The sequence below is a fragment of the Schistocerca gregaria genome, chromosome 5 (genome assembly GCF_023897955.1).
Source record: "Schistocerca gregaria isolate iqSchGreg1 chromosome 5, iqSchGreg1.2, whole genome shotgun sequence".
In the NCBI taxonomy this organism is placed as follows: Eukaryota; Metazoa; Arthropoda; class Insecta; order Orthoptera; family Acrididae; genus Schistocerca; species Schistocerca gregaria.
This window is the reverse complement of record NC_064924.1, coordinates 96,554,786-96,698,964: the sequence shown is the minus strand read 5'-3', so window position 1 is coordinate 96,698,964 and position 144,179 is coordinate 96,554,786. Positions and strand designations below refer to the sequence as shown.

Sequence of the window (144,179 nt, the reverse complement as noted above, 5' to 3'; positions counted from 1 at the left end):
ACTTGGATGGGTCACCATCTGGTCTGCCGACTGCTGTTGGCAAGCGGGGTGCACTCAACCCTTGTGAGGCAAACTGAGGAGCTACTTGATTGAGAAGTAGCGGCTCCAGTCTCGGAAGCTGACATACGGCCGGGAGAGCGGTGTGCTGACCACATGGACCTCCATATCTGCATCCAGTGACGCCTATGGTCTGAGGATGCCATGGCGGCCGGTCGATCTCTTGGGCCTTCATGGCCTGTTCGGCAGGAGTTTAATTTAGTTTACTTTTAGTAATATTTATAAAAGGCCACACTGTTTTGTGCAGATTTAGGTGAATTTTCTTTGTGCATGGTTGTTGGATGTTTCTTTGTAGTGGGTACTAGTAGGGGGACAAGGGGGGCGTCAGCTCACGCTGCATTGTTGCCAAATTTATTCAAGATGGTGATGATGACGTCATCCAAGATGGCGGCATGTAGACTTGGCAACAGTGCATTACGTCATCCAATATGGGGGATTTTGGCGGGAAAATAGGCCAATTGTGCTACGTCCACTAACCTAACCTCAAGAAAAAATGGCTGGAAGTTTGAATTTTGGAGGGAAAATAGGCCAATTGTGCTACATCCACTAACCAAAGACTCCAGAAGAGAAAATGGCGTGAAGTTTGAATTCCAACAGGATAATGCATGCAAAACCATACTCGTCTTTTATTATTATTTATCATTTTTTGCTATTATTATTATTATTCGCCTGCCTCCTCTAACACAGGATCAAGAAGTCCGATTTCCGCAGTCAGAAAACCATTTCCTTTATACCAACAACAAAAATCTGTCCCAACTTCAAATTCCAACATCATAATCTATCACACATACGAAATAGCCTACATTCCCACTCCCTTTTTTTTCACTGCTAACCTATCAAAATCGCGTCAAATAATAATAAATTGTACTTCTACCAACATAAGTCACCTCCTGTGGATTGGCAGGATAAGAGAATGGAAGTCTTTATTTCAGTAAGTACGGTCATCACTTGTTCTCCATCTCACTTAGTACACACATGTTGGAGATGGCAGCTGCACCCAGTGGTGTCACCACGATGTTCACACACGAACTGGTTTAGTTGAAATCGTCGCCAGCAGATGGATCTACTCCTACCCACCACGGTCGCCGCAGGTGAGGGAGCGACCGCATACCCCCATGTCATGGTGGGTCCAGCGTTCTCGTTAACAACAACAACATATTTTCCCGGACAGGGCAGTCTACCCCCTCCCCAAAGCTGCACGTTGAAACCTGCACATCTCTACGAAAGAAAGAAAGCCATCCCACGCATTTCCCACCAATTTTCTTCCTGCACGACACATTCCCCCGTCCATAGCTGCCTCACGACCGCCCTTGTAAAAACTTGTTTTGCTCACAGATGGTGTCTACACATTTCCCGCCAAAATTCCTTTTCCCTAACAAGTTAGTACCTGCCAAGACCAACCATTCACCATCTACCACGTGTGTTTCTCGGACAAAGAACACACTGCCACGCTTTTCGCGCCAAAAGCTTGAAACTTCCACAACAGCACGTGTGAACGGACCCAACTTAACTGATCACCCTGTTCTCAATATCCAAACAATATCCTTCCATTACCAACACACACCTGTACATATGAGTGATCGCACGTCCCTCATCAATTGCGCAATCAATTTAATTTAGCACTAATTGCCCATCACTACATAATTAAATCGACCAATTAATTAACCTCTACCGTCCCAAAATGCAAAGTCCACATCGACCTCAATCAATTTTCGTCAACGTGGACTTCGAATGAAATAGTTAAACTCTCTACCGACCACTACATCCCCTTACCGATTCATGTTTATTCGCTAACATGTACTAATGTGCACTCCACTTCTAGCAAACAAAGATGCTAACCTAAGTCACTTTTGCCTCTCTCCTCATGCCAAGAGCTCGAGGCATCCCATGTCACAGTCTCCACTTTTATACTCTCATTCCACACACTCCTCTGTAAATATTGTAACTATGAACTGAATACGGTTGTTCAATCCACGCCATCTAGGATATGGCCAGAGCACGCCTTCCACTACCTACGCCGACAATATCGCACGCTCCTAGCTCCTTCCCTCGGCAAATCAATGTAATGCGAAGTTCGCAACTCAAATCCAAATCTGCACAAAACAAGAACTCAACCAAATTCTATATATCTGCTCACAAATACTTAACCTCCTCTTTACCAAGGAAAAAAAAGCTAACAATATTCATCTCCAAAACATTTCCATCAGCGCCATTATTAATACAATCAACATCCAATTACACCTATATAACATACTTTTAATAATAAATCACCCATTGTAACACAATTTATTATCTCATATCCTCAATTAACTCTCCATTCTAAATACGATCAATTAGTTTTCGATAATTTTATAAAATGCTCAGCCCCTGGAGACATGCATCGACGCTCAAAGCGCCCCTTGTCGTCTCACGTGAAACTGCCGCCTCTGTCAAGGTCGTCGTGCCCGAACGCTCTCCCGCTGAAACTTCCCCCAGGCCACTACATGTGTCAGCCGCCGTCACGGACCCCGCCACCGGCTGCTCACACTGGGGCACGCCTGCTGGTCCCTCGCAGTCGCCAGCACGTTCATCACCTCCATTGTGTGAGGTACAGCATGCCTCACCTACTTATAGCTCTAGTATTAGTGATCCTATGGCTAGTGGTACAGAAGAATACTGAAGATAAGGTGGATAGATCACGTAACTAATGAGGAGGTATTGAATAGGATTGGGGAGAAGAGAAGTTTGTGGCACAACTTGACTAGAAGAAGGGATCGGTTGGTAGGACATGTTTTGAGGCATCAAGGGATCACAAATTTAGTGTTGGAGGGCAGCGTGGAGGGTAAAAATCGTAGAGGGAGACCGAGAGATGAGTACACTAAGCAGATTCAGAAGGATGTAGGTTACAGTAGGTACTGGGAGATGAAGCAGCTTGCACAGGATAGAGTAGCATGGAGAGCTGCATCAAACCAGTCTCAGGACTGAAGACAACAACAACAACAACATGGCTAGTGGCAGTTCTCTCACCCACCCTATTAGTGAAGTAGATCAGGTCGGTACACCATACCGCAGTTACAGTACTCGGCGATTGCCGACGCCTTCGAGGAGTGTATCTCGGTCACTAGGATCAAAAACCCGGCAGGGGGGTACCACGATCCTGTTGGATTTTTAAACGTGTGCCTCCCTGCCCTAGAAACCGAGCTGCTCATGGCAGTCGATAATCTGCGTTATCTCGCCGTTAAGTGCAGCGCAGTTCTCTGCATTGAGTTATCGCATCCCCCCCCCCCCCAAAGATCATTCTGGTGATGGAGAAACCAGCATTCATTATCTTTGGGGGGATAATGGCGTGATAACGTGGAACACATTGATCACCGAGTGGTTTCATAAATCCACCTTGAGAGTCATATTGGGCCGGTTTTCCAAGATGGAAGTCAATGGCTCAGTCAAGGCACTCAGCATAATTCTACACCTGGACATCCATATACATGTCCACGATCCGTTAAATGAAGGGCCTAGCTATATCAACCTCCCTCAAGATATAGCTAACAAGAGGCCGTGCATTAATGTCCAAAATAGAAAAGATCACACTTGTTTTGCATGGTCAATCCTCGCTTGTGAAAGAAACTATAATTATACAGATAACCCTTGTCGTCCAGGTACATACACAGTCAGTGACATTAACACGTATTATAACTTTGATGCTATTGAGTTCCCCATCAAGATCCAGGACATACATAAATTCGAATCACAAAATACTGGAATATCGGTACACTTTTATGGCTGGAGAAGAAGAAAAGCAAGTCAGACGAGCAAGACAATCAAGTTGTTATAGGACCTCCCCATTTCTCAAAATTTACCGGTGAGCATGAGCTGCATGTAAATATGCTGCTCTTCTCTGAAGACAGGACCTCCCCATTTCTCAAAATTTGCCGGTGAGCGTGAGCTGCATGTAAATATGCTGCTCTTCTCTGAAGGTGATAATTATCACTACGTCTGGATCAAGGACATGTCCCGCCTCCTTAATTCCCAGATAAGTGACAAACGGTGTAAAAAGCATTTTTGTTTAAGATGTCTCAATTATTTCTCCTCTGAACAATTATTAGCTACACATCTAGTAGACTGTACTTCCATGGATGCGGTACGTGTTATTATGCCTACCCAGGACAACAAATTCATAATGTTTAGGAATGTTCACCACCAGGAGCGGTGTCCATTTGTTGTGTACACCGACTTTGAGTGCCTCCTCGCTCCTGTGATCCGCTGTGAAGGCGATCCTACGACCTCCCACACCACCTTTACAGAATAACATGTACCTTATGTGGCAGCGTACCAAATTGCATCGTCTTATGACACCAACCTTTACTGATACAAATCTTACATCGGCGATAATCCATCGATTTGGTTGTTCTCTGAGCTTGAAAAATGTTCACTGGAAGTTGATAAGTTGTACAGCAGCAACGTTCCAATGACCAAATTGAAAGAGAATGAAGATTTGTATAATAAAGCCACCGAGTGTCATATTTGTGGGCTGCCGGTGGACAGAAAAGTGGAAACTCCTCATAGGTACCACTGTCATCTTACAGGGAAATTCCGTGGCGCTGCTCACAATGTATGCAATGTAAAGTACCAATTACCTAGGCACATACCAGTTTTCTTTCACAGTTTAAGTGGGTATGGCGCTCATTTTCTAGTTGAGCACTTGGCAGATTTCGGTTTGGAGAAAGATCAGGTGAGAGCTTTGAGAAGTATATATCATTCTCCAAACGCATGACGCCAAGAATTACGCTGCGCTTACTCGATACACTATGTTTTATGCAGGCACACTACAGAAACTTGTTGAATCTACTCTGGTGGTTATGCATATCACTTGAGCAGCATTTCCCAACGAGGAAAAGTTACAACTTGTGAATAGGAAAGAGGGTTTTCCATACGAGTATGTGAATAGTATGGCCAAACTCGACGAAACCAGGCTACCCGATATAACTGCATTCTCCAGCAACCTCACAGGCGACACGATAACGAATGCAGAGTATGAGCATGCCGTGAATGTCAAGCGGGAAATTTTTATTAGAACGCAATGGGATGGGCGTTATGGCGTACGAAAATGCATTTCCAGACCAAATTTTAAACTATTTTCAATAAGAATTTTGTTGCTGTGCAGATGGCTAAAACTGCAGTAGAGTTTACTAAAACTATCTATCTGGGGATGTGCATACTAGCCCTATCCAATGTCCACATGTACTGCTTTCACTATGAGTTTGCGCAAAACTCATTTCACTGATCCTAAATTACTTTATATGGATATAATAAAATAAGTCGGAAATCATTTAATAACTAAGATGCTAAAATTTTCAGTTTTTATTTTTTCTATCTTTCTTAAAATGTTTCAGAAATGTATATAAGCAAGAATTTAACACTTTTATAAATTTGTTAAGATTCTCATTCATTTATATAGAAGAAAATGTTAATAATTAAAAACTTTCAGTAAGGAATCTATGTTGTACATCATATGTAAGATTCTTTTTCGAACACATAGTTACATAAGCAAGTATATGATTTGGAATTTTATCATTAAAAGTTGCATAAAGTTTCATAACAGTTTTCTGTGTAGCTACAACATTCTTTCTGCATGTCATATTGATTACATAAATTGGATAATTATTTATAAAACTCAATGGACTAATATCAATATCTGATTGTAGTAAAGTAATTCTTTTAAGATCAAGAAATGCATCATATGCTTTCAGAAAATTGTTTGGCGGATTAATAATCCACATTTCTTGAGGAAAAACTTCATTTCTACCATTTTTAAATAAATATTCTGTAGTTTGACATGATCAAATAATGACGAATCAACTAATTGATTATTTTTACGATTTGTTTGAAGTGTAACAAATACAAAGTATGGCATATCAAATTCTGTAGAGTTATAGTAATTTGTAATATCTAGTTCAAAACTGTTTTTACCAGATAAACCAGCAACTTCTTGCGTTTCAAGTTTATAAAAAGCAATAGGAATTTTCTAATTTTTAAGAATAATTTCACATTGTTAAGGTTCATAATTTGGTTCATAATTAACAACTGAAACACAAATTTCCATAGATTCAATAATAATTTTACATTCTTTAGGAAGAGTATCTTTTATTTCAATTCCATCATCATTTTTATCAGATCAACGAAGAATAATGTCTCCAGAAGATGAGCTATGTGTCAAAATTACAGTTAAATCTCCTTCCCACACAATTTCTTTATAATCTTTAAAAAATACACCAGGTAATGATAATTGATTATGTACTTCATTTCTTTTACTATTTATTTTTCCTGTATTAATTATATGTCCTTCTATACTTATTTTGTCAGTAACAGATGAAGTAAAACAGATGAAGAAATAAAAGAATGTTCAATTCTAGATAAACTATTATTTCGTTTCTTTATTGGTATAACATCAAACTGTTTTGCTACATAATTATCAATTAATTTTTTGTTTGATTTTCCATCATAAGTGGGATAACCTGTTCCATCATTTCCAATAATACTAAAATTCATATACAATTGTGCATGATTTGGATGAAGCCAACCATCGCCAATATTTATTTCAAGTTCTGTATCTTTGTTAGGAACATTTAAATTATTTTTAGTTTTCTCATTCACAGGGAATGAACAGAATTGATAACTTTCAATTTTATTCATGACGCAGTGTAAGACTGCAGTTACTTCTTCATTAAGAAAAAAATTAATTAAGATATTTCTAAAACAACTGTTACAATAGCACCATTAAAGTCAATTAAATTATCATTTTCATCAGTTATAGTAACTTATAAATCTTGAATTGTATCAAAAATAGGAACATTTACAGGATATTTTGGTTCATAAATTATTGCTCTACCAAATTCTGCATTATGTTTAAACGAAGCAATAAAATTAGTTTCTTTATGGAAATGATCATTATGTTTACATACATTCCATCAGCAAGATTAAAATTAATATTTATTAATTCAGAAACAATTATTTTAGGAACATCTTTCCCTACAAATTTTTCATTAGGTAAAACAACTCGATAATTAAAACCAAGGAGACTTACATTACTATCTTCTATATCCACATACAATTTTAACATCACTTTCAATAACAATTCTGTTTAAAATTTTATCTGCTTTAATATGTATATTAGGTTTTTTCAAATGAATAAATTTGTCTAAATTCTTCAGACTATATTGACCTTCAGGAATTTCTATTGTTTCGCCATCACAATAAAGTTTACTATTTTTTTAGTAATATTTGGTGTTAAAAAGTTGAATAAAAACCAACTAGTGAAACATTAGTATAACTATATCACGTTATGGAACAGTTAATCTTTTTCTAAGTGTACTAGATTTATAACTAAGTTGAAATATGGCTCTTTTAGCACTGAAAAATATTATGAAATAAATAAATAATACAAATTGGGAACCAACAGAAAGAATTCCAGAAAAGACGTCGAAAAACAGACATGGTAAACTGTACCAAATTAATTAAGATGTGCAATAATTGGACCAAGTGGTTATGGAAAACAACATTAATGATTGATAATTATGTTTTATCTCAAGAATGGTTAAATTGCAATAAAATTAATCGTTTATGTGTTTATTCAAAAACCTTAGATCAGCCAAAGTATCAAGAATTTATAACACAATGTAAAAAAATTAAGACAAAATTGATGAAAATATTGTTAGTTTTATTGAAAATAACGAAGAAATTATTCCTTTGGATGAATGTGAAGATAATTCAGTTGTGGTATTCTAAGATTTCTTTTAGAAAATCAAGATTTGTAAGAGAATATTTTACTAGAGTCAGACACAAAGGTATAGGTTACTTTTATTTAGCTCAAACTTATTCCAAAATGCCTAAAGAGTTAGGTATAGGCAATCAAATATTTTTAAATAACCTTAGACAAGATGATACAAATTTAACTCATATTTATCATAAATTTGTTGCAGGAGATTTAAAGTCTGATCATTTTAAAGGAATGTGTAGTAAATGATGAAATTATGAGTTTGGATTTTTCACAATAGATATGTCTACAAAACCAAATGAAGGTAAGTTTTGAAATAAAATACAACATTTTTAAATCTTTAATTATTTTTATCTATAATAAATGGATACTTTAAAAAACGATATTACGTATCTATTACACCATGATGATGGAGTTTTACCTGAACACATAAATGAATTTAAATAAGCTCTTGATTACTTAAAATATATGAAAAATCACAAAAAGTAGAATCAGTTTATCGTCAACATTATTCAAATTGTTCATGGTCTAACGATAATAGTACATGTGGACCAGACACTTGTGGTTGTTATTACTATGATCAGTGTATAAGTGAAATGCATAACCTTATTAATTTTTATAAACATAGACATTAAACATAAATCTAAACGTAAACATAAATGTTAAACATTTAACCTAAATATAAAACATAAACATAAACATTATTAATGTTTTTTAAATAAATGTTTGCAAAGTACGATGTAGAAGTTGTTAAACGATCTTAACAAAATAAAAAAAGCTGAAGAATTAAAATAACAATTTAAGCTTTTGAAAAAAAAGAATAGAGTATGAAAAATATAAAAAGGAAGATCAACCTGTTATTGATTCTATTGAGAAAGTAAAACAAGGTATTGAAGGATTAGGAGATAATGTTCTGAAAGGAATTGAAGGAAATAGAGAAGTTGAAAAACAAATGATTCCAAATAGTCATCATATAGAAGATTTTGGAGCTTTATCTCCAATTAAACCATAAAAGATAGGTGTGATGATATTCCTGGAAAATATGAGTATACATTAAGTGAATTAGATATTCAAAATGTATTTAAAAAATACCAAGAAGTAAAAGAATCAAGTAGACATCAAAATGAAAATAAAAAGATAAGTGAAACTAATAATATAAATGTTAGTGAAAGAATGCTAAAGTATATTAATCATAGTGAAGATAAAGTTATTGGTTTAAAGCCTGTTGGCATGTGTAAATATGTTTTTACCTATTGAATTCAATGGTGATAAATTAATAATTGATGAAAAAACATATGGAGGTACAGATGGATTAAGGCACATCAAACTGAAAAAACAAATTACAAATTCAACTACAGATTCTTCAGATTTTAGTTGTCCAGAACGAAAAGGTAAAGGTTTAATTAAAAATATGTACATAAATAATTTGAATATGTTTGGATGAATGATGTTAGACAATAAACTGATAGATTAGAAGTTATTCATGGTGAAGATATAGCTGGAAATATGAATTATCATAATGAAAAAGAATAAGAAATATTAGCAAATAAATTTAGTGATTTTATTATTGATAATCCAAAATGAATTCCATATTTAATTTGATTTTTTAATAATCTTCCACATATATTTTGGAAAAAAGTTAAATATGGAAAAGGATTAGTAAATAATTTAATTAACAAACAGCTGAAGGTGATAAGGGTATAAATCCATTAGATGAAGCTTGTAAAGAACATTATATTGCTTATTGAGATAATAAAGATTTAGAAAAAAGTCATATAGCAGATAAAGAACGTCAATTAGCTCCAAAAGAAAGAATGTATGCAAATGATGCTTCATTTCGAGAAAAAGTTGCACCAACAACAGTTAGTGGAATAATGTATGAAAAACGAAAATTAGGTATGGGAATTAATGTTCATGAAAAAGTTGGGGATTATAAATTTAAAAAGTCTTTATTAAATTTTTAATTATATAATTAAATTAAAGTTAAATAATGAACAATGAAATGCAATTGAACAATTTTTAACAGATGTTCAAACAAGAAAGAAACGATAGAAAGTTGGTGGAAATTTATTTATTACATTATGTATTCCTCTTGTTAAAAAAAATTATTGAATTTTAACTAAAAAGGAAGATGGTATAGGACTAACACAACATGAAGGCGGATTTTTACCTTTATTAATAGCTGCATTACCATATTTAGCAACAATTGGTTCTTTATCTGGTGGATCTGCAGCAATTGCTAATGCAGTTATAAACAAAAATAAAATTAAAAAGAATTAGAACAACAAAAAAGACATAACTTAAAAATGGGAAAGAAAGCTATAAATAGGATAAGGATAACAAAAAATTTGAAAAAGTAATTAATAAATATCCTGGGGAAATAAGTAATTTTGATAGAGAAACACTTACTGAACAATTAAAAACTAAACACTTTCATGGTGTATGCATATGATTAATGAATTAACAAATAACCCACTTAATCCAGATAATATTGGTACACTTTGGATTTGTTATTATAAAAAAGAAGATATAAAATTTGCTTTTGATTCATTTGGAGGTAATATACCAAAACAATTAGTTAACCATTTTCGAACAAAAAATATTAAAGTACAGAAAGAATACGAAATTATGATGAAGTAATACGTTGTCATTTTTGTTTATTCGTTTTAAAATTGTTGTTTGAAAGTTATAATTTTAATTAAATTTTAAATTAGGAAATGGATATTTTTCGAAATAAGATCAAAACTGATCAGGAATCATCAGATTATATAAGCGCATTTGAATCAAAAATTAAACAAGATTTAATCAAACAATCACAGAAAAAATTGCGTGTCGTTATTAACATCAGTAAAACTCTTATTTTTTTAAGGCAGAAGAATTGTAGACATAAAAGATCCAGAAAATGGCTATGATGCTGTTACTAAACAATACTTAGAAAATGAAATAGCTAATATTGTTACAAAACCTGAATACACAAACATTCTCACCCAATTCAGTAACTATGTCAATAAAACTGATCTATCAAATTATTTTACAAAGAAGGAGATTGAAAAAGGATATTCAGATTACTTTTCAAAAGTCAAACAAGTGATTATCAAAAAAGAATGTGTGATAAACAATTAATTGAATTTATTTTTCCAACAGCATTGTACAAAAAAAATCAATTTGAATATATTTTCATACTTAAAAGAATTATTGTTCTTGGTAAACATACAAATGGATATTTAGACTTTGATGATTTTGATGTAGCAGTAAATGTAGCTCATAAGTATTATCGAATAAATAATAATAATAATCAATCAATAAAGGTAGATAAATCAAGCTTTCTATTTGTAGAATTAAAAGATTCTGTGTTAAAGCTTCTCTTAAAACTTTTCAGTTGATGTACAGATAATTGCATACATTTTTTATCTACATAAATGGAAATTTATACTTCACATGATTAGCATATTTCTTGTTTAAAGTGTAAAAAGTTTACTGGTACACATAATCCGCATAGAGTAACAACTAAAATGGAAGACAAGGAATTGAAGGTGTTTGTACAATATGTAAATGTAAAAAGAGTAAATTTATTTTAAAAAAATTGTAGATCAACAAATTTCTAAGACTGCTGAAGATGTAGATGGTAAAGATTTAAGTAATAACAATGTTTGTGAAAATATAATTAATAAATTACACAAACCAATGAGAAAGAATTTTAAAAGAACAAATGGTGTTTCTTTTAGTATAAATGATTTATAAAAAGCTGATTTATTTGAAATGGATTCAGCTAATTTAAAAGGTATTTCTAAACTAAATAAAGGATATAATCATTTATTGACTGTTATAGATGTCTTTTCGAAATTTGCTCAGGCTGTCCATATTAAAGATGAAACAGCAATATATATAGTTGATGCTTTTCAAAAAAAAAAATTCTAGATAGGAAGCCGAATAATTTACAAACATATAATGCTAAAGAAATCTATAACAAAGAATTTCAAGAACTAATGGAGAAATATAACATTAATAATTATTCTACTTTTTCAGAATTAAAAGCATCTGTTGTTGAACGATTTAACAGAACACTTAAGGAAAAGATGTGGAAGAATTTTGCTTTACAAGGATATTATAAATGGATCAATCAGCTTAATGATACAATTGATGAATATAATAATACAAAACATTCTACAATAAAAATGAAATCAATAGAGGTAATGAGAAAATTTAAAAATAACTAATATTGTCTCTAATGAAGCTGACACTAAATTTAAAAAAGGTGATAAAATGAGGTTTAGTAAACTTAACGGTCTTTTTGAAAAAGGATATACAGGTAATTGGTCAACACAAGTATTTGAACTTGAAGATGTTATTCATTCAAACCTAATTACATATAAATTAAAAGATATAAAAGGAAATTATTATGGACAAAAACTACAGAAAACGAAATATCCAGATATACACATAGCTGAAAAAGTTATAAAAAATAAAGATGATAAAGTTTATTTTAAATGGTTAGATTGTGATAGTTCACACAATATACAGATAAAGTTATCTTTTAGTAGTTGTCTTTGATTAACACTAATTGTATCATGAATCAATTGTTCTTGTGTATAGTTATTCAAAATTGCCTTTCTTTCTTTGATACAGATTTATTGAATTATAATTCAATCTTAAGATTTCTTCAGAATTTGGATGTCTATCTTCGCTTTTATATAGTTGTTTCTATAAATGTTTTCGTTGTGTTCTAATGACATAATAATCATATTCACATTCATCATCAAATAATTTTAAAAGATTGAATGTTGGTCTTAAGTCTTCCTTAACTGTTTGCCAAGCCATATTAACTGTTTCTCTTAACTTTTCGATTTGTTTTTTTTTAATTTATGTTTTTCATGTAAAGATTCTATTTGACATTTATAAGCATCAATCATCTCTTTTCTAATCTTATATTAACCATGTTTTTTTATTTGGTACAAATTCATGTGTAATACACTTTTTAAAGAGTTTAGTTTCTTCTTTTTTTGATGAAGGAATAAAAGAGTATAATCCAGACCCATTAATAAATATTGAAGATTTTTCATTACTTTTTACCCCAGTAATTTACCAGGTTTAGGTAAATGTTTATATTTTACTTTATCATCAATATCCACATGTTTTCTAACTGCATCTTTATACTCTAATATCTGTGCAACATCTTTTACTTTGAACCATGAATTATTTTCTTCATCAATAATCATAAAAACATGTTTATAGTTGTATGTAAGATTATTGTTGAACATACCATCAATCGATTCCATTTAAGAAATATTTTTTATTACTTTTGCAGAAAAAACAATATGTGAAATTTGTAATTTGTATTCATGATTAAATTAAAGTAGAGAATTTAACTTCTTTATAAATCTAATGAACATCATTTCATATAAATAGACAATAAAAACGGAAATCACACTAATCTAAAAGAAACTTATGTACTAATTGTGGTATGTGATAAAGATATTGATTGTCCTATTTGTTTATGTGATGATAATAATAATCAATTTGTTAAAACAAGCTGCAAGCATATTTTCATAAAGAATGTATTGATGAATGGTTAAAGGAAAAAATAAATGGTCCTCTGTTTAGAAGTATTATTAAAAATAAAGAACGAACATTGAAATATATATTAGGTTCACTGGATTCTTTACAATTAAATACAAGCTCTTTTGATCCTTTATTTAATAGAAATCGTCAATTTAGATATCAGGCCTATGAATCTGATGATTATTATGATGATGATTACTGTAAACAATTGTTGTTAAAATAATTTATATGAATAATTGAAAATTCTAAGAATTTACTTTTTTAAAATTCTAATTTTTTTTCTATATAAATGGGCCATATTCAAGTTTTACAAAATTCTTCCCCACAAACTAAATTTTATAATTATTGTAAGACAGAGAAATCAACCGATAATTTTACTTTACACAAAAGATGGTTGTAGAACGATTATGTAGACCATGTTGAAATACATATCATGGAGAAAATTACAATAAAAATCGAATTCATGGCTTATGTGGAAAACGTGTTGCTAAATATTATTTTAAAGAACATTTAAGCCGAATTCCTAGTAAACACCATGCAAAAATGGAAAATGAAAAAAATCTAAATCTGCGATGCATAATAAAAAGTTATAAGTGAAGAAAAAAAGAAATGTAAAATTTGTTGAGAAATTAAAGATTAAATTGTTTTTATATAAATCTGTCACATAAAGATAAACATAATAATAAATGTTAGAAATGTATCTTATAATATATTAAGAATAAGAAAGCTTTAACTGTATATAATAATCCTTTATGGTTAATGATCTATCCATCTATTAAATAATTATCATCTTATTTAATAAAAATAATTATTACAAACCCAATGAATTTTTTTGGATTAAACAGAAAAGCAAACTACTGGATTCTTAAACTAAATAATAAACTACTTGTTCAAAACTAATTGTTTGGTAAAAGATACAGTAAACCAATTATTTAAAAACTAATTAATTGTTAAACTTATCCATCTATTAAATAGTTATCATTGTATCAAAAAAAACTTTTTTCAATACTAATAAATTTTATTTGTATAAAATAAAAGCAAAATGGAAAGTAACAAATTGATTATAATGTATAACAATTTCCTGTTGAAAGACTGTGATTTTTTCATAATAAATAATTTACACGGGTATTCAAGCTTACATAAAGTTAATTAGGTTTACTATTAGTACTCATTCAATATTTATTAGTAATAATCTTAATATTGTTAGAATTAATATACCATAGTAAGTGAAAATAATACATACATTGTTAAAAATAGTGCGTCTAAAACAAGTGAAAATAATAAAAATTATTAGCTGAAGTAATTAAAAATATAAAAATATCGTTAATATTTATGTACCTGAATACAGTTCTAAGACTGTGACAGCTGACACTAAAGATGTAAGTGATAATCAAACAATTATTTTTTAAATAATAAAGCTGAACCTAGTGAGAAGCTTTGGAAAAGTTACCATTTTATGATATTTATGATGTTTTTCTCACAAAAGAAGATAAATCATTAAAAGGAATATTCCCATTTTCTTCAAATATAATTGTAAAATGAAAAGATAGAAAAACATTTAAAGATTACTTAGTTAAAAAGGCATTTGGAAAAAATTACAAACTATAAATTTAAAAAATAATTTATATGTGCTTGATCCTAATCATTTCTTAAATGCTAATAGAACAAAAAATTTTAATATTGTTAAAGACTGTTTGAAAGTACATCATGGTGTAAAGATAAATTTAAATTTGTATTGTGAATATAAACTACAAACAGATGAAACAAATGAAAAAATTCAATAATTTGGGCAACAAACACCAAACTATACTATTTTAACAGAAAAAGATTTTATTAAATGTTCAAATGCGATAAAAGACATATTTTAGATAAAAAATCTAATATTGAAGCACAAGGATCTGCATGGTCATTAAATAGAATTATTGGTTTACAGCTATCAGTTAACAAATATGTTCCACTTAGAGGATCATCTTATATTGAGTTAACAGATAAAATTATAAATCAGTAAGCATGTGTTAATGTAAAAAAATGATCAATAATGTTATCTGTGGGCTATAAAATCAACTTTGTTACCTAAAGATGATCATTCTGTTCGAATAACAAAATATAAAAAGCTTGGACTTGATCTTCATAAAAAACTTGAAAATATTGAATTACCTGTACTGGCTGATCATATTGCAAATATAGAAAATATAGTTCATGTATCTATTAATTTATATTCATTTGATGATGAAGATGAAAATTAACAAGTGTATCCATTAAAAAAACATAGTAACGAAATGAAAATCTAATTTACTTTAGGAAAGATAATAATTAACTTTATTGTTTTAAAAAGTTTATTAAGACTTGTATCAAATCAAATTACTAAATATGAAACGGTAAAATTTATTTGTGATTTATGTTTATTACATTTAATGGTAAAGAAAAATTAGATGAACACACAAAAACTAGTTTAACTGATAAACCATTAAAAGTTGAAATGCCAGGTGAAGGAGAATATGTATATTTTAAAATTTATGAGTTTACACAAAAGGTTCCATTTGATATTTATGCTGATTTTGAAAGTTTACTTTTAAAAATGGACTATTGTGCACCAAATCCAGAAACATCATATACAATGAAGTATCAAAAATATGAACCCAGCGGATTTTGTTATTATATTAAATATGTATGAAGAAATTATAAAGATCCTACTGTTGATAGAGGACCAAATTGTCATAAAAAATTTATAGAATGTATAAACAAGAAGTTGATGAAATTGAAACAATTTATTCGGAAATTGAAGAATTGAAACCACTTACACTTCATGAATGTAAAACGTTTCATAAATCTACAATTTTTACACTATGTAAATGTCCTTATATAAAAAAGAATAAATAGTACGTCATCATGATCATTTAACGAAAATATATTGCTTCACTATGTAATACGTGTAACTTCAAACGGCGACATCCTGGTTTGTACCTATTTATTTACATAATTTATCTGGTTATAATTCACTTCTTTTTGTAAAGGAACTAGGTTATAATAATAAAGAAATAGAATTATTACCGAATAATGATAATAAATATGGTACTTTTAGTAAAAATATAAAAACATTAAAAATGAGATTCCTTGATAACATTTAGATTTGTGGCTTCTTCATTTGATAAACATTCATAAAATTTTTAAAAAAATTAGTTAAAAATATTATTTAACTTAGTATTTAGAAAAGGTTTTTAGCCATGTGAATACATGGATTCTTGGAAATATTTGAAGAAACGTAATTACCAACAAAAGATAAATTTTATAGTGAATTAAATGATTGTGACATAAGTGATGAACATTATGAACGTGCAAAATTAGTTTGGGAAAAATTCAATATGAAAATTTGGTGAATATCATGATTTATGCATTAAAACTCATGTTTTATTGCTAAGTGACATTTTAGAAAGAAATGTGTAAATACATATAATTTAGATCCTTATTGATATTTTACTGTACCAAATGTATCCTGGGATACAATATTACAAATTACGGATCTAAAACTTGAATTATAACATGTTTATGATAAGACTTCAATGGTTGAAAAAGGAATAAGAAGTGGAATTTCATAATGTGGTAAAAGATATTAAAAGCAAATAATAAATATCATATTATATAATGTATCTAGATGCAAGTAATACAAATGGTTATGCTAAGAACCATTATTTACCATATGGTAGATTTAAATGCGATTAACCAAATAATTTTAATTCTGCAAAAACAAGTGAAATATCAAACATTAGTCAAGATGGACATATATTTGAAGTAGATCTATAATATCGAAAAGAATTACATGATTTACATAAAGCTTTACCACTAGCTCCTGAATCAACACTTGTTGCAGGTTCAAATCAAAATAAATTGATAACTACTTTAGATAAAAAACATAACTATGTAGTACATTATGGAAATCTTAGACAATATTTATCTTTAGGAATGAAACTAAAAAATACATAAAGTATTAAAATTTAAACAATCTGATTGGTTAAAGAAATATATAATCAAAGCACACAGTTAAGAACAAAAGCCACTAATGATTTTGAAAAAGATTTCTACAAAATAATGAATAATTTCGTATTTGGTAAAACAATGGAAAATATAAGAGATATACAAGTTATTAAATTAGTTTCAGATAGTTTAGTATGTGATAAACGTGTAGCTAAGCCAAACTTTAAACACAGAACTATATTTAGTGAAAATCTTGCTGATATTCATGTGAATAAAACTCAAATAATACTTAATAAACCTATTTATGTTGGATTAAGTATACTTGATTTATCTATAGAATTGATGTATGATTTTCACTATAGAGTTATGAAACCTAAATATGGAGAAAGTATTGAATTACGCTATCAAGAAACAGATAATTATATTTATAACATTTAAATAGAAGACTTCTATGAAGATGTGAAATCAATGATTGATTATTTTGATACAAGTGAGTATCCACCAGTTAATATAAATATTTCACAAGTAAACAAGAGAGTTGTTGATAAAGTGGAAGATAATGTAACAGAAAAAAAAGGAAGAATTTTGTGTTTTAAAAGCAAAGATGTGTGCCAATACAGTTGGTGACAAAATAAAAAGAAATCTAAAGGAATTAAAAAATGTGTTGTTAAAAACAAAATAAGTTTAGAAGATTATAAAGATTGCTTGTTTAACAATATAGAACAATATAGAAAGCTTAAATTAATTAAAAGTGAAAAACATGAAATATATACAATATAAGTACACAAAAAAGCAGCAGTTCCTAATGTTAATATAAGATATGTTTTAGAAAATAGAATAGATACATTATCATATGGTCATTACTCCTTATTGGAAATCTTATAAATATTTATTATATATAAATCTAATAAAAGAATTCTCTATAGTTGGAGACTACTTTAATCAGGAAGCTAATTAATTTAAGTATTTCTAAAGAAATTAGAAAAGGAAATGAGCTAGAGATAAATATATTGTATAATATTATGGACTGTGAATATTTAAATACCAGATACGAATAACAACTTTGTCTATAACTTAATAATGATATTAAAGTTATTTTACCAAATAGATTTTCTAAGTTAATTGACGATTTTGATTTTGATATAATTAAAAGATGACAAATGAAACTGAAATATAAAGGATTGAAGAAACTTAAAAATAGAAATAATGAATTACATGATATAAAGTTCACAATGTAAAAAATTTACTTCTGTTAACTAAAACATTTACTTGTGTTCACAATGTGTAATTATTTTTTCTCTAAAGCAGTCTTTAGGCTGTGCCAAGGCACAATTACGACAGTGTAGTGAATGTATGATTTAAAAAAGTATTGACAAATTTTATAAAGATAAATATCGAACAGGTGGATATAAATATGTGTGTAAAGAATGCTGTAAGGAACGTAATAAAATTCAAGTTACTTGTAAATGTAGTATAACTTTAAATAAGTCTTCATTCAAAAAACATTTTCAAACAACAGCTCATTATAATCTTATAGCTGATAACACGGAAAGTAAATAATTATGTATACTTATTCTTTAATACAATTTTTAAAAAACATGTTTTTCACAAAAGTAAAAAATAGGACATTTTTGGGGCTAAGAAAATGATCTAAGAAATGCTTTTTTAAAATTTATTTATAAATAATTAAAAAAACACTTTTTTCACAATAGTCGAAAATATGAAATTTTTTGGGGCTAAGAAAATGTTGTAAAAATGTTTTTATAAAAAAATAGTTAATTACCTAATTTATTTACTTACATTACATTCATCTGAGGGAAAGGTATGCAAGATACATGATTTTTTATTATAGTTATTGTTATATCATTATTAGGTAAAGGGATAGTAGTTACATTTTGTAGGTTCTGGATCATTAGATCAATTTTTCATTTTTCATAAGATTGGTCTAGTGGTCCAGAACCAACATAATCTAACGACTCAAACGCATGAAATGGCTTCTAAGATGGACCTGTGCTGGCGTTTATGACAGATGAGATCAACGTACAGTAGTGTTTTTCTACGATCATTTTATAGCGATTAACAATGCTCATTGCCGACATACTGAATACTTGATATGACAGCCGTGATAATAAACTTACGAACCGCATCTTACATCTTTGCTTACATTTGGTATAATGGAACAGTCGTTTGTGGATTCTTTTCTCTTGACGGCAGCACTGTTATCTCGACACTATGATCAAGTTTCGTACAGTTATGTCGTTGAAGTTCTCCTAGAAGCTCATTGCAAATGCCACAGAATAGTGTCATTAGTAAAATACAAAGTTGGTGTCGTAATTCAGCTGCTATAAACGATGAAAAATGACTTGTGAACGTCAGGGAATCCGCCATATGGTCCACTATGATTTGGTGAAAACTACAGCACGATACGAAAGTCGCCCAAAATGTAATGCAGCACATTCTTTTTCTTCAGTAATTCTTTATTGAACGCTATGAAACGTACACACAAGAAAGATTGATATATCTTCTACACTCCCTATTTTTCCATGTTAATCTCCTTCCTCTTCTATGGTCTTCCTCCACCAGGACACAAGGGCGTGTAAGCATTGTCGGTACCACTGCTTGTTCTGGTTACGAAGCCACTTCTTCACTGTGGGAATCACCTTTGTCATCCTCAAAATGCCTCCCGCGAATGGCATCCTTCAATGATCCAAAGTCAAGGCTGTAGAACAGATGGAGTAAAACTGTCCAACCATGTTTAGTGATGTGTTCCGTATTCCTCAAACTGTGTTTGTCCAAGCATTATCATGTTGGATGAACAAATCACCTGGTGTCTTTATTGCATCCATACTTCCTTTGCTGATTGATAGCATCAGCCCCAACTGCCGAGCTATGCGTCGGTCTTCGTCAATGAGCACATCGGCAAGACTCATTTTGTCAGATGTGATAGCCATGGCCTCCCCAAATGCTGCAGATCCTTGAGCTCTGCTGAACCACCATCTCGTAATGGCCTCACGCTCTTTGTCCAGCTACCAACGGTACTTCTGTCGATTGCAGATGCTCAGTAAACAGCACACAAACGTTTGTGAATGCTCCTAACAGTTTGTTACTTTGCACTAATAAATTCAATGACGACAAGCTGATCTAACATACATCGCTTACAAACGTCATTTTGAACCATTGTTGCAGCTACGTTATCTGTTGGAGAAAACGAAAAATTTGCACGGGCATTCCAGAAACTACAAATACTGCATACCTACAGTTTCACATTCGCACCGTTTTTATTGGCTGAGGAAAAAAATGTGGTGCATTATTTTCTGGGCGGTCCTCATATATTTATGCATTCTGTATATATTTGGGGTGGCCTGTCTTACCTGCCTCGCACTATATATTTTTTCTATATCTGAGAAAAGTCGGTTGGTATTTGTAATGTATTTCAGGGGAGCCAGTCTAGCCTTCACTTGTGGCAAAAGATAGGTAATGAATGTTAAATAAGATAGGCATAATTTCTCAGTGTGTTGATACATAATACTAAATGGAGAACTAGAGCTCTGGATGCATATTTGAAATGTATAATGAAAAAATAATGTAATGAAAGAGCAAAATATATTACCTAAGCCATTTATGAGTCATTAGTTCGTATGTCAGTAACACCAACTGTCATTCAATATCACACCTGAACTTCCACAACTTCCTCTCTCTCTGTCTCTAGTGTAGGAAAAAAGAAAGACTTCCTGTACAGAAATGAATCATGATTAATATTGAACATTAAATTTTTGATGTTTGTGCGAATGTCATAAAACATGAAGGTAGATTGTAAAATGTTCAAAAACAGTAAAAAGTTTTAAATAACCAAGTGATGTTGTATATGTACTGTATTTGCATCAAAAGGGAACACACACAGCTTTTTCACTGGGGAGAAGAACGTGAGGGACAAATATTGTCTGTACACAGTTACTTTTCTTCCATAATAACAAGCTGTGAAATAAGTGATGTTGTATATGTACTGTATTTGCATCAAAAGGGAACACACATAGCTGTTTCACTGGGGAGAAGAATGTGAGGGACAAATATTATCTGTTCACAGTTACTTTTCTTCCATAATAATAAGCTATGAAATAAGTGATGTTGTATATGTACTGTATTTGCATCAAAAGGGAACACACATAGCTGTTTCACTGGGGAGAAGAATGTGAGGGACAAATATTATCTGTTCACAGTTACTTTTCTTCCATAATAATAAGCTATGAAATAAGTGATGTTGTATATGTACTGTATTTGCATCAAAAGGGAACACACATAGCTTTTTCACTGGGGAGAACAACGTGAGGGACAAATATTGTCTGTTCACAGTTACTTTTCTTCCATAATAACAAGGTATGATTTTACTTCCCATCAACAAGACCAGCTTTTGATATTTGGATATTCTCTATTTCCATTCATGAACTGCATGACTTGCACCAGATGAACTATGAGACTCGTTCTGGTGGTACCTTGTGTTGGGAAACATTACGACTGCTACAGAAAGCTTGGAGAAATGAGTGTAGTTGTTGAATGAGAGATGGCCATATGTGAGTTGGAATTTAAATCAGAGGAGACGTTAACAAGAATATATTGTTATACAAAAAGTGATATTTTGGTGGACATCAATCTGTGATGAGAAAAAATGGCATTCTGCAAGGTGATTCTTAATAAAACCGACAAACTGCAGTGTCTGGAAATGGAATAAAACAGGTTCAATGAACATGTATCCAGAAATGCATTGTTGCCACAGTAGATGGCGCTGACGAATGAAAGTTCTCTGATTGCATGCTGCGTGTTTCATGTGTGTTGCACTCTGCGACACTGATGCAGCTTACTGTAAGCAGCAGAATGTTCTGGTATTCACGTAGAAAAAAGCCGAGACAGTGTTTGTGTATGGCCAAGCAGATAGAAATGGTCGAGAGGCAACACAGCTCTAACAAAACAAACAACCTAACAGACATCAACCACATCACACAACGTTCCAAGCCATTTTTGGGTGTTTATGTGATCACGAGCCCTTTCAGACAGATGAACGTGCAGGGAGGCGGCGGACTGAGCATACACTAGATTTGGAGGACCGTGTTCTAAAGGATATTGAGACGAACCCTTGTACACAGAAGGAAATAACAGTAAAAACTGATGTCACAGATAATTTAATTTAGATATTACCAAGGATTTACATAAAATCGAAGCCTTATAAAAAAGGATAAATTAAGATTCATAGATCTAGTAAACGCGACTTCAAAAATGCAGGAACAACATTTTTCTACCCTTCAATTAATTGGTAATACCACCTTTGGGTACTTCAGATGTGTCTCGTCTTCCTAACTTGTATAGTGGTTTAATGGAAGAATTATATCGACCTGAAGGTATTTAACTTCATCTGATTTGTTGCTTAACTTCCAGCACTTTCTTCTTTTTGTATGAAGAGAGCATTAATTTTTTGTAATGCCTACGATCAAGCTGAAACAAAGTTCTTCATCATGATGAACTACAGGATACATCCCTAGACCAGAATCATTTATGATAATGTAATTTAATTGGCCTTCATTGGCGGAACTATTACGATTTTCAACAAAACTCAATTTTCCATCAAATTGTTTCCTACAGAGGAAACAGAAACTATTCACCAGAGTGTCCTTCGTTTCTTTGCTTACAACTACTGCTACCTTTAATAAATGGTTCAAATGGCTCTGAGCACTATGGGACTTAACATCTATGGTCATTAGTCCCCTAGAACTTAGAACTACTTAAACCTAATGAACCTAAGGACACCACGCAACACCCAGTCATCATGAGGCATAGAAATTCCCTGACCCTGCCGAGAATCGAACCCGGGAACCCGGTCGTGGGAAGCGACAACGCTACCAAACGACCACGATATGCGGACACTACCTTTAATAACTTGTGGCATTTCCAAAAATCATAATAGATACAGAATCTTGCTTAGCTTTACATATTTGTTTCTTAAATTTTGTACCCCACTGTTTGATTATCTTCTTGATACTGGGTCATCCACAAGCTTTGTATCATTGTAATTCTATGGGTGGTACTGCATAGAGGTTGACAAGAAATCACATATCTATTACAAATCACAAGAGATTAAAGAGTTTCAGTGTTCACAGTAACAACTTTTCATTATCTCTCGTGAGTTCAGCTATGACTAGAAATCACGAGTAACAATTAAAAGTAGTATTTAACACCATGTGCTATCTGTTAGCAGAAGTCTGTTCCCATTTTTAAGATTCTTGTATAACAGTATCGACTATTATAATGTTACTTCGACTGTTCTCAAGAACTGTACAAGTCACAGGTAACAACTAAAATCAGATTTGCATATGCAACTTCAGTGACGCCATTCAAGTGGCATTGTCAATATTGCAGTTGGAAACATCCATATTCCTGTGGCGCTACTCAGCTGACTACACTTTTAGCCTTGTTTAAAAGTTAAAGTCGCTTTAACTTTTTGAAAACCTGTTCCTCACCCCACCATCAATTAGTTCCATTAGACTGGCATCTCATGGCTTAATTTCAGAGCATCATCGCATTATTTTGCTTTCTGAGTTAGTAATTTGGCATGTATCGTCTCACTACACCTAAAAATGTCCAGAAAGTGGCTCTTAGCAACAATTGTACAGTTTATAGACCAAATTATCGTTGTGCAATGTTTATAGTGAACAGTTTTACTCACAATAGCTTGGTCAGACTTTAAAACTTTAGCTTCAAGGTCATTTCAGTTGTAATCAAATATTTTACATTCAAAACAATGATTTGACAATGGGATCCAGCATTTCAGGGACTATGGCTGACATGTTTATCAGTGACCTAGAAGATAAATTTTTGAAGTCTGTCTAAGTGATTGTGGGTAAAACCGTTTACTATAAACGTTATGTAGACAATACTTTGTTGCTTATTGAGGGTTATGCTGAAGGTATAGAGTCAGAGACGTTCAAGGTACCGCTCTATGGAGCAACACGTTTCTGCTCTTTGTTCCGGCTCTGTCAGAGGTCTGCGAGCAGAAGCACAGAGCTCTTGACTGTTTAGGTGACAGTGACAGCTGAGTGACACTGCATAAAGCCAGTTTATTCTCCTCCTGTAGAGCACAGTGGTGTCGTAAATAGAAGACAGCATCTGAAATTGTTTAGTTACAAGTGAATCAATACGCTGGTGAGCAATTGGCGATGTGTGTACCACAATCCCAACTGAAAATGTTGAAGTTTTAATGAAGAACCTTATTCCATTACTCTTAACGCCAAACAGATTTTCGAATTCGAGAAAATATTGCCAGTAACTAAAGAAGGACAAAATAAATGTAAATACATACTAAATACAAAAATTAATGGATGATGGCAAACTGGAAGGCACAGCAAGGAAACTGAAGAACAACGAAAATGTACGAGATTAATCTCTCTCAATTTTCTGTTGCTGATCTTCTACAATTATTTACTTTCCTTTTTATAAGAGCTTAAATACTGGGAATGATTGATTCAGCACTGCTCAGTCTCAAAACACATTTTGAATGATAACCTGATATGGAGCATCTCAGTCATTTCTTACAGTTTCATGAAGGAAAAGAACTGCTCACAATTGTATGATGATCTGAATACACTAAGCACCCATGCTGCAATGTCTGTAAAATCTCAGGTAACACTTCTGTGACAAATGTTTGTAAGAGTCACTTAAAGTCTTTGTGCTCTGATATATATCTTTCAATTCTGAATTAGACTGAAAACCTATGATTTATATTTGGAGAGGACGGGTTACTGAATCGATGTCCACAGAGTACAGAGTAGCGAAAATTCCTAAATCTGTTTCCAGTAACCTTGTTTCAAATTCAGTGCGCAGTTTTCTTAAAATATGTGTATATCCACAAAAATCTGCAGTAATGGCAATGTGTAGTGTCTAGGAAGCCTGAATAGTCAGTCCAGTCGTATTAATGAGTTTTATTACGAAAAGAAAACTACAATACTTAACTTTGACAATTACCGAGATGTGTCGCAAACAAAGGGCGACATACGAAATACTAAGTCTTCTTCAGTATAGACAAACCCAAGTCTGTGCTACTTATACAGTACAAGCAAAGTGATCAGCGTTGACGCTACTCTCGAATCGCTAATCTAGAAGCTGTTATTGAACTGGGCCCTCACCAGTCGGTCGAGGCGCTTATGTCCTCTTCACATAGGGAACGCTGCTTTCACATTGTCGTCCTGGAGAGAGGTCCGGTCAGTGTGCGATTGGCTGACTTCTTCTCAGTCTTCTCTTCCCTGTCATTCCCGACTGTCTTGCTGGCACTGTAACACAACGTTTGTTAATGCTGACAGCTCCAGAAAGTAAGACACTTTTCTAGCGTCCAACTGTCTTTCCCAGAGCGACAGTTTCATCTTTAATGCCTCTATTTTGTCGCAGGAATGGAAGATGACAATATCCTTCCCTTGGAGTGACACACAAACGTTGTGAAAATGCCCTCTCACTTCAGTTAAAAAGGTTAAATCACAAATCCATTTATCATCTGACAGTTCAGGGACACTTTCTCCCTTCATTTCTATGCATAACGATATTTCTTGGCCTAGTTTCATGAAGTGCTCCAGAACTTAAGCACTGCTGAGCCAGTGAACCTCACAGTGATAAGGTAGATCTCCATATTCACGACCGGCATTGTCCACAAACACTGCAAGCGATGATTTCATCCTTTTACTTGAATATAATTTATGATTTTCACAACCAAACTCATTAGACTATTTAATTTTATGTTTTTGGAACACAAAGGTGTTGATGAATCAGGCAATGTATAAAGATAACCAGGAGATCATGATTCTTCATTTTTCTCTGGGCATTCCCTACTGATTTCGCCAGTCATAGCTGGAGCATGGTCTGTTGCTACTGAACTTAGTAATTCACATGGTAGGCCAAACTTCTCCATAACCGCTTCAAGTGAATCGAGTGTGTCTTGACCTGTTGTTGTGTTCTTCAGTGGGGTTAGATATAACATCTCCTCATGAACTACCTGCATTTTGTTATCTGTCCTAATGAAGAATACCAGCTATGCTGTGTCTGATAAAGCAAGAGAGTCATCCAAAGACAAGGACAATGTAACACTGTATTTAACATTCATTGTCAGCTGACACTCCAAAGCTTTTGCTAACACTTCTATTCGGCGCATTACAGTGGCTAGAGGAAGTGACACAAACTGTAGCTGCAGTTGTGGGCACAGCTCTTCCATCGAAATTACAAGGTGTTCTTTAGTTAATTCATCTCCAGCAAATAGCTTCGTGCACAGTTATCTCATCAGAAATTCTATAGCTAATTCTCACAGAAGAGTCCCTTCCTGGATGATGAACGTCCTGCAAGCAATATGAAATATTTTTATCACATAATATCAGTAGCACGAGGTTTCAAAACTGACATGGTAATTGTTGAAACGAAGAACTTTTGTCTTTTTCCTTTCATTGCCATCATATTACAAAGAAAGTTTATTACTAACTGACTTCGTTTGAAAAGCTGTCTTTCAGTTCAAGCCTTACTGCCTTTCGTGCATCGTCGACATATTTGTCATAGTCTGCCACGTGATTTACTACATAATGGAGTCTTAAATTGAATTTCTTTACAAGGGTTAATACTTTTTGTGACACAGAATTTTACAGGACCGTAGTGTTCAGTAATGTGATATAGATCCTCCCAGGCTGCATTAAAGCAAGGCGGTTCTGAGGGCCTGCTGTTAGAGCTGCTTGCCATGTCTAAATGCGCTGACGACTGCGACAGGCTCCTGGCCCCGTCCACGCTCTTCCTCTTGCTGTCTCCTGTCGCTCTGTTTACTTCTCACGGCTCCGTGTTCCCAACAGACTTTGCTGGTTGGCCACGAATAGAAGAAATAGTAAAACAAGTTCAGCAGTACCCACAGGAAAATTGAGTTTACCGTGGAGTGGAAACTGGAAGTAATTTGCAATTCCTCAATTAGAACATTACAAGGAAGGGCAAGAAACATGTACTTACCATTTACAGGAAGCTAAAAGCTACTGATGCTGTAATCCCCAATGACTCTTGTCATCCACAGGCACATAAAAAAGCTATGTTCCATAGTTTAGAGCACAGAGTAGTCGCTGAACAAGTGAGAAGGAAGGATAAAGAGACAGAAGTAAATGACATTAAGAAGATAGAGATCAAGAACGTTTGCAAAGTAGATATTGTATATAAATTACTGTGCAAAATTAATAAAAATAGAAAGAATAAATGAAGAAAAAATATAAGTGGTCACTCTTCTGAACTACACTCCTGGAAATGGAAAAAAGAACACATTGACACCGGTGTGTCAGGCCCACCATACTTGCTCCGGACACTGCGAGAGGGCTGTACAAGCAATGATCACACGCACGGCACAGCGGACACTCCAGGAACTGCGGTGTTGGCCGTCGAATGGCGCTAGCTGCGCAGCATTTGTGCACCGCCGCCGTCAGTGTCAGCCAGTTTGCCGTGGCATACGGAGCTTCATCGCAGTCTTTAACACTGGTAGCATGCCGCGACAGCGTGGACGTGAACCGTTTGTGCAGTTGACGGACTTTGAGCGAGGGCATATAGTGGCCATGCGGGAGGCCGGGTGGACGTACCGCCGAATTGCTCAACACGTGGGGCGTGAGGTCTCCACAGTACATCGATGTTGTCGCCAGTGGTCGGCGGAAGGTGCACGTGCCCGTCGACCTGGGACCAGACCGCAGCGACGCACGGATGCACGCCAAGACCGTAGGATCCTACGCAGTGCCGTAGGGGACCGAACCGCCACTTCCCAGCAAATTAGGGACACTGTTGCTCCTGTGGTATCGGCGAGGACCATTCGCAACCGTCTCCATGAAGCTGGGCTACGGTCTCGCACACCGTTAGACCGTCTTCCGCTCACGCCCCAACATCGTGCAGCCCGCATCCAGTGGTGTCGCGACAGGCGTGAATGGAGGGACGAATGGAGACGTGTCGTCTTCAGCGATGAGAGTCGCTTCTGCCTTGGTGCCAATGATGGTCGTATGCGTGTTTGGCGCCGTGCAGGTGAGTGCCACAATCAGGACTGCATACGACCGAGGCACACAGGGCCAACACCCGTCATCATGGTGTGGGGAGCGATCTCCTACACTGGCCGTACACCTCTGGTGATCGTCGAGGGAACACTGAATAGTGCACGGTACATCCAAACCGTCATCGAACCCATCGTTCTACCATTCCTAGACCGGCAAGGGAACTTGCTGTTCCAACAGGACAATGCACGTCCGCATGTATCCCGTGCCACCCAACGTGCTCTAGAAGGTGTAAGTCAACTACCCTGGCCAGCAAGATCTCCGGATCTGTCCCCCATTGAGCATGTTTGGGACTGGATGAAGCGTCGTCTCACGCGGTCTGCACGTCCAGCACGAACGCTGGTCCAACTGAGGCGCCAGGTGGAAATGGCATGGCAAGCCGTTCCACATGACTACATCCAGCATCTCGACGATCGTCTCCATGGGAGAATAGCAGTCTGCATTGCTGCGAAAGGTGGATATACACTGTACTAGTGCCGACATTGTGCATGCTCTGTTGCCTGTGTCTATGTGCCTGTGGTTCTGTCAGTGTGATCATGTGATGTATCTGACCCGAGGAATGTGTCAATAAAGTTTCCCCTTCCTGGGACAATGAATTCACGGTGTTCTTATTTCAATTTCCAGGAGTGTATAAAAGAGCCTTGCAAAAGATCAGAAACATTTTTAAACTACACAGTGGGAACATAGCTTCTAGACAAATAATCTAGTGGTGTATAACCTGGAGCATGATTTTAATAAAAAGATAAACAAGTTATAACAATCAGAAGCTTATAAAATCCAATGTGTGTCTTGTGAAGCAAAGTAAAGGCAGGAAGAACATTTTCGTTCAAATACAAGGAACAGATAGAGGCACTGGAATTAAGTAGGAGCCAGTTGTACAATCTCAGGATAAATACATGGATAAATCGAGGAATAGGCTAACCACTGGTTCACTTGGAGGTCACGTTGTATGACGCCATTTGATTCTCTGTTTTGTTGTTCCACGAACAGTGTCACCAACCAGTTAAGTTGGCAACAGTTAAAGAGCATGCTGGGTATTTCCGTGAACGTCATTTCATCATATTTATTTAATCGTCATCTGTAGAAACAGTGTGTTTAACAAGAATAGTAAGCGTTTCAGATCTCAAAATTATTCGCTTGAGAATACATTGAGACTGTTCGATGCACTGAATGGACACAAGATTGTAGTAGACAACATGAAAACTGATGCTGTCTCATGCAATTAAAACATTACTGCAAAACATTTAACTACGCTTGTAACATACTTGGATGTATAACATAACAATCTATCCTGAATTTAGTTAAAAGGTCAGGTATCTGTTGTTTGACCAGTAACAGATCTTCCTAAATTTCTGAATAAAGCAACCTCAATACCTAGAATTATAATATCATTGTAGGTGAACCAATAATTGCAGATAACAGCACACTAGTAATGGAACTCAGTATGGAAAGCAAAGAATAAATTGCATCGAAGCATCTGATATTTAAGTTAAACATTCAGTAGAAGCATAAAAGATAGTAAATGGCCTGAAAGCATCACAGTCTGCTGTAAGCTGGCAGCAGAAAATTGCAGAAATGGGGACCAGTGACTCATCTGAACGATTGTTCCAAACCTTAACAATGGAATTTTATGACATGCTCCCAATAATCTCCAAGAAGGAATCTGTAGGCAAATCACAAGAAATGGAAAAACTTATTAAAGAGAAGATGTGGTACACACCAGAGTTAGATTAATTAAAATGCATTGTCATAATTGTTGCGTAAGTAGGTGTGTACCCACGCAAACAAAGTTAAAAATCGGAAACTAACGGAGTCTGAACTCAAGTTTCTTTTTTATTTCTTTCACATATATCAGTTTGTCAAGTAAGAGAAGACATAAAAGAGAATCAACAACAAAGAGTAAAAAGATAAGTACAGGGTGTCCAGAAAACGGCTCCCTGATTTCAAAATTGAATATCTCGAAAACAAAGATCGATAGAGGAATGCAGTAAACGGTATGTTTATTGTGAAAGCTGTAAGAAGTTTATACAGCAGCTTGAAATAATAGTTACAAAATCTGCGAACAGATGGCGCTGTACGCTGTACAGCTCATATCAGCATACATAAGTGAAATAATCGTATGAAAACAATCTTTGCAAACAATCACATCACAATGTTTTCAAAATGTTCACCATTGGCACTACAGAGGTGGCGCAAACGAAGAATGAAATTCGCCATCACATTTCGTAGTGTCTCAACCGAAATGGATTCACATGCCACAGAGATCGCCGATTCAAGCTCGTCCAGCGTGGCGGGATGCTTCAGATAGACCATGTCTTTCACTGTGCCCCACAAAAAAAAGTCACAGGGAGTCAAATCCGGCGAATATGGAGGCCAATCCATGCCTGCACCAGTAACTTTGGGATATTCCAAAGCAATGACTCGATTCCCGAAGTATTCCTCAACAAAGCGAAACACTTATTTGGTCCGACGTGGTCGGGCTTCATCTTGCGTAAACCATTCAGTACCTGGTCGATCCTCTAACACTTGCTGTGTGGCTACAAATTGTTCCAAAATTGCTACGTAACGTGCACCAGTGATCGTTTCTCGAATGAAGAAAGGGCCAATAATGCCTCTGCTGCGTACTGCAGCCCACACAGTAACTTTAGGAGAATACAGGGGTTTCGCTTCACACCAATATGGCTTTTTGGAACCTCAAAATCGCCAGTTCTGCTTATTCTCGTATCCATTCAGGTGGAAGTGTGCTTCATCTGTAAACCAGATGCAGCCAACATCAAATCCTTCACTATCAATCATTGTGAGCATCTGATTAGCAAAGGCAACATTTTGTTGCACAGCTCGTACAGGTATGGCCTGGTGCATTTGAATTTTGAATGGAAACATGTGAAGATTCTTTCTCAGAATTTTCTGCGTGCTGGAATGCTTCAAACCAGTCTCAGATGCTATTCTACAGACGGATGACATTGGATTTCGCTGAATAATTCCAGAAACTGTGGCGATATTTTCAGGCGTAACTGCGGTTTCCTTTCGGCCAACATGCCCCACTAGATCATCAGTTACGCTGCCTGTTCGTTGAAATTTTGCGAAGAGCGTATGAATGGGGTCCTTTTGGAACATTAAATCATGCTTGAAAACTTCGCCTTGTTGCCATAGGACTCTCTTCTAACCTGTGGTACTCTAGCACCAGAAAAACGTGTTGTTCAATGGAGTACATGGTTTTAATCTATTCCTTTCACATTTTAATAGTGGAACTGGTCGCTCTGGGCTTCGGATCACTATTTATACTAGGCATTACGTGTGGCGATTACAGCGCCATCTGTTAGCAGGTTTTGTAACTATTATTTCAAACTGCTGTATAAACTTCTTACAGCTTTCACAATAAACATACCATTTACTGCATTCCTCTATCGATCTTTGCTTTCGAGATATTTAACTTTGAAATCAGGGAGCCCTTTTCTGGACACCCTGTATGAGAATCACAGTCGACAACTCTCTTCTCTGTGACTCCTGTGCGATCTGTGGAGAATAATCCCTGTGGTTGGCGCGAATTTTACGCGCCGGCTGCGATCGACGTGTGCGGTAGTCGCCACATGAGCCCCTTTGGTGAGAGCGGAGCTCGGATGTTCCTCTCTGTATCGGGCAGGGAAGTGCACTTGTCTGCCAGAACGCGTGGTGCATCGAGGCTGCTGCTTTATTGACTGCGGAGGTAGCGGAGTGGGATTCTGCATCGTTGTCTTGTGCTGATCGCTGCACGACGGTGACATCTCCGGAGTGTCTTGAAGTACATAAGCAGGTTTCACTCTACTTAGCGATATGATGGCTTGTTTCCCATTCAGTACTATGTCTAGGGTGTGTGCATCTCTGCGTATCACGCGATGAGGTCCCGTATATGGCGGTTGTAGTGGTGGTTTCACGTCATCTGTGAGTAACAATACATGCGAGCAAGTTTTTAAATCGTTGTGCATGAATGTTACCGGGGCTCCATGTCTGGACGCTTTCGCGGATTTGATTTTCTTGATCGTTTCTCGCAATCCTTGTAAATATTCTGACTGGTTATCTGCATTCAGTATCCCCGAGGCGTCAGCGAACTCTACGGGCAGACGTATTGTTTCTCCGTAGACCAAGTCTGCCGGGGAGGCGTCCATATCAGGTTTAAAGGTCATCCTAAGACCTAACAGTACAATGGGTAATTCTTCCGTCCATTTAGTACCGTGGCACATGAGGGCTGCTTTTAAGGTACGGCGCCATCTTTCTACCATCCCGTTGCTTGCCGGATGGTTGGCGGTGGTGCGGTGATGGCAGTATCCGCAGAATCTTGCTAACTGAGCGAACAGTTCTGATTCGAACAGTCGTCATCTATCAGTTGTTATATGGAGCGGGCAGCGGAACCTCGATATCCAAGTTGACATGAATGCCGTTGCCAGAGTTTCCGCCGAAATGTTATCGGTAGGTATTGCTTCCGGCCAGCGTGTATACCAGTCAATGATTGTTAGCAGGTAGCGATTAGCATCTGATGGTGGAAGAGGTCCTACAACGTCCAAATGAATGTGCGATAAGCATGCCTTGACATCCGGGAATTGTCCGATTAGAGGGCGCACGTGTCTGCTCACTTTCCATAGCTGACAGCGTGGATAAGATCTAGTCCAGTTACGGCAATCGCGGTCTATTCCTGGCCATACAAATCTTTTGGACACCAGTCTGGTAGTTGCTCGAACACCGGGGTGACACATGCCGTGGAGACAATCAAACGTAAGGGCGTGATCGACCATGTTGTACGTCACAATGTAGTCGTCCGTCTTCCCTGGACACGTCAACTAACTGTAACTTCAACGCTGTGTTGTCGTCACGCAACACGGTATTTAGCTCATCACCTTCCTGCTGGGCTTGCGCTAGTTCTGCCTTAGTTACAGGCTGTGTTATACTGGATACTCATGACAAACAATCAGCTACCACGTTAGTTAAACCTGAGATGTGGCGTAAGTCTGTGGTGAATTGGCTTATGAACTCCAACTGAGAAAACTGCCTTGGAGAGCATTTGTCACTGTTCTTGTTGAATGCGTAAGTCGAGGGCCTATGACCGGTAAAAACTGCGAAATAACGAGCTTCGACTTGTGGTCTGAAGTGTTTGATCGCTAAATATATAGCCAAAAGTTCTCTATCGTAAGCACTCCAGCGTTGTTGCGCTGATGACTACTTGTGCGAATAGTATGCGAGAGATTGCCATGCGCCATCCACTAATTGTTGCAGGGCTGCACCAACACCAAACTGGCTAGCGTCCACCAAGAGCGCCAAAGGTGCTTTTAGTTTAGGGTGTGCCAGCAGTGCGGTCTGAGCCATGCTCTGACGTGTCACTTCGAATGCTGCATCAGATTCCTCATTCCACTGTATGGTTGCATTGCTGCGAACCTTTGGGCGGCTAATAACGCGTTTAACAATGCCTGCTGTTTAGCTGTCCGTGGTAGATGCCTTCCGTAAAAATTTAACAGGCTTCGGTATCTTCTTAATTCTTTGCCCGTAGTAGGCTTGGGCAAGTGGAGAATAGCCTCAACGTTTCCGGGTAAGGGTGCTGAACCTGTGGCGGATATGCGATGACCTCGAAATTCCACTTCAGGTTGTCCAAACAGGCATTTCGCTGTATTTAATACTATTCCAAACTTCTCTAAGCGTTGGAATACTTCTTTTAAATGCTGCTTGTGCTGTTCATTCTTTGCGGAATATATGAGAACGTCATCCAGTTACGCAAAACAGAAGGGCAGTCCTCGTAATACAGAAACCAGAAAACGTTGCCATGTTTGTGCGGCATTTCGCAGACCAAACGTCATGAAATTACTTTCAAACAATCCGAAGGGTGTTATAATGGAGGTCTTTGGTACGTCTTCTGGCGCTACAGGAATTTGTGTATAGGCCTTTGCGCAATCTAGCACACTAAAGACTGTGGCGCCGTACAGCGCGTAATTGTAGTCCCTTAACGATCCGGAATAGTTCTGGCGTTCAGTGCTCTGTAGTCGCCAAATGGACGCCAGGCTCCATCTTTTTTTGGTACGAGGTGTAGGGCCGTCGCCCATGGACTGAGGGACAGGCGTATAATTCCTTCTTTAAGCATTAGCTCGGATTCCGCTTTAGCTATAGCGAGGCGATCCGGTGCTAGTCTCCTAGGTCGACATGACGTAGGCGGGCCATTCGTGGTTTTTATGTAGTGTACTGTATCATGCGACACTTTCTGCGGTGCTCCTGGCGCTTTCGTTAATTCAGGAAAATCCGCTAGGATTGCATGGTACTCTGCGTCTGCCATTTGAATTAACTTAATTCTGGTACAATCTGTCTCACGATAATATTAAGCCGTTGATAGGTTGGTGAGACTGTCTACCAGGCGAGGATTGGCCAAGTCTGTCAAAAGTCTGAAGTGTGATAAGAAATCAGCTCCTTGTATTGCTTCTGTGACGTCTTCTACCGTGAAATTCCATTTAAAATCTCTACGGAGACCCAAGTTCGGATTCTCTTGTTGTAATCCGTAAGTTGAAATCTGCGAATTGTTGGCGGCGGATAAGTTAATTGCAGTGCGCGGCCGGCAACAATGCAAGGCCTGTCTTGGTAGAAGAGTTGGGCAACGCGATTCTTTTTCCCGATTCGATTCCTACGATTCAATTTCACATTGCGAATCGATTCCTGCGATTCGTTCACGATTCTTTCACGATTCATTCTAGTCTGCGATGGCACGATTCTTACGGAATGCAAAAAGTGTAACATTTTACTCACAGATGGCAGGGCATGGCTGAAATCGTCAATGGCGTTAGAATCGAACTGTGTCAGAAATAGTTTATTTATGAGTAAACATACATATGACGTTACAAGTGTGATTCTCGATTTATACGTGTAATGCCTTAATTGACGAATGGTCACATTTGATTTGATTGCATCTATTGTTTTATTTCAGTATGCCAGGAAAGAGGAGTCGATTTGTGCGAAAGGTGGTGCAAAATTGCTTCCTTTGTTCACACGCACCCTCCACTTGACTGCCATCTGGGCTCTGGCGATCGTAATCATTCGGCACGACTCGGCATGATTCGGAAGTTGCCTTCGAAGCATAGCGTACTAAGAATCGATGAACCGTTGGAACTTGGAATCGTCACGACTCGGAAACACACAATCGTTCTTACGATTCTTTTGAACGACGATTCGTCCGTATCACGATTCGATTCTTACGATTCTTTATTTAGAGTCGTTCAAATGAACGACTCATTCGCGAATCGCCACAACTCTACTTGGTAGTATACTGAGGTTTGAACCAGGATCACCAATGTTGCGTACGTAGGTGTGTACCCACGTAAGCACAGTTAGAAATCGGAAACTAACGTAGTCTGAACTCAAGTTTCTTTTTATTTTTCTTTCACATATATCAGGTTGTCAACTAAGTGAATACATAAAAGAGAATCAACAACAAAGAGTAAAAAGGTAGGTGTGAGAATCACAGTCGATGGCTCTCTTCTCTGTGACTCCTGTGCTAACTGTGGAGAATAATCTCTGTGGTTGGCGCGAGTTTTACGCGCCGGCTGCGATCGACGTGTGCGGTAGTCGCCACATAATTTTCTGGGACCAGATGAAGACACTTTTAGATCTTGCAGCCGACGAGCTGCTTCATTGCGACTGAATAATAGGTAAGAGAATTTATAGAAATGGAGTGGAGGATGCAAAAAAGAAATACACCGACAGTTTCGTTAAAGAGGCTGATGATCCATGTAAGGCATGGAATCTGATAATGAGCGCAGGAGGAAGCCTTTCTTTACCTTAAGTTCCAGTAAACCCGATGTCTTCAATCAGTACTTTGTTAGATAATGAAAAATTCGGTAAGTGAAATACCAGACTTTGGCTTAGAATCTATAGCTCATATAAAAAATGTAAGTCGTTTCGGTATTAAAAACTGGAATGAAATGCATCCTAAGGATATTGTAAAAGTAATGAATTCGTATTTAGCCACAGTGTAAATGAATTAGGTCCTGCGACTTTGCCATGCCTGCTACAGAAATGATACATACGCCGAAATACGTTAAAATAAATGATGCTACTTTATTTTTGTGAGAGGCTCTGAAATATGGAGCTCACGATTCTAGTGATGTGAGTAGTTTAGTCGATGTCAGTGAGCTTCCCGATGCTAGCATTACTAAACACATATGAAAGAAACACACACTAGAGAAAGAGAGATAAAACATAGAGTAGTTAACATACAAAAGGTAACAAAAACAAAGAGTAAATTATCCGCGCTTCTCGCGAATAAACCCAGCGCCTCTGGCGGCGCACACGGAACTACTGACACACGCACGAAAATTTGACACGTGCACACTAACACACACACACTCATGGTAGGCGGCTGCAGGTCGCTACACATATAAACATTCAGAGAGATCAGATATCAATGACATGTCCAGCAGTCCTGAAGAAAATTATTCTGTAGTTCGCTCAACCAATAGACATGGTAATCAGCAAATATTTCGCCTACATTATCTGTCCAAGGGCTTCAAGATGAGCAATAAATACATAATCATGACACCTGCAACAAGAGGAACATTGAAATACCAATCTGTCGACTATCTGGAACACAAGACAGTTTTCCAATGGTTGCTCTAAAGTTGTTCAACACACTGACACAGTGCCACAAGAAGTGCATTGTCTTCCGTCAGAACCATTCAAAAGGAAAATTGCACAGAACTTCAATCAGCACCCTTAAATCTATATAGAAGAATTTTTCAGCAACCACTAAAGTTATTGCAGCAAATATTTTTTTATCTGTTATAGAAGTCTTTATTGTGACCAATTTTCTTCATACGTTGCGTGAAAAATTGTAACACCTCACATTTTTTTTGTTTAAGAAATAAGCATGTAAATATTATGCTCAGAAAAGGTAGCAGAGGCTACAGACTGGTAATGACCTGTACATGGAATGTAAGTTCCAAGTTCTATTCAATAAAATACACACGTTGATAAAGTCACCATCAGAAGGAAACCACACTCAATCGATTCAGAAGCAACATCTTCAAGCAAGATAATATTCTATCAAATGTTGCTGTATAGTAGATGAGGAATTGAAAAAAAGCACATAATATATGAAAAACTGTGAAATGCAGTCCACTTTTTGAAATATTTGAAATAGTTAGTCTCTTCAGACTCTCTAACAAACTATGAAAACACAGGCATCGTGGAGATTGATTTGACTGTTCTGTTTAGTGTTTACTGGCTAGCTTGTTGCTGTATTTATGTTTTGGAGTGATTCATTCATTACAGCAGCAGTGGGAATTCTATAGGAAGTGTCTTAGCCCAATCAGTGAACTCTATTTGTGCATCCACTTTTGCAGTTCTTGGGCACATACAAATCCTTTTTCTGTGATGTTATGATTATTACTAATTGCATTGAGGGGGATATATGAAGAATAAGACGCCAACATTTACAATAAACCCCATAATATATTTGATATTACTGAAGTAGAAATGTACCTAAGACACATATCCAAACTGAAAGCTATTGGTATAGTATCTCATCCAAAATGTTTGAGGAACAGTAACTATTTCATACACAATTTGGACTTGTGCAATCAGCTCTAGCAATTATATGTAACCTGGGAGTGAAGGAGAAGTAACTGTAGATGTGACACCTTCACTGCATTCTTGTTTCTGTTCTACAATCACCTCAACCTAAAATTGTCGATTTTGTTTTGAGAATAAAAATACCTATTCTCAAATGTGAAAGAATTAGCAGAGTTACAGAGGTCCTGCTTCAAAAGTAGTATGACAAGAATCAGAGAAGGAAGGGAGAATTGTATCAGTGGAAGAAGGAGCATAAAGCTCGAAATTGACTTTAGAAAAGAAAATTTCAAATAAATAATTTCAAAATAAAAATATAATAATCTATGTACATTTCTTCATTTTATTTTCATTTGATTACAAAAAGGAACTGCATTATTTATCAAAACTGTCTCTTGTACATTTTGACTATTGTTATACACATCTTTTTGATAATTCTGTTGACTCTCCTATTGCCAGTATCAATTAAATCTTCAAGAGATAGAAGGAAATCACTAGAGGCAATGTATCTGAGTATCAGCAGAGCTGGCTCACTGGAGGAGCAGAATGTTTCTGAAAGGAAAAAATAATTGCATGGAAACTTTGTCTGACAATTCAAGGGAATCTTAAAAACATAGCTTTCCACCACTCCTTCCACTGTTAGGATTATGTAGGTTCAATAACTAAGGATTCATGTTTGCTTAATGACACGTAGCAATGCTCTTATGCTCACATAAAACAATTATGCTATGATAAATATCAGTGAGCTTATGTGGATAATACTGATAACTGAGAAACACAACAGCTATATTTATAGTCTTTTTCTTTAAAAAAAAAAGAAAAAGTATTGACTTTATTGTTAATGTTACTACGTTACACTTAGCTTGAGTTAGTACAAATAGTTTACATGTTTATGGGAGTAATGCTAAGTGGTAGACAATTTTGGTGCTCTGAAACATGAACAGTGTTTTCTGTTATAGACACAGTGTATCTGAGTCAATTCTGGACATAAGTGTGATAGTACACTTATAATGTTGCTAGCTAATGCTGGAAAAGGTGTCAATAGAAATAGCGCCCAAGACTAGTGTATGTTTTCGATTTACTTAGGTTTATTTGGGCACTGTATGCTAAAGGAAATGGAGCTGTTCTTTCTAATGCTGCAGCAACTGGAACATATGCCAGGTAAACGACACTATTTTGGCATGAATTATCGTCTTTATAAACCAAGTTTATATAATAGAACACAAAAGTAAGACATTACAAAACATGAATATCAAAATATATTACTACAAATTCTAGAAAACACGGAAATATTCTCACCTGTCAGTTACAAGCCCCAGTTTTTCACTTACAAGATTCAAAGGATTAATTACACCTTCTTTCAGTGGATGAAATCTACTAAATATAAAAATGGATTTATTATGTTTTTCGAAGTAATTGGGATGACATATGGGTTTCTTCTCCTCCCTTGTTCTGACAAATAACTCTGCCAAAATCTCATCATCACTGTCTAATTTTATCAGTGCTACTGCCATCAACAAAATTTATTTTCCAGGTAAACTCGCTAACTCAGTCTGAAATCGGTAGTTAAGTTACCCAAGATTTAAACTCTAGTTAGACATTGTTTTGTGTTGGTGCAATGTGGTTCATGCGCTATTTTAAAAATAGAGCTTCACCAGCTGCTAACTGGTGCTTGTACAATCAGCCCTAACTATGACAAATCAGGTGCTCTGAACCATGAGCGTGAAACACACCATACAATTAAAGGAATAGAAGAAAATTTAGAAATCTTGCACATAAAAAAGGGAGAAAACTCGACTTGCTAGAAGAACTGCAGATCGCCATTCATGAAAAGAAACATGACAATATTCTAAATACAGAAATGAAAGACGATGGAACAAGATTTCTTAATGGCATTTTAAGTTCTCAGTACATCTTTGATGAAATAGCTACAGGCTCACGATCATAGACTTTGGAACATAGGCAACAAGTAGAATAATATTATAGTAATTGAGCTACTAACTGTGCTAACACAATGATACCACAGACATGTCAGGTCACAGCAACACACAGACCTGTGCAGACGTTTCAACTTTATGCTCCTGGAGATCATAGCAGATTGGTAGGGCATTGACTGATGTGTTAGGTGCTGTCAGGGTGAATGACTACTGACAGAAACTGAGGATTATAATGTAAGAATAACAAGACCCACATTCCAATGTGGTTTTGCTCTGTTTCATTTTATGAATGCTGCAAATAAGTTCATAGAATTTTCAGTGTTTTAACGTAATGAGTTAAGTTTTACAACCTGATGAGAGCACTGCAACACATTGTTAAGCTGTGTGTAGGGTTCAGTGCTACCAATTCTTACGGTTTAATCATAACAAATGCTGCACCACAACCTTAAAGTGGATGACATTAAACTACTCAAAAACTTATTTTCCCTTAGTCTATTTAGAAGAAAACCTTGCTTTTTTATAAAAAATAAGTGTGCAATAGTTGTGAAAGATTAGAAAAATAACATTATTACTACATTGAAGCCTAACAATAAACTGATCACTTTATGCTTGATGGTAAATGCAGAGCTATTGTGACAACAAAATGATGTAGAATATGTCTTCTCTTGGTGAGTACCATGTAAATCTGACAACAAGATGCATATATTTTTATTGTAAAATTATGACAACATAATGTATATTTTAAAGGGAACATAATATTACCTTTCTTTATCCAAGACTGATAGTTAAAGGTTTTGATACTGTAGTTCTGAGAATCTAATGATTAATTTATGTGGCAAAAGTGTATGATGTTTCCATTAGATAATGCATGGATAAGTTCTGTGTATAAGTAAACAAATATTAATGAATCATTAATGAATATGATTTGTAATTCCATAGCAGCTTACTTAATTCTACAAATGGTGAGAATTAATAAAATACTGGTAGTATATTCAGATTCTAGTATTGGCAACTTCACTGCCTTTAAAAACTTGCCCAATGGATTTGAGACCAGAAGTAACAAGTTTTCTACTGGCAGTATAATATCAGATCGAGTGCAGCTTTTAATGAATGAAATCAGATATATTACAATGTCTTTTAGTACACATACACGAAGTATAGCTACAAAATTCGGTAATAACTGTAACATGTCATCTTACTAACTGTTGCAAGAAAGAAAATATTAGCTTTTAAATGAGTCTATAGAGTATCATAACAAAAGAACTGTGAAAGTATGCTTTTGAAAACATGGATTAAAAATTGGAAAGATGGCAGGTGTTGAGATTCCTCATTGACTGCTGCAACATCTCAGCTGGGTACTGTGAATTGCATCCCGAATTCTATGTTTTAACTCATCCAGGCCTCTTAGTCGAGTCGTGTAACTTTGCTCTTGAGGCAGCCCCACAAGAAAAAAATTACATAAACGATATAGGGGGCCTGGGAATGTTACTGAATCGTGAAATCACATGGTTGCCAAACAATTCTCCCACATAGGCCATTGATTGCCGTGCAGTGTGTGATGTCACTCTGCCTGTTGAAACCTAGGTTCTTGAACGTTTGGGAAGTTGTTCAACGTAGGTGTAACGAAAGTTCATGACATCTCCATGTAACGATCGGCATTGACAGTTATTGGGTTTACCAGCTTATTTGCGAATAAATATGGTCCTATAATCCCATATGCTGAAACACCATACCATACTGTCACTTTACTAGTGTGTAACGGGCGCTTGTGAAAGTCATTAGGATTTGTGTTTGCCCTATAACGGTAATTCTGTTTATCCACATAACTTGTGACATGAAAATGTGCCTCATCTGACATCCACGACTTGTGAGAGATTCAACGTCATTGTTTATTTTTGTTATCATTTGTTGACTAATCCTAATCGTAACCGATAATCATTATCCTTCAATTGTTGCACCATCTGTAGTTTGTACACATGAAATTTTAAATCAAGACGAAGAATTCTGCAAACACTCTCGTGGGACATTCCAAACACTGCTGCTTGCTTATGAATTGAATGCCTTGGGCTCTGTAAGCCAGACTCACATGCAATATCAGTCTTCGCTGTGGAGTGTACTCTTCTTCGTTCTTCTCGAGGGCAGATCCGGTCTCATCAAAGTTATTAATTCAACACTTTATAGCGCGTTTCGACTGATAGGCATCATGACGTCCAAAATTATAAAAATGTCGAAACTCCGTCTGTGCTGCTACCAAACCATCACTGTTTTTATAAAACATTTTTATGACTAACACAAGCTGTTGTCCATTCTGCTGATCCATGGTTACTGAAATGGTGGACTGTTTACTCGCTAGCTGCCACAAACCAGCAGAGCTGCCACCTGCTTATGGCTGCTCCTACTCATATCAATCATTCCTGTTATTCTGTGTCACCCTGTTGTGTTCAGTACTGTGTGCCATCTGTTGTACACTCCTGGAAATGGAAAAAAGAACACATTGACACCGGTGTGTCAGACCCACCATACTTGCTCCGGACACTGCGAGAGGGCTGTACAAGCAATGATCACACGCACGGAACAGTGGACACATCAGGAACCGCGTTGTTGGCCATCGAATGGCGCTAGCTGCGCAGCATTTGTGCACCGCCGCCGTCAGTGTCAGCCAGTTTGCCGTGGCATACGGAGCTCCGTCGCAGTCTTTAACACTGGTAGCATGCCGCGACAGCGTGGACGTGAACTGTATGTGCAGTTGACAGACTTTGAGCGAGGGCGTATAGTGGGCATGCGGGAGGCCACGTGGACGTACCGCCGAATTGCTCAACACGTGGGGCGTGAGGTCTCCACAGTACATCGATGTTGTCGCCAGTGGTCGGCGGAAGGTGCACGTGCCCGTCGACCTGGGACCGGACCGACGCACGGATGCACGCCAAGCCCGTAGGATCCTACGCAGTGTCGTAGGGGACCGCACCGCCACTTCCCAGCAAATTAGGGACACTGTTGCTCCTGGGGTATCGGCGAGGACCATTCGCAACCGTCTCCATGAAGCTGGGCTACGGTCTCGCACACCGTTAGGCCGTCTTCCGCTCACGCCCCAACATCGTGCAGCCCACCTCCAGTGGTGTCGCGACAGGCGTGAATGGAGGGACGAATGGAGACGTGTCGTCTTCAGCGATGAGAGTCGCTTCTGCCTTGGTGCCAATGATGGTCGTATGCGTGTTTGGCGCCGTGCAGGTGAGCGCCACAATCAGGACTGCATACGACCTAGGCACACAGGGCCAACACCCGTCATCATGGTGTGGGGAGCGATCTCCTACACTGGCCGTACACCTCTGGTGATCGTCGAGGGGACACTGAATAGTGCACGGTACATCCAAACCGTCATTGAACCCATCGTTCTACCATTCCTAGACCGGCAAGGGAACTTGCTGTTCCAACAGGACAATGCACGTCCGCATGTATCCCGTGCCACCCAACGTGCTCTAGAAGGTGTAAGTCAACTACCCTGGCCAGCAAGATCTCCGATTCTGTCCCCCATTGAGCATGTTTGGGACTGGATGAAGCGTCGTCCAGCACAAACGCTGGTCCAACTGAGGCGCCAGGTGGAAATGGCATGGCAAGCCGTTCCACAGGACTACATCCAGCATCTCGACGATCGTCTCCATGGGAGAATAGCAGCCTGCATTGCTGCGAAAGGTTGATATTCACTGTACTAGTGCCGACATTGTGCATGCTCTGTTGCCTGTGTCTATGTGTCTGTGGTTCTGTCAGTGTGACCATGTGATGTATCTGACCCCAGGAATGTGTCAATAAAGTTTCCCCTTCCTGGGACAATGAATTCACGGTGTTCTTATTTCAATTTCCAGGAGTGTATTTTGATCTAACAACCTTGTCTCTCACACTCTCGATGTGTAACCTATCTGTGGCCGAATAAATTAACCAAGAAGCTAATTTTCTCTGAGAAAGATTTCATACTCTGTGTTTTATCTGGCAGCAGCACTGAAAGGTAAAGTTATGCTGTGAGCTTAAATTGAAAGATGTCGATTTGGTTGTGAGTTGGTGAAGCCAACTGATGTGAATGCCAAGGAGAGTTTAAGGTAACAGACTGACCTATAGCATGGCCTAATGATTATGTTAATATTTACACACATTACACACACTTTTCAACACAAAAACTACAACTCCAAAGTAAATACAGAAAACATATATCACATAATGCACAACACTTCAATGCTTATTTTAATGCATGTTATGCATACATCTGTGTATTGCACATAAACTACAGAAGAAAAACAATGGAAGCTGCGCTATGCAACTTTTATTAATTGTTTAAGAATAGTATCTTCACGAGACAGATTTTTTTCAACACTGTGGTACACAAGTAAACTTTCATATGTATCTTCAAGTACTGCTCCTTAACAATTCCCAATGTTAACATTTAACTGGTAGATCAATATTTCCTACTCTTTCCAAATGCATAACATCAATTTTAAAACTCTTAACAAAGTCTTTAGGCAACAGCCTTGCCACAGTGGTAACACTGGTTTCCCATCAGATCACTGAAGTTAAGTGCTGCTGGCCTTGGTTAGCACCTGGATGGGTGGCCATCTGGTCTGCAGAAGTGTCTTCGATCACGAAAACTTACAATGGTCAGGAGAGCGGTGTTCTGACGACATGCCCCTCCATCTCCTCATCTCGTGATGCCTAAATGCTGAGAATGACACAGTGGTTGGTCAATACAGTTAGGGCCTTCCAAGACATATTCAGATGAAGTTTAGTAGTTTTTTAGTTTTGAGTAAAGGCTTCATCAGTAGCTGCATAGCAGGAAGTTTTGGGCATGGGATGGCTGTAACAATGGGAGAAATGAATTTTCATTATTCACTCACAATGAAATTCCCATTTTTTATCACCCCTTTCGAATTTCATTATGACTTGAATGACAAACTGTTAAAATACTTAGTTTGCACACTTTATAGACCAGAGCCTGTCACTACCATTTCACTGTCACAATTCACCTGACGAGATTGTCAGTGCCTGTTAGTTGTTGCTTGTGATTAATCACATTGTAATGGCTACAGTGATAAGTAACAGAAGGAACATTTTGACATTGGTGGAGTGCTGTTTTAAACTGTGACAAAACACAACTAAAAATGTTAGATACTGAAATCACTGATATTGGAAAGTTATAATTTAGTCTGTCTCTAGTACCGAGCGAGGTGGCGCAGTGGTTAGACACTGGACTCGCTTTCAGGAGGACGACGGTTCAATCCCACGTCTGGCCATCCTGATTTAGGTTTTCCATGATTTCCCTAAATCACTCCAGGCAAATGCTAGGATGGTTCCTCTGAAAGGGCGCAGCTGACTTTCTTCCTCATCATTCCCTAATCCGATGAGACCGATGACCTCGTTCTCTGGTCTCCTTCTCCAAAGAACCTCAACCCTGTCTCTAGTGCTACATGCAGGAAATATGTATGTTGACACAGGAAATTTTGTAGGCCACAAACTGCTCCTCTTCTCATCACTGAAGTCTTTTTGCTGTTTTTGACACTTATCTTTTGAGTTTAAACCATACTATAGTCTTATGGATGCCATTCTAGTACCTGTCAAATAAACACAAAAACAACAATTGTACTAAAGAAAAAACATAACTGTATATGTTATCTACATGGGCTACGATAGGCATATAGTCGCGTGATTGAATGAACTCAACAAGCTTTCCAGTGTTTCTTGAAGAGTCATTTGTTTGGAGTTTATGCCATTCACGGCATTATAAAGGTGTTGCATTTAATTTCTCCATGGGCAACTAAAAAGCTATTCTTGTAAATTCTTGGTGTAGTTCAGTAACTACAATAGCTAAAATTTCCAAAAAGAATTATATTTGCCATTTTAATGATTCCATTGTATCATGTAAAAATTCCACAGAGTATCAGGTTTTTGAAGACAGTTCTGAAAATTCGATAAATATAAGCAAAATTTGATACAAAATTGTTCATAATAAATTACAGTCTGTAAAAACTTGCACTGCTCCTTTTCAAAAAGAAGGAAGGAAGATAGTATAGTGGTTGCTGGGTATAATGTCCCAATGACAACTGTCTCAGTGAAATCCATACGTTCGCCAAACAGTGTAGATTTATGAGAAAATAGTACAGTATTTTGTGTTAAATGAATATAAGCACTGCCATGAAACTTGAAACACAGCAGCAATGTGAGGACTGTTGTCACAACAATGAAAAATTCTGATAGAAAAGTAATTTATGGGTAAAAGTATGTGGACAAAACAAATTTTCTGAACTTACTTATCAGTCATGTGACTTATGAATTTTATGTATCATATTAAGAAAGAGTGAACAAATATTTTACATTATCTTACTCTTAAAATTAAGAATAATAACATATGTCACAACTCTGTATTTTTAAATCCAGTGGTTGCTTTGTTCGAAGATTACACTATCAGCATTAATTATGGTCTGTAAATCATTGTGTATTATTCATAATTACATGTCATAAAGCCTTGACTGTTCTATAATTACACGTGTACCATGTAAACTATTATAATTACGTCTATGTTCTCTAGTTCGTAAGCATGATTACTTATCCTCTATTACAAGTATATATATGTATGAACTGTAATTTACAAACCTAATAAAAATTATGACCCCAAATGTAAAACTTTATTGTGGCATTAGTTATAGCTGGTTTGGAGTGCTTGTGATTTAATGTCAAATGAACTCTGTTCAGCTTTCTGTGTTAGTGTGACCTATCCATGAACTGAAACTTGAGAAGTTCTTGGTTGCAATGTGTTCTTGAGAGCTGACAACGATAATTTGAATGTCATATACTACAATAATATCTCTTATTTCACATTGTAAATCAGCATTCAAGGCCAAAACGAGAACGTTTGTTGGTTATTCTCATAAAGGTTCTTGTTTGTTGGATACATATTCGTTTCCATTGTTTCATATTAGTCTTACTACTGGAATTCTGGCAACTACTTTGAAATGTTCTCCTGTCACACAAAAGCGAATGTTAAATTAAAAGAAGTATTTAAAAAGCATCTTCAGAAACAGATATAGTTTTGCTTCATTTCCAGAAAACTATTTTCTTTAAAGGCCGGCAGATAACATACAAAACCACATTATGGGTGCAGGCACATTATAATAGATATTCTTCCGACAAAAGGGAATTATATCAGTTGCCTACAAGCAGATGGGTGGTTGAAGCAAACTGTGCTGTACTTGTAAAAGTACTTGGATGCTAATTTGATTCCTTTACCTCTCTTGAAAACAAAGTTCTCGATTTCATGTTTAAGTTATCGATTTTGGGCATCACCACTATGTGTCTAATTCCAAAAAATCTGTTCCTCCTACAGAAACAAAAATTGCAGTTTGGAAAATTGCCTTTTGCTAGTCGTTTTCTTGTTATTTATCCTGCCTTAATTTTAAAAAGACGTTAGTTCCTGCAGACTTAAGTAATGCTTCTGTGATTGTTATTATTTCGAATTGCACCGATGGATGAATAAAAATTAATTATAAATAATAGATGAATGAGTGCTTAGCATGTCGACTTCTTGAAGGAGGAGGAGTTTACAGATGCTCAACGGCGAGGTTCTCAGTGCACGACTTATTGAGTCCTTGTCCATGATTTCAAAGGTAGCACAAGTAAGATCTCTTTTATCAGGCTCTCTAAGAGACCACTCACTATGTTCATATTCGGCAGACAAGTTATTATCAACTAATGGAGTAAATCCATAAATATATCTGATAGCTATGCGAGCGCTGTACTTTGATACAGTAGTCAAAATTTAGTACATGCAATCATTGTTTCTTGATGTCCCATTATTGCGCTATATTCTAATTATTTATTTTTTTATGGGTTGGAGATTGCCAAATAAATTACTATGTTACCATAGTACTTAGAGTGTGCATGTTTCTTATAGTATCATAATTTGAAAATGGGCATACCGTTTGAGAACTGTTTCGCTGAAACATTCGGGAAGCACTTTTACCTGTGTACACGTGGATGGGTGATTAGAGCATCTGAATTGTAACTCAACAGTTGCCTGATGAGCTTAAATGTGTGTTAACTTAGACAGTTGCGATTTGCAGCATTTTAAATGTGCATGAGGCAGGCGCACTTTACAAACAAATACATTTTTGCTCACTCTCTGTTAGTCGATTTTAGGCATTAGTATGGAAAGAACGTATCGCTGAGTTTATAAACAGCGGATGACGCCACTGGTCATAATGGCGATAAGCTGGCGCAGGTAGTAAACGGCAACAGATACTCAGACCTTGTTACCAGTTATCTTTGGTACGTTGACATTTGTGTGCAGCCTTGGGATTTGTTGCTTGTCGCTGTGTTTACAGCGGGAGAGAAATGGGTATAGACAACATGAGAGGTGGATATGGAAGATGTCCACCCTTATTAGCGGGTGGTTTGTTTGTTATGTGTGTTATACTTGTTTTCAATTGGTGGTCGTTATCTTCTCAAAATTATGAGCTTTTGAAACAATTACAAGATCTAAGCGAGCAACTCAAAATCAGGTGAGTTGTCATAGTGCTGTACTGATAGTTTGCTGCTTTATTCCGACTCTTTCTTTTCCATGTATTATTTTAATTCTGCGAACTGTTTGTAGCGTAGATGGTTTGTGATTAGAAACCACCCGCAAAAAGAGATTTTGTTGTTTTGTAATGTAGGTGTAGTTTTTTAAATCCCCTCGCTAATGTTCCGTCACCGATAGGTACATGAAGTGATAGCACAACAACGAAAAACTATTGCTGCATCATGTTTTCTGATTCTCTTCCAGTTCAGACGAACAGGATTTGTGCATTCGACAAAAACAAGGTCTAGAAACTAGAAATAAACTTACTGAAGATGACTTGGCAAAATCGAGAGTACGAATTGAGCTGATTGAAAAGGAAAACGACGAACTGAAAAAGACTGTTGAGACTAAGGAAGAAGAACTAAGAACGTCACAGAAGGTCAAAGAAGAAGCTCAAGGGAATGCTGACCGTTGCAACACAGAGTTGGTATGTATTAAAAACCAACATAAAACCCATGGGTACCTGATTTATTGTTGTGAATTTTAACTCTGTTAATTGTCTCAGGATTAGACATGTAAATGTTTCTGTAGTGTGTGGAAAGTGGAAGGGTGTTGTTTAATATTTATGGAGATTGGAATAGTGCTATTTGATATTTATTTACTCAGTTTTTTAGGGTTAACACTATCTCTCAAAAGAATAACGCTCAGGTTGCCCTGCAGTACAGTGAACCAAAGAAATCATACGCATATATGAAAAATAATTTCAGGACACTAGCACATAACATCTGAAACTAATAATAAAAACAGTTTCTATTTAAGTTGTGCGAAAAGGATAAGAATTATTTTGTGTGGCCTTAGTATCCTTATCAAGTGTCCAGACATAGGCGTTTGTATTCTGGTATGAAGACCCCCCTCTGACAAAATGAGATATACAGATGATCCATAAATAAAGGAAATGTACTTGTTAGTTACTCCATCAATAATAATTATAATGAGCCACTCCATGAGTTTTTTAATGCCACTACAGCGACTTGCGAGTGAATGAGGATGAAATGATGATGAAAGACACATATCACCCAATCATCTCGAGGCAGAGATGTAGTAAAGTGCTGCAACACTAATTCAGATTTGCAAAATATGGATATTTTAATATGAAATAACTAGTTTATGTGATCATATGTTTAGATACTTACATATATTTAACCAAAGATATCAATACCCTCGGGTATCATAGGATTCTCATTCTGTCATTAGCTTGATTGGTTTACACTCTTAACACTAATCAGCTGTTATTTGTATCTACTGCATAAACAAATTATGTACTTAACTTTGCACAAAACCTTAGTAAAGCTAAAACCTGTTTAATTTAAACATTGTTACGAGGAGAAAGAAAACTGGTGTTCTACGGATTGGAGTGTGGAATGTCAGTTCCCTTAATCGGGCAGGTAGGTTAGAAAATTTAAAAAGGGAAATGGATAGGCTAAAGTTAGATATAATGGGAATTAGTGAAGTTCGGTGACAGGAGGAACAAGGCTTTTGGTCAGGTGAAAACATAGTTATAACGCAAAATCAAATAATGGTAATGCAGGAGTAGGTTTAATAATGAATTTAAAAAAATAGGAGTACGGGTAAGCTACTACAAACAGCATAGTGAACACATTATTGTGGCCAAGATAGACAGGAAGCCCACGCCTACCACAGTAGTACAAGTTTATATGCCAACTAGCTCTGCCGATGATGAAGAAATTGATGAAATGTATGATGAGATAAAAGAAATTATTTAGATAGTGAAAGGGAGATGAAAATTTAACCCTCATGGGGGACTGGAATTCGACAGTAGGAAAAGGCAGAGAAGGAAACATAGTGGTGAATATGGATTGGGGCTAAGAAATGAAAGAGGAAGCCGTCTGGTAGAATTTTGCACAGAGCATAACTTAATCGTAGCTAACATGTGGTTCCAGAACCATAAAAGAATGTTGTATACATGGAAGAACCCTGGAGATACTAAAAGGTTTCAGATGGATTATATAACGGTAAGACAGAGATTTAGGAACCAGGTATTTAATTGTAACTCTTCAGGCTTTCCCGGCGATCTAATGACATCTTGGGTTGTTGGGTATTCTGCCGGATATCAGCGTATGAGGATACCAAGATTGTAGCAAAATCACCCAGATTTTGGGACAGTGTTATAAGAGAATCGATAGAAATAAAAATGGCTGACGATCTTGTGAACCATGACACAGGGTACCAGCTAAGCAGAGCCTGGGATCCGGCTCTGGAATTGTTAAAGGAGCAACGGGGCCAGCTGCAACACTACACAAACAGAAGAACCAGAGACTTGGAGATGGAAAACGAGACCCTATCGGACTCCCAGGTGCGCCAGACCGAAGGTGGAACACCCAGAAGTGGGACTGGTGGGCGCGGAGCACAGAGGGAACATCCAGAGCCGCAGCGGACAAATAACGGAGCGGCAACGCTCCAACAGGTCGTGGTGAGCGGGCGCGGAACACTTGGTACCCCAGACCGTAGATGAAACCCTCAGGAGCACGTTTGGAGGGTGCGGACCGCAGAGGGAACACCTAGAACCACAGCGGACGGAAAACGGAGCAGCAACGCTCCAGCAGGTCGCAGGTAATGGGCGCGGACCACAGAGGAAGCGCCTGCAGCCGTTGGTGGAGGGGGAAGGCCATAGGCATAAATACTGGAGCAGGTCCACTCGAGGAGCAGTCTCAGATCGCACCTGATGAAGGTTACAAGCTACGTGACCGAAATATCGTCCAAGTACGACGCTGATATCTGGCAGAACACCCGACAACCCAAGATGTCAGGTATTAAATTGTAAGACATTTCCAGGGGCAGGTGTGGACTCTGACCACAATCTGTTGGTTATGAACTGTAGATTAAAACTGAAGAAACTGCAAAAAAGTGGGAATTTAAGGAGATGGGACCTGGATAAACTGAAAGAACCAGACTTTGTACAGAGTTTCAGGGAGAGCATAAGGGAACAATTGACAGGAATGGGGGAAAGAAATACAGTAGAAGAAGAATGGGTAGCTTTGGGGAATGAAATAGTGAAGGCAGCAGAGGATCAGGTAGGTAAAAAGATGAGGGCTAGTAGAAATCCTAGGGTAACAGAAGAGGTACTGAATTTAATTGAATTTATTGACAGAGTATTGATTTAAATGTTAGTTAGTCGGTTCTGAAAGTATTTGTACGGAGTGTAGCCATGTATGGAAGTGAAACATGGACGATAAATAGTTTGGACAGGAAGAGAATAGAAGCTTCCGAAATGTGGTGCTACAGAAGAATGCTGAAGATAAGATGGGTAGATCACATAACTAACAAGGAGGTATTGAATAGAATTGGGGACAAGAGGAGTTTGTGGCACAACTTGACGAGAAGAAGAGACCGGTTGGTAGGAAATGTACTGAGGCATCAAGGGATTGCCAATTTAGTACTGGAGGGCAACGTGGAAGTTAAAAATCATAGAAGGTGACCAAGAGATGAGTACAATAAGCAGATTCAGAAGGATGTAGGCGGCAGTAGGTACTGGGAGATGAAGAAGCTTGCACAGGATAGAGTAGCATGGAGAGCTGCATCAATCCAGTCTCAGGACTGAAGACCACAACAACAACGTGGCTAATTGGGGGGATTGCAACTGTCCCTTGCCCCCACCTCTTCCCCAAAATCTCGTCTGCAGTGAGAATGATATCTGTAGTGTAGCCTGAGGTCTAGGTTAGATTGGAAGGTGATAATTTGGATGAGTTGGAGAAGACGACAAATGTAAACGCCAAATAAATTTTTTAGCCATGGATTTATCTGTAATGTAGCCCAGTGTTTTCATTCACACCATATTTAACTCACCTTTGTCATATAAACTAAAACTGCAAAATAAATTCAGAAAACCTGGATTTCAGTATGGACAAGTCTCCAGCAAATTTTCTGATGCAGATTGTTTACATATATTGTGCATGGAAGGGTCCACTATGTAACTTTTATCCTGTTAATGTTAACTGGAGTTTACACCACAGTCCATATATTCAGACAAATTGGAGGAGTGGCTCTCAAAATACTCTTCTACTTTAGTTTTTAATGTTTGATGACTTCCAATTTGTTATCAAATGTCTGTCGGCATTCTATTATTGAATTTTGTACCAGAGTACAAAGTTAAATTCTAAACCCTAGATAAGGTTACATACTTTGTGTGGAAATTATTTTTGCTTCTGTTATTGTGGCTGTGAATCGTAAATTCACTCTTATTAACCACAAATAGCATTTTGGATGAATATATTGACACTTGTCTGAGAGAATGCTAATAGTCACATAGAGGCTTGTTGAGGATGTTCAGTTATCAAATATATTTAATATTCTAATTGCCTACTTCTGAGAATATATTATTAGCTGCATTGCCCCATATGATTGTGGTGGGTGGCCTAGGGGACCACAGCCAGTTGTCTCAGAGGTTGTTCAGATTTAATAAGCAGGTTTGCTGAATGATCAAAGGAATTTAAAAGTTTGTAACTGCCAAAATTTAATACTTTGTGTGTAGGATCCTTTTAAGTGAAGGGTGTGAAAAACTCATGACTGCATTTGAAAATTTTAGTCATGTTTGAAGTGCTGCACTATAGTGGATAATTGTAGCGTCATTGCATGACAAGTGATCTAATTTTGGAAAAAGCTTTATCATTACAATGAAAGATTTTGTTGTAATTTCGTGTGCACATGCAGACAATGTTCTCAATGTGCATTGGTGAAATTGTACTTTTGCTAGCTTAATACTTCAGACATATAGTCATTTGTTTGACCTCCATAGTGCAGTTATCAACAGTGCACTTGTCAGTTTTCACCAACTTTGAGATGTAATGTCTCCGGTAATATTGTTGTTCAAGATGACCTAGTTTGGTCATCTTGTACAACTTTTTGGGTGCTCTTATGTGAAATAGTAAAACAGATTTCCTGAGCAATTTGCATACAGATAATTTGAAGCAAAGTCAATTGACTTGGACTATGGGTTGCAAGAAATGAAGTATTGACTGAAAGTTTGTGTAACTTTACCAAGTATTGAATTAGTAATTGTAAAGCTCCACCAATGTTCCTTGGGAACATGTGCGATTGAATTAGTGGTTGTAGAACATACTAAGACTTCAGATTTAATTTGAGTACCAGTGGAATAAGGGTCGTTTTTCAGAGCACCTCCACCTTGCTGAATAAGTGATTGTGAAATTTACCGATGTTCATTCGGAACACATGTGATTATTCATATAAAATTTAACTGTAGACAGCTTGGCATGGAGTAATCCTTTAGTAATGTTGTGAACATAGGAAGATAGGTGAATAGTTTACATTGTGCACATTTATAAGGTGTATGTTATTTGACTCACATTTGTGTTCCCAAGTGCAGTCGACACTTCCAAGAAATCTTGTCATGAGAAAATTTCTTCTTAGTTTAGATAGCTTGATCTCTTTATGTACTTGGCTTGCTTTTCCTTTTGGAACCTTATTGCTTAGTACCTTGGTTATAAAACCTAGAATAGCTTTTGAGATAGACAATGATAAACCACCTGAAAACAAATTTTCTCCTAAAATAAGTGATTTATTCAATTATCCATTGAATATCACCACTTCAGACGTGGCTAAAATTTTCAAAAAGTCAACATGATATTTACACATCATTCACATATGTGGCTGTTATACACAAAGTATTAAAGTTTGGAACTGGGAATTTGTAAATTTGCCTTTGGTCATTTAGCAAATGTTCACAACAAATCTGAAGAAAAGCTGAGATGTTCGAACAGGGTTATATTCAAATCTAGACCATGTTACATGGAATCACGTTTATGCCTGGGATGTTACTGAGTGTGTGTTAGCAAATCTGTCCTCAGGTCAGTGCAGTGATAAAAATTTAGCACACACAACCAATGTTTGTTTGTGAGGACAGACATATCTGTACCAAACACAGCCACGAAAATATTGCAAAAGGCTGACAACTGGTTCACAGCAAACAGTTTAACACAGTCTTACAAAGACTCACATTACGAAATTCCAAATAAATGAAAATGACTTGCCGATATTAGAAATAAATGGACACACACTAACTGAAACTCAGTGTGTCAAATTGGCATCCAGAAGAATAAAAACCAAGGCTGCAACATTATTTCAATAATTCAACTGAAAAGATCAGTTCTCCACCCTAAATTTTTATCACTGCACTGACTCGTGGACAGGTGTGGATGAATTTGTTGACTGTTTGGCAAGTGACGCTACAATGAGACATAAAAAGGGTCCTTGGCTGTTTAGTGGTCTTATCCCTGAATTTCCCCAGGAGGATTGCAACTATGTGACTTTGCCCTGCATACTGAAACACTGTTATTGCCTGTGATGTCAGCTGAAGTTGCCAAAGCAGTGGATCTGGTTTTACATATTATTCTTTTATGATGACAGGAATCTGTAGATAAGGTACAGAAGATGGGCCCCCCACATGAGGGTAGGTCCAGAGGATTTGCAGCTGCTTTCAGACTGTTGATTTGCGATTTTTGCTTTAAACTGTCTTTGAGGTTCTAGAGATTGCATACGGGTCCTTCACCCTCCCACCCAATCCTCCAGTCATGAGGGTGGCTGGGAGGGTGTGACACCCCATATGTATCAGCTGTGAGGACCATCATCCAATAGTAACCCCCTCTTTCTTTGTTCTTGTGTTCCAACATAATGTTCCTCTACTTTAACAGCCAACCCTTTCCACCATTGTGAAACCACTAAATGTGAATTGGCAGTGGTCCTTCTTTCCTTGAGAAACTTTTTTGGCATGAATATCTTAGGATAACTGGACTATAATGGGACATTTGAACAACAGTAACCCATACATTTGTCCTATCTAATGACCTAGTCTTTAACAGCATCTTAAACCCTATTCTTCCTTCTTTTTTTCTTTCCTTTATTTGTTCAACACAAGTTACCTGCCACCTTTTGCTTTAGTAGCACTCCTCCACCTCCTGGCTTTGGACAGTTTGCTGATGACCTAGAATAGTAGCATTGGTTGTCATGTGAGAACGAAATTCTTACTGGATGCATAGGAGTATTTGCTTCTGGATGGTCTTATCACCCTGTTTAATACTGCTGTAGGTTCTTTGAAATTGTGGCTTTTTTGGTTCCAAGCTTTTGATGATAGTTACCCAAAAGGATTATACACAAATTTGTCTGGTATTTACTGATGCATTTTACTTAAATTGTATCCTTTAGCTTGTGTATCATCCTACTACATATCAGCCAGCTGTTGTCTGTTCACTGAAAAGTGTGATCTTTCCTAAATTTCCTTTCGTTAGAGAGATATTTTTAGTGCATTATATCAGTTAATGTTTACATATGTTCAAAATAAAATAGTTTGTGTTGAGTGAGATAGCATGCAGCATAACAAATACTTTTTTGCTCTGAATAGCCTCTGCACTTATTCTTTTCCAGGATTCTCTTAAAAAATTGGATATTTCTAAAGATGGCACAATGGCTTCCTTACGTCTTGATAAAAATCGTGTGACAAAAGAACTAGAAACTTTACAGCAACAAGTAAAAAAGCTGCGTACTCAGCTAGATAATGTGAGTATGTCACTGTCTTTTTATGTACATTTCTTGCATATTTACATGAATTTATTGTGTAATACAGTGACAACTGAACATTAACTTCCAGCTACCATTGTTGAATATGGAGGAGAAATAGTGAATGTAGGCAATCATATAAAACTATAATTTGTAATACTGAAATTCGGAGTCAGAGCTGTACATTAAGAGATTATGGAATAGACTGAATGTGCTTGATTTAATAGCCCCCCACCCCACCCTTCCACACATTTTATTTGGAGTTCCCAACTACTCTACTACTGCACTACCTCTCATCATGGCTGAGGATGGGGCTAACAGGGTTTTATGTCATTGGGATTTAAGCACTTGCAAGGTTCAGATTCATCAATAATTTCATCATCTGGACCCTTGATAAAAATTAATCTATGCTGATTCCCCTGAAACCTTGGCAACAACACCCGAAACCATTTCCCTTGGGCATTCTCAACTTGACAACATTTTTTTCCTTGTAGGATGGTCCCCACCTGGGATGGTTTCATGTAACTTCCATTCATTTCAAATGCACTGAGCACCAACAGCACCACCATTTTCATAGCAGTCTCTTTTCAATTGGCAGAAAGCCCCTTCATTTCTAGTTTGACGCCCATGAACAACACACCTGTACTGGTAAAAGCAGAGTTATCCAAACATTTTAGCAACCTTGCCAGAGCTTTTTCAGATAGGCAGTGCCCATCCCAACTAGCTGAGAAATATAATGATATTTCCCACACCATTTGTATGAGTTGCACAAAAAAACTGTTACCACAGTCCAGCACTTGTCTTTGTCATGCAATAGCACCAGATCAAGCATGCTTAGACCAGCAAACAGCAAAGCTAGTGTAATTTTCTTATCTGTTGCATGTGCTTGTCTTTCTCAAAAAGCTACAAATAAGATATTGTCTTTCCCCGTTTTCACTTGAAGCAATTGAATAATCAGGCAAATTGTGAAATTAATAGTATAGGGTGGGGATGGGCAATTTATTCAGATTGGATGCCACTCTGTGGAAGTGGAGGTTAGCAGAAGGCCATACCTTTCAAAATGATGACATTCTTTTGTTAACTTTGCTTATCAGAATAGGTATAAATTGCATGAAAAATGAATATTTATAAATAAAATAGTGGAAATTTTATTTAGTTTATTTTTGTGCTAATTTCATGTCATCTACAGTTACAATCACATTTAATTTTAGAATTAGTTTAATGAAGCAGATGTATTTCATCACCTTGTTCTACTTTTTTTTAAATCATGAGTGTGCCTACCTAATGAGATTTCTCATCACAGTCCATATGTTAATGTCTGTCAAAGAGCATCTACATTACTCTCATTGATCTTCAAGCAAGAAAGACTTAGTTCCTATTGAATGAAGACACAAATGTAGCCATTTTCCTAAATTATTTCTTTGTATACAGAATTTTTCAGCGAATATTTGTAAAATTCTCAGCATTAAATATTTCTTTCACAGTGTGATTTGATTACATGTCAAAAATTTGCAGCTGCAGCTCGTTGGGTGGGATTAGAGACCAAATTGAATTGAGGTTCAATTTTCTTAAAGTCCTGAAACTTCCTCCAGATTGTGCAGATGGTCCCTAATTATAGCAGAAACACTTTCAGGCACTTTTTGTTACTATAGTAAAGGGAAATGGAAAAATTACCTTCACCTGCTAGCCTGGTAATAGACCTAGTTTTGCTTTGAATGATTTTATATAGTCTACTTTTCATGTACAAACAACTTCTTATCCTACAATGTCACATTGGGTTCATCAATTATGTCAGCTGAGAATATTATCTACATCAGTAATCCGCAAGCCACCATATGGTTCATGGCGGAGGGGATCCTGTACTGCTATTTGTCATTTCCTTTCCTGTTCCAGTTGCAAATAGAGCAAGGGAAAAACAACTGTGTGTACGCCTTCATATGAGCCCCAATTTTTCGTATCTTATCTTCGTGGTCCTTACGGGCAATGTATGTTGGCGGCAGTAGAATTGTTCGGCAGTCAGCTTCAAATGCCAGGTACCTCAATAGTGTTTCTTGAAAAGTATGTCGCCCTGTCTCCAGGGATTCCCGAAGCAGCTGTAACACTTGTGTGTTGTTCAAACCTATGGTAACAAATCTAGCAGCCTGCCTCTGAATTGCTTCATTGTTTTCCTGCAATCCAACCTGGTATGGTTCCCAAAATACTGGAGTAGTACTCAGGAATAGGTTGCACCAGTGTCCTATACATGGTTTCATTTACAGGTGAACCACTTTTTCCTAAAATCCTCCCAAAAAGGTGAAGTCGACATTCACCTGCCCTAACACAGTCCTCACATGCTCATTCTATCTCATATCACTTTGCAATGTTACGCCCAGATAATTAAACGATTTGACTGTGTCAAGCAGGACACTACTAACAATGTCTCCAAACATTTAAGGTTTGATCTTCTTACTCATCTGCATTATCTTAAATTTTTCCACATTTAGGGCTAGCTGTCATTTATGACACAAACTGGAAATTTTGTCTCCCCTCTCACATTCTATTTTTGTAAGACAACCATGAGACATTTACTTCATGTCCAGAAATAAGAGGATTTCATTCTATTACTTTGTCCATGCTCAGTCTCCCCACACTGCTGTCACAAATTCCATCTTTTTCCTCAAGAATAGATTAGAACTGTCAATGAGTGGTGTACCCTGCTCTGATCGTGTTCAGCACAGAAACAACAAGATCTACCAAATGCTTAAGTCCAGCGGAGGTCTACATAGGATCTCCTTGCGCAAAATGCAATGAAAAGACAATGTACCACTGTCTGTGCCACGTGCTTGTGACTTCTTTTAAAGCTTACCACACCTACATTCTTCCCCCTGAAAGCTCTCTTCCTATCTGTTTTAATGGTTTCCGTTTTGTTCTAAGACATGCCATTTTTCTCCACACAATTCTCAGCACACTCAAAAAATTCCTGACCAAAGGTTCTCTCTCTCATTCATTCTAGGCCAAGTAATTACTCTGTGATGACAAAAATTTCAGTTATTCAATGTTCAGTGAGGTCGTCAATAATTGAGTCAGTGCACTGCACTATGGACGCTCTTAACAGTGAAATGCTTTCAATATTGATTCTAACATCAGGACATAGAATGCTTGTCGTATACTCTGTCAAACGCTGATTAATAAAGTCGATATTTGAAAAAGCTTGGTATTTTTGTCAAGGTTATAGGCTATCATGAAACTTGCTTCCATTGTAACACTTTGAAGTGTTGCGTGTATTATAATTTTTTTTTTCACAGGATTTTCATGCACTCAGCTGCTTTTATTTTGAGTTCTTCCTTGGAAACTTTGCTGCCAAATTTGCCAAGTTTTGTTTTATAATGTTGTTTCAAATTGCACCCCTCAAATACAGCTATTGTTTCATGAAACAATAAATACACTGTTTATTCCTCCTCCTTAAATACGGCTATCGTTTCATGAGGCAGTGAGTACACTGCTTTACTCCTTGTATTAACAAAAAAATTTGGTTGTCCATTCTTCTACAAAAACAAGACTTTCATCACTGGTCTTCCACCTGGGGATTCACCAGTCTTTGGTGAGTTCGCACTTGGCTACCATGGGGCCCCATCCTTCTGCAGCTCTTCTTCCCTTTCTGTGCTGCATGTGTGTCCTCTTATTCGTTCCCCTCTCCTGTGGGGAATGTGGATTGGGTAATTTTGGCAAAATGTTCTAAAGTTTCTGTAACCCAGCATCAGAACAGTTCTCGGTCTGTTTTTTCATTTTGTTTTTGTTCTCCATCTCCGTTCCTTCTTCTGCATTGACATTTGAGATCTCTCTTTGTTTCTTCTTTCTTTCTGTGGCTCCTAAAGGGTGGCCCAGGCATTTGACACATAAGTTGACTGGGTAAAGTGTAATTCTTATCCCTGGATCGACAGGTAGGGTTTGCACGTACCCCTGGTACGGGCCAGGCCTAGGGAGGGAGCTGTTATCTATCCAATTACGAATTGATCCCTCCGTCTGGAGCTCGGGAGGTATGACGTGAGGTGTGAACCCCTGTCTGAGGGGAACCCAGTCAGAAGGAGCACACTGTGAGAGATGCTGGCAATCATGGGGATTTTTTTCGGAATGGGCCAATCATCTTCGTCTCAGTCTACTTCTACTAAATGGGAAAGGAATGAGGCTAAAGATTCAATGATTCTTCCAGCTGCACCTTGGTTCCTTGTAGTGTCACATACCGAAGAAATTCTGTCTTTTGCTACAGTTAATCTATTCAGTATTCAGAACGGTATTGATGCCTTTGAAGGCTCTGTGAAATCCTGCTCTCACTTTGACTTTGCTTCTGGAGACCAATTGGGTTTTTCAACTCTAACAACTGCTTACAGCTTTGTTCCTCCATGGCTATCCTATTTGTGTCGAGGCCCATATAAGCTGAACTGTTTGCGTGGTGTTAATCTCGTCTGCTTGATGGTCTGATTGAGGGGAAAATCCAACACTACCTCTCTGACCAGGGTATCACTGCAGTACATCAGGTAATGAACAAGGTTGACGCAAACTTAGTGCCTACATGCACTCTTTTTCTCACATTTGATGGAGTAGTGCTTTCATGAAAGATTAAGACAGTCTATGCAGCCATCGTAGGTCTGATTGTACATTCCAAGCCTGATGTGTTGCTTCCAAATTCAACATTGTAACTAAGCTTGCATGTCCTACCAAAATGCAGCCAAGTGTGTTACTTGTGGTAGACATGGCCATGAGGGTGATTGCCTGCCTCTTCCTCCCCATTGTGCCAGTTGTAATGGCGACCTTGCCACCTCATTGCAGGAATGGCCCATGTATCTTGATGAGCAGGCTGTCCAGGAGATCCAGGTGAAAGAAGTAGTATCCTACCCTGTCACTCGCAAGTTGTTGACTAGTTGAAAGCCTTGCATTTTACCATCTGGCACTTACAGTACTGTTCTTGCTATGTCTCATTGCACAGAGGACATGACCATGTGGACTTGTGACCCCCAGTTCAGTGATATCCTTCTTCTCTCAGAATCATGGTTGTTACAATGTCACCTTTACTATGATGGTGCTTGACCATGCTCTCAAATCATCCTGATCTTCTGCCCCAAGATATTGCAGCACTTTTCTCTAGCGGGCCAGTATTTTCCCCTTCATACATACAATCGCATTTGGGCAGATTACACGTATTCCAACCACAGCTGTGAAGCCACTATCATACCCATACCTAAGCCCTGTAAGGACCTTCCTTCTAGCTACTGCCGCCATTTCTCTCACCATCTGTTTTGCGAGGTTATGGAACATTTATTGGTGACCGGCTGGTATGGTGACTCAAGTCTTGCAATCTGTTAACCAGTGCACAATGTGGATCTCCTGTATGCCGTTCAGCAGTTGACTACCTTGTCACTTTGTCAAATCATACCGTGAATAGTTTTCTGCAGAAATACCAGACTGTGGCCATGTGGTTTAATTGGGAGAAAGCCTATGACACCTGCTGGAAGATGGGTATCCTCCGTACTCTATACATGTGGTCCTTCTGAGGCCACCTGACCTGTTTCCTTCAGGAATTTTTAAAATAAGGAGCTTTCAAGATATTTATGGGTTTGGCCTTGTTGGACATCTTGAGCCAGGGGAACAGGGTGCCTCAAGGCTCCATCCTGAGCATCATCATCTTTGCTCCATTCATTAACCCTGTTATTGACTTTCTCCCACCAGGCACCTCTGGTTCCCTTTGCGATCTGATGTAATTCTCGACGGACTTGTCTCCTTGAGCAACATCTTCAATGATGTCTCAATCTTGTTTACTCATGGAACATTGACGATGGCTTTTGTTTTTCCACTGGAAACCCCATTTGTATGAATTTCTAGTGCTGCAATGGCTTCCTTCCACTGTATTTATATCTTGGTCCTGTTGCTCTTCTGTTCACTGAAACTACGAATCCTGGGGCTCATGCTTGATAGGAAACTTTCTTGGTCATCCCACATGTCTTACCTGGCCACACTCTGTACTACCTGGTCCCTCAGTATCTTGTGTGTCCTAAGCAGTACTTCCTGGGGAACAGATCAGACCACCCTCCTCTGTTTATACCAATACTGCGTCCATTCGGAACTAGTCTATGTGTGTTTCATTTATCCATCTTACACCGTCTTAACACAACCCACCATCGTGGAATATTTTTGGCCATTGGCACCTGTTACACTAGCCTGGTTGAGTCTATATGCAGAAGCTGCCAAACTACCACTGTCATATCAGCACGGTGTCCTCATCAGTGGATATGCATGCTGTTTGTCATCCATGCCCAGCCACCTGTCCTGTGTCCCCTTCTTTGATTACTCCCTTGACTGCTAGTAAGGGGTGTGCCCTTCTTCTTTGTTACATTCTAGAGTTCACTTTTGACTGCTTCTCTGTCAACTTCTCACTACCTGCCACATTCCCTATGGTGTGAACCCTTCACTGCCTTGACTTTGTGCGGCAGCCTGTGTTAATCTTGATTTGCTTCCGAAGGACACGACTCCAGATTTGATCTATTTCTGTTTCTTGACCTTCGCACCCAACTTAGCAGTGGCACCTTTGTGCATTCTGATGGCTTGAAGACTGACCATGGTGTCAGGTGTGCCTTCATCATTGGCACCAACCATTTTCAGTATTGGCTTCCAGAACACTGCTCGATTTTTACAGTAGAGCTTTACACCCTGTATCAAGTCATACAACACATCTGGTGACACATGCTTTGTAATTGTCATATGCTCCAATTCTCGCATTGCCTTTCAGGGGCTCTGTGCGCTGTACACAGTCCATTCTTTAGTGCAACGGGTCCAAGAAAGCTTCCACCTGCTCGCTGTTGAGGCAGGCACTGTGATGTTCCTGAGGGTTCCTGGTCACATTGGTTTGACAGAAAATGAGACTGCTGCCAAGGCTACAGTCCTCCTATCTGAGCTTGCTAGCTCATTTATTCCTTTGTATAATGAATGATCTCCGTGTTGCTGTCTGTGGGCAGATGATGTCACATTGGCATTACCAGTGGTCTTTATTTCACGGGAACAAGCTCTGGGAAATCAATCCGCTCCCAATAGCTTGGTCGACCACCTCATGGCCCCCTCATCATGAGGACATCATTTTAGTTACGTTGTGTATTAACTGTTGTAACTTGTTGCCAGATGATGCCCCACAACTTTGGCGTATTGTTATCAACCTTTGGCAGTTCGCTATTTCCTGGCCCGGTGTCCTTTTTTTACCGATTACGTTCCTGTATATACGTCTGCCTCTGAGTTATCAGCTGTTTTAGCAAACAAGGCGTGGGCTATTGATTGTGTTTTACTTTGTGTCTCATCAAAGCAATATGCTGAAGTGCATTTAATCTTTGGTTAGGGACTTTCACAGTCTCTCCAGCATATTTTGTGGACCTTCCTCCAAGGGGATGCCCTCAGTTTTAGCTCTACTTCCTTCTGTTGATTGTGCTTTTATATATAGTCACTTTTGACTTCTTCTACCTATGGTCTTCTAAGGTTATGACATGGGTGCTATTTGTTCAAGTAGTACATAAAGTCAGAAATTCAGAAAACTCTTACCATATTTTAGTTTAAGACAAATGGCAGAGTGACTTCCTTCAGTAAAAGATATTTTTTTAAACTTGGAACTTATGTCTTTGCTTGTGATGAAAGTTAGTTGCAAAATATAGCTATGTCTTAAAAAAAAAAAAGGAAAGGACTTTACATATATTCTATTTGTTCAATGCAAATACTTCAGACAAAATTATTTGAAAGAGGGCTACAAGCTTGGTGGCTTTGAAATTATTTGAATAGTTTAAAACACCAAAAACATTATTTACAATACAAGCCATAGTTATAAATCAGAAAAAATGTCTGAAAGATAGAATACATGCATCAGTTACAGTACTGCTTAAACTTAGCAGCCTTCCGCAGTCATAGACCCACTCTGGTGCACTGGTCCAGCGGCTTGGAAAACAAGTTCCTTCTATAATTCGAGGGCTATCCACAAAGTACATTATGTTTTGGAATTAAAAATAAATAAAGTATTGGAAATTTTGTTTATTATATACAGATGAAAGCCACACTTAAATATTACTTTTCTACATAGTTGCCATTTTCAGGACAACTGGACCCTAAGAAATTGTGTCTAACAAAAAACTGGTTGAGGGACTCCTTGCACTATTTAAGGGCATTGGTTGGGTTTACTAGATATACAGCAAGAGATACCGCACAATAAAATAAGTTTCATTGCGGAGAGTGGTGGGATAGACCTAAACTGTTTTAGCTTCCTAGTTCAAATCAAATCAAAAATTAACTATTGGAACATGGCCCATTTCACTCCAACAGTGAAGCCTACCAACCTTTGCACCCACTGTGGGGCCGGGGGTTAGAATAGGCCTGAGGTATTCCTGCCTGTTGTAAGAGATGACTAAAAGCAGTCTCACACCTTTCAGCCTTTATGTGATTGTCCCCTGTAGGGTTCGACCCCCATTTTTCAAAATTTTCCCAAAGAGCAAGCCAATTGGGGAAGGGCACCGTATATGGTGCATCGAGTCCATCATGCATTGAGATCTTCAGTCCACTTTCTTGCAGTCCTGCTCACCCACCATCTCTTGAGCGAGGACACCTTCCTGGGTGCATTTTCCTCCACCCACTATGCAGCGTCATTTTCTGTGCCGATGAGGACCATGGATTTTTTGCACCTCATATTCAGTACGGTAGCCAGTCCGTTGTGATGGGGCCATCATGTACCCTGTTGGTTGTAGCCCCCCTGACTACACAGGGATAGCTCTGATGATGCCTGCGCTGTTAACTCCCCATGTATGGCAAGGAGTAGATGCCCATCACCTTGGGGCATCGGGACACCCGGCAATGGCCATCCTGCCAGGTGGCCTATTCAGTGGCTGGGTGGCGCCTGTGGGGGCGGCCCCTGGTCGGAGTGGGTGGCATCAGGCCTGGTGACGCGCAATGAAGTGTACCAGATCATCACTTGCTGGTGATCAAATGCTAGCAGTCTCTAAGTGTTCGAAGTCTCAGTACAATGCAAGGAAGCATGATCCTAAATTGTTCTCCTTCCTGGCCACACCATGGGAAGAATGCCAGGCTAATGGTCGCAGTGAAACTTATTCGCCCCGGTACCTCATATGTACGAGAGCTGTTGTGGACTCCTTTGTCTCGATGAAGCCTCAGTTTTTTATAGAGCATTTAGAGGACAGGTTTGGGGAGGTGGAGGGCTTGTCCAAAATGTGGTCAGGGTCAGTCTTGATAAGAACGGCATTATCTGCCCAGTCACGGGCATTACTCGCTTGTAACAAGCTGAGGGATGTTTCCATTACCATCATGCCTCATAAGAGCTTAAATAGGGTCCAGGTATTATATTCCACAGGGACCTTCTTTTGCAGTCTGACAAGCTGCGCACCAATTTAGAGCGACATGGAGTTCATTTCGACCGGCACGTCCATCGGGGTCCAAGGGATAATGAGGTTGCCACTGGTGCTTCATCTTGGCCTTCGAGGTGACTCATTATCCGAGAAGGCCAAGGTGATGGTTTACGGCTGTGCCATGTATCCCTCCCCTGTTGCGGCCCTTCAAATGTGCCTTGTGTCCCACCTGTGTCAACTGCAGAGAGCATTATTTCCCTTGCTCACCATACTGCAGGATTTTACAGAGAGAAAAGAAAGTTGTAGAATACAAGACCCTGGACCAACTGACCTACATTGAGGCCAAGAGTAAATTTGAGCGCCTTCATCCTGTGGCTGTGACCCCCTCTTAAGCTGGCACGTCAGTTTCATGAGTTCCAGTCGGTTCTCAGAGCCAGAAGACTACACATGCCCCTTTGATTGGGGGGGGGGGGGGGGGGCACTATCTACCTTGGGAGCACTCTTCCCTCCAGCCATTGGGGACACCAGTCCCCACTTCTCAGACAGAGAAGCGTGAGTCTTCTTCGGCTCCTCTCACTAGAAAGGGGTCCCTTGGGTCACTCCCTTATCAGGTTTCTGTTAGTGGGAAATATGACACCCACCAGTGGCTGAAGATGGTCTAAAGAAGACCCCCAAGACCAAGGGAATTGCGATGGCACCCACACCACCACTGCCTACAAGCTCTGCATCTGAGGGTGAGGTGAAGATTCTGGCATCTGCTGAGGACCTAGATCTCGCCAGACCCTCACACACGATGGATATAGCCTCTTCAGGAAATAAGTAGGTGGGAGCAGGTGACCCTGAGGTGTAGACTTCCTCAGTGAGTGTTTTGTGCCTTCCCAGTCTCACGATCACATCATCCTTCAGTTTAATTGCGGCAGTTTTTTCCACCACCTGGCTGAGCTACGACAACTGTTAAGCTTTACACTGCTTTCTGGATTGCCCTCCAGGAAGCCTGGTTCTCGGCAATGCGGACCCCTGCTATTTGTGGCTATCGGTGGTATTACAAGAACTGTAGTGAATATAATAGAATGATAGGTGGAGTTTGCATCTATGTCCTGAACTCGGTATGTAGTGAATCTGTGCCTCTGCAAACTCCTCTTGACACTTTGGCTGTCGGGGAAATGGACAATGCAGGAAATAACTGTCTGCAGCATATATCTCCTTCCAGATGGTGCGGTACCCCTGAAGATATTGACTGCAGTGTGAGATTTTAACGCTCGTAACCTCTAGTGGGGTAGCACCGCACTTACTGGCCAAGGCAGAGATGTCGATCTTTACTGTCTCAGTTCGACCTCTGCCTCTTAAATTCTGGGGCCACCACACATTTCATTGTGGCTCATGGTAGTTACTTGATTTATCAATTTGCACCCCAGGACTCTTGCCATCTATCCACTGGAGAGCACATGACGACTTTTGTGGTAGTGACCACTTCCCCATCTTCCTGTCAGTCCCCCAGTGTCATGCCCAAGGACGCCTACCCAGATGGGCTTGAAACAAGGCAGAGTGGGTAGTCTTCACCTCTGCTGTCACTGTTAAATCTCTCCCTCATGCTGCCATCGATGTTGTGATTGAGCAGGTCACTACAATGATAACTTCTGTGGCGGAAAACACGATCCCTCTTTTTCTAGGGTGCCAGTGGCAAAAGACAGTCCCTTGGTGATAGCCAGAAGTCATTGGGGCAATTAAAGAGCGTCAGCGAGCTCTGCAGCGACATTAGCAGCACCCTTCCCTAGAGAACCTAATAGTCTTTTAAGTGGCTCCTTGCCCGTGTTCACCTGCTTATAAAACAATGGAAACAGGAGCGTTGGGAGAGGTACGTGTCGACCATTAGGTGTCATATGCGACCTTCCCAAGTCTGGAAGAAGATCAGATGTGTTTCTGGGTACCAGACCCCAACAGGTGTCCCTGGCGTTAACATCAATGGTGTGCTCTCCACTGACGCAAACTCGATTGCCGAGCACTTTGCTGAGCACTATGCCCAAGCATTTGCGTCGGAGAACTAAACCCCCCCCCCCCCCCAGCCTTTCGCACCCTCAAACATCAGATAGAAAGAAAAGTCCTCTCATTCTCTACACACCACAGTGAACCCTATAATGCCCAATTTACAGAGTGGAGCTCCACAGCGCCCTTGCACATTGCCCTGACACAGCTCTTGGGCCGGATCACATCCACAGGCAGATGATTAAACACCTCTCTTCTGACTGCAAGCGATATCTCCTCATCATCTTCAACCGGATCTGGCGTGATGGCATCTTTCCACCGCAATGGTGGGAGAGCACCATCATTCTGGTGCTAAAACACATTAAAATCTGCTTTATGTGGATAGCTATTGGCCCATCAGCCTCACCAATGTTCTCTGTAAGCTGCTGGAAAGTATGGTGTGTTGGTTGGGTTGGGTCGGGTCCTGGAGTCATGTGGCCTACTGGTTTCATGTCAGGGCAGCTTCCGCCAGGGTTGCTCTACCACTGATAATCTTGTGTCCCTCGAGTCTGCCATCCGAAGAGCCATTTGCAGATATCAACATTTGGTCGCCATCTCTTTTGACTTACGTAAAGCATACGACATGACCTGGCGACATCATATCCTTGCCACATTGTATGAGTGGTGTCTCCACGGGCCGCTCTCGATTTTTATCCAAAACTTCCTGTTGCTTCTTACTTTCCGTTTCCAAGTTGGTGCCTCCCATAGTTCTCCCAATATTCAGGAGAATGGCGTTCCGCAGGTTTCTGTATTGAGTGTGTGTCTATTTTTAGTGGCCATCAATGGCCTAGCAGCAGCTTTAGGGCCTTTGGTCTCCCCTTCTCTGTATGCGGATGACTTTTGCGTTTTGTATTGCTCCTCCAGTACTGGTGTTGCTGAGCGGCGCCTACAGGGAGCCATTCACAAGGCACTGTTATGGGCTCTAGCCAACGGCTTCCAGTTTTCAGCCGTGAAGTTGTGTGTCATGCACTTCTGTTGGCATCGTACTGTTCATCCGGAACCAGAACTTTATCTTAATGATGATCCACTCACTGTAGTGGAGATGTATCGATTCTTAGGACTGGTTTTCAATGCCGGATTGGCGTGGCTACCTCACCTTCATCAGCTTTAGTGGGAGTGGTGGCAGCACCTCAATGCTCTCCACTGCCTGAGCAATAACAACTGGGGTGCAGATTGCTCTACACTGCTGCAACTCTACAGAGCCCTTGTTCAATCCAGCCTTGACTATGGGAGCCTGGTTTACAGTTCGGCGCCCTTAGCATTGTGTTTCCTTGACCCAGTACACCACTGCGGCATTTGCCTAGTGACGGGAGCCTTTAGAATGAGTCCAGTGACCAGTGTCCTGGTGGAGGTCAGAGTCCCTCCATTGCGCATTGGATGTGCACAACTGTTCACCAGTTATGTTGCACACATTCGTAGTTCTCCTGAGCACCTGAATTACTGTCTTCTTTTCCCACCCACAGCAGTTCATCTCCCGCCTTGGCCCAGGTCAGGGCTCACGATTGCAGCTCACAATTGTGGTTCACGTGCAATCCCTTCTCTCCAAACTGCAGTCCTTCTCCTTACCACCTCTACTTGAGGTCCATTCACGTACACCTCCATGGTGTACACCTCGGCTGAAGCTTTGTCTGGACCTTTTGCATAGCTCTAAGGACTTCGTTAACCCTGCCGCTCTCCACTGTCACTTCCTCTTGATCCTTGACGTGTTGCGAGGCTCGATGGCTGATGATAATGTTGGCTTCGCCTGTGTTCACAGAGGCCATATTGAACAGCATTCCTTGCCCGCTGGCTGCAGTGTATTCACTGCAGAGCTTATGGCCATATCTCGTGCACATCAGCACATCCGTTCCTGTTCTGGTGAGTCGTTTCTTCTCTGTTCTGACTGCTTGAGCAGTTGCCAAGGTATCGACCAGTGCTACCTTCACCATCCTTTGGTAACGAACATCCAGGAGTCCATCTCAGCCCTGGAATGGTCCAGTTGTTCATTGGTGTTTGTGTGGACCGCAGGAGACATCGGAATCCCAGGCAATGAACTTGCTGACAGGCTGGCCAAACAGGCTACATGGAAACCGCTCCTGGAGATGGGCGTCTCTGAAACTGACCTGTGTTCTGTCTTACACCGCAAGGTTTTTTGTCTTTCTGTGTCCTCCACCCGAGGACTTTTAGGGTGGAGGTTTTAATGTGTTGCAGAGTGGATGGCTTCTCCTTTTTTATTCTCGTGGTAATCTGCTTTCTTGTTTTTAATCTCCTCTCCCTGTTTCTTGCATCTCTATGTGGTTTTCTTGTACTCTTTTGTCCATTGTAGAGTTTGTTCTCTTCCTTTCTCCTGTTATTGTGCCGTATGTCGTCTTTGTTTTCTTCTTTGCCTTGGGTAATTGTTCTACTGGGAACAAGGGACTGATAACTTCACAGTTTGCCCCCCCCCCCCCCCCCCCCCCCCTTTTAAACCAACTAACCAACCAACCTTTTGCATGCAAGATGTTAAATCAGATTTTAACGTACAGCCTTGTAAACAGTCAGTAAGTCTGAAGTTCTTAAGGCAAATTGCAACACTTTAAAGCATGTAGGACATTTTCCTTGCAACATGAACACTCAAATGATTTAAGTAGGAGGCTTATTGAAATACTCTTGCTATGTGCAAAACAGTAAAGACACAGCTCATTCTAGGGTTAAGATAAAATTACACCTTTAAAATTACCACTAAGCACATTGCATAATTGAGCTGCTTGCACGCACATTTTAACCAGTACGTAATCAAGTACTGCAAGAGCAACTGTTACCAGCAATTTGACTGACTCACACTTAACACATGTGCTGCTCTTCAAGGCAACGTACTTCAAACAACATAGCAGACTTTACCACAGTGGTGTTTATAGAACTTGCCAGGCATTGGGCTTTACATAAACAGATATTACTCCAGGAACTTTTCCAGGTGCAAGCTCTATACAGTTTGAAAAATTTGCACAGCTTTTGTAACTTAGACCCAGTAACTTACACAATAGAGACATGTAGCACTTGTAAACAAAGCAACACCTACAGGGCTAGGCACTCCCACACACAAAATCTGGCAGCACATTTGACAGATCACAGGTCAATGTGAAAGTCGTAAAGGGCCACCCAACAGTCAATTGAACAAGAAAGATCCTATATGCGAAAACAGCTTACCCTCCAGAATCAACACAGCTGAAGGTATCTGCGACAGACAGATGTCTTGGCATGATGCTGGGATGCAGACGATTGTATTCAGGCCTCTGCATGGCTACTGTGTCCTGCAGATGTAGTAAGGCCCCAATTCCACTATTGGCATGAAGTCTCATGCCATGTTGTCCAGTCATGAGCGTTGTTTCCATACCCACCTAAAACAAACTCCAGGCTCACACGGCCCGCCACCAATCATAACATGACCAGTACTGCAACGATGATGATTGACAAGGTCACTGCCCTCTCTCAATAACCAGTGTAACTTCCACCATGTCTCACTGGTGCACCAACTTGCTTTGAATCATTCTGCTGTTGCACAGACAAAAATGAAAATAAAGCTGATCAATTGGGGAAGTATTGAACATCATACTATTTGTGCGAACAAAGTTGACACTAGACATGGTGGCACATGGGAGGTACTGTATTAAATGCCATTACAATAGCTCCCATCAGCCATCGCACCAAGTGTCAGTTTGGTTTGTGCAATTACTGTCGACACTGCTATCTATTGACGTGCCCATCCTAATGGAGGCCCTTAGTCACACAAGGGAAGTAAATTTCGTTTCAAGGTGGATTTTTTTGCCTTGGTAGCCCACACAAAAACCTTCAGCGGGCAGTATGTGGCCTTCTGGGACCCAGCATCCATTTGCTGAGTACGGGAACTGGTAAGCGTCTCCATTACTTGAACATTACACAGACTCTGTCAGTATCGAGTAACAGAATGCATGCTGATGGCCAGAATGTGTTTTTTATAATCAAACAAAAAAGGGGGGAAAGAGGGGAGTTTCAAGAAAGTTTCACCTTTTCCCAACAAGTGAAGAACATCCAGAAAGCTCAGTGCCTCTGGGAGTTTGCAATAGAAATTGAACTGCACAACACCTTGAACTGCAGCAATGGTGATGTGACTTGCAGGGATCTGGTAGACATGCCGCAAGAAGAAATGAAAACTGAGTGGTTCCAAAAGGTATCGTTGATGTACAGAGCTTAATGAAATGGGTGGATGACGATCTTGTGAAATCCAACTCATTTATACTGACTTTCAGCAGCACAAAACGTCCAGAGCACATTGAGGTTGATTTCCTCTACCTCAGTGTGTGGCCTTATTTTCCTAAGCCAATGCACTATTTCACATACCAGTGCTTCGGGGACACACGCCACCTCAGGTTGTAAAGGAGCAGCCACTTGTGGCAAATGTGGTAAGGCTGCCCATGAATGTGTTGGTTGTTCATCTACTCTAAAGTGTGTAAACTGCTGACCATCCTGTCTGGATTAAGGACTGCAATGTCTTCCTTGAAGCAAGCAAGATAAGAATTCAAAACAGCTAAGCGTCTCTCGTATGGTGAGGCCAGAAAGATCTATAAGATCATGCAGCTCCTGAAGTTCTGTGTCTGCTTTTAAACAACCACTTCAGAAGACCGATGCTGCTACCAGGTGGCGGTTGCTAGTGTCAGCATTAGCATCTGCATTTGCTAGTACACTTATACCATTGCAGTCTCTTCAAAGCCTACACTTCCTCTCAAAATATCAGGCAAGTCTCTTGTCACTAATGTTGCAGAGCTCCCTTCTCATCCAAAGATTCAGTCTGGTCCACTGTCCAGCAATGCCACTACCACTGCCACAGCTTTGGCTCCAAAGCCTACCCAGGACAAAAGGCCAAGCATCCATCCCTGATGGAGTCAGGACGTAAATAGTTCCACAATGTCAACGTCATGCTGTCTGACATCTCTCTTGGCTCTGTGTTAAAGTTAATGGAGCTCTATGTTGGACTGGGACAATCATCTCGCCCCAAGACTGAGTGCCTACCAATTACGGGCTCCCCTCGGTGGCCAAAAGACAGGGTGAAATTGCATGTCCCATGACAGAGATGGCTCCCATGTTACAGTGGAAAATTAGTGGGATCACATCGTGGAACTGAAACTGCTACTGCAGGAATGTCCCCCCTGTTCCTGTGTTTACAAGAAACTCATTTTAAAGCCGCTGACACCCCTGTGCTACAGGGTTACACCCTTCACCAAAAGGGTGACCTGACTGGGGACAAAGCCTGGGGGGGGGGGGGGGGGGTCACTAACATACGTCACTCCACTGGTCTCCCCTTGGCTACTGACTTACAAGCAGTTGCTGTCAAAGTTCATGAGTGTCGGAGGATTGTCTTGTACTGGGGGACTTCAATGTCCATCATGTCTTGTGGCTACTGCCAATGTTAGCCAGTAACCGGCGGTTTGTCACTACTATGTGACTATAGAGAGGGGAAAATTGGACTTAAGATCCATCAATTGTACTTGCCCCCAGGGTCGGGTTTTGGAGAGCCTCATGACATCTCAAAAGTCGTACGTCCTCAACACAGGTACTCTCGCATATTTCTTTACTGTTACTGAGTCATTCTCAGCCATCAACTTATCTTTCTCCTCTTGAGCCCTTGCAGACTCCGTACAGTGGGAGGTCATGATGATCTACATTCCAGTGACCACTTCTCACTCCACATTAACCTACTGGTTGGAGCTCTACCTGAAGAGAAACCACAATCATGTGTGGTCAGCAGGGCTAACTGAACACTGTTCAGCCAGCTGGCTGTTTTTGAACATCACAACATCGTCTAGGAATTGGTGGACCACATTTCATGAGTGATGCATCATGCCGCTGACTTATCAATCCTAACGTCTGCAGGTCATAATAGGAGACACCCTGAACCTTGGTGGACTGGTTAACTGCCACTCAGCAGTCCAGGACAGGCATGCTGCTCTTAGTTTAAGCACTGCCCAGTAGCAAACAACATCACAGCCTTATGGGTTTGCTAGAGCCAAGGCTTGACACCTCATTAAGTAGAGTAAGAAAAGGTCATGGAAGGTGTGTCTGGACTCCATCAACCGTGCCACTTGTGCCATGAAACTATGGGAACACATCAAGAGGATTTCTGGTAAACACAGTTGTTTACCAGTAGCAGCAGTGCTGAAAAAGGGACGTCTCCAAACAGTGCCCACAGACATCAGTGAGATGCTGGTGAGAAGTTTTGTAAAAAAAGCTATTGCCAATGTTAACCAGGAACCAGCGTTTTCTCACTACCGTGTGACTTTAGGGAGGGGAAAATTGGACTTCAGATCCAACAATTCTATCCTTTCTCCATGTCGGAGATGGAATCGGCCCTGTCCGACATTCCCGACACTGCACCTCATCGTGACCAAATCTGGTACTGCATGCTTCAACATTTGCCAGTAGCATCAAAGGAAATCGACTCAAATGTTTTAATCTTATATGGCAGACAGGTAACTTCCCCAACACATGGAGAGAGACACTTTTGATAGCTCTCCTCAAAGCAGGAAAGGAGTTTTGCTAGAGACCAGCCAACTCCTTAGCCGCTGTCAGTGTAGATTCCAAAGATTTCACTCCACTGTCAATAACCTGACCCTGAAAGCAGACTTCCGTACGTAAACATCACTGTAACGTCATGTTCTTAGAGATTAGTCAGGTGTACAATACTACTTAGACATTGCATTCTCACACAATTGTGTCAGTGGAGTTTTCATGGCTACCTCCCCATCTTCATTCTGTCATTTTTGTCTCAGCAGTTGTTTAGGACCCGAGTTGGTAACACACTGTCAGATCGTTTTGGGCAGGAGAATGGTGTCCCTTAAGGCAATGTTTTAAGTGTTACCCTATTTGCCATAGCCATAAACAGTATCACATCTATGGTAAGGAGTCCTATACAGTGCTCCTTATTTGTGGATAATTTTGTTGGTTTCTGTTCCTCCTCCAGTGTTTGCAACAGCGAGTCATCAGTTGCAACTTCCAGTGCGGAGGTTGGAGGAGTGGGCTGCAAAGATGGGATTTCAGTTTTCTCCCGATAAGTGTGTGTGTCTGCATGTGTGCGCATTCATGTGTGTGCACGCACGCGCGCGTTAATTCGTTCATTTTAATTGTTCTCTATGTGTGTTTAATTTACCTGTCTTGAGTATGAGGGACACCATTCTACATTTTAGAGACTCAGTGATGTTTCCGGTCCTTATTTTTTATTCCAAATGTCGTGGTTGCCACATCTAATAGATCTGAAAGGTAGAACACTGAAGGTGCTGAATATTTTAAAGTCATAGCCACAGGTCTTGGGGAGCATGGCAGAGCATGTCTGCGTTAGTTTTATATGGCTTTTGTGAGTTCTCGGCTGGACAATGGTTGCTCAGTTTGTGGATCAACAAAGACTTCTTATTTAAAGATGATTTGACCATGTCCTCCATGAGGGGATTTGGCTGGCCATGGGTGCTTATCAGACCAGTCCTGTCCCATACACAGTCTCAGTGCTGCAGTCAGGGATCTGCCACTCACCATCTGCCGGCAGCTCCTCATAATGGGTTAGGCATGTAAGTACCTCGCAGCTCCAACTTCACCCGCATTCCAGATTGTTGTTCATCCAAATCTGAAAGCCTTCTCTCCAACCATCCATGAGCCACAATGCTATTTGGAATCTGCATTAGCATGTACTTGAGTCACTTGGTGTGGAGCAAATACAACCCCAAATCCAGAGTTTTAACTTTCTACCACCTTGGTTACTGCAGAGGCCCAGTGTGATTGTAGGTTTAGTGCAGTACAGAAAAGATTACACTCTGCTTATGTTTTTAATGTGACGTTTTCTGACATTTGATATGAACGCTACAACTATGTGGCTGTCTTTACGGATGGGGCTAGGCAAGGGGACCCTGCTGGTTGCTCTGACGTTTTCCCGGATCGTGTCCTCGAGGTTTGACTGCCTCAAGAGTTTGCTGTCTTCAACACAAAATTGTATGCAATCTTGTGGGCACCGGAGCAGGTGAGACATTCTTCCAGAACTAAATTTCTTGTCTGTTCAGATTCTCTTAATGCCCTTCACCCTCTCCAATGTTTGTGCCTAGCAGATAGAGTAATCCAGGAGGACCCCTTCCACCTACGACAGCTGGTGAAAGAGGTGTATTTTGCTGTGTACCAGGGCACATGGGTATTACTGGGAACAAATGGGAGGATCTAGCAGCCCAGGAGATGTCGTGATCCTCAGTTCTTTTAAGTATGCCATCACCCCTGCATCCAATCACCTTATTGTTGAGGTACACAGTCATGTAGCAATGGGAAGACAAGTGGTGGGAAGTGACTGGCAATAAGCTCCACGTAGTGAAGCCTGAACTCAACTATGACATATCTCCTTCCAGCCATGTCAACAGGATGAGGTTCTTATTCGTCTTCGCATCAGCCACAGCTTTATGAAGCATGGCTTCCTGCTTGGGAGAGTGGACTCTCCAAGCTGTGGTGCTTGTGGCGTATGAATCACTGTGCACCATATTTTATTGGATTGTGTTTTATTTTCTGGCCAGTGGAATCCGCCCTCTGCTTCAAGTAACATTCAAACGAATGTTGTTAGTATTTTAAATTTTTGTGAATTGTCCAGTATTTTTCCCAAGATTTGGGGTAGATGGTTTAGTGTGTTAATAGGATGACTGGCTCATCCATCTCTCTCTCTCTCTCTCTCTCTCTCTCTCTCTCTCTCTCTTTGTTTTAGTGATCAGCCAGTCACATTTCCCTGTGCTTTGCTTTTAACTCCTCTGTCATTTTACTTGTGTTTTAATCTCCTGTATAGCACATTTTAGTATTATTTTGTTACCTTAGCGTGTATGTTAACATTTTCGCTATTTTATCAACATTAATTTCTTTTATGGGGTGTAAGGATGCTGACAACATCACCGTTGAGTCCCCATAAGCTTCATGCGTGCACGTACACACACACACACACACACACACACACACACACACACACACACACACACACACACACACACACACGGATATGGAATAAAACCATTCCAAAATGCTCCAGAACATTTTGAGATTTTACAGCACATACTAAGTAATAAGATAATGAAGGCATTGAATCAATATCCCCTTCGACATTATCTTGTTAGATGATCAATCATAAAATTGTAAGTAATGCTGAGCAGCCACACAGTATTCTTTGTGACCTGAAATAGCATTTTAGGGTTGTCTTGAGTGGCCAGCATTCTGAATGGAGCAGGTGATGTTCGTCATACTAGCTTGTTGCTGTGATAATTATCTGTGTTAACTGGCTGAAAGGAAAACCTGTGCATAATTCTGTGTTTCATTCCTTTACTCTAAAAAGAGGGACATGTATTCTGTGATTTTTGTTTCTAGCAAAATCATAAGCAGATATCATGTATTAAGGGGAGGTTTACTATCTTTTGCCCGAAAAAAGCATGTTCTTTGAGAATTTTCTTCTTGGGATGTGTTATAGGTAGCAATGTCAAATTTGCTCAAAATGTTTATTAATATTTGCTCTACAAGCTGGACTTTTTTCGCCTGGAAATGTCAAAGAGCAAAGGCAGATGCACTGTCAGAGTGAAACAAAATTTCGATGTAGACCTCTGCGTGCGGTATGTCACAGGTCAGCCGGCTCACCTGAAATCAAAATTGAGTTGACGTTAGTGAAGTATATAAGATTGTTTTGGAGTTGTACCTGGCTTAAGTCAATTGGAGTTGTACCTGGCTTAAGTTAATTGGACCATATAAATGCAATATTATGCAACTTACATTAAATTTGCTATTCCGCGTCCATAAACTAGTTCTTCTTCTTCTTCCTCGCAGATGGCATTCTGCTCGATCTGAGCCATCCTGCACTGCTCCAGAACCACTTGTACGGCCAGTGACAAGTGGTATTCGGCTGCTTGAATCCCATGATTGTCCGAATGCTTAGCGAACTGCTTCGAATAGAATCCCAGGGTGACGTCCATCATTGTCATGGTCTTCAGAATTGCTGAATACCCTTTGTTGAAGCTGCTCACTGCCAGGAAAGTTGCAATCTCCACAGTCCTCGCACCAGAATACAAATGCTTGGGGGGGGGGGGCTAACTTCCACTTTTCACTTTTTGAACTTCTTTGGAGAGCAGCTGGTCATGTTGATATTCGTCCAGATGTCTGGTATCCTCTGCAATGCGCCACTTGCACCAGCTAGTTTCCCAGCCAGACAATTTTGGTGTTGTGAATGGTCATCCGTCGAACACTTGTGGAAATACGTTGCCCAAGTAGCCTTCTTCGACTGTTCCACCAAATTGGAATGCCGTCGGATTACTGAGCCGTAGTTCGTCGTAAGCTCCTTGATCACTTTATCAGTTTTAGTCATGGGCAAGCACATAGAATAATTTTTCACAGCTACAAAGTCAAAATTCCTTAAAAAACTGGTGTGTGAAAAAGGCCGATTTCAGGCAGGTGCATTTTTTTGTTCAACCGCGAATAACATACATTTCCATTCCGTATTAGGAAACACTATTTCAGGGGTGGATTCTAAACACTTTTGTGGATCCAAAAATGCAATTTAAGAAAAATAAATTTTTTGAACCAAAAGAAGGTAAACCTCCCTTTAAAGCATTGGATTCTGACTATGTTATAGGAAAATTAAATTGAGGAAAACTATTAAATTATAAGGTGATATGATAGATGAGGAATACTACCTTCAAGAAGCAAAATTTCACACATTGCCAATATAATCACTTAAATGCAGAAGCAATTTTCCAGACTTTTGTAATTTTTATGTTCCTTGTTTTATTTGAGCTATAGAAAGCGGCGGTTGGCTACTCAGGTCAGACAATGAGAGGATATCATTCTCCTGCTGTGTGGACAAGGAAGAGAAATATCTCATCTAGATTCCAGTGCACTGTGTAACATTGGTTGGTCAATTTCTATTCCAGTTTAGCACCTGATGTAGTACTTTCTTAAAGCAGACTTTACAGCTCGTAAAAAGGTGCAGGTGGATTTCAAAATAATATTGGATTTTTTTTTCGTAAAGTTTACTCCACTGGGTTCCTGTGGTGTTTTCACTGCTATACCTCAATCAGTTCTTCCTCTTCCACCATTGACAGTGTGTCTCTGTAAACTTCAGCTGGGAGCCAAATCAACACGGGTTTTTTTCATGACACTACTTTCCCTCTTTTGTCAGTCATTAATGAATCTCTGACACAATAGCTCTGCCTTTACTCTTGAAATGATTTACCTTTTGGACAAACCATCCACATCTATCTTTTATGACTGCAGCCTTTGCAAAACACACAGTATCTGAGATATATAAATATCTCTATTTATTTTGTGAGTAATGCTAAAAGCTGACGTGTTAATAGTATCTGACAGTGCTTGTATCTCCATGACTTACTTCATGTGCATTAAGGTTTTGACCAACAAATCATGTACAAGTACTGATGCATACTTAATTTGGTCATAATGATTTTCTTATAATTCATAGTGGAAGGGAAGTATGATATTTAAGATATAGGTAATTTGAGATAGAGCAGGAGGAGGTGGCTATGACTCTGCAGAAAGAACCAGTCCTGCTCTGGGAAAACTGTCAAGACCTGAACAGGTGTGGAAGAAAAGCGGTTTGAGCCTGACTATAGTCTAATGTATTAATCACTATACCATGTGGAAAAGCTGAAAACCTAATTCATTGCCCTATAAGCTCTGCAGTTGATGCCAAAACAGTTGTCAAATAACTTTAGTATGGGCTACCTTTTGACAGTGCTTGTGATTAGTTTTCTACCAATGTAAGCATTCTATAAGAGAGAAAGAGACTCAGTCATAACAGATCATTGCCACTCAAGAAATGTTTTCCAATGAACAGTGACCCTTTATTTATATTTACACTGCTGGTCAATAGTTTTTGATCACTCATGATAAAAACTTTATTTCAGTGTTCAAATAAAATTGTACAAACTAAATAAAGCAACAAAATAAATATTTTCTGTGTCTATCATTAGTAAAATACAATATGGTTTAGATTTTGGCCTCTTCACAGTTATCTTCAGAACAGCTGCACAAACTCTTGGCATTCCAGAGATAAGATTTAGTAGTGTTTTTGCAGATATTGCAGTACAACATATCTATAAATTATTGCATAGATCTTGAACATTAGATAACCTCAGGTTTCTGATCTCCACGTCAAGTTCATCCAATAAGAGTTCAGTGAGGTTTAAGTCAGGTGACTGACTTGACCAGATCATATTCTTCAGTTCCCCACATTTCTCTCTTCTATTGTCATACCCTCTGAACAATTAAGAAGCACATTTTGCATCATTTTCCTTCTGCAGAACAAGCCCATGACTAAGTAATTTCTTGCCAGATGGAACCGCACTGTTGATCAGTATCCTGTGATAGCCTTCCTTTTTAAATGTTCCATTAGTTACCACTAGATCACCCACTTTATCATCCACAAAGCACCCCACACCATGACTAAACCTGCACCATGCTTCACCATTGGTGTCAAATACTGACTTTCCATAGGTTATCCACTAAGTTGATGAACAAACATTCAATAATGGCTTCCAAATACTTCAGACATAGTCATCCATGAATAACTCCTTGGACCATTGCTGAATGTTCCAGTTTTTATGGTACTGTGTCTATTCACCTTATTTTGTTTACGTAATAAAGGATTTTGGTAGCTATGCACCCCTTTAAACATTGTTGATGTAGACAGAATTGCACTGTTGAGACAGAGATTGGAGCTGCTCACATACTATTTACTTCCTTGTGAATTTCAGGTGCAGCGTGAATCCTTTGACATTTACTCTGTACTTATGAACTGATGTGGCCTGCATGATTTTACTCAGGGTTTTCCAGATGACGAAGCACTTGCATTGGCTCCAGTTTGCGTGGACCATTGCTATGTATACATGACTGTAGATTGGGCTACACCAATATTTGTTGCTGTTTCACTATTGTCATGCTAGAATAGCTGTCCTGATGCAGAGCTACAATTACAGCATGTTTTTCACTTTTAGTCTCCTGCTTGCATTCTGTTAGAAGGTAATATGAACCTGGACAGGTACACAAACGCACTGCTAGATGCATACAGCATACTTTAAACTAATGTGAACTGATTGCTACACAGACAGATAAAGGAATGAGGCCAATTCTAATGAAACTGCCATAGGTAAACACACACCAGTGTTGTTGTGGATACTCATCAGTGCCCATCTCTGTGACCAACCAGTCAAATACACAACAGAAATGTTTGTTCTCTACATTGTTATACTTGTTTTATTATCAGGGCATGGATATGATGATGGGATATTGAAAACAAAATCCCTGTTTTAACCTCAAATACAATGTTGTGGTAGGTGATCAAAAAAAAAATTTTTCTTATAGTGTATTTGTTTGAATTCAGTTTCTTTCCTCCTCTTTCACATTCCTCCTCCATCACACACTTTTTTCCTCTCATTTCAGGCAGATGAAGTTTTTTGTTTTTTCGTTTTTGCTGCTAGGACTTGAACTTTTCACATCATGTTCCTCAAGATGGGAAATGATCATTTCTTGTTATGAAATATAATCCATACTGGGCTAAACAACTAAAACTTATTTAGCATTTGCTTTTTTTAAGGTGTAATGGACACACTGTTTTCCTTCTGAGCACATCCTCTCTTTTTCTAATTTACTACTTTGTTCTTAATTCCAATGACATTAAATGTTTCAGGCACAATCAGAACTGGCTAGTATGAAAACTGGCAAGCAGAATGTCTCACCTGCAATAAAAGCACCTTCAGGTGAGTGCCTCACTTACATATAATTAAACTTAAAATTATCATCTTATTGTGCCATATGTCGCAAGGTATTGTTTAATCTATATTAATACTGTATTCAAAACCAATTGTGGTTCCCCCTTGTTTGAACTACCATGCAAAATTACCTCAATGTTTAGGGCTTAGAGAAAAAATTTTGTGTCTTATGTTTGTCTGATTTGCATTACAGTGAAGCATGCTGTTGTTCAAAGGTAAGTTGATGTTTTCTAAACCCTTGTGTAGCCACCAGATATGGTGAGCTTTGTTGTGCTGTAATTACCCTACAGTAATTCTCTTGCTGCTCTATTCACAATTAATAATACAATGTTTGTAACAAAACAGAAGCATCAAATTTATGGACATGGAAAGAGAAGCAGGTGGAACAGGGCTGGGGCAGGCAGGTAAACAGATTTAAAACACATGTCCATGTCTTTCAGAATTTTCTCTCTTTCTTTCATCAGGGTAGGGAGGAACCTGCAGCAATTTCTAACAGCCAAATTTCAAAGTCCAAAATTCTATTAGAAATTAACTGTAGCTGCTCAGTATGTGACAGGTGAGAGCTAAGCTTGAAGGAAATACAGTCAACAAAAAGTAATGACAAACAAAACAAAAAAAGTGTGTGTGTGTGTGTGTGTGTGTGTTTACATGTAAATTTACAAAATGAAATAGTGGAGCAAAAACACAAGTGAAGAGGCAGGCAAAGTTGAATTGAAAGGAGGCGGAGGAAGGGAAGTTTTGAAGATAAATCACACTTTAAAGTTTATCTAGTTGTTATTAGGTTTCAGATCAAAATCACGCTGCAACACAGATCAAATTAAAACATTGATTGTATTTGAATCTTCCATCCCCAATATCCATAACATAAGTGATGAGCTGTAAGGGCTGCATCCAGTGCTGTTATGTATCATACCAGACTGTTGTGAAATTGGATATTTATTGTGATCTGCATAAAGTAACTTACCTTGTACACTACAAAAAGGTTTTACGTATGCAAGCTTTCAGCCTTCCAGCAGGAGGGTTGTAGGGTAACGTAGAGGGTGAAGGAAGAGGAGTGGAGAGGTTTAGAAGAAGGGGCAGAGTTTGGAAAAGTCACTCAGAACCACAGGATGAGAAGGAAAGACCTTTCTCATCCCGTCCGGTGAATATCCCCTTCCCTGGGTTCTGGGTGACTTTTCTGAGCTCTGCCCCTTTTTTCCTAAACCTCTCCAATCCTCTTCCTTCACCCCTCCTCTACCTCACCCTTCAACTTTTATGCTGGGAGGAGGAGCTACTGGCTCCGAAACATAGCATACCTAAAACCTTTCTTCATATGTGTGTTCTCCTGCCATCGTTTGTTGAGTCTATTTTTCTTGGTAGTGCAATAATATCCCATATGCCTGGCTAGGTATACATTTGATCAACTTTTCTCGGCTGGGATTCACAGTCGTACAATATTTCTTTAAAGACATCATTGTCGCCATTGACTATGAAATATTTATTATTACGATTGCAATTTCGGCCTTAGGCCCATTTTCAAGTAACCCTGCAAAAGCTACCTTTTTAGCTCACTTAATAGTTTAATAAGAAATGTAAAGCTAACGATGTAACTCCTCATTATATCAATGTCAAAATTAAGATGACATCTGCAGCAGCAAAGCCAGCTAAAAAGGTAACTTCTGCAGTGTTACTTGAAAATGGCCCTAAGGCCGAAATTGCAGTCGTAATAATAAATATTTCATACAGTCAACGGTGTTATGATGTCTCTTAAGAAATAATTATGATTACTTTTAATTTTGTATTGATTTGATTGTGTGATGTTCTTCTTGTGTATGCTTTACGTGAGATATGAGAAATAATTATGGCCTCATTCAAACATTGTAATTTCTGTTGAGATTCTTATGGCTGGGCTCACATCAAGATCCATTTCCATTCTCAAATTGACAATTTATGTAGCACTTGTTTTTTTTTCTGAAGAAGTGCTTTTCTACAAATTAATGTGTCATCTTTGCGATGGGTAGCAATCTATCCTTTCCATAATATTGTTGTTATTTTCTATAGGTGTTTAACAATTGACACATACTCAGTAGATAACTTCTCAATGTCCTCTCATATGGGGTATGTTCATTCCTAAAGCTCTCCTCACTGTGCTTGATAGAAGACACACATTTGGGCCTCCAGCCAGGTTTAATTCCATTGTATGCATGGCATTTCAGTGACTCACCTAGTCAGTCATATTGTGCAGGTGAGGTGTAAATTCCCATCTGACAATCCTAGATGAGACTTACTTTAGTTTCCCAAATAACTAGAACAGGATCTTTTGAAAGGCCTTGGTTGATAATTCTGCTCTGTTCTTATCCAACTGGAGCTTCTGCTGTAATGATATTATTGTCAGTGGGGTATCAAACTCCAACCTTCCTTCCTTCATTCAAACTACAGTTCATCATGCCAACCCCCACCCCGCCCCTCCCCTCCCCTCCCACAGTGGGAATGAAGGAGATGATACGCGAAGGGGTGGGATGGGATGGGGAAGTATTCCAGCAGCAATGACATACATCAGAATGTTTTCTTCATGGTAGAGCCCATAGACATACAAAATCAGTTGGAAGAAGCAGTGAGTCCACAGAGGCTGCTCTGCCTTGTAAAAGTGCTTTATGGGATACTACTGACCAATTTCAACCCAATAATCATTATCAAGTGTGCCTATTGGATGTAGGGCAAAAACTGATCAGTAGTACCAAATAAATAATTGTTATAAGGAATTAGCCTGTTAGGTGCCATTCTATCTTTCAATCAATTAATAAAGTGTTCATAAAATATATGGTAAACACAGTCTTGCCCTGATTATAAAAATTTATAATGGAATAACCATTTGACATAATAAGTTAAATTTGATGTCGTTACATAGGTTAGTGTTACTAGGTTTTTTTAAGACCACTTACATTACTAAACCTCAATGTGTGGTTCCTTGGTAGCTCTTAGAATGTGAAGGTGGTATTCCAGTTCCCGTCAGGTGTTTCATAACATGTGTTCTGTCACAGTACCCACAGCATAAATAGGCACAATGTCCGTATATGGGATTCAGAGTCTCCACATGCTACTGTGCAGTTACAGCGAGACAGAGAAAAAGTGAATGTTTGGTGTGGCCTCATGCATAGCAAGGTTTTTGGACCATTTTTCTTTGTAAAAAAATCCATTACTGCTAAAATTTACTTAGGCGTTTTGCAACAGTTCATTGCCCCACAATCAGAAGAATATCAACCATGGATAATTTTCCAGCAAGATGAAGCACCCTCTCCCCTCCTTCCCCCCCACTGGGCTTCGATGTGCGTGATTTACTGGATGAAACATTTCCCAGTTGTTGGATTGGAAGGAATGGTCCAACACCCTTGCCACACCACTCTTCTGACATTACGCCCCTTGACACTTTTTTTTTTTCTGGATCTATATCATGGACAGAGTCTTCATCACACCGATTGTTGATGTCAACAAACTGAAGGTAGGATACAAGTGCTGTAAGTACTGTGACAGAGCACATGTTATGAAACACCTGGCAGGAACTGGAATGCCGCCTCAACATTCTATGAGCTACCAAGGAAGCACATGCTGAGGTTTACTAAGGTAAGTGGTCTTAATTTTAAAAAACTAGTAACACTAACCTATGTAACTGCATCAAATGTAAATTATTGTGTTTTAACGGTTATTCTGTAATAAATTGTTATAATCGGGGCAAGACTTTGTGCTCACACTGTATATTAAAAATAATACATTAATGAAAACAGTTTTAAAGAACAAACATAAATTCTTGCCAACATTGTGATGTTTATTTTTGAAAACATGCTGTGAGATAATAAATAAGTAGTGTATTTAACCTTCTATAAATAGGAAATATAAACAATTTAAAGCACCAGAGATACTGTGCTTTATTATTGTGGTCTTCAGATAATATCTGGAGGAATCAGCAACAACAGTAACTGAATGGATAGGATATTGGTGGCCAGATTGTTTGATACTGTGAATTACAAAATTTTCTAATGCTATGATACCATGAAACATTCCCTTTTTAATTATGATAGGAAAGACAGACAGTCTCCTTTAGCTGGAAAGAGATTTGCAGACTCCAAAAACTAGAAGCTGCAATGTAAGCTGTTTTTCTCTGGGCTTCACAAACACTGTGACCCAAGGTGAAGAACATCCATTGGATGTGAGTTTAGCTGGACACAGTTTGAAATGACTTGTAAGTAGAATTTCAAGGGATAGTTCTGCCAGGCCAGATTTTCAGCATTTCTATGATTTTCAGCATCCCTTGGATCAAACAAACTTATCATTAAACCTGTTCTTTCTTCTATACTGTTAAACCTGTCCAGCATGGGTGCCACACCCTTCAGCAATATTTGAGCATGGATTGTGTGAGTATTTTGTATCCAGTCTCCTTTATAGACTGACTGTATTTTCCCAGTATTCTGCCAATGAAGCAATGTCTTCCACTTCCTTTATCTACCACTGAGCCTATGTGATCGTTCAACTCCAAATACTCACAAACTGCTGCAACTCAGGCATTTGTGTGACTTGACTGATTTCAATTGACTCATTTTACTGCCGGCCGCGGTGGTCTAGCGGTTCAGGCGCTCAGTCCGGAGCCGCGCGACTGCTCCGGTCGCAGGTTCGAATCCTGCCTTGGGCATGGATGTGTGTGATGTCTTTAGGTTAGTTAGGTTTAAGTAGTTCTAAGTTCTAGGGGACTGATGACCACAGATGTTAAGTCCCATAGTGCTCAGAGCCATTTGAACCACTTTGAACTCATTTTACTGTTTGTGAAGTGTGTATGCCCACATGTGTGGATTTTGCTGGCGAGAGCAGTGTATAACGTGGTTTCTCAAATCGTATACTATAAAGAGTAACTAGGAAAGCTGTTACGGTATAATCAATATATTATTTACAAAACTGTAGTAGCTTAGTATAAATGTATCTGTATGTGAGTTGATGGGCCTTTTGCACTGTCTGATATCTGTGGTAGACTACAACAAAGAATGAGAACTGTAGTTACAGAAACTTTGTTGGTGATCCATAGATGTCACCCTTCTTTAGCTACTGCAGACTAATAAAAAACACTGTAATTGAAACAAATCCTATGATCCCTAGAATTTTTAAGGTCATGTCTGATGTAAAGGGTGTCCAACACACTGGTGCCTGAGTTCCGTCAAGTGGCAAGGCTTCTCAGGCGGAATTAAAAAAACCTTCAATTATTTTCAGTCTGTGTTTGACCTCAAGTGAGACATACCTCCTTGTTAGGTAGAACAGACCATCCTTTAGCGGCAAACTTTTCTGCACATAAATGTATAGGAAATAATGTTTTAGATGTGTACCCTTGTTTCTCCCAGTGATACAAGATACTGACTACCCATTGGTTTAGTGGACCTGAACTGTTTTTTACCATCTAGTTATAATGAAAACTCATTTTGGGAACTTCTTTTGTCATAATTGCTTACAAATCAGTTTGAAAATATTTCATTGTACTTCTATGAAGTTTGCTGTCAACATCAGTTGATGAATGAACTTGTGACACTGCAGTCCTGATAGTTCTACCTAAGTTATACAAAAAGTTCCAGTTAAAAAGAATAAATAAAACTAAAAGACAACAATTTCAAGTAGAAAGTTTGATTCTTCTTCTTCTTCTTCTTCTTCTTCTTCTTCTTATTATTATTATTATTATTATTATTATTTTCACTGAGTATAATTTTAGTTGTTAGATTTAAGTAAAATCAATGAACAGCTTGATTTTAGATGGTTACCTGCAAGTGATGAATGAAATTATGGGAGAAAACAATGACTTTGAATTATTATTTCTTAATAATTTATAGATTTCAAGATGCTCTTGACAGCAAATACAACTGAGTGAGAAGCAATTTATTTCAAATCAAGGACTGACTGTCATGAACTATAGTATGGTGTCTGTTCTGTTGGATATGTCTGACAGAACAGACACTGCATTTGTGTGTTAATGTATACAGGCAGGGAAGGGGGGAGAAGGTTGTTACATATGCCTCTGACAACAGTGTGGAGGAGGTTGAGCGGTCAGGATTTGAGAATAGGCATCCAGTGCTGCTGTTAAATGACAAAACAGGAAATTAGGTACAATAAAAGAGGATATATTTCAATGTACGGTGTACAAGGGGTGCGCCTAGGGTTAGAAGTTACCAGATTTAGGCCAGTCTCAGGGGTCAAACAATTAATTGAAATAGGTAACGGAAGCGAAAGTGGTTCATGTTAACTTAAATTGGTGGCCGGTTGTGAAAAGCAGAGCCAGAGGCTCTGCCTTTCAAAAAGACGTCTGTTCTGCTCGAGGTCTGGGTTACAACAGAGAGAGGCAACGCTGTTCCACACTGCAGAACACTACAGCGTCCACACGCATGACCTGTATCCCATGCATGCTATTGGCTAAAACCAATGGCATGAATTCGCTAGCAGTTTCAGCAGAGGGCTCAAGGCGTCTCCTGTCAGCAGCTTTAACTGGAGGGAACTGCCTCGGCAACTTGTGTCACGTTGGTACAGCGTAAGTTCTGTGGGAGAAAACTTGTAAAGATTTCACTGGGCCTTTGAAATAAATTTTTTAATCAATTCCCCCTAAAATATTCCTTGACTGGCTGCCGCCATGTACATATGTATAGCTATCCATTTCTTAATTAATTGAGTGAAATCTACAATATGATTTCAGATTCAGTTAAATGACATTAAGAGAATGGAAAAGGGAGAGTGAGCTAATTTCATGTTTTCAATACTATTTGCTGCTGCTCTGAAAAAATGTTTAAAAACATGTCTATGACAGTAGTTTTCATTAGAAACTGTATGAACAGTCTTCAATGTCTGAACAACATTGTTTCATTGAAATTACATATTGAGTGTGTCTTGGCAGTGGTTGTGAGATGTCTGTGTACAAAAAATTCAAAAACTGAAAATCAGCTATATCCAAATAACAGATGACAGGAAGTTGAATAAATAGATGAGAGAAAATACACGAACTGAAGATATCATAGTGACTATTAGAGCACTGAAATTACTAAATTGCTTCAGCTCTTTTTGCAATATTTTTGTGTCTGACAAGTTTACTAAATTCCATCTTAGAAAGGAAGATGGAAATCATTACTCTGATCCAACCTTCCCTTTCCCATTAACACACCATAGTTCTCAGAAAATGTTTTTGGTGTTCTGTTTGACCTCCAACATCTCTAGAAACGTCTTTCACTCTCCACAACATTACTGTAATGTACTGTCTTCGGCTTGTTTGAAGACATTTTCTAAAAAACTTCCTCTTACAGAAGTCAGTCTTCTCAAAAGGTCTTACATTCATCCCAAACCCAGTTTTAACCGCACTGGACATGAGGGGTTTACTTTTCCTTACTTGTTCCCTTCAGTGTAAGCTATTACTCCCCCCCCCCCCCCCCTCCCTGCTGACATTGTATCTTGTCCTAACAAGTACCAACCTCCCATCAGCCATGACCCCACATGTACAAAATTGCATAGAGTGTCATCTCATAGTTTAGCATCACTCAGGTGTCTCGTGAGATTTCATCAGATCACTTTGTTCCTGATAATTACAAAGCTAAAGCATTGTTTCATAAATCAATGTCTCCCCTTTTCTACAGGCAGAATCCATCACTAGTATCTTGGATTTGATATGATTTGCTTCAATGCATTGTGCTTTAGATCTTGAAACAGTGATTTCAGCCACATTGACTAAATTGTTCTAGATTGATAACCCTGAATGTAATGTGTTGACTGTGACAGTCAACAGCTTTTACTCAGAATTCCACATCTTATAGTGAATGCCGGCCTTGCACCACAGTATACAAAAATGGTTTAATAATGTACTGGACACAATTTATCTTATTCACTCTTCCATATCTTTCCAGGTTAGAATAAGGTGATGCTGTATGTACAGGGAGGACAGCTGTCAACAGTAACGTGTCTGAAATCCACAAGGAGCGCATGTGGATTGTGCAGCTGATGCCAAAGAAAAAGTAATGAAACTTTCTGAATTAGTGATTAATCTTCAGTGGTATCCAGTACTCCAAAATATTTTATTTTAAAATCAGCATGTTGGTACAGAATCCAGCTCTTTGTATGCATGTGTTCATGAGTGATGTTCTAAATTACTTGTTGAAATGTTAATATTAATCAGTTTTTACAGGTGTTGTCCGTGGCGTGTGCTTCAATGCCCCTAACTGCATGTGAGCTAACTGCTTGTATGTTGTAGCTGCTCAGCTGCGTGTTGGAGAATTACCACTGGTGACTCCAGTGTCAGCAGTGGATGTGCGTAGTACCGGTCTGAAGGGTATGATTTACCATCGTGGAGTGCCAATTCTTCCACAGGATCCACCCGATGCTTACCGTCCACCTCCTCGTTTCAGCGTCACCCAGCTGAAAGTGAGCAAAGGTACGCCAGGAAATCTTCTACACGGAGCGGCCTTCGACTGGTGTCAAATTTCTAAATTTACTTCTCTTTGCACATCTGTATGAATCTTACTTCTTTTAGCAGGAGCACGTTAATTAAATTTGATGCCTATTGATTGCTGTACTAACCCTTGTTTCTGTAACAGTAGTAGTTAGTGCGTTGTTCATCTTAATTGTATATATTCTTGAGAAAACATTAAGAGTTTGTGTCTTTGTTAGATTGTGGCATTTTGCCTGTAGTTCATGTTTTTGGTGGATATCTAGTTAGAATGAAACAAAAATATATATTAAAAACAAAGATTCCAAGACTTACCAAGTGGGAAAGCGCCGGCAGACAGGCACATGAACAAAACACACAAACACACACACAGAATTACGAGCTTTCGCAACTGGCAGTTGCTTCGTCAGGAAAGAGGGAAGGAGAGGGAAAAATGAAAGGATGTGGGTTTTAAGGGAGAGGGTAAGGAGTCATTCCAATCCCGGGAGCGGAAAGACTTCCCTTAGGGGAAAAAAAGGACAGGTGTACACTCGCGCACACACACACACACACATATCCATCCGCACATACACAGACACAAGCAGACATATTTAAAGGCAAAGAGTGTACACCTGTCCTTTTTTTCCCCTAAGGGAAGTCTTTCCGCTCCCGGGATTGGAATGACTCCTTACCCTCTCCCTTAAAACCCACATCCTTTCATTTTTCCCTCTCCTTCCCTCTTTCCTGACGAAGCAACTGCCAGTTGCGAAAGCTCGTAATTCTGTGTGTGTGTTTGTGTGTTTTGTTCATGTGCCTGTCTGCCGGCGCTTTCCCGCTTGGTAAGTCTTGGAATCTTTGTTTTTAATATATTTTTCCCATGTGGAAGTTTCTTTCTACTATATATATATATATATATATATATATATATATATATATATATATATATATATATATATATATATATATAAAAAATTCTGGTGTTGGGCAGTGTTTGTGTACATACACAAGCACTGAAAAACGCTGCGTATGGAGAGTGTGATGGCAGATGTTTATTTGTGGACACAGAAATCCTTGTGGAGTGCCCTTATTGAAATCAGTCGTTTCAGATATAGCAACTTGAAATAACTTCTCAATCACTCTTATCGTCGGGCATGCCAGGTGCAGCACATGCTGCAAGCAGACAGAATCCAAATGTATGTCATCTGTGCTTATGTCTTAGAGCCCGTCCATGACAGAGACTGTACAAGAGGAATAGTTTTAATTGCTGCAATTGGAGAATAACTATGCACAGTCTGTGGGATGTATTCAAAATCTCCATACTATTTCATTTATTGAATTTACTTTAATTTCTTAAAGTCAGTCTCTCTAGTTTGAAGGTAAATGAAGTAACTTAACATTTTTTATTGATGTATTCATAATTGTAGAATAGACATCACAGCTGCACGACACGCATCATATAATTGTTACATGGCGTGTCTGCTGTTCCAGGTTTAACTGTTGATGTAAGGACTTGCCTGTGTTCATACATAATATTTAATCGAAAGGCAAAGTATTGTAATGAATCTACACAAAAACTAAAATTGTTGAGGGAATGGATTAAACCATATTTTGAGACCCATTTCACCCAACCCACTATATACTGTTGGCATATCTTTGAGATCTCAAAGGACAATACACACTAAAAAAGATCAGGTTCAGTGTTTATTTTTCATCTTTGTTGTAGTTCTGTGATAATTACAAATTCATCAATAATGGTGCTACAAAGTATAACTGTCCCCTTCTGTTTCTTTCTTGTTTTCTTTGCCAGTAGAGTGTTTCATCTCTTCTGAACAAATCTTGCAAACCTATGTTGGATGCGGCTTCATCTCAGTTGCAGACATTTTATCAGTAAAGTGTCATCCTACAAGCCTATTGCTGGTAGTTGCACTAGGAACAGTTTCTTGACTTAGTGTTGTGTGTGTGTCTGGAAGAGTTCTTCACAAATTTGTTCAGACCATCGCCACTCAGATATTTCTCCTTCCAATCCAGATTTGTGCAGTTTTTCTTCTAGAGTTATCAAAATTTCTTATTAAAAAACATGACATTTTTATAGCAGAATTCCAAAAAACATCTAAACCTGAAGTATACACACACGAATCTTGGGACAATGTGCATGCGCGCGCGCCACACACACACACACACACACACACACACACACACACACACACACACACACACACACACAAATGCTTAGTCAGTCACATCAAGATGTTCCTACATCGTTTTCATATGACCCTAGTCTAGTAGTAGAGTGCTAGGTGGCTTGTGTGTTGTGAAACATATATTCAGGTGTGGTCCTAATGGGCACAGTGCCATGGCCTGAGTTGCATTTGGGCTCAGAGGCCTGAGTGTTAAGAGTTGTAAAGTGGAAAGACCAGTTAATAGTACTCAGAATCTCATTTGTCAATCTGAAGGATTTTATAGTAAATAAAATGGTTTGTTATGAACACTTCATTTCATTGTTCTGATTAGAAAGATATTCAATTTTTTCTTGGCAATGCATGAAGCTTAGTCACTCTTAGATTACTGAAAGCACCCCAGTAATTTTCTTGTCTTCATTTGGTAGTGCAATACCACTCTTATTAATCAAGCAAATTGTTAATTTAAATATGTGGGCACCATAATAAATGAAAACATTAATGCTTTCTTATGCATGCCAACAAAGATAAGCTCTCTTTTTAACTTAATTCTGATACTTGTTAGTTTCTGCTTCTTTATTCCTTTTCCAAAATAATATCACGTGATTCCATAATTGCCCTCTTAGAGTTTTACTGCAATGTTGAAACATTTCCTACCCTAGCCCAGTAAAAATAACTCAAAATTAACTGATTTGTATTTAAACATGGCTCCAAATGCCAGCGTGGCTCAGACTGTTCTATCATATCTGAAAATAAAATACTCATCCTTTTTCCTTAGTCTGTCATTATGTGCTTAAAGTAATTAAATCTTGTGTGGAAATGATCTGAAATATTGTACGAATGCATACTCTTGTGCCAATATCCATTAAAAATTATACTCAGTGTTCGAGCCATGTCAAATGGCAACCTGCCCATGAGCTTTTGGCAGAGATCTCCTCTGCCGGTGTCAAGTGGTTGAATGTTGTCTGAATGCCACTGCTTTGCTTATATAGTCGTGTCACCTCCAGTGATGCCACTGGTGCCCCGTCCCATACCATACATGGCAATGTTTTGGTAGTGTGACTGCCGCACCCACTTCAACTCCCCAAACACAGGATCCCTAACCATACTCGACTGCAGTCTACTGTCTTTATTGAGGGTGTTGTCCAATATTTTGATCCCTATTGCCTCATGTATTACACTACCCCATAAGCAATTGGTTCTTTTAATAACAGAAGTATCATCGAATGCAATTCGGTGTCCATTTTCCAGTGCATTCTCCACTACAGCTGATTTTTCGTGATAATGTAGGCAGAAAAACGTTCCATGTTCTATGTGACACTGTTCAATGGTGCAGTCAGTCTGACTAATTTAAAACTGCCCACACCTGCATGGTATTTTGTATATTCCAGGTGTTTTGATGCCTAAATCATCTTTCACAGATGGAACTTTGCTGGGGACCTGAAGACTGTACCAATTTTATGTTTCTTCAAGAGTCAACTAATCTTCCCTGTTATTGAGCCACAAAATGGTAAAAACACTAGCTTCTTCATGTTTTCTTTGGAGGTCTTCTGCTTTTGTGGATCAGATGAAACTGCTTTTGAAATTTGTGTGTTGTATCAGTTCTCCCTGAAAACTTTACGTAATTGGCTCGGTTCCCTCAGCAGGTTTTTGGCATCTGAGACAGTTTCAGCTTTATGTACCAAGGTTATCAGAACAGACCATTTCTGTGCTGACTGGTAGTAGCTGGTGGTGTGCAGATACCAATCTGTGTGGATGGGCTTGTGGTAAATGCTGTGATCGAGACCCCGATTGGATTTACAGTGGACAAGGATGTCCAGGAACAGTGAGGATCCATCCTTTTCTACTTGCATCATGAACTTCGTGGTCTTGGATGTTGTTGATGTGTTCCAGGAACTCTTCCAGCTTTTCATGTTCATGAGACCAGATGATACAGGTGTCATCAACATAAAGATAAAAACTAATAGTCTTTGCAGGAGCCATGTCCAAGGCAAAGACCTCAAAATCTCTATAAAGGTGTTTGCTACAGCTGGAATCATCGTATTTTTTACTTGGTGGAGAATATTTTAGCTAGAAGGAACAAATTAGCTCCAGTTTTTGCAAATCTCTTTATGGAGCATTTTGAGGACATTGTCTTGGACATGGCTCCTGCGTAGCCTAATAGTTTTCATCACTGTCCACAACATCTTTGTCATATGATGGCCTTATGGACATGAAAATCTGGAAGAGCACTTGGAACACATCAACAGCATCCACGGCCATATGAAGTTTATGATGGAAGTAGAGGACGACGGTTCCTTGCCGTTCCTGGACGTCCTTGCCTGCCATAAACCCAATGGGTGTCTGGGTCACCATATTTACTGCAAGCCCACCCACATGTATCTGTATCTGGACATCACCAGCTACTACCATCCAATGGTCTGTTCCAATGACCTTGGTGCACGGAGCTGAAACCATCTCAGATGCTAAAAATCTGCTGATGGAACTGAGCCACGTACATAAGGTTTTCAAGGAAAATAGTTACATCAGACAAAGTTCGCAACCAGTTTCATCTAAGTTGCGTAACTGGAAGACCTTCAAGGAAGACACAAAGAATATTGCATTTTTACCATTTTGTGACTCAATAACAGGAAAGATTAGCCTGCTCGAGAAGAAACGTAAAATCTGTGCAGTCTTCAGACCTCCAGCAAGTAATGAAGCCTGTGAATATACAAAATACCACGTGGGTGTGGACAGTTTTATGTCGATCACTCTTTCCACACTATTGAACAGTATTGCATAGAACATGGAGGTGTTTCCACCTACACTCTCCTGAAAAATCAGCTATAGTGGAGCATGCACTGGAAAATGGGCACCGAATTGTATATGATGGTGATTCTATTATTAAAAGGACCAATAGCTTCTGGTATAGCATAATATATGAAGCAATAGAGATCAAAATGTTGGACTACATCCTCAATAAAAATGTTAGATTGCAGCTGAGCATGGCCTGGGGTCATGTGTTTGGGGAATTGAAGCAGGTGCGGCAGTCATGCCACCAAAACGTTGACATATACGGTATGGGACTGACCACCAGTGACTTCACTGGCAGCAGTGTGGCCACATAAGCACGGCAGCAGCATTCAGATGACAGTCAACCCCTTGACAATGGCAGAGGAGACCTCTGCTGAAGGCTCGTGCGCAGTTAACCACTTGACGCGGCTTGAAACTGGAGAATATGTTATTAATTCCAAATATTGCTGCAAAATTTACAAACTGTTTGATAGTTTTTAGTTTACCCATAAGCTATTAACTTGTCATCCCTTACCAAGCAGTGTGAGAAGTGAATGTAAGCGAACAAGTATTAGGCTTACTATTTTACCTAGACCAGCAAAATGAACCAAATTTTTTCGAAATTCTTATTTATACAAAATGTAAGAGAACTGGTGTTGTAGGCAGTGTCAGATAATGTGCTCAGTTCTTGATAGGTATTATGAAGCACAATTTACTAGATACATTCTTGTGAATCTGATGGATCAAGATAACTATTAAAGAGCAAAAGTTTCAAGCAAACAGTGATAGGAATAAGTTCAAATGTATCCATTTAAACAAAACTGTTCAGAAGTGTCTTAGCATGTGAGAAGATACTGAGAAAAGGTGATTAATGATAGCAATAAGAATATGAAGAAGGCAAAACAGGCACACATGATAGGTGGATGCCATATTTCATCAGTTAAGATTGTGAATGTCACAGTAACTAGCACCAGAGAGAAACTTGTACAAACATTGCAAGACTTTTTTAAATGTTTGCATAGTATAATTGGTAAGACAGATTTTTTCAGATATTTAAAAATGAAAATGATGATATTCTGGAAGTAACGCCAGATTAGATGTATAAAACAACCTGAGATATGAGGAGAGAAATGGAAAAGTGCCTGGAGATGTTGGTGCCTCAGTACAAATGGTAATGCAGGAAGGAAAGTTATTTAAAAACAAACAGCAAAATTATTTATAGAATTCTAGAAAAAAAGAAGAAAATTCCACCAATCTTGTACAATGATGTACTTGTCCCACTTCATAAGAGTGGAGACAAAAAAGGACACTGTAGACCAGTCCTCATTCTGCCAGTAACATACAAGATAGTTGCTAGAATATTTTTTAAAAGTCACCAAACAAAAAAATAAGCTTCCTTAGAAGTGGCTACAGCTTAATGTACCTGTTGCTGGTCATGAACAAACTTTTAGAATAGAGTAATGAGTATGAATCACTAAATTGACTGGCCGGCTGGAGTGGCCAAGCGGTTCTAGGTGCTTCAGTCTGATAACGCGCGACCGCTACGGTTGCAGGTTCAAATCCTACCTCGAGCATGGATGTGTGTGATGTCCTTAGGTTAGTTAGGTTTAAGTAGTTCTAAGTTCTAGGGGACTGATGACCTCCAGTGTTAAGTCCCTTAGTGCTCAGAGCCATTTGACCTAAATTTACTGGGATTCGTGGACTTTGAGAGAGCTTTTGATTCCATTTCAACCAGATCTGTACTAGCAGCTGAGGAGAATCAATGCAGTGGTTCAGTCACTGTTAGTATTATCATTTTAGACTTTATCATTCATTACAGTTTCAGCTTTACACATCCATGTTGTTCCTGCAAGTTCTGTAATGCCATTGCTCACCTTGCATTATGTCATCTTGCATTAGTAGGAAGCTGTTTACAGCTGGTGTATGTGTCCTATGGGAGGCATTAATCAAAGATTCCTGTGGCGTCCAGGTTAATACTTTCTAAAATTATGAAGTGTAGACCTACTTATTGACTGCCGTTTATTTGTGGTTGTCTCTGGCGTCCAATAAACACAAGAAAAATTCAGTCCCTTATCTCGCTAAACTTCAATGAAATAATTGCTAACTGATGCCACATCATTTGACACTTAACTTTAATTAATATGCAGTGCACGAGTGCACACCATGGATACAACATAACACAGTCTTGCAAACTAACTGTGCTTGGTGGTTAGATTATTACAGTGGTGCCCACAACAGTCCCTGCCTTGCAACATCATTCATTTAAAATTGTTCATAAAAGTGTATTATGGTAGTTTGGAACTAAAAGAAATCTGTCTTTTTGGTCTTTTGTGATGTCTTGGAATCCAACGAAGAACCTCCTTACATATCTCCACATACTTTCTACTTCAGTTCCATCTACTTCTTTTTCAGGGTCAGTGTGATTGGTAACAGATTTGGAATGGTGGAATGGTTGATTTAAGATATGGTTGGATGCCCTCCCTGTTACCACACCATCAGCTGCCCCCAAACTTGCCTCCCCCCCCCCCCCCCCCCCCCGACCCCCTTCCCGTCCCTCCACCCTGTTAACATGGGCTTGGAGGCTCACTCACTAGCACATAAATGCCCAGATCATGCTATAATAATTGAAGGTGACGTTAAACATACTAAGTATAGATTGTGATATCTATGAATTCATTGCAAGGGGTACAGACAAACGGTCTTTCAAAGTTGTTTTCAACACAGTCTTCCAAAAACTGCCTTGAGCAGCTAGTTTGGCAACCCACACACAATGAAAATATCTTACACCTAGTAGCTAGAAACAGACCGGCCGGACATTAGTGGTCGCATCAGTATAGAGACAGGGATTAGTGATCATGATGTCATAGCGACTATGGTTACAAATGTCAATAAATCGGTTAAGAAGGCTGGGAGAATGTTTCTGATAGAAAGAGTAAATAAGCAGTTGTTAGCATCTCACTTAGACAGTGAACTGACATCATTTAGTTCTGTCTAAGGGAAGTAGAGGAATTATATGTGAAGTTTAAATGTTGTGGTTGGCAGGAGAGTCAAATACCATGTTACAAGAGGAGGCTGAAAGGCATGCGTTTTAGCTCATGCAGGCTGGCATGAGGTCTGGAACAGGACAAGGAAATTAGCATTTAGAAAAACGAACGTAGCTGGTGGAATACTTAACTTTAATCCATTAATGATGAACATCACTCTGTACAGACGGTACATGATTCACAATATCAATAGTAACTGAATATGGCGCCATGCTAGGTCGTAGCAAATGACGTAGCTGAAGGGTATGCTAAACTATCGTCTCGGCAAATGAGAAAGTAAGTAGGCAGTGAACCATTGCTAGCAAAGTTGGCTGTACAACTAGGGCGAGTGCTAGGAAGTCTCTCTAGACCTGCCGTGTGGTGGCGCTCGGTCTTCAATCACTGATAGTGGCGACATGTGCGTCCGACGTATATTAACGGACCGCGGCCGATTTAAAGGCTACCACCTAGCAAGTGTGGTGTCTGGTGGTGACACCACATTAAACAGGTTGTAAATCATGCTCAGGAGAAGTACGTGGCTAATAAGTGGATTAAGGATGGAAAAGACCCCTCATAGCTCAGTAACAAAAGTCAATATATGCTGAGAAAGCAAAGACTGCTGTGCTCTCAGTTCAAAAGAGGATGCACAAGTCAAGACAGGCAAAGGATAGTAGATATCTGTACGTGTGTGGAAAGATCTGTGCACAAGGCATACTACTGCTGCCAATGTCATACCTTAGCAAAAGATCTGCACAAAAACCCAAGAAAATTTTGGTCCTATGTAAAATCGCTGAGCGAATCTAAGATATCCATCTAGTTACTCATTGATCAGTGTGGTGTGGCAGTAGAAGATTGCAAAATAAAGTCTAAGTTACAGATTTCACCTTTAAGAAATTGTTCACACTGGAGAATCGTACAAACATACTGTGTCATTTGACCCCCATTGTATGGGGGACATAATAAGTGTCCCTGGCATAAACAAGCTTCTGCAAGAGTTGGAAACAAGTAACTTACCAGGCCTGGATGGAATCCCAGTTTGGTTTGAGAAGTACTCTACAACATTTGCTCTTTACTTAGTGTGCATTTATCGCAAATCTGGAACTTCCTGCAGATTAAAACTTTGTGCCAGATCGAGACTTGAACGCAGGAGCTTTTCCTTTCACAGGCAAGTGCTCTCAGGCTGTGGCTAAGCCACATCTCTGCAATATCTTTTCTTCCAGGAGTGCTACTTCTGCAGGGTTTGCAGGAGAGCTTCTGTGAAGTTTGGAAGCTGGAGACGAGGTAGTGGCAGAATTGAAGCTGTGAGGACAGGTTGTGAGTCATGCTTGGGTAGCTCAGATGGTAGAGCACTTTCCTGTGAAAGGCAAAGGTCTCGAGTTCGTCTTGGTCTGGCACACAATTTTCATCTGCCAGGAAGTTTCATATCAGTGCACACTCTGCTCAAAAGTGAAAATTTCATTCTTGAAACATCCCCCAGGCTGTGGCTAAGCCACGTCTCCATGACGTCCTTTCTTTCAGGAGTGCTAGTTCTGCAAGATCTGCAGGAAAGCTTCTGTGAAGTTTGGAAGGTAGGAGATGAGGTATTGAGGGAATTAAAGCTGCGAGGATGGGTCATGAGTTGTGCTTTGGTAGCCCAGATAGTGGAGCACTTGCCCGCGAAAGGCAAAGGTCCTGTTCGAGTCTCGGTCCGGCTCTCAGTTTTTTGCCTGCCAGGAAGTTTCATATTTGTGCACAACCTGCTGCAGAGTGAAAATTTCACTCTGGATCACAAATCTGTCATACATTGCAAAGCCCCAAGTGACTGGAAAAAAAGACCAGGTGACTCCTGTGAGTAAGAAGGGTAAAAGGATGGACCGATATCCTTAACATTGGTTTGCTGCAGAATTCTTGGACATATTCTGAGTTCAAATATTGTAAGTCTCCTTGAGGCTGAAAGGCTGATGTCCACGAATCAGCTCAGTTTTAGAAAGCATCGCTTGATTAAAACTTGGTTTGCCTTTTTTTCAAATGATATACTGTGTACATTGGATGGAGGGCAACAGGCAGAGTCCTTACTTCTACATTTCCGAAAAGCATTTGACTCTGTGTCCCACTGCAAACTCTTAACGAAAGTATGAGTGTACGGAATAGGTTCTCAGATATGTGAGTGGCTCGAAGACTTGTTAAGTAACAGAAGCCAGTATGTTGTCCTTGATGGCAAGTGTTCACCAGAGACAAAGTGTATTGCCAGGAGTGCCCCAGGGAAAGTCTGATAAAACTGCTGCTACTTTTTGTATTCATAAATGATCTGACAGACAGGTTGGGCAGCAATCTGCAAGGTGTCTACGTCTAGTGACTTGGACAAAATTTCTAGTTGGTTTGGTGAATGGCAGCTACCTCTAAATGTAGAAAAATGTTGATTAACGTTGAAGAATGGGAAAAACAAACCCATAATATTTGGATACAGCATTAGCAGTGTCCTGCTTGACAATAATTTTGTTTAAATGTCTCGGCATAAAATTGCAAAATTAATTGAAATTTAATGAGCATGTGATGATTGTGGTAGGAAGGGCAAATGTTAAACTTCAATTTATTGAGAGAATTTTGGGAAAGTGTGGTTCATCTATAAAGGAGACTACATATAGGATGCTAGTGTAGCCTGTTCTTGAGTACTTCTGGAGATTTTGTGATTTGCACCATGTCAGATTCGAGGAAGACACAGAAGCAATTCAGAGGCCGCCCACTAGATCTGTTACTGGTAGGTCTGAACAGCACACAAGTATTACGGAGATGCTTCAGGAACTCAAATGGGAATGTGTGGAGGGAAGGCAACATTCTTTTTGAAGAACATTATTGAGAAACTCTAGAGATCTGGCATTTGCAGCTGAGTGCAAAATGATTGCTCTGCCCATCAAAATACATTTTGTGTAAGGACTACAAAGGTAAGATATGAGAAGTTAGGGCTCACACAGAGGCATACAGACAGTCGATTTTCCCTTGCTGTGTTTGCGAGGAAAGGAAATGACTAGTAGTGGTGCAGGGTACCCTCTGCCATGCACCTTACGGTTTCTTGCGGAATGTATATGATATATGTAGATGTATTTGGTTATGGGAAACTGCCTAAAAGCCACATCCAGGCAAGTTGGCACACTGCCCCTCATCATTAATCTGCTGTGTGGATTCTATCCAGTGTTGACACACCTCTCTGTCCTGAAAGCAGCTCTTTGACATGCACGGCTATCTGATCAAGTATACCTCAGTTTCACATTTGTTACACTCATAATTATGTTTCTCACACCAACCTGTTCTATGATCCTTTCCAATGTTTTTTTTTTTTTTTTTTTTTTTTTTTTTTTTTTTTTTTTTTTTTTTTCATTTCTCTCCTATTACTTCCTAATGTGGAAATCTCCAGTTCTCACAGACCAACACTCAGATATAGAGTATTTTTTTGTTCTTCTGTTTATTTCTTTTCCTGTCTGTCCAGTTATTGTCTTCAGCTGCCCTAAATACAAAACTCATCAGTTTCTTCTTTGTTAATTTTGGCTATTTTCTTTAAGGTTCGTTGACTATACATTACTGATGTATTATAACTAACTGGCCTGTTTTTAGCTTTAGGAATCTGAAAACACTCTACAGTTGCAATGATTTATTTTGGGAGTATGGAATTTACTTGTGTGACACTTCTTAAGATTCTGAATTTCTTTTCATTTGGATCTGTATTTGTTCATTCATTCATTCATTCAACAATGAATGAATCTAGAACTGTCATATACTTTTTTCACTGAAAATAATCAATTTTTAAAAGTATAATGTAATTGGATGGATAAAAAATCTACTTACCAAAGAAGGTGAAGTAAATATTCCAGAATTCGAATCAAGAACAGCTGCCAACATGAGTGATGTAGAAGTAGATATTCTTGAAGTAGTAAAGCAACTTAAATTACTTAACAGATACAAGTCTTCCGGTCCATATTGTATAGCAGTTAGCTTCCTTCCAGAGTATGCTGATACAATAGCTTCATACTTAACAATCAGATACAACCATTTGCTCCACAAAAGATCCGTATCCAAAGACTGGAAAGTTGTGCAGGTCACGCCAATATTCAAGAAAGGTAGTAGGAGTAACCCACTAATTACATACCCATATCATTAACATAGACATGCAGCAGGATTTTGGAATATATACAGTGTTCGAACAGTATGAATTACCTCAAAGAAAACGGTCTATTGACATATAGTCAACATGTATTTAGAAAACATCTTGTGAAAGACAACTAGCTCTTTACTCGCACAAAGTGTTGAGTGCTATTGACAAGGGATTTCAAATTGATTCCTTATTTCTGGATTCCCAGAAGGCTTTCGACACTGTATCACACAAGCGACTTGTAGTGAAATTGCGTACTTATGGAATATCATCTCAGTTATGTGACTGTGGCTGGATTCATGATTTCCTGTCAGAGGTCACAGTTCGTAGTAATTGACAGAAAGTCATCAAGTAACATAGAAGAATTTCTGGCGTTCCCCAAGGTAGTATTATAGGCCCTTTGCTGTTCCTTATCTATGTAAACGATTTGGGAGACAATCTGAGAAGCCGTCTTAGGTTGTTTGCAGAGTATGCTGTCATTTACTGACTATTAAAGTCATCAGAAGATCAAAACAAATTGGAAAAAAATTCAGAAAAGATATCTTTATGGTGTGAAATTGGCAATTGACCCTAAATAATGAAAAGTGTGAGGTCATCCACGAGCGCTAGAAGGAGTCTCTTAAACTTAGTTACTTGATAAATCAGTCACATCTAAAGTCTGTAAATTCAGCTAAATACCTAGGAATTACAGTTATGAACAACGTAATTTGGAAAGAACATACAGAAAATGTTGTTGGGAAGGCTAACCAAAGACTGCGTTTTATTGGCTAGACATTTAGGAAATGTGGCAGATCTGCTAGAGAGATTGCATACACTACACTTGTCCATACTCTTGTAGAATGCTGCTGGGTGGTGTGGGATCCTTACCAGATAGGATTGATGGAGTACATCGAAAAAATTCAAAGAACAGCAGCACGTTTTGTATTACTGCAAAATAGGGGAGAGGTGTCTCTGAAATTATACAGGACACTGGACACCATTAAAACAAAGGCATTTTTTATTGCGGCAGAATCTTACGAAATTTCAAACATCAACTTTCCCCTCTGAATGCAAAAATATTTTGTTGATGCTAACCTACATAGGGAGAAACAATCACCATAATAAAATATGGGAAATCAGAGCTCACACGGAAACATATACGTGTTCATTTTTTCCGCGCACTATACGAGATTGAAGTAATAGAAAATTGTGAAAGTGGTTCAGTGAACCCTCTCCCAAGCACTTAAATGTGATTTGCAGAATATACTTGTAGATGTGGATGTAGATGTACTTACCAAACAGTTGCAGAAGAACACACACATCAAAATGTGAAAATGTGCTAGATTTTAGACAAAGTGGCTCCTTTTTCTGACAGAAGATTTGAAGGGAAATGAAGAGGCACGAAGGAAGAGGATTAATGAGCTTTAGGAAGTGGGGAGAGTTACAGAAAAGTCGTCCAGAATCCCAGGTCAGGTGAAACTTACCGGATGGGGTGAGAATCCAATCCTAGTACTGATGATCCCTTCAAAAATGACTTAAGAATACACCACATGTCACTCAGTACTACCCTGTTCTTGAATGTTTTAATCAGCTATGTCAACAAGGCTGTGACTTCCTAAAATCAAGCCCTGAAGTGAGATCCATTCTGTCTTGACATTTTGCCCACCGCACTTGGAATAGCTTTTCATGTGCCGCAATGATGAATGATGAATGATTTTCATAATCTTAGTCAAAATTGATGTGGCACTGTTCCACATGATGTGCTCACAAAAATGACTACTGAACAAATCTTTGGCTCACTGATGTACAGTTCAAAGCCCCACACTGTGTACTGGAAATGCTTAATTCTCATTGGCTGGTGATCTGAACAGCCATTTGGAAACATTCTGGGGTGCATTCTTTCACACAGTTTTCAATAAAATAAAACATCCACACTTCACATATGTCTCTCTCTCTCTCTCTCTCTCTCTCTCTCTCTCTCTCCCCCCCCCCCCTCCCTCCTACAACACTTATACAATGAAATGTAATTAAATAATTATTTTTTACATCAAAACAAAGGATATTCCAGATAATTCAATTTTTGTGAAGTGATATTTACAGCATTAGAGTACCTTATAAGGAAATACATTACAATCCCTAATACTGTTTTGTAGTACAAGAAAAGTTATTACAGTTTTTAGGTAAAATTTTAAATCTCTGAGTATTGCATATAATTATCTGAGATTTTAACAGTGCAGTTTTTTAGTAGCAGCATGACTGTATATGAAGTACGAAATGTGTCTGATAAGGTTAAGAATATTTCCTTTACTTTCATAGGGGGTGTGAATATATACTATCCAATCACGTTAATGTAATACATGTCAAAGGGCTGAATAATCACCTTTAACAGCATAGACTGCTGTAAGATACGCAGGAAGAGGCAATGAGTTTCTGGATGGTGCCAACAGGGCTATGGAACCATGCGAGATCCAGTGCCATGCGCTAGGTTTCTTAGTTCGGGGCCCACAACACGAACAGACCGACCAAGGTGGTCCCACAGATTCTCAACTGAGTGTAAATCTGGGGAATTTGGTTGTCAGGGAAGTAAGATAAACTCATCCTGGTGCTCTTCGAACCACACATGCACACTGCAAGCTGGGTGACATGTTGCATTGTCCTGCTGGTAGATGCTATCATGCCGAAGAAAAGCAGACTGCATATAGGGGTTGAGATGGTCCCCATGAATAGATGCATACTTGTGTTAATCCACTGTTCCTTCCAAAATGATAGAATGATGGGATTGCCTAGAGAATGCCACAAAAAACGTTTTCCAGGCAATACCACTCCCTCCTCTGGCCTGGACCCTTGCAGTCATTGTTGGAGAATGTTACTTTCAAAAATTTCATGCCACTGGAATGTGAAATGCGATTCATCTGAAAAGGCTTCCTGCGGCCTCTCAGTGGACATGCAGTTGTGGTATTGATGTGCACCCATTCTTTGTCACCAGTGAACAGCAGTCAGTATGGGTGCGTGAACCAGGTACCTGCTGTGGAGACCCATTCACGGCAACGATTGCAGAATGGTAGTTGAGGAGACATTGTTGGTAGCCCCTTGTTTTATCTAAGCAGTCCGTCGCTCAACAGTTGTATGTCTATTCATCCATAAACATCACAGCAGCTGTCATTTACCCTTGTCATCTATGGCCCTTGGCGCACCACAGTTACCTAAGCGATGATATTGGATAGCATCATTTTGCCGTGCATGGTATGCTTTCACCACGATGGCATGCAAACAGTTTACAAACTTAAGTTTTGGAAAAACTTCCATCCTTTGCTCGATGCCAATGCTCATGTTCTTGTTCTTCTAGATGTCAGATAAATCGCTCCTTTTCTGCTTTATGATGACTGCACTGTTTTCTGTATCCAGAACAGTTGGGTAGTAAAGTTTCTGTGGTTTAATAGCATGTGCGTAATTCCAAGTGCTAAATGATGAAATCATTGCAACAGATCATACTGAAATGTTCTCATGATTGAACTCCCTTTCATCTATCTCTCATACTTTGATTTGTCATTGATTAATCCAAGCATTTTATATGAGTAACACAACCACTTAAGTTTTTGCCTGAGTTTGTCACTGTTTTGATTATGTTGTCTGTTGGTTCATTACATAAGATGCCACAACATGCTAGAATCCGTGAAAGGTTGTTTTTTATAATTACTTGCAAATGTATAGCAACTTCTTCAATGTCATTAATTATATTTGATAATTTTTCTCCTCTCTCAATTGAATTTTTGAGGCACTTCAGTAAGTTTAAATAATTAGTTAGAATTATTATAGTGCTCCATGTAAAAGATCTGTCATAATTTTGTAGCAACCATGTTGATTAACCTCTGGTGGATGGTGGAATGGTGTTGTTGGAGGTCAGAATGCTGCTATTCTACAATGCAGGTTGGGTAGCAGTGAGGCAGTGAGTGGATGTCTAGTAATGTCCAATGTGGCATCAATGAAACAGCATTGATAAACCACACATTTATTATTCAGTACTACAAAAATAGTTATGCTGATGTCCAGACAGACCAATGCCCTCCAGTTGCTAGCGATATACAGCCGACAGGCAGGGCACTGTGGCCCACAGACAGCTCATTGATGTCGTGCAGGTGAGGAAATGATGATGCCAATGGCAAGTCAAGGCCACTGACGCCAGCAAGTCAGTGTTCTAATATGGCAGCTGCACTACCTCTAAGCAAACAAGTAACTGCAGATGAGGTGCAACGGGGTGCACAGGATCACGAAGTGGACTTGGTGCAGAGGAATGCTGCCAAGAGTTTGCTTGCTCCAGGTATGGCAAATGAGCAACTGTATGGCACAGGGCAAGATCTGGCCTGAAGTGGCCCACTGGATACAGCACAATAAGCCCACAGCAGAGCAGGGCTGCAGCTAGTATTTTTGTACTCGCAAACCAACACAGGTCGCTCCTTGGGCCAGGTAGCCAGCAGACTGTGATATCTTTTACTAACAATGATGGGTATTTAAGTGGCCCAGGCTCTTCCTTGTTTGGTACAGCATCAGTTTTTATCATGTAAGCTACAAGACGTCCGTGTGTCTTGGATATGAGGTAATCGGGCCACTGATGCTGCAATGGCTGTGCCTTCTTGCTGTGTTGTTGATATTTCCACTCTGGCTGCTCATTGCGATGTAGCAACCGCTTGGTCGTGCAGTCCTTGTTGTATCAGCAGCAGTCTCCAACTACTACAGCCTGAGCTGCACCTGTCTGACACTGTTGGCAGTCAGTTGACCACAGCTCAGCCATGCAGTGGAGTTTATGGAGATCACTAAAGCTGCTTAACTCTAGGATTGTGGGTTGAAACGAAAGAGTAAAATAAGTTATTGTAATTCCAGTCTACAGACAGAATGTATGTTGCCTTCTATGTGAACTTCACAAACAGGAAGGTAAATTTGTTAATTTCACTTGAATGTCTGTAAAAAGTTTTGATGAAATATTTTAAAAAAACTGGAGACAACAAAGAGGGATGTAGACACAGCAATGCAGATATGCTTACGAAATGAAGAGAAACTGCTAATTATTTTAAAGTAAGCTTTATTACAGAATAATTTTAATAATATTACAATTGTAAAACGTCACTGTTCTTAGTAATATTAACTTCATGATTCACCGAAACATCTGAGTACTGGTGAGGGAACACTATTGTCAGTACTGCAATCATCAGTTGTTTCTGGTGCGTACTCTATTGAAGTATCATTTTGTGAAGAAGAAAAAGAACAAGAACCAGATAGCATGGGCTAGCTTTGCTGGTGATAATCTGTTGGATCAGAAGGTAAAGGTGTAGCTAGAGGTTAGTATTGTGTGGAATATCCACATGGTGGTTGTGAAGAATGAAAAACATACTGTGGGTAGCATTCGTGGGAGGAAGCGTTTGGTTAACTAGGATGTGACTGAGATGCTTCAATAATACTTAAGATATATTGTTTTACAGACAGTTTCAGATGCCAGAATATTTTCACTGACCAAAGCTAAGAAAAGAACGTGGCTTCATTTGTCGTGTGTGTGTGTGTGTGTGTGTGTGTGTGTGTGTGTGTGTGTGTGTGTGTGTGTGTGTGTCATTTCAGTTAGTTGTGTACTTACTTTTTGTTTTGTCTTCCTTTTATTACTTAACAATCTAGCCTGGTACAGACCACTTGAAACTATTTTCAGGTGAACCCTAAATCTCGGCGGTTGTAAGGTGGTATGCTACTGTGTGTATGCAAAGATGTGGTGGTATTATTTACAAACAATACTAGACTGAAATACAGATATGGCATCTGTCTCATAGCTGCAGAACGACTTTTACCAGTTGGTCTCCATTTTTGTCGGCTGTAGGAATCTTTCATGTTACGCCATTTCTTCTGTAACGGACATATCTGTAATAATGAAATATTATTTGAACTACCAATAAAGTTTCTTTGTCAGTTGAAGCTATGTGTAATGATATGTTGGAGGAATTTCTGCACACTATATGTGATAGAAATTGTTGGGACGTACACTAATTTTTCAAAAATAGTAGGAATAATTGTGCTTATAAGATAATTGTAACAAAATGTTACAAGAATTTTTTTCGAAAAAGGTTGCCTGAAATGTAACCTGTTTTATGAATCTGTGGACTAATTAGTAATTTCTCCCTTTCAGATATCTAGCGACTGGAAATTCATATGTTGATTAACATCGTGCTTTTCCACTTGGAGTCGCAACTATCAGAAAAACTGTCAGAAGGGTATGTTCATCATCCGGATTATCTTGAAAAAGGAATATATGTCAGAGCTGACAAAAAATGGCTGGCAGCAAATAGCAAAATAATTTGAAATTAAGACAAGTTTACGAAACTGTCTTAATGCCATTGATGGAAAGCATGCATAACTGGTGAAAACGGCAAACAGTGCATCGGTGTTCTTTAACTGTTGTGCAAATAAGAGTAGCAGGCCTTTCACAGGCACCTAAATATAGACATGGATTTTGCTATAGGTGTCATGAAGGAATATTGCATTCTGCACGACTATGCACAGAATAGAGGTGGTGTGCAATTTCTAAGTACATTGAACAAATTGTGTAGATGAGGATATTCCATAATGAATACAAAGACATAAATCCAATTCACACAACAGAAATGTATTGGCCTATTACTTGTTGTATGAAGATGCTCTGCAATGGCAGTTCGATTACATTCACTGAATTAAATGTACGTGTTTTGTTAATTAAATATGAATAAAGGTAAAAGAATTAATTGTTTTTTGTTCCTTAGTCTACAGATCAAAAGCCCCACAAAGCAGGCATCTCCCTAATTTTTATAATAAATTTCACTGTATCCAAGTTCGTTATGGCTGAAAGGTCCTTTTCGGAAATGTAGCTACTAACAAATAATCTAATGCAAAAAATACACACCGCTGTAAGTGCATCAACAGCAGGCCACACATTGGCAGTCTAGCATGCACACTGCCCCGTCCAAATGCACACAACTTTGGCGTCAGCAGGCTCACTGGCCGAAGACTGAACATGTGACAAAATACTGTGAACAAATGTGCCGGCTGCCCAAAGTTGACTGCGTGCATGTTGTACAGCCACTTTCCATGTAAACTTGGTCACATCTGATCAGTCGCAAAGCTGGCCCTGAAGGTTGGCTGCATTTGTGTACCACCATCCTGAAGATCAAGTTGAGTTCTAGGATTATGTCTGTAAAATTTATGTATTGAGTAATATTATCAAACACTGTTAGGGGTGTCGACAGAAGGGATCTGACAGTTGCAGTTGGTTTGACGTGGTTGCATTGTGCGTTTAGCTCAACTATTGACATGATGTGGTTTTGTATACATCTTAGTGCAAAGCCTCACTCACAGCTGTGTATACAGTTGTTTTCACCTGCTTCAGTGGAAACCTGGCAACAGCTCTTGCAGTTGTCAGGGATCTTTGTTCATTGATTGTACTGTAGTACCTTGGATAAAATGTTTTCAGTTTTCAAGCCATGTCAGTTGAGATAATTCTCATGATTTCAACAGTTGTCACCATCACTGACCTCAGGAATTAGAACTGACTGCTGGATGGGCAAAGTACTCGTCTTAAACATGCAAAGCGACAGCATCCACAGCATTCCAGAGATGGTCCAGATTAATTTGGTGTACCTGTGGAACAAACTGGATGCTTGTGCATTGTGTGTAAGACACCTTACCTGTCCAGTCAGTTGAAAGCTTTAATACCTGATGACAGTGATGGTGACAACTGTTAAAGACTCAAGAACTGATATCTTGGTTGACATTGTTTGAAAACAGAACATTTCATCCAGTTATGCCACTGCGAAAAACTATGAGGAAATGCTAGCACTTATTCTTATTAACTAGAAATCTGTAGGTATTTTGATCAGATTTAGAATTGTTGTATTATATACACCACTGTTCCACTATTCGAATGATTTCATAATCAGTAGCATTCTTCCAGTTGTTGTGTAGCATTTACATTGTTCAGTGTGTCTGAGATATGTTTATATTTTTCATGTGCCTGCGTTTGGGAGACTGTGGCCCTTTCCATATATTGACAATAAGCAATTGTGAATACAATCACAGTAAGAGATGTTTGAGCAGAGCTTTGTAACAAATGTTTTACAATTGTTCTGTGTTGGTATTCAAGTGAGCCAAAGCAGCACCCATGCTGATGATATGTGTGAATAAATAGAAGACAGGAGTATGTTCATTTGTATTATGAACCTCATTTTTCTCTTTGGTTTTTAATAGTACAATAAAGAAAAATGCAGGTGGAAACAATAAACAGAAAATAGAAATAGTAACAGCTTAATTGTAGCTGATCAAAGAGTGGCAGACGAAAGCTAATGGCACCAAGTTTCTATTTCTTTTTTAGTTTAAGTACATACCAGATGAGGTGGCACAGTGGCTAGCACACTATACCTGCATTTGAGAGGACCATGATTCAAATCGTGACCCAGCTGTCCAAATTTAGGTTTTCCATGATTATCCTTAATTGCTTAAGGCAAACCTCACTGACAATGGGACATTAATCATGAACCTTCCTTCCTCCCTCCCTCCCTTCGCTCCCTCCCTCCCTCCCACCCACCCACCCACCTACCCACCTTCTTTCCTTTCTTCACACCTCGCGTGCAACCAAACATGCTCCTAACTCTTCAAACTCTCCCTGTGCTAACTATAATTTTCTCTTGTTGATACATAATTGGACACTTCCTGTCTGTTTTGTTTCATATAGTTTTAGTTTCTGTGTGGGGATGTAAGTATAGTTCTTTCATACAAAATAAAACACTTCCAGTAATGGAAACTAAAATGTTAAATAATTCACAGAAAATATGCTGTTATTGTAAGAAGCTTTTATCATTTACATGAATTTTCACTTTCTGTAAATTTCTATGGGATGGTTCTGTTTGTCACATTTCTCGGCTGAAATTACTAATGGTATTGTGGTCTGTTCCATTCTCTCTAGATGGTGTTGGTTACTGTAGTTAGGACAATGTTAAACAGAAAATAATGTTGCTTTCTCAACTATATATTTGTAGCATTATTTTTCTTATAGCTGTTGCTGCTGTTTCTTTATTCACTAATTTTCTTGTTCACTTAATATCAGAATTTGGTGCTTATTTCTTCTCTTTCATTTGCTGTGTGTGTGTGTGTGTGTGTGTGTGTGTGTGTGTGTGTTCTATTAATTTTGCATGAAAACATAATCTTTACACATTTGGGAGAAAATTAAAATTTGAATTACTGCTGAGGTGTTACTCATTTCTATAAAACATGGTGACAGTCTTTCTCTATTTGTTTCTTGTCTTAATGAGCCTTTGCATATTTTGTGTTGCAGATGAATTTGTAACTGCTGATATTGTCTGCCCACTGTATATATTAATTTGTTTTATTGATCAGTTATATGTGTATATATTTGAAACATGTTTTCATAGTGATATTTTTCAGTTTCGGTATTTATACTGATTTGTAGCAACAGGACTGGTTTATGGATATTAAATTTTCAGGAATCCATTTTAACTGATGCACACTCAGGCGCTGAATTGTAGCTTAAAATACTCAGATGTGACATTATTCTGATACCTGTGTGATATTGGTTACGTCATATTTAATAGAGAGTAGACAAATAATTTTAGCCAGTCACTTTTTAAAAGTGGCATGGCATGTTCATTCAGATATAACAGAATACATTTTAATCTGAAAGTTGAATTTCAGAGCAATCAGTGACATTACCTGACAATAATATAGTAATTGGAGGAGATCATGAGCTGGAGATAGAAGAAAATAACAACAATGCCAAAGAAGAACGTGATGGTAAGTTAATACATAAGTACCGGATTCTTTATTTTTTTTTCTCTTAGTAAACATCTAGCAATATAACTGTTATAAGCGAAACATTACTATAAAATATTTTATTTACAGTTATGTCATTTAAATGTTTCATTGTTCCAAAGCTATTATGACAAGTTACATAACATTCAAAGAAAATGTGCAAAGATAAAGGATCAATACTAAAATCCTAAGTGTCAAAAATTGGATCATCAGTATTTGGGACAGTAGTAGGGTAGCTAAAATCGAACAATTCACTTGGACTGCCTCACAAAACCACATATCTGATGATGAAATTGTGTTATTGTTTTTTAAGTAGTTACTTTGTCAAAGGAAAGGTACCAACAAGAAAGATGAATGTGTAAAGGAAGGGTATGTAGTGGCTAGAACAAATTTTCCAGAGTTTGTAAAACATTTTTGTTGCTGTCGTGGACTGTGCATCATTACCTCTTCTCCCCTGGGTTACATGAACTATGGTGGGTTGGCTTGCATGACTCAGTGATACCAACAGCAGTACAGCAGGTGAAACAACACGGAGGTCCCACTAAGACAGAGTTACTGAAGAACAGAAATGTTTTCAGCGCTTCCAGGGACAACAGTTGGCCTCGTAATAGTAGCCACATTATAGCTACTGAGGATATGCAGCTTTACTTTATTATTTACTGATGGTGGCACCCTCTTCAGTAAAGCATGCTGGAGATAAAGTAGTCCACAATTCAGTCTCTGGTTAGGAACTACTCAGGAGATGTTATGATCAGACAAATACATCTGGCATTCTTCAGGTTGGTTTGTGTAGTATTAGATCCCGTATTTGTGTAGGTATTTTAGAAAAGGTGAAATGAGTATTGGGTAGGTTTAAGTTACATGTAATTGGAATTAGTGATATGAGGTGGCAGGTAGAACACACCTTCTGGTCAGATGAGTACAGGCTTATGTACTCAGTATCAAATAGTGGTAGGACAGGAGTAAGACTAATAACAAATAAGAAATGTGAGTGAACTACTATGTACGAGATCATGAACATGCAGTATTATCATAGTCAAGATGGATGCAAAGCCATGACTCACCTCTGTAGCAAAAGTGTATAAGCCAGCTAGCTCCACAGATGAAGATATTAAGAAAAAAAATTGTAATGATATTAAAGATTATATTTAGATTAAGGGAAATGAAAATGTAATTGTGTTGAGCAACTAGAATTGAGTAGTAGGAAAAGACAGAAGGAAAAATAGTGAGACAACATGAACTGGTGGAAAGTAATGAAAGAGGAAGTTGTATGCTCGAATTTTGCTCAGAGCACAATTTAATCATTGCAAACACTTGGTATACAAATCGTGGAAGGAGGGCACTTTAAGTGGAAGAGACTGGGTATGCACCACAAGATTTCAGATAGGTTACATAATGGGGAAACAGAGATTTTGAAACCAGATTTTAAACTGCAAAATATTTCCAGGAGCATATTAAACTTGAACGGTAATTTACTTGTTATGAACTGCAGATTAAAACTGAAGAAGTTGAGAGAACCAGAGATTATTGAGAGTTTTAAAAGGGGCTCTAGGCAGTGATTGACTGAAGCTAGGAAACTGAATACAATGAGTAGCTTTGAGAAATATAGCAGTGAGAGCAGCAGGTTTTCAAGTATGCAAAAACATGAGGCCAGATAGCAGTCCATGAGCAACAAATAGGATACTAAAGGTAATTGATGGAAAAAGAACATAAGCTTATAGTAGATGAAGCTGGAAAAATGAAGTACAGACATCTAAAGATGAGACTGATAGCAAGTGCAAAATGGCAAATCAGAAATGACTGGAGGACAAAAGCAGAGCAATAGAAGCATACATGACTATGAGAATAATGGATATGGGCAAATAAGGTAATTAGAGCTTAGTGGCCAATAAAGGAAGGCTGATAGTTGGAAGTAATATCAATGAGTGAATGTAGATGGAAGTAATATATAGAAGTTTTATATACAGGAAACCAACTTGGCAGACGTGAGATCATGAAAGCCATCATCCTGGATAGCTGAACGCGTTAACTTGCCGCTCTTGGGACTTGGAGGGGGGAGTGAGCTTGACCTGGATTGAATCCATCTCATGGATTGATGAGAGCTGGTGAGCTGGCTAGGATGGATGCGGTTTCACACATCTCACTAGGTGAATACTGGGCTGGTACCCATGCCTCAGATACACATTATGCAAACATTTGGAAAACATTCTCATATTTAGACATTGAATCAAGTCTAGTCATAGACAGGTACTAAAACTAAACACCGTCCAACAGGCCTTGGAAGACCCAACAATACTGACTAATTGCCTCAACATGTAGTAGGCATCACTGGATGCAGATACAGAGGGGCATGTGGTCAGCACATCGCTCTCCCAACTTTTGTCAGTTTTTATGACTGGACACGCTAGTTCTCAGTCGAGTAGCTCTTCAATTTGCCTCACAAGGGCTGAGTGCACCCCACATGTCAACAGTGCTCAGCAGACCAGACAGTCTTCCATCTAAGTGCTAGCAAAGCCTGACAGTGCTTAACTTCAGTGTTACCACTATGGCAATGCTGTCGGCGGGGGGAATACAAAATCCATCCTTGGGGATAGGGTGAATAAGAGACTGATGAATGATGACCTTAGATGTTTAGACTCCTGAAACCCATAATCAGTGCCAGCAGCACTGAAAGGGTTAGTTGAAACAAGGCAGCTGGAATAAATGTCATCCCTCAGAATTATTGAGATCCGTAACAGAACCATCTGTAACAAAATCCATTCTGCATGGTAAAGAAGATACACGAGACAGGTGAAACATCCTCATACTTCAAGAAGTAATAATTCCAAATCCAAAGAAGTTACTTACTAACAAGTCTGAATATCTTCATCTACAAATATACAGCAGGCAGCTGTATGGCGCATGGTGTAGAGTATGTAGCACTACTACTTGTTGTTCCTTCTTCTGTTCCACTTGCAAATAGAGCTATGGAAAAACAGCTTTCTGTATGCCTCCATACAAGCTCTAATTTGTGTTATCTTGTGTTTGCGGTCCTCATGTGAAATGTATGTTGTTGGCAGTAGAATCATTTGCAGTAACAAATTCCATTTCTCTAAATTTCCTCAAAGGTGCATTGTGAAAAGAGTATTGTCTCCCATCAGGGTTTCGTATTTAACCATCTCCATAATACACGAGTGTTGACTGAACCTACCGGTAACAAATCTAGGAGAAAGCTTCTGAATTGCTTCAATGTCTTCCATTAATTGGACCAGATGGGGATACCAGACACTCAGCAGTACTCATGAATGGGGCCATAGTGCTATACAAATGATCTCTTCTATAGATGAACTATGCTTTCTAGAATTCTCCCAATGAACCAAAATCGACCATTCGCCCTGTCAAATACTGACATGTGTTCGTTCCATTTCATATCACTTTGCAGCATTACACAGAGATATTTAATTGAGCAAGCAGTTTTCCACTAATGCTGTATTTGAAAGTTATGGGATTGTTTTTCCTATCCATTTGCATTAACTTACATTTTCCTATATTTAGACTGACCTGTGATTCATCACGCCAAATAGAAATTCTGTCTGTCCTCCTGTATCCTCCTACAATCACTCAACAAAACATTCCCATACAGTACGATGTCATCAACCACAGTTGCAGATTGTTGTTCACACCATCCATCATATCATGAATGTATACAGAGAACAAGAGCAGTCTTATTGCCTCCCTGGGGCACTCATGACAATATCCTTGTCTCTGATGGACACTCACCATCCAGGACAACAATGACATAGATTATTGTTGGTCAGATGGAAGAATGAAACTGATCTCAGCAGATATTAGTTTGAATTTGTTGAGAAATATTGGAACACAAATCAGTAGTGCCCCTACAGCTTAGAACATTGACTAAAGAAAGCAAACCTATCTTTATAGTTTTTATAAATTTAGAAAACCCTTTTGACAATGTTGACTGGACCATGTTCTGAAGGTAATAGAAATAAAATATAGTGTGTGGAAGCTTGTCTACAATTTGTACAAAAACCAGACTGCAGTTACTCGAGTCGAAGGACATGAAAGGAAAGCAGCTATTGAGTAGGCAGTGAAACAGGGTTGTAGACATAACTCCAATGTTGTTCATTATGTACACTGATCAAGCAGTAAAGGAAACCAAGAAGAAATTTGGGAAAGTACTTGAAGAAGAGGAAGAAATAAAAAGTTTGTGGTTGGCTGATGACATTGTAATTTCGTTAGAGGCAGCAGAAGACAGGGAAGGTCAGTTCAACAGAAGGCATAATGTGTTAAAAAGAGGTTACAAGATGAATATCAAGAAAAGTAAAAGAAAGGAAAAAAGATACCAGATGTAATAGATGCATTTTGCTATTCAGAGAGAAAAACAACTGCATTGGTCGACTTTTTCTGAAAAAGAGAAATTAGTTGACATTGTACGTAAATTAAATGTTAGGAAGTTTCTGGAAGGCATTTGTCTGGGGTGTAGCTTTGTACGTAAGTGAAAGTGGATGTATAAACAGTAAAGACAAATAGAAAATAGATGCTTTTGAAAACTGCTGTTACTGAAGAATGCTGTACATTATCAATTGCCTAGATCTGATAATTAGTGATAAGGTACTGAATTCAGTCAGGGAGAAATGGAATTTTCAGCAGAATTTGACTAAAAGAAAAATTAGTTGATGGGTCACATTTTGAGGCATGATATAATAATTGGTTTGGTAATGAGATAAAGTCTGGGGGTAAAGATTGTAGATAGACACCAAGACTTGACTAAAAGTAAGCAGTCTCAAGTACATATAGGTTGCAGTAGTTATGCATAGGTAAAGAGACTTAGCAGGATAGACTAGCAGTTAGAACTACAGTATTCTGATTGAAGACAGCCACAACAGCAGCAATAGTCCATATGAAGGTGAGTGCGGATGAGTGTGGGAGACAGCTAGTACAGTTTAAACATTGACTGCACTCATAAGCACCCAACTGATCAACACGTGTTACAGTAAATTTTACCATGGTCTTGAGGGTTATTGTTTCATAGTTGCTGTAACTTCTTACTATTGCTTTTGGGGAATGTCTGGTATTAAATACCGGGTTTCCTTCGTGAAAAGGAATTTTTTCATCAAATATTCATTGATGTGCTTAACAATTCTAGTTGTGAACTGCGCAAAACATGGTTTGTGACTGACATTGCACTGTACCATTTTTTGATCTGTGATGCCATTCGTAAAATATTTCAAAGCTTTCTTCCAAAAAATTGTGTTGTTCCAATAATTTACAGAACTAAACTTCAATTGTATCAAGTTTCTTGATTATCAGGTAGCAGCAGGCTGACCCATCCAAGATTCCAGGTCAAAGGGGATTCAGCAGAATAGAATCGTTGTCCCTCCCTGTCAATTACTATCATGTATTTGGGATCCTGACCAACTGAAGTGCCCGAAGGGGGCTTACAACTCTGTTGAAAGTATGTGCTAGACTACAGCAGGACACCAGTCTTTGCAGCGTAACTTTCTTTCTGTGCTGCAAGCTTATACTTTCACTATCTTCTTCCTCCCGCCACCTCTCCGTCAGATGGTTTTCTTGGTGCAGATTGTGCTTGGACCATGTTTATGATTTTCCACTTTCAGCATTTTCTACAGTTTTTCTTTAAATGAAACAATGGAAAATCCAAGATGGAATATAACTATATTATGAGGAGGATTGTTGCTACTCACCATATAACGGAGATGCAGTCACAAATACGCATGACAAAAAGAGTCACAAAATGAGCTTTTGGCCAGGAAAGCCTTTGTCAAAAATACACACACACACACACACACACACACACACACACACACACACACACACACACAGACAGAGCTCCTTTCGCCAGGGTCATTCCACTGCTCATAATCTGTTTTACCTGGAGTCTGCCATCCAAACAGCTTTCATCCAATGTCAACATCCACCAGCAGTCTTTTTTTGACCTGCAAAAGGCTTACGCCACGACAGCATCACTAACTTATATAAGCGGGGTCTCTGGGGTCTGTCTCAGTTTTTATCCAGAATTTCTTGTCTCCTCATATTTTCCGGGTTCAAAGTGGTGCCTCCCACAGTTCTCCCCATGTTAAAGAGAGTGGGGACCACAGGGCTCTATACCGAGTGTCCCTTTCTTTCTAGTAACCACCAATGACCTAGTAGCAGCTGTGGACTCCTTAGTATCACCTTCCTTGTACGCTGAGAACTTTTGCTTCTACTATTGCTCCTCTAGTGTGGGTGCCACAGAACTTCGATTGCAAGTTGCCATACGAAAGAGGCAGGCATGGGCCCTCATCCATGGCTGTTTTCAGCCACCGAGACTCACATCTGTCAACATTGTGCTATTCATCCAGAACCAAAACTTTACCCCCATGCCAAGTACTCAATATGATGGATACTTAGCGCTTTTTCAGATTGCTCTTTGACATTTGGTTGTCGTGGCTTTCCATTTTTGCCAGCTTAAGCAAAAGTGCTGGCTGCACCTTTATACATTTCACTGCCTTAGTAGCACTAGCTGGGAGTCATATTCCACTACCCATATGCAGCTTTACAAAGCTCACCTTGACTAAGGCATTTAGGCATTACCCTCAGCATTGTGAACTGGATCCGATACATCACTGTGCCACTGTGGGGATCGACTTGTGATAGGATCCTTTTCAAATAGCCCTTTGAACAGATTTCTCATGGAGGCTAGTGTCCCTCCATTGCGGATCAGGTATCAAGAACAGCTTGTCAGTTATCCTACACATGTTCACAGCTCCCCTACGCGTCTGAACTAACGTCTCCTCATTTCAAACACAGAAGTCAGTTCCTTGCAACAGCGTGTCAGATCAGGAATTACGATCACAGTCCGCGTCTGGTCCTTCCTCTCTGAACATCAGTATTTTCCTTTTCCCAACTCGCCTCTGTGCTGCTCACGAACACCTCTGCGGTGCATCACTCAGTCACACCTTCGCCTTGACTTAACACGTCGTTTGAAAGACGCGGTTCATCACGAGGCCCCTTGTCAATTTTTCTCTATCGTTGTTGCATCCTGGGATTCAGAAGTAGTCTATACTGATGACTTGCTGGTTGCTGGTCCTGTTGGCTTCACATATACTATGCAGGACTTACTGAACTGCACTCCTTGTCAGATGGCTGTAGTGTTTTCACTGTGGAGTTGGTAGCCATCTCGTTCTCCTTAGCATATCTGTTCTGCAGTGGTGGTTCCTTTCTCATCTGCAGCGACTCCTTGAACAGTTTGCTAACTCTCGACCAGTGTTGCCCTTGCCATCCCTTGATCATGGCTATTCAGGATTCTCTGTGTCCTTTGAACAACATGGACACTCAGTGACCTTCGTCTGCACCCTGGGCCACATTGGAATCTGGGGAATGAACTCACTGGTTGCCTCATCAAATTGGCTGCCAGTAAACTGACTCTTGAAATTGATATTCTGTAAACAGACCCCCAAGTGGTATTATGCCATCAAGTTTTAGGGATCTGGAATACAGAATGGCGCACTCTTAACTTCATAAAACTAATTACAGATGATAAATGAAACTAATAGCCTGCGGAGGTCCTCCATGCAGGTCTCTCACAAGGGCTCTACTGTTCTTTGCCAGCTCCACATCAGCAATACTTTGCTGACTTTTGGTTATCTCGTCCGTCATGAGGACCCACCCCACTATTGTTGTGGTTCCTATTTGACAGTGGTCCACATTTCGCTGAACTGTCCCAGCCTAGCCACCCTGCGGCAGACTCTTAAATCTCCCTCACTTGCTACCCACATTGTTAGGAGATGATGCCTCAGCGACTGACTTAGTTTTACATTTTATTCATGAAGGGGGCTTTTATTGCTCACTTTAAGGGAAGGCCACTTAACCTTACTGGGCCTGTGGGGTCTTGGCAGAACACACGGTTGCCTCCTCTGCCCAGACTGGACTGTGGGTGTCTGGACTTAATGGAGTATCCTGGCCTTCACCTTGCTTGCACTTTTACTCACCCTCCCCCCTCTCACGTAGTCTGTTTGACTTGCTCATCTTTTATCTATTTGTGTTTCTCTTGCCATAATTGTGTTGCTAGTCCTTCCTCATCAGTTTCTGAGTGGAGACTTCTGGTAAGTGGGGGATGTATGCCCCCCATTGCACTCTTCTTTTGGGGGGGCTTCCAGGTGCTCCCTAAATGGGATACCTTGCATACCTTTCTTCCTCTGCCTCCCTTTCTTCTTTTTTGTCCCTTATCTAGTCTTCGTTGACCTTTGGTAACTGTATTTTCTTCCCCTGGGTTTTGTGCGGTAGGCTATCTCTGATGTACAGTCATGTAGACCTCTCTGTACGAGGAAATGGGACTTATGACATAGTAATTTAATCCCTTTAATCACCCAGCCAACCAATTAACGTGGCAGAGGGCCAGTTCAGAAGTTACATGATTTATGTAGGGTAATTTAAAAAACAATAGACAACTATAATGAAAAGTAGCAACAATTTATGCAGGGAATCAAAACTAGAGAGAAGTGTAAACAGAATGAGAAACTTCAGAATATAAATTTAAAAAAGGGAGGAAGAGGTTGCCATGAAGCTGTGTAATGGAAAGAAAGTTAGCAGTAGGAGATGGTAATGTAAACTGAAGCTAGGCAGGTATCTGGAATGAAAAAATACTGGAGAGAAATTGTTGCTTTTATTAAATATTTTTATATTTTATTTTCCATACACTACATGTATTCCACTTGAAGACATTATCTCCACCTTCCATTTTTACGGAGCAAACTGTTACTTGTTATCTAGTGTATTTTGTTAGTTTCTTTCCAGATAAGTCTATGCATCAGTATTATCTTTGTTTATTGCTGCTGAGGAGTTAACAACAAAAACCTCATATCTGATAAATTAACTGTAAAATCCTGAAACGTGCCAGGCATAAGTATAGATGAAGTGGCCAGCTCTGAAAAATAAATAAGTGCAGCCACAGAATGTCTCCTTCACTACCATGTGCTTTATAGACTTTATTGCATTTACATAAATCAGTGGCAAAAGGTGAAAAGTTGTAGATTCGGCTTTTGTCAGTTTACAGTTTTTCTTAGAAAAAGAGCTAGAGTTAATCATCCCAGTCAGTAACTGTTTCCCTAATTCTTTGTTACCTTTGGTTTGAAACAATTTTTTCAATAATTTTAGAAGGGGATGCACAGGCAGAACTGAATGCAGAGACAAATCAGGTACTGGAACCAGAGCAGCGTATGGAAGTTGAAGAGGAGGAGGCGGCAGCTCCTGCTTGAACTAGATCTCTGCAGCTGAGAGTTGAAACAGTGCCATGTAAGAAGAGGTGATATGGCATCACAAAGGACTGTTTTGAACATCTTGTTGGCGTTCAAAAGACTTAGACATGGTTGGAAGAACTTCTTGTTGCATTTCAGGGTCACAAGTATTTACTACATGTTACTGTTATCCTTTGAAGAAGAATGAAGTATTTCAAAAAAATATTCAAGGCATGCCATTGTAACAGGAGAACATTGTTCTACATCTTTCAACAAATTTAAAAGTGTGTGTGTGTGTGTGTGTGTGTGTGTGTGTGTGTGTGTGTGTGTGTGTGTGTGTGTGGGCGCGCGCGCGCGCATGCGTGCACGCACTTTCATATGTGTGCATGTGTGAGCTTTCGTGCGTGATTGTGTGCATTCAAGTGCACATGCACTCGCATGTGCACCCGTCTGGGCCTGTACGCATGCAACAGTATGTCGTCAAATTTCCGTGTAAAAAAAAAAATAAGCATTGTTTCTCAGATACATTGGTGTATTGAGTATCCACTGGAAAAGCAGTCTAATTTGTCACAATGTAGGCAGCAGAAAATCTGCAGATTTATTTTTGATATATAAATGTATGTATGTATTTATGTGCTTCTGCTTGTCTGTTCTCATATATCTGTATTTGTTTCATAGGGTCTGCTAAAGTTATTATGTAATAGTGACTTACATTCTTGAATCAGTACTGGGAATTGTTAGTTTCAATGTCTTTTGACTACTTATAAGCACCAGTGTGGTATCCACACTGAATGTGTAAGGGGAGGGACTCGATAATAGAATTGGATGAATGAATTGGTGCACTGGTCCCTGGTTATCTTTATCTGTGATATTCCAGCAGTTTCCTGGAATGAATGTTACTGTATTACTAGTTATTGATAATTAAGATTTCCCCACCTCAGGTTAAGTGCTAGCCAATGGTTTGTGCACTATGTCTCTTAATCCTGTGTAGAAAATGTGGCTGGTTCAGTGTGTTATCAAGTGCTGTTGAAATACTGACAGTTTTCTGATCATGGCGACTAAAATTCAGTTAGACTTGCATAGGGTGGTGCATATCAGGACATTGTGTGTGTATGGTGGTAGGGAAATGTACAGTTTGAGATGAGATATTAGTGCTAATTCATTTATAAAGACTGTGGACATACAAGCTAGAAATTATACAGATGTACCTATGTTGACATTAGTTGGAATCTAGCTCTTCCTATGTTGGGTCATGTGACACTGCTATTATCTCTTTCATTGTCAATCTTAACTCCAGCTCAAATGTTACGCCATACTTTCAGACTTTTTGTTTTACTGGTGGTAATATTTGTATCACGTAATTCATCTGCCTTAAAAATCCAAATATTGTTTACTTATGCATCTGTTGCATGCTTTCATTTCAGTATAAGATTATGAATGACATGGTGTATCATTCACAAAGTTGGCATATTTCATGCTACCTTCAAAGTAGTCATAATTATTGAATTAAATGAATGAATAAGAAATAGAAATGTGACAGATATGCCAGTGCCATCAGACTTTTAGGTGAATTAATTAGAACATTAGTCATTTTTATTTAATGGATCATTTATCACTCACGAGTACGAGAGGTGCGGTGTGCCACTGTGAAAACAGTAAAGGCCAGCTTTCCATAATTAGTACCACTAAATTCACTCTCTATTTATGTGCCACACCATTAGATGGAAATAACTACATAAAATGAAAATATACTACTGCAATGCACAGAATTCAGTGTTACAAACTGAATGGTGTTGTTGGCACCTGCAGCAAATCTTTACAGAAAATACTAAATTAATTTACATGTCACCATTATCAAAGGGCTACAGAGATCGAAACTTCATAATAGCTTCCAGGTTTTGTTTCTGGTTAACTGTTAAGTCATAAGCAGCTTTTCTGTAGAATTTGGTGGAAGTATACCTGCATTATTTTATTCTTAACACATTGTGCTCTGTTTATGATAAATGGCTTATCTTTTGCCTCTTTCATGAGTGGAACATTCACGGAAATTCTCTTACTTTAAATCGATAGTTACTTGTTGTTTACAGGTATCGTAAATTTCTGCTATATAGGTACGGCTTGGAAGTTCTCTCCCTTCTTTAAATATTATTATTTTGTTAAAATACTGAGTAAAAAGTTCTGTGTGTTGTGGTATGTCTCACATGACTTTTATGGACATCCTTTACTCTTCCTTGAGAACCATACATTTGTAAATCTGTTTGTTTATGTGTACTGAATAGCAGAAGGTCCCATACCCCAACTACTGAGCGAGTGGCCTCTAAGATGATCGGCATTTGATGATAAGTATGAACTGATTGTGCTATTAAATATCATCTTACGAGCTCCCTTTACCATCATTGCAAATTTACTATTCATGAATACTAAGTAATTGCATTTAGAATTGTATAGTTCTACTGGTATGATATTCCTACTTTTAGATGAGTATACTATATTGGTACCATGAATACTTATCTCTAATGACTCATCTTATCCCTTAGTACTCAAACCCTAGTATTTGTGCAGTCACTCGAGATGGTCATATAGTAAGAACAGTATTCAAGCCACATACTTGGTGCTTCAATTACTGTGTTACAAGATTTAAATGGAAATTATCATGTGGATTTGGGATCTTTTATGTCCTGTCTGAGAATGCAGTGCGGGAATGTTTTCTATTGATTTGTACAAAAATTTTGAGTGTAATGGTTAATTTTGAAGTATTGGTATTGTTACAGTGTGTTTAAAAATTATTTCTTGATGTGTGTGGGTAGTGTTTTTTTTGTGCTGTTAAAAAAAAATGACAATGCACAATTAACTGTGAAAATGAATTGGTCATTGTAAGAACCAAGTGTACTTGTGAAAAGCTCACTTATACTTGCAAATAAGCAAAAAAATTGTTTAATTTTGATTCTACATACACTTTATTCATAGTCATGCAATACTGAAAGTGTGTACCAACTTTTCTCAAGATACACATGAGAATACAAGCTTTGACTTGTTATTTTAGTTTACTAACATGTAACCCCAAGAATGCAGATAGTGATGTACAAATGACACATTTTTCTTAATCTGTCTGGTATTGTCATAAACAATGAACTGAGATACAAGGAAACTTTACACACTACAGTTGAGAGTCGCAATAAAAATTGAATTCCTTTTGTAGATACATATCAGTGGTACCAGGTGAGAATATACAAGGTTTCTGCAGACATAGCAAACATCTGAGGAAGGATGCATAAGAGTGCTGTCAAGTTTCAAACGATGGTACATGAATTGATTAGGCCTTACCCAAGGCCAAATTTGTGTAATAAACAAGTTAATGTTGATAACATACACTGAAACCTATCAGTTAGATTGTATATTTATTTAAAACTGTCTTAGTATCTGGTTTATTCATTGAATTTTCTTTCCAAGTTATGAGGTGTGCCATTTAGAATATCCTTTTTAAAGTATTGTATCCAAACATGCATGGTGAGCTGCCAGACTGTTAATGCAACACACAATTGAAAGCAAAGCTAATTATAGATCAAATTATTATTCTTTGACTTTAGAACACAACTAATATCTATTAGTTCATTGTATATGCAGCATATTTAGAAACAAAATGTCAGAGTTTTATTTGATAATCAACAACCTCCTTTTTATTTATTTATTTTTGTAAAAAAATTCTTGCTATTGTATAAAAACTTACAAATGCCCACAGAATTTCAATAACAACAGATGTTCTGTGTCACCAGCAATGTCATTAACTGTGCAGAATTATTAGGGCAACATGAGTGGTGTAGATTCACAGTATTGTCACCTATCCATTTCAATTTGCAACTTAGTGCATTTTATCCCAGTTAAAGGGTGTGTTGCAAATACTAAAAATGACTAAGCACGAGTAGTAAAACTGAAATGTTTACTTAACTGGTGCTTTTCCGTAGCCTACTGTGGTTCACTGTAGCCAGATGTTGCATGTGCTCTACTATTCTTCTGGATCCTATAATATATTTTTTATTTTTTTTAACGTAATGTATGGGCTTGAATATTCAGGTTTAACTCATTGGATTACTGATTTTCTGTAAATTTTTAACATACACAAGGTTTAGCTTTGGCTACTGATTCCATGTTCTTACTTCTCCCTAGGCTACAGTCAAACTTGCTCTGTTCAAAACAGGCACCAGCTCACTAAACATGTGCAGTTGGCAAAGACATGTAATTCAAAGATATAAAAGGAATATTGTTGAACAGTTAGCTTTTACACAATCTATTTACACTTTGAATTTTAATGTGGTTTTTGCAAGTTTTCCACTTTTCATAATTGTTTTTCACATGAAATAACTTGTGAAACATTACAATTTCGCAGTATGTTAAAATATATCCAGCTATTCATGTAACTCATTTTATGTCTAATTTGGATGTGTAGAAACGCATGCACAATTGTTGCTTACACACACATTACTTCAACTAAGACTCTAAAATGGTCATTACGAACACCATGTCACAAAAGTAACCGAATGAATTAACAGATATCAAATGAAACAAAATCCCATATTCCTAAAAACCCATTACAATACACCTCCTCCCTCCTCTTCAAATTCTGCATGTGATAGTGGGATTCTGTCATTATCCAAATTAATAATTGTACATAATGATAGAGCAGTTATTTGGGACAGTAAAATAAATTACAACACTTACACTCTATATTTTAGAATAATAATTTGTATAGGCCTATCATTGTAACAAATTGTATTTGTTTTACTATTGATACTGCTAGATTTTGTTTAACGTTCATCCATTTCAAGTTCAGTCCATGGATAACATTTCCCATTTCATAATTGTTTTCATTTTCCTGTATTTGTTAGGTACTAGAACAGTTCAGAAGTGTACCAGAATCAGTGACAGGTTGTATATTACCACATATACAATAGTGCATGCTAATAATTATAGAGGACTGACGGGGCTAATGGCAAGAATTTGGCAAACATCTTGACAACTAATATGCAAGACGATGAAAATGAACATTTCCAATAAAATCATATAGTTAAACAAGTCTATAGGTGTAACAGTAGAAAACTGAGTGCAGTATCTCTTTAGTGTGGATAGTAGTCCTTCCATCAACAACATATTCCAAATACACAGGGGAAATATAGGTATGTGTGATAACATAATTTCATATAATAAACCAATGAAATCTTCCAGGTAATACAGTATACAGAGAAGATATCCAACATAACTTTCCCAATCCTAGTGTAAAAAAAAATTACAGCACTGGGTACGACAACTTCACTTAGCCTCACAAAATTGGTTTCATGATATTTACTTGCACAAATGACTATATATTACACAGTAAGTGAAGACTATTAAATTGATAAATGCCATTATATTGCAGATATCTATTTTTTTTGTTAGGCCTGCTGTTTTTCTGACAGGATTCATTTAGGCGTTTGTTTCTCATTGCATATATAAATTATACAAGATCAAACAGCAATTCCTATTCTCAATCTCTCAGCAATGTACTTTACTGGTTGTACTTCATGTAACAAATATGTAATTTATGTAACATAACAAGTTTCTGTACCTCTACAATCAATACACATTCATCTCCAACATCATGAGTTCCTCATAGTGTCTTCATTATTGCTATACATTTTCACCATCATATGTCTTACATGATACATCATCATATTAAAAACAAAGATTCCAAGACTTACCAAGTGGGAAAGCGCCGGCAGACAGGCACATGAACAAAACACACAAACCGTGTGTTTTGTTCATGTGCCTGTCTGCCGGCGCTTTCCCGCTTGATAAGTCTTGGAATCTTTGTTTTTAATATATTTTTCCCATATGGAAGTTTCTTTCTATTTTATTTACATGATACATCATCATTAAGATAATTATTCAAAGTTTCCCATATGAAGTACAGAAAAAGCTTTCCTACTTATCAAGCATCCCTACACACACAGAATCTGGTCTTCAGCTGATAAAATATTACCTCAATATTACTGTGTTCTTGGCAGTATATAATGTAAATGTTGTAAAATTAAATGTAACATGTTTTCGAAATGAAATATGTTAACTATTATGTGAGTGTACCAATGATATTTAAGTAGCACTGAGTGCAAACATTACTACAGAAACATCATATGTAATAATTAAGGCAGTAGATTTTTAACATTCATGGAGCATAATGCATCTCGCACATAAAAACATGACATATCAAAACATGATATATTAAAAAAGTATTCAAATAGTATAAAATACCCAGAGATTTTCTTTCATAATAACCCTCTCATTGACTTATAAAGCTACACACGTTCTCAGCACATGTAATGACAGCTTCATAGTGCGTTCTGTAAGTACCTGCACTGGGCACCTCAGTATAATGTCCATAATGAACATTCAAAACTACTAGTAATATAAATCTATTAGCTGCACAGATATTTATAAACTTCAGAATATCAACTTAATCTGTCATCTACACAGCAAAAGGCTCAAAACAATATCCTAATGCTACCTAATATCATAATCATCAACTTTATCTCACACAAAACCATCATAGTTGTCGGTATCATTTTCTCTAATTTTTAAAATACGTCAAAGCCGTACACTCCACCATTATCCTTCAGAATATTGTCTCAAAGGAAACTGTGTATCCCCAATATTAACTTTCATAACACCGTCATGTAGCAGCATCATCAAGATCATAATCATCAGCAGCATCATCAAACTCTTATCTTCCTCTCAGTTGCACTATGTTCAGTGTTTGAAAAGCAGGTACCTCTCATGTACTGAGCAAAATATGATATACACTGCCTGACAAAAAATGTGAAACACCCAGAAGACATCATCCAATGTCAATGTAGCTTTCGGCATGTACACATCATCACGTATGTTAATGATTAAAATTGCAATTCTCTGTGACAGATAGAATGACCACCAGTGTGCATTTGTGTTCATGTTTGGTGCTGTTACCAGATCTCATAAGCAGTTGCGATTGCCAAGCACTTTGCTGAGCACTATGCTCGAGCCTCTGCGTTGGATAATTACCCCCCAGCTTTTCGCACACTAAAATGGTGGCTGGAAGGGAACTTCCTCTTGTTCACTATATGCCTCAGTGAATTGTATAATGCCCCATTTACAGAGTGGGAACTCCTCAGTGCCCATGTACATTGCCCTGACACTGCTCCTGGGCCAGATCGTATCCGCTGTCAGATGATTAAACATCTCTCATCTGACTACAAGCAACATCTCCTCGTCATCTTCAACTGGATCTGGTGCAATGACGTCTTTCCATCGCAATTGTGGGAGAGCACCATCATTCCAGTGCTCAAACCCAGTAAAAACCCGCTTGATGTGGATAGCTATGGGCCCATCAGCCTCAGCAACGTTTTGTAAGCTGCTGGAACATATGGTGTGTCGTTGGTTGGGTTGGGTCTTGAACTCATGTGGCCTACTGGCTCCATGTCAGGGAGCCTTCCGCCAGGACTGCTCTACCTCTGATAATCTTGTGTCCCCCAAGTCTGCCATCCGAATAGCCTTTTCCAGACACCAACACCTGGTTGCCATCGTTTTTTGTTTTATGAAAAGTGTATGAAATGACCTGGTGACATATCCTTGTCACATTGTATGAGTGGGGTCTCCAAAACCCACTCCTAATTTGTATCCAAAATTTCTTGTTGCTTTGTACTTTCTGTGTCCAAGTTGGTGCCTCGTATATCAAGGAGAATGGGGTCCTGCAGGGCCCTGTACTGAGTGCATCTCTGTTTTTAGTGGCCATTAATGGTCTAGCAGCAGCTGTAGGTCTGTCTGTCACTTTTTCTGTATGCACAGACGACTTCTGCATTTTGTACTGCTCCACCAGTACTGGTGTTGCTGAGGAGCACCTACAGGGAGCCATCCACAAGGTGCAGTCATGGGTTCTAGCCCACGGTTTTCAGTTTTCAGCCACAAAGTTGTGTTTTATACACTTCCTTCGGTGTCATACCGTTCATCTGGAACCAGAACTTTACCTTAATGACGATCCACTCACTGTAGTGGAGACATATCGATTCTTAGGTCTGGTTTTCGATGCCCAATTGACTTGGCTTCCTCACCTTTGTCAGCTTAAGCATACGTGCTGGTAGCACCTCAATGCTCTCCACTGCCTGAGCAACACCAACTGGGTCGCAGATCGCTCTACGCTGCTACAACTCTACAGAGCTCTTGTTCAATCCTGCTTTCACTATGGGAGTCTGGTTTATAGCTCCAAAGCGCCGTCAGCATTGCGTTTACTCAACCCAGTGCACCACTGTGGCGTTTGCCTAGTGACGGGTGCGTGTAGGATGAATCCGGTGACCAGTGTTGTGGTGGAGGCCGGAGTCCCTCCATTGCAGCTTAGACATGCACAACTGCTCGCCTGTTATGTTGCACACGTTTGTAGTTCTCCTGAGCATCCGAATTACCGTCTCATTTTCCCATCCACTGTGGTTCATCTTCCGCATCGATGGCCCAGGTCAGGGCTTCCAATTGCAGTTTGGGTCCAATCCCTTCTTTCTGAACTGGAGTCCTTGCATTTACCACCTATTCTTGATCCACTCAAGTACACCTCCAGGGTGTACACCTAGGCCACAGCTTCACCGGGGTGTTTCACATGGCCCTAAGTACTCAGTTAACCCCGTGGCTCTCCACTGCCACTTTCTCTTGATTCTTCACATGTACTGAGGCCATGAAGTGGTTCACACCGATGGCTGATGATCACTTCAGCTTTGCATGTGCCCATGGAGGATATATTGAACAGCATTCCTTGCCCAATGGCGGCAGTGTTTTCACTGCCGAGCTGGTGGCTATATCTTGTGCTCTTGAGCACGTCCTTTCGTGCACTGGGGAGTCGTTTCTTCTGTGTACTGATTCCTTGAGCAGCCTACAAGCTATTGACCAGTGCTACCTCGTCATCCTTTGGTAGCGACCATCCAGGAGTCAATCTATGCCCTGGAACAGTCCAGTAGTTCGATGGTGTTTGTCTGGACCACAGATCATGGCAGAATCCCAGGCAACGAATTTGCCAACAGGCTGCCCAAAAAGGCAATGCGGAAACCGCTTGTGGAGATTGGCTTCTCTGCAACAGACCTGCGTTCAGTACTATGCCGCAAGGTTTTGCAGCTTTAGGAGGCAGAATGGCATAATCTCAGTACACACAACAAGCTGCGTACCATTAAGGAGATTATGAATGTGTGGAAGACCTCCACGCGGGCCTCTCACAGGGACTCTGTGGTTCTGTCGGCTCTGCATTGGCCACGCTTGTGTGACACATGGCTACCTCCTGCACTATGATGACCCACCTCGGTGTCAGTGCGGCACTCAGCTGACATTGGCCCATTCAGTTACCGAACTCGTTGCCATTAATTTTTACTGTCAACACCTTATCAGCTAATTTAGTTTTACATTTTATATCTGATGGTGGGTTTTATCATTCTATATAAGTTTTCGCGCGTATCCTTTGTCCTTCTCCACTCTAATGCTTTTAGGCTGGATGTTTTAATGTGTCACAGAGTGGCTGGCTTCTCATTTTTATTCTCATGGTTGGCCAGCCAAGGTCATGTGCTCTCTTGTTTTTATCCCTTTCACCTGTTCCTTGCTTCTCTCAGGGGTTTTCTTTTCCTGTTTTGTCCATAGTAGTGTTGGTTGTCCTTCTGTTGCTCTTGTGGTTCTTCCATTCTCCTGTTTTTGTGCTATATGTCTCCTTTCTTTTCTTCTTTCCTTTGTGTAATTATTTTATCACGAACAAGGGACCAATGACCTCGCAGTTTGGTCCCTCCCCCCCCTCCTCCCCCTCCGGTAAACCTGTCAAATGATTATTGTATAAACAAAATCATTACAGCCTGGACATCAGGTTGCCATACTTCCTGTAATATTCCAGCCTAACAAAACCTATGTACGACTGAAAAAAACGTTCTGAATCGAATCTTGTCATCTTCATATGTAAATCATAATCATGAACACATCTCAGCATAGGAAAGGTAGCGCTGACTGGAGTATCTTTTAGGAGTATTGTTAAATAACTCTGTTCAAAGCAATTGATGGTGCTGATTTCCACTTCAATATTATCATTTAGGAGGTCTAGTCTCATTACAAGTTTTGGAGGCTGTGAATAAATGGAATGCAATTAATATATATGGGATCTTCATTCAGCTGAATATACACATGTAGGTGAAATATTTTGAAGTTCTTGTGGACATAAAAGACTGTAAAATCATATTCATATACAAACCACCAGGTGCTGATTTTAACATCAAAGTACATGTCAGTGTGAATGCTGGTGTCTCTTACCATACTGGCAAAGTAACACATAGGAATATGAGTATAATGAAAATGTTGCAGCTCTGTAAGAAGTGGCTGAAGTTAACCATCTGAGCGTCATTCATAACCTAGAATAAACTACATCATTCAAGAGCAGTTGATATTGGCAGCATTAACATCTCAGCAGTAAGTACAGACAGCACACAGTCTCAATACAAACATACAGCGTAAAACAACCATTGTCTAATATGTGTCATAGTTAAAACAGATTATGCAATTCTGAAGATGGTTTGATGCCACGGTTTTCATAATCAAACCAACATCTGACTAATACCATACATTCATTAATATTGTAAAGAGTTGTTCCAGAATGTTGGTGCCTTGTGGTTGCAACACAGCAGATATATATTGCCCCTTTTTTAAAAGTTGCTGTTCAGTTCACAGAGTAAAAGGCTGTTACTGCAGACAAGCCTCTGGACAATGCTGTAGTTACAGCTAAGAATATTTGTAGTACTATAAAAAGAGAAGACATTTTTTCTGAGAAATTTCAAAGTTCTTGACTGATATGCTTCAAATTTTTACATGATGCACTGATAAACAATTGAATGGACATAAGGACAGGCTTGCTGTTAAAACAAACTGATGTGAAAATAAGGGGTATCGTTTTCTATTTCATGATCAGTTATAACAACAACAGCAGGGCATTTCACATACACCAGAAAAGCTGTATTTAAGGCTTATTGTCTTTTTATTAGGATACTGCTACAAGATCTAAATCGTCCAAAACTTTGTAATCCTTCAAGTTTGCAGATTAGAACTAGGCAAAATAGTGCCATTGAAGCTATTATCTTCACAGAACCAGCAGCTGGAGAGCTCTCTCTCATACTCCATACACCTGTGATCTCAACTGAGTTCCCCTTTCATCTTAAGTGACTTTAGTTCCCAATCAGGGATTGATTTCCAATAACAGTAAACAACACTCCTCATCAGAGAGGTGGGAGTGCAAGGAAATGGCCAGAGAGGGAGAGGGAGGAGGAGGAGGAGGAGATTAGGACATGTATCCAATTTCCATACATATTTAGCCATTGACAAAGCATTGCCAGATTCACAAGTATAGCATAAGTCTACAGAGGGATTGAAACATCAGGCATTGAAGAATTTTGAAGAGGAATATGATTCAGCTAGGTACTCAAAAAAATTTACCATCAGTAGGAATATACAAGGGAAGTCGAAAAGTTTCTAGCTTAACAAGTAAAGAATGACAGAAAATTCATAATACCAATTTATTTTTCAATACAACACCCATGTATACTAATACACACGCAAGGTCACTCAGATAACGTTTGCAACCATTCAAATAAAAGATCTTAAATTTCGAGTCCAACCAAGCATTCACAGCATCAATCACTGTATCATCATTGTCAAATCGGCATCCTTTGAGGTCTTTTTTTAGGTTTGGGGAAGAAAGTATCTGGTGGAGTCAAATGTGGAGAATATGGTGGATGAGGTAACAATTTGAACCCGAAGACACGCAGTTTCCAGTGTTGTGAGGGCTTTGTGCTCCGGTGCATCGTCTTGATGCAAAAGAACACTGCACGCCAATTTTCCACGCATTTTTCTTTGATCTCTTCTTCAAAACAGTGCAGCAGGGTGCAGTAGTATGATGCATTGATAGCTAAGCCCTTTGGCATGTAATCCACTGTAATTACCCTTTCTGCATCCCAGAAGACCGATGCCATCGCCTTACCGGCTGATTTTTGCACCTTTTTTGGGGGGGGATGAAGGATGTTTCCATTGTTGTGATTGTTTTGTCTCAGGATCAAAGTGGTGAACCCATGTTTCATCCATTGTCGCATACCTTTAAGAAAGCCATCTTCATCCACTTCAAGTTGGCGGACGATTTCTTCGCAACACAGCACACGCTGGCATCGCTGATCTGAAGATAAAACTTTCCATATTCCCAAAATATCCACAGCAATGTCATGAAAATGCCTATGGGAGTTTCCAGATGTGGTATCAGGAATTGCAGTTGCTGTTTCATCCCTGGCAACAGTGACAGGCCTTCTGCACCTTGGCGCATCTTCCACACTCTTTCTTCCACGTTTGAAGTTAGACACCCAGTGTTCCACTGTTTCATAAGATGGAGCACTGTCCTTAAGTGTATTCTACATGTCCTCCACAATTTCCTTGGGCGTCATTACCTTCAAATGAAGATATTCAATCACAGCACGATTCTTGATACTCTCAATATTCGCCATTTTGCTTACACTATGGTATACAACGCATCCCAGCGGCAAAACTAATAAAGCTGGAGCCACAAAATTTGACTTTAATATCCACAAAAAGTCACTCTACAACTAGGTGGTGTTGGTTGTGCAAGACATTACAGTAACTGCCTTGGACTAGAATACTTTTTGACTGCCCCCATTCTCATCACAGTGCCAACAGCATCAAAAAAGGGCAACTGGATCAAAACTAAACAACAACTCGAGATGATTGGGGACATCCACAAGGCAATGAGACTATTGAAATGCCTCAGTCAGAACTACCACATTTTCTAACCTCACTGCAGCCGAGGTATTTCACCACCTCCCCACAAGTGGGGACACTCATTACAAAGTCAAAGTAACCAAGTTACAACATGAAGACCAGGAGGATATAAATAATCCTATTAGTCCATTCCAGATGACTAGACTAAACAAGGCTATCAAGAGGAACTAAAGAGAAAAAATAGCCAATACACATGACATCCAAACAGAAGAAATTAGTAAAAACGAAAGATACTTTGCAGATTTTCAACAACAGTGTGAGCAGATGCCAACAATAAATACATACCATAAGTTCAGAATTATAACTTTCCTTAAACTGAACAAAGTAGCATATGATCCCAAGAACTCTGGACCTCTTAGTTCTTTCAGCAAGCACTGTAAACTGCCTGAAGGTCTAATTTAGAACAGACTTATACCTATAATTTGTATGCTAATACCCAAGTGGACACTATTTTGACCTGGCAACAACAGTACTGATTGCTCTTGAATCTTACACAGTTATTAGCTAATTAAGATGGCAAACTGTGTGGTGTTGTTGAGTATAAAGGGCGACGCAAGAAGTATTGACCACCGCAGAGATATTGCACAGCAAAGCATTATCATGAGATGCTGGGAAGAAGCTGTGCCATCCATAATGCTGAGGTGCCACTGCCATGCCTCTGCCCTCAAATAGCGTAGCCAAGGGCCATGACGGCAGTACTGTTCGAGGTCTGATCTGCCCACTTCCAGGAAGTTTCTGTTGGAGTGATGTCATCGTGCTGCCTACTCGCTGTGACGCAGCCCATGTCAGTTGTTGGGGAATGAAGAGAGTTACATCTCCTGTGAACTGTGCCTACGTGTCAATGCTGTCAGAACTGTGTCCACAGGTATCTAAAAACGTGTTTTTTCTAGTGTCTGCAGTGCAGCTGCAGTACAGCCATTATGAATGTGTATCAGCTCGCCACTAGGTAATTGTGGCCCCTTCAGTGTGTTCTGAACTGCAAGCCCATGTGTGCAGTTTCATAGCTACAGCTGAGCCTGGTGAGCAAAGATAAGTTTTGTTGTAATTAATAGTGTTCTAATTAAGTGTATTATTACCAGCCCTCTCGGTGTTCAAGATGTCGGGCGCAACAGTTTATGATTTTTGTGTATCTAACAGCAACATACAAACAGTTGTCAATTTCTCAATGCTAAACTGAACAGCTGTATCAAGGATGTCAGTTTCACTAAACCTGACACTTCTTCAAAACCAGAAGTTGTAGTCATCTTCCAAAAGTGTTGCAGTCACTGGAGTTCTGTGCCAGTGGCAGGAGCTACAAGACTGGGCAGCCCTGGGATGAAGTGTAGAACTTAGCAGTGTCAAGGAACAATAGACCTATGTCTGTCTGGCCATGCACTCACTGTTCGACTCTTGACAAGGTTTAGCAGGAGTGAACCACAAGGATCTGTTATTTGGCAGGTAGCGCTACTCTCGTGGCAGACTGAGTGATTCTCTGTGAGAATCTTATGTGCTAGCTGTTTTCTCAGTGGCTGACCCTGTAGTTGTTTACTCTGATGCAAGTGAATCAGTCAAAATTCGCTTATTGATGAGATGCCTGCTGTTGCAGACGTGGTCAGTTGGTCAAGAATGGGGGACAGCAATAGTGGTTCTGAACACTGCAAGGAAACTACCCCACTGCTGTCACATAATACAGGGAGTAACAACACATGGAAATATGAAGCAGAATGATAGTGCTGGCACAGTTGCTGGTAAGGTGAGTACAGACTTCGATTGATTGGCATGATACTGGGAAACTGCTGCTCTGTTCATCATATGACAAACATGACATCTCACATTACATACATTCATTATGGTCACCTACACTTAACAGAGACACTTGAGACACAACGGTGAGGGAAGAAACTATTGTGTGTGCGTGTGTGTGTGTGTGGGGGGGGGGGGGGGGGGGGGAGGAGGAGGAGGAGGAGGAGGAGGAAGGAAGGAAGGAAGGAAGGAAGGAAGGAAGGAAGGAAGGAAGGAAGGAAGCCCTTTCCAATATGGAACTGAACCTATTCAGAGGTCTCCCAACCATCACCACCATTCAACCCTTTCAACAAAGGATATTGCTCATTAAACTTGTGTGTAGTTCTGTATTGAAAGACTGCTCGAGTGTATGGGATTCACGTGAAGTCGGTCTGAAATGTGATGCTGAATGTGTACAGAGAAAGGGGGTGAGGCATGAATGGTCACACATAGATAGTGTGACTAAAATGCTGGATAATTTGAAACTTCATACACTCAAAGTAAGATATCATGTACCTCTCAAAAACCTGCTTAAAATATTTCAAGAATCAACATGAGGTTGGAGGCTTTGGATATTTTTCAGGATCGTATATACAGATCCCATAGACATCGCATGGTTAAAATTAGATAACTTAAACTCACAAAGATATAAGCAAGCAGTCACTGACATGCTTCAGTCACTGACAGAATGGAAAGAAACCCCATTGTCCATTATATGAAGAGATACCAAAGAAATAATGAAACCTTTTATTAAAAAAACTTATTTTTTGCAGACAAACTACCTTACCACCCTTAAAGCATTCTACATTATACACAGTACATTTATCCAAGTGGTGAGTCCATTGCTGGAAATTTTTCTATAGTGATCATCTGTGTAAGTGAACACTCTGCCTCGGGACACAGCACTGTTGCACAGGTGTGCTCTACAAATGCATTCTGTTCTATACTCTCTGAATCTGTGTCAACAGTTGTTTGCTGACAGACATTGCAACATTTACCTGAGAGTAAAGTATGCAGATTTTATGTAGAAAGCACAAGAATTTTGCTTTACTGCACTCTGCAATTTTGTTCTTCTGGAACACATTTGACACTGAGATAGTAGGTTGTCAGTGGGAATAACTGCCACCTTCAGCTACCATTTGACATTTTGTGAATGGAGGCTATATGCATTATCATGGTGTTGATTTTGTTAAATATGTTATGCAAACTTGTTGGGCAGGAAGATAGTGTTACATCACAAGGGTTAGTCATGTGACAAGGAACAAACTAGCAGCCTTGAGCCAAAGCTCCGGATCACAAGCACAGATACTGAGCATATAGCAGAGCATACCATATAGCCTTCTCCAAAACTAACTATTGGTTAGGCATGACGAGGTTTTGTATGATTGGTATGGGGTAAGCTTCATGGTGCAATAAAATTTGAGATTTGTAGCTTGTTCTTTGCAGTATGACTGTAACTGCCCATATAAAAATGTCTGGAAATGGGAGTTATTCATCTAAAACTGGCAGTGTTATCAATGAAACACATTATGACAGAGGTGAAAAGTAATCTAAAGAAGTTTTTTGATAAAAAAAAAATATTTCAAATTTTTAGTGCATACCATGCCTTTTGTATAATGACACCATTCATAGTGCAGAAAGTGTGATTGGAAGGTTAGTTTTGGGCACTAGAAAGCACAATAGACAATATTATGAAAAGGTTCCTTGATTCAACAGAGTTGTCTCTGATGACAAGAGGACAATGCGGGTTTCCAGGAATGATTCTGCTTACTTCTCATAGTGTGTCAGGCCTACACAGGGTAAAGCACCCTATAGTTGTAGCATCACAGCTCCATAATGCTTGAGGATTTGTAGGTTTCGTTTATATTTTGTGATACCTGACTTAATTTAATACATGTATGATGTTTTCAGGTAAATTAATTTTTAATAACCTCGTTAAATTGTTGGACAAATTTCAGATTTGTAGCAACTGGGAACACTCCTGGAGACCATTGCTGCATGTTGGGGCTGGGGTCACACTGTAATTAAGAGGTTGAGTGAAGTGTGAGGATGAGTGGTCCAGTGCATGCACAGAGGAGTCAGTGATACAGCATTATCTGTAACTGTATTTATTAGCTGAGCAAAGCTTACAAAGGCTTAACTTCTTCAAAGCTGCAGGCAGCGGCTGGGTGCAGGTTCTCTTGCTGCAAACAAATGACGATATCTTGTCAGCGTTTCATGAAGTCACCATGCCAGAGTAGTGCTATGACCATATGCTGCACGGGTGATAGTACCGGGTGAGGAAGTTGTTGCATGCCCAGACACTCTGCAATAACCCAACGCTCCTCCCACCTCAGTGTTATTATAGTCAGCCTATTTTACACCTGAGCTGGACTCTGCCAACTGAGGTCAAGGATGCTGGTTGTCGTGGAGAGTAGGCCCCGCTCACCCACCATGGACTGACGAAAACTGCAGTAGACTCACAATTTGGCCAGGACATTGCTCAGAAGAAACTAACCTGTTAGCATGAAGATAGCAGCTTGCAGTTCATCATCAATGACTCGAAAGGCTGCAACAGCAGACCACGGCTGTGGTGTGCCTCAGGCTAGGCAGCCTCTGTGTTGAAGTTGGCAAGCAGGTAGTGGATTGGTCATCGAACAGTTTGTCATATTTTCTCTGAAACTGATTAGACTGTCATTCTCTGTGTTTTTACATAAACAGAATGATAGAAAGAGCTCTGAAAACTGTGCTATTCACATGGGCTGAGCCATCACCTATGACACAGTGGCTGTGAGAACATGAACATATTTACCAGCATTTATCAGGACCATCAGCACCCGTTGCTTCACTGTGGTCATTTCAATAATGATTCTAAACCTTCGATCTTGGTCTTTCTGTCAACATTTGACTTCGTAGCAGTGCTTGGACACTGAGTTAAGTAGTGGTACCAGAGAGTGTCTTGCCAAGTAGTGCAGCAGTGCTTGCGTTTCTGTTTGTCCCATTAGGAGGTCTGTCATATTGATGGTGTACCATGTTGACATAACAACTGGAACAGCAGTTCAGCATTAACTCTGTTGTGAGATTGCCATGTGGAACTTTAATAAAAATTTTAAGCCTGCACAATAAAATTATTATGCTGTGCCATAGATTTAATCCTGTAGCTGTCGAGACGTGAGACATGTACGATGTTAAAAACAAGAAGTTATCCCCTCAATGCTGGGCTTATCGACAAGTAAGCTATTTGCCATTAAAATTGCAGCATCCTGAAGGTGGCAGACAAAAGTATCAAAGTGGCATGTAGTGTACAGCATGCTTGTATATGCAAATAATTAGCAGTTCATCACATCATAAACTAGGTAGAACTAACACCACCTACATTCTGTACATATGGAAAGAATCGGGTTTCTCATTTAGAAATAGCATTTGAATGCTGGTTGGTTGTCAGAATATTGTGTTATACCTTTTATAAGAAGAAAAGAACATCTACCGGCACATGTTGGAATTTGACAGTGGTAAGACTTTGGCCTATCGAGACTGTGGTTTATCATTTCATTATATTGCTCACCTGTCCGTCATAATCTCATGACTGTCATATGAAATGGATTCATGTGGGCCATACTTACACCATACAATCTTTGCCCAAGGCCACAGACTGTTGGTAGGGTGGCCATTGTGGTGGCTTCGATTGACATGACAGCAGAAAGAGGCACAATGGTGAGCCAATGACAATATTAGAAATAAAATTGGCATTCTATATTCTTTACAGATGAATTGCAGTCCTCAATACAGGATCACAATACACATACCCATGAATGGAGGCTCAGGAGAGAACATATGTTGCCTGATTATACTCACCATCCTTGTACAGGCTCAGCAGGTGATTTGCATAGCCAGTTATTTGGACAGCAGCTTTTACATTTCTGATTTATTAAGGGCAGTGGCTTTACCTTGTCTTTAACATCTACATGATGTTATCTTTCAACAACATAATGCAAGACATGTTGATTGTGTTATTCTAACGTACCTCCATAAAGAGGGTGCCCAACTGTTGCCTTGGCCAGCCAGTTTTCCAAATATTTCACCCTTTGGTAACCTCCAGCCATGGGTTCCCAAGAACTGGCTTGCATCCACTCTCCTACCAATACGTTAACCCCACTCCACCGCCGGCCCTGGGAGCCGTCCGTGAGGTGTGCATGTACAAAGAGATACAGAAAACAGAGCAAGCGCCCTCCGAATGTGGAGGTGACTGGATACAGTGTGGTTACATTTAGAGCCAATTTTAGAACACAGAACGATAACTTATGTCGTGGTCGCATGGATGGATCTGACATAAAATCAAAAGAAATGCGAAAACTGATTAGCGCATAGATATAAACTAACCTAATAAACATCAAAATGCGGTGAAAATGAGAACGTACTTGCTTATCTTCTGGTTCACAGGAGGGGGGGGGGGGGGGGGGGGGGATTTGCACATGGAGTCAAGTATGCGGCAACAAGAGGAATGCAAGAAAACGATGACTTCGAAGCGAGCCGAATAAGGAAGGCAGTCAATTTTTTCTCGTAATATAGTGTATGTCTACTGAGGTAGCAGTGATACACGCGATTTGAATACTGTATTTGATGCTTTTCAGGAGGACAGAGAATCTTTCACGTCTAAACTTACTCATATCTGTGTTAAATCATAACAGAAGGTGTACGGGATGATCGGTTGAGACAGAGCTGCAACTAGGTATGATTCAAACGTTGACTCATTTATTCTAGAGAAGGACAGGTTGCTGAAGGTAGTTTTTTTCCAGTATTTTGTTTGGATGCTTTAGTCACGTGATATAGCCATCGTTCTAGTCGTATGCGGCTATGTGTTCGGTATGTGGTTTAATTCGTTGTCTACTTGCGATCGTTAACGGTGAACCCGTCGGTCATCAGAGAACTTCCATCTCATGTGTGATGAAGGTTGACACATTCCTCTAAATGCACTTTGATTTACGCGATCCCCACCCTGTCGCATGCTAAGTGTAAAATCGAGACTTCAGCGTCATAACTAAGTTAGCTGTGGGTATGTGTGAGGGGCTGTAATCATTGTGTACACACTTACCCGACATACGGGTGTTTACAGAGTTGGTGACAGAATGATTTTTAATTTTCACATGTTGGACGCTGCTGTTATATGTATCTGTTTGCTTGTAGGATGTACCGGCTGCTAATAATTATCATTTTTTATATAGACTTGATGGAGTAATAGTATTATTATTTCTGGCTTGTGATCTGGTGTGATCATTGGGCACTAGACGTGTCCGCAGGGCTATATTGGGCTCGTATCACAGAAAGGAAAAGTTTTACGATTGGGGTAGAGATAGCTCAGCATAAGGTGATAGGGGAGAAGGATGAATGTCTGACAGGACGGAAAAGAAGCGATTTAAGGTTATTGCCCGTTTTTAAGTGCTATACGTTCTAGTCTTAGGAGTGTGTGTGTGTGTGTGTGTGTGTGTGTGTGTGTGTGTGTGTGTTTATGTTCTCTCTCTCTCTCTCTCTCTCTCTCTCTCTCCCCCCCCCCCTCTCCCCCTCCCTCTCCCCCCCCTCTCCCCCTCCCTCTCCCCCTCCCTCTCCCCCCCTCTCCCCTCCCCTACCGGAACCTTTGATGCACTGATCATGGACTCTAGAACAATACTTTACACATGATAGATTGGATGATTTGCTTAAAAAATCTATCAAACTACGTTGTGTATAAATATCGCTCCGTTCTTGTTCTTCATAACTGTACGCCATTAAATTAAGGCATTGAGATCTGTTACTATAGATCGATATGGTGTGCTAAGCTCCAAGACTTGGTTACATTTCGAGAAATGTGGTGCACTAGGATGGATTAGGACTAGGAAAGCTCTATTCAGTCAAGGGAGGTGGAGTGTAGCTGTATTCGTCTGCTCGGTTGAGGAATAATTGGGTAGCGATGTTGCGGGGAAGGTAGATCAATGCCGAGGTGAGGATGATCTTTTAATAAGAGGACTAGATAGGTCTTTGGCCGCCATACGCAGTGAAATTGATTGAGTACTATGCGCGAGGTCTTAGAAATATGTATAGCATTGTCTTGTATAATTTGATCGTATTTATGTGTTCGAGAATTAAGTGTGAATGGACGTGCTGAGCAGTCATCTATGAATGGTCGCCATGATACTTGCAAAGTAGAGGATGTATGGTTTAGCTATGATACTGAAATTAAGAAAACAAGCTGTCACATGATTGGCCAGTGCTGGACTTACTGTAAAAAATTTTCGCGATATCAGCTGTGATGGATAATATTACGGTAGATCGGTGGTGTCTTATCCATCGCATCTGTGCATTGGGTACGACATAATGATGGACTGACAATGCTTGCCTGAGTTGGGGGAGAAATTTTGGTTGATGGACCGCAACTTCCAGGGTTGCTAGCACCGAAAACGGTGATCCTGTACTTGTGTGCAAAAATGACCAATCACTAGAAGTTGAATGCAGACTAGTAAAATATTCGGTCACTGCGACATATGAGTTTAAATGTATAAGTGGTCAATCACTTTCGAGGGAAGTGGCTACAATTCCAGCAGGCTCTTCTATTTTCCTTGTGTTGTGGGTGTCCTTTATTTAAGATCATTCAGTGTTATGCTGTCGACTGTAAGAATATGATTTATAAGGTGCAAGGTATAGTTTCCTGTGAGAGACCATGCATCAGTCCGTGTTAATGTCTGTTTAGAATCCGACTATGACTTCGAAGTCGCGGCAGAAAGACGAAATGCTCAGCAGTGTGCAAAAGAGTGTTAAAAACACTGTTTGAACAAGGGCCAGAGGCAGCTTCTCATTCGCTTAGAGTATGGGTGATCAAACTTTAAAGGGGTCTCTGCAGTGTGTGTATATTTAATATGATCTTGTTCATATAGGCATTTGTAGTTTGAGGTGTTGAGTTGGCGAACTGTTAGGAATTATTGGATGGCTGCACTCTGGAGTATTGTGAATTCCGTTTGTCTGCGGTGGAGGTGGATCGCATTGGTGCCTTCGTGACTTTTTCACTGTTTGATGGTAGAGGGTAAGATGATAGGGTGTTGAGGATCTATTGTACTTGTACCTAGTTTGAGGCGTACAACATTGCGCACATTTCCAGCGAATGGTCAAAACAAGGTCCTGTTGTATTAACTGAGATCGTTCTGTTTATAGACAGGTTGCAGAAGGTAATAGATATGTCTTTCTCTGACTTAAATTGCAGTGATCAGATGGGTGAAGATAAATGCATACTCATATATGCTTGGAAAGGGAGAATGCTTTTCTATTATTCAGTGAGTTTTGGCAGGAGTGAAAATGGTTTTTTATATGCGAGTGGAAATTGTGAGCGAAGGGTTAATGATGTTGGTTTCGCTGGCTGGAGGAGACACTGTTTACATGTCCTGTTGGAGATGCAAGGGGGAGATAGAGATCTGCGCTATTCAGGAATCCATTTGTGCACTGTATGTCGTTGGACAATAGCTGGAGAGCAGGTATAGGGAGAGCCCACTTCAGCATGCTGGTCCTGGGGCTGAGTGGACGGCTTTTAGATGGACAGCTATGTGGCTTTGACATGCCGCTGGCGGTGCTTGGACACTCGCTTTGTAAGGCCCTATGTGATTAGTTTGAGCATTTAGTACTTGTTTCGGTGGTCATTGGATTAAGAACTGTAATATTGAAGGTCATGTCCTCAGCGGGACCGCTGTTTGATTGAGTAAGTGTGTTTACGTATTTGAAGATATGTTTCGCGAATGGTGATGTTAAGTTGATGGCTCAGTTTAGCTACCACTGTAAAAAAAATAGCGGTCTGCTGCTTAAAGAACGAAAAGAAGGAAAGAAAGGGATGACCTTGCCCCCAGACCTGATGGATGAGTTATTAGATAAGAGCAAGTGATAGTTGAATTGTGCTATGTGTTCGGATATAGAAGTCTCTAAACGGCGGGGCGAGATTTTTTTTTTATGTGGCAATCTATAGATAGTGGTATCGACCGTTAGTGACAACAGTTAAGAGCGGAAAAATAGGTACAAATCGAGCGCTGGCAGAATGTTGGGGCAATGGTAATAATATTTAATTGAAGGTGGAGGTGATAAATATGGACCGGGCTTTGAATATTGTCGTTATGTGCTTGATGCTCTGTATAAAAGTTTGACTCTTTAATTGCATTTGGTATTTCTGGGTGTGTGTAAAATTAATTTTACTGTTGAAAGTGCGAGAAAGATGAGTTGATTGGTGTTTAGATAGAGGCTACGTTTGTAATTGGAAATGATGGGATGAGAATGGTAAATTGATTGACAGGCATGCTTTGTGGGGTGATATGAGTGTCAAGATGGGGTTGAGGCCGTTTGCGTATGTTGATGGTGGGACGGGTGTGAGGTTAGGTGCGATGGGAGGTGTGAATTAGATCTTATTTTTTTTAAAAAAATGTTGTAAAGTGAGAATAATATTGAGAAGGTTTTTAGATGGCTGGTCACGCGACAAGGCGAGAGCAGGGATGTGTAGTTATGTTTAGTTAAAGGGCCGTGTGGTGTCATGTGAGGAACAATGTGCAGTGTGCTACAGTGTGATAGGAGGTAAAGACATGTGCTGCTATGATGTGTCTAGCGTATGGAGGTTGCGCTTTGGTATTATGCTACGTTGATATAAAGTTGACTTTCACCCGCGTTCAGTAGTTGTGGCTCCGGATCGCGGTCCTGGGCGGACGTATGTGTGTGCTCTGACCGCTGACGAGCGCGTTGACCGCGTCAATTCACGCTTGCGGAAGCCGAGCAGGGTCTGTGCGAGGTCTGAAATCAGACGGATGGATGACTTCACGATCCTGTGGGCAGGGTGCACAGTGGGGGTA

The 144,179-nt window shown here is 39.1% G+C and overlaps 1 protein-coding gene across 3 annotated transcripts; it reads left to right on the top strand.

The window, feature by feature from the left end:
- Window positions 1-48,142: 48,142 nt before the first annotated feature.
- On the top strand, window positions 48,143-123,770 carry LOC126272265 (uncharacterized). Of its 3 annotated transcripts, XM_049975002.1 has the most exons (7): window positions 48,148-48,463; window positions 48,727-48,949; window positions 55,918-56,049; window positions 81,118-81,187; window positions 89,433-89,612; window positions 111,395-111,493; window positions 120,668-123,770. In XM_049975002.1, exons 1-7 carry the CDS (start codon window positions 48,297-48,299, stop codon window positions 120,766-120,768), a joined length of 972 nt encoding a protein of 323 aa, XP_049830959.1. In that variant the 5' UTR covers window positions 48,148-48,296; the 3' UTR covers window positions 120,769-123,770. The 3 variants fall into 3 exon arrangements, with proteins under 3 accessions (XP_049830961.1, XP_049830959.1, XP_049830960.1); XM_049975004.1 differs by lacking the exons at window positions 111,395-111,493; window positions 120,668-123,770 and adding an exon at window positions 107,844-108,435 and having other exon boundaries at window positions 48,143-48,463; XM_049975003.1 differs by lacking the exon at window positions 89,433-89,612.
- Window positions 123,771-144,179: the final 20,409 nt, after the last annotated feature.

Coding starts and splice junctions, on each gene's coding strand:
- LOC126272265 (XM_049975002.1), top strand. CDS start 48,297: ATGGGTATAGACAACATGAGAGGTGGATATGGAAGATGTCCACCCTTA. Junction 48,950..55,917: donor ACCGTTGCAACACAGAGTTG/GTATGTATTAAA, acceptor ATTCTTTTCCAG/GATTCTCTTAAAAAATTGGA. Junction 89,613..111,394: donor CCAGCTGAAAGTGAGCAAAG/GTACGCCAGGAA, acceptor GTTGAATTTCAG/AGCAATCAGTGACATTACCT.